We start from the raw sequence: 106,179 nt of genomic DNA on the forward strand, positions 1-106,179 counted from the left end.
ACCAGGGTGAGAAGACTATGTTAATCACGGTGATTACAGTAAAGGGGACCAGGGTGAGAAGACTATGTTAATCACGGTGATTACAGTAAAGGGGACCAGGGTGAGAAGACTATGTTAATCACGGTGATTACAGTAAAGGGGACCAGGGTGAGAAGACTCACAATATTAGTAACAAGGTTGGAAATGTCTCGTCCGTATGTTAGGTAATAGAATTGCATAATTATGATTAAGATAATATGGAACAGGACACAGGTGGTTTGATCGTGACCTGTCTAGGACCATTAGGGTCGGTTCATTCAAGCATGCATTTAAGTGACCGCTCTGACTTTAAATAAAGTACTTTAAAGAAAAAGAGATAGTTACTGTCATGGTGGTCTGAATGAAGTGTCCGTATGTGACTTAAAATACGTACTCACATAGGCCCACGGGACTATGTTAATCACGGTGATTACAGTAAAGGGGACCAGGGTGAGAAGGTGATTACAGTAAAGGGGACCAGGGTGAGAAGACTATGTTAATCACGGTGATTACAGTAAAGGGGACCAGGGTGAGAAGACTCATAATATTAATAACAAGGTTGGGAATGTCTCGTCCGTATATAAAAGAGTAAACAGCAAGTTTATTTAATTTGGTTTGGACACATAGTAAGACAGCACAAATATTGGTGAATTCTTCGTAGATTTACATCCTAGCCTATAAAAATAAAATCAGACTAATGAAAGCAATTTAAAAGTTAACAACTTGAAAATTCAAAACAGATTTTAATCTGAAACTTTACAAAAGAGCTCAATGTGCTAGGTAGAATGGACAACAGAGCATAACAGTTACCGAAAAGGCGTGTATTACACCCAATGAATACATTAAAACAAAAATCAAAATTTAGCGAGTAACGACAATCCTATTTAACCCAAAAATATTAGTTCTGAATTTTGAAATAAGAATGCTCTCTTCTCTATCAAGTGCTGTTGGTCGGACTTTTCTTACTACACCTAATTTAAAAACTCCCATAGTGAAATCAGATTTATGCGCTAGAAAACAATGCATGGAAAGTGCCGACTTCTCAAATTACATTCATTATCAATTTTAAACTTGTTTCTGTGTCCATTCATTCTGATATGAAATGGAGAAACCGTTTGGCCGAAATAGGTATCGTCTTTTAGGCTCTGGGGAAGTTTATTAAAAATTTGGCATTGGGCGACATAAATTATATTGCTGTCCTTACATGTCAACCGGAAATCCAGAGTTAAAACCAAATTATTGAGTTGAACAGTTGGGGACAGGTTGCACAGTCTCTCCCGCCACAGTTTTGGCTAATGGTGATAGAATTCGTTTCGGAGCACGAACTGAGTTTTCTATTGCGCACTACTATGTTGCCTATAGATGGCTGTTTACGTAGTGCAAACAATATCTGTACGTCTCCGCATAATTGTTTGATGTCCTCACTAGTAGAATGTACCAACTTCCTAAGCTCAGTGACCTCTTTGAAAAATGTCACTGAAAAGACAACTTTGTCAGTGATTGGCTTCTTATCTTCCCTCTCATTATGAGAGGGAAGATAAGAAGCCAATCACTGACAAAGGCTCTCATACAATTCGTGTTTTATTGACCTCAAGACTGCTTCAGGCCTCCTTGTGTCCACTTTTCATTAGGTCTTCTTTAAGTTCCTCCAGGTCCTCCACACATGTGTGTTCTTTTCGGCAGATGCTTTTCTCCACTTCTTGCGTTTGGAATTTGAAGAGTTTGGCATTGAAATCAGATTTACCGTGGACGATCAGAGTATTAATATTATACCCATCAACGGATGGTACCCGTAATCTTACTGGGCGGCGCTCATCCTGTCATTCCGCCGATTTAATTGTTCATGATTCAGAAATTAGAACCGGCAACGAGACGCATCTCATTCTCAGCATGTTATAAACATTTAAGTGTAAGTTCATATGCTCTGTTATGTGTTGAGTTCAGCTTTAATGGTTAAGGTTATCTAGGCTAACTTCAAGCTTGCTGGTCTCTTGCTCGCTTCTCAGCAAGAAAGACTAGCAAGCTAGGTAACTTTAATAACGAGCAACAAAACTTTAATAACGAGCAACAAAACTTTAACCTCATAACAAAATATGACTATCTACGAGCATTTTTTACAATGCTATCGACACCGCGCAATTTCACTGTCATTTACAACTTTTAAAAGATAAAAATATCACCGCGCATTCTTCAGACCCTGTGTCGCTGTTCTAAAATTATGTCAAGAGATAAGAGTTATTTAAAAATTCTTAATAGTACTATTTAAATTTGCTTATAGCATAATCATATTTTATACATTATTAATACTTTATACATTGTGTGCTTATATTTATATTTGATTGTAATTAAAGATTTTAAGGCGTTAGTGCCGAGTAATACCTTCGGGCAGTGCTCCTCAATCAATCAATCAATCTATAAACTTAAACCGTATTACTCCAAACTCTGACCATAAACAGTAGAATTTGCTGTTTGCATTTAACTGGTATTTAACGTGTCCAAAATAACACCCCCCCCCCCCCCCCCCCCCCCCGCGCGTGAAGGCACGTTTTTGCTAGTAATTTGCGACATTACTTTATGGATATCGAATCTCGCAACTTCAACGAAGTGCCGGGGACAAGTTTTCAATAATTTATAAACTTTTCAGTTCCTATCGTTTTAAGCATCGTTAGGGCTTTCCCAGAAACTAACTCTCATCATCCTAGGATAATCATGTGTCGCACAGCACTTGTTTCAGTAGAGAGTGTACTCGCCTTTACGAGAGAATGACGTGTACGTTTCGGTCACCTGCAGAAAAAGGAAGTGAGATATCGAAAATCTGAGACAAACCCGATCGATAAAATCCTTTCAGGTAGGTGCTAGTCAAGATTTCATCTCTTCAGACATTAAGATGGCTTCAAACACCTCACAAAAAGTTTTCAAAAGTAAAATCTACTCGCGACTTGCAAAAAGCACCATAAAACGTGCCCTCATAGATTTTTGAGGGCAAGTTTTTGAGCGCGCCGTGTGACTTTGTCTCAGCAACAGCGGGTATAGTTACAATCTCGCAACTATGAACAGACAAGGAAAATATTGTATTAATATCTGTCAAAGGAATTTAATGTATTTTAACAACTTGTTCTAATAATGCTAATAACTTTAGTAGTGGAACAGCAATACTAAGGTAATGGGACTACTGCGGACCCTCTACCGGCCAAACCTTGTTAACAAAGCAGTAGTCCCATTACCTTAGTATTGCTGTTCCACTACTAAAGAAATAATCCCGATAACACTCAACCTCTGCCTGATCCAGAGGATATCACCATTTTACCTTCACACAGACATCGAACGCTGTAAGAAGATGACGATCAGACCTCATTAATGCTAATAACTAATCGATGAACCACATAAATGGTCGGCCCGGTGTGAGTGTATAGTATTGATTGTGATCTGAAATGGGGCGCTGTTATTGGTTAATACAGCGGCCAATCAGGATCGAGCTGGTTTGTGGCTGCAGTCCAAATTTAGGATCATATCTGATTAGGTACCTAATTAGTGATTATGCACTTTAAAGTAAGATTAACTCGGTATTCACAATCCACATTAAATCGCTACATGTTGCAAATCAGCTGATATTTGTAACTTTAAAAAATGATTGTAACTTATATATTTATACAGCTCCCCAGTTTAACAAGCATTCAGGATAGAAGAACCAGCAGCGGTTAATGACACTAAAACAGAAGTGGAGAACAGTAAGAACAGCAGAAAGAGTGGAGTGAGATAAATATCTTCTCTTTTTCTGCACTGGTTACTGATACTCAACAGTTATTCTAGAAAATTCTGGCCTGGGTTATGTTTTAAAATTAGATATGGCCAGGCCCATGTCAGTTTTGTTTATGATCTATTTATCATGAAAAATGATTGTGCTCGGAGTGATCCAGCTCGTCATCATTGAGATTCAGGCAAATTTAGGATGTTCAAAAGGTGCAGGACGTTCATTGATACATGTTACGTATCACAAATATCAAAGATATTCGCGCGCGAAAAGTGGCATGTCAAGACGTTCACTGTTCAGCTCGTCAAAATGCCGAAAATCCCGATTTACTGCGTAGCTTTTTCCTTTTTCCCAAACTCCGCGGTAAATCGGGATGCACTTGGTAATGTTCATCATTATCATAACATCTTGTTGTGTTATTTGTGGTTCAAATGCAAATTTTCAGTTACCTGGGGACCCCAGGCTATTATTACGCCGCCCAGTAAATTTCCAGTAGATCCCCGTGGACTTGATTCTTCCCAATTGGATCATTAATTGAAAATTAATTATCTTTCAGTTGTGTGACGAGATAAAGCTGAAGTCTGAAGATCTCCTCAAAAATCTGAAACACACGGACACATTGAATCAATTGCTACACGTTATATACCTCTTATCTTTTTTTAGAAAAGGCCTTTTTCTACACATACAGGAAGTTAAATGTTCTTTTCGATATTCCTGCTCAATAAATCACATACGGGATATTAAAAGTAGTAAAATTAGGCCGAGTTTTTATGTTATATTTATAAACCTCGGCGGCATTTATTGCATGAGCTAAGTCAACTTTCAGCTACTCTTAATCATGAATGTTTGAAATCGTGCACTATAAAAAAGCATTGATCTCTTAAAAAAGATTTTTTGGACGCTGATTTCGAAACACTCCCAGAGTAGAGAAAGCCATTGACCAGCAAGCTCAGAACAACTGTTTCACTTGTCCTACATAGTCTCTACTACCGCATATTATCCCTGGAATCATTATCTTATCATGAGACTGATAAACAGCGAACCTCTCCAGGATCTCACACAATAAAAATACCAATATTTGAGGAGCCGATAAAGTTGCTCAATTATCAAATTTCTAATCATCACAACTAACAATACTATTACTTTATTGGAACCCAAACTTTAAAAGTCTTTTTTAATCTTTTTAAAGCATATCTTACACTTTCTTTCTAAATTTAACTTCACTAAGAAACTATTCATATAAAACTATTCTATAATTGCTTTTGCGTTGATTTAGTCGCTCTCTTATCAGTTGTTGATAATCGCACTGTGCTATCATTGTGCATACATTGTACTGTGAGTGTGGCTATACACAAGTGGTTGTACATTATCTGAAATGGAGTTATCGAATGAATTATCGATCGGGAACTTGTTTCTCCGTGCGGGAACGAACAAAATAGTAAAACAAGTCATCTCGAAGTTTGATCATTCAAAAAAGCGAGCTGAAAATCTCAAAGCATTAAAGTCGTCTAATCTTGAAATGTTGGAGCATTGTGCTGAATTTTTGTGTATTAACTTAGCTGACAGTGATCGTAATAAGATTTACACAAAGGACACACTTGCCAGTAGAATACTGTTCCAGTTAAACGCTTTGCTCCCCTCACAATGCCCGGAGTGTAACCAGAAATACGTGATAGATCTCGAGCCGGATCAGAAACCGCTTTTTCACTGCCATATGTGTTTTCGGGGATCTCACGATTGTGCTGTTGTATCTGGTTTTCATGATGTTTTAACTCAGGCTTCGATAGACCTACCTTCTAGCTACGTTTGGCTGTGCAAATCTTGCAACGAGTCTAGTGTGCCTATTGTGTCTAGAAAGAGGAAAACTCCCCATGATAGCGTGAGTATCACGGACCCCGCTATCCTTGCGAGACTTAATGCTGACACTATATCTTCTTCGCAAGTTTCCTCGCCTCACAACGAAACATCGGAATCTTTCAAGGAGAACCAGGAGAAGTTAAATCTTAATGATCTCAACTCAAAACTGGATAAAGTTGTCAGAGAACGGGTGTGTGAGAAGTATAAGCGAGGAAAATGTCCGCATGGTTTAAGGGGGAAGAAAGAACATGAAGGACGTGTCTGTGAGTTCGAACACCCTAGATACTGTGATAAGTACTGCCGCTTTGGTACTCAGCGTAACTTCGGGTGCAATAAGGGTTCCAGCTGCAAGTTCTTTCACCCCGTGCTCTGTAAGTTCTCTGTCAAGAACAAGCTGTGTACTAACTCAGAGTGCACATTTATCCACCTGAAAGGGACCCGGAGAAAGGAGAATGGTGATGCTCCTCGGCCCAAGAAAGGTGATAAAGCTGCCCCCGCCCCTACAGCTACCCAGGATTCTACCTCAGTTGCTGATTATGGGGCTTCTTTTTTAGAGTTAGCGAGACTGATGGACAGGATGCAAACCTGCTTCACTCGGGAAATCTCGGAAATCCGTGCCAGTCTCCGCCCCAACCCTCAATACCAGTTTCCCCCACCACACCTTCAGTCAGGATTGGCGTACCCACAGCGCCAGTACCCCTATCCGACACCTCTGCTCCCTACCCATGCCCAGATGATGCAGAACGTGCCCACTATTCCTCATGCCTTGTCTTAAACGTGCAGTCCATGAATCCGAGCGCTTCAAGTACAAGCCGTTGGAAGGTGCCCGATATTTCCGCTTACATTAACGATGAACGAGCGAGAAATCATTCCTTACCTTTTGTAGCGCTCACTGAGACTTGGCTCAAACCCTATATGGCTGATGCCCAACTACATGTTCCAGGGTATACAGTCTCCCGATGTGACCGAAGTGGGCGGGTCGGAGGCGGAGTTTTGCTCTATTCCCACATCAACATACCTGTAAGTGAGTGTGATACGTTTGATGATGGTACCTGCGAGGGTTTATTTTGCAGATTCAGCACGATTAATACATGTGTTGTAGTGGCTTATCGACCCCCAAATGCCCCCCTCAGCAGTTTCAACTCACTTTTGGAGTTTATCTCCACGTGTATTCACCGTGTTAATGATGAAAGCTACGATATTATGCTCACAGGTGACTACAACTTACCCTCAATAGACTGGCAGACTGTATCCGTGTCGTCAGGAGGTTCCAGTGAGACTCAGCTATCAGCTCACTCCCTTCTCAACTTCATGGCCAAGCATCTGCTGAGTCAATACGTCCTTTGTCCAACCAGGGGTAACAATGTTCTAGACTTGTTCATCACGAATAACAGCAGACTTGTTACTAATGTTCAGGCACAAGCTACCTCACTGTCTGACCATCATCTGGTGGATGTTATGCTCGCTACCAATCCGCTATCCCGAAAGGAGGCTACCATCCCTAAGTTTGACGAAAGTAGCTTCAGGTCTCTTGACTTTTTTAAGGCGGATTTTGATGCACTAAAGGAGGAGTTACAGGAAGTTAACTGGTCTCAGCTTCGTGACTCATGCTCCTTTGAGGAGTTTCCTGCTCTTTTTACGGAGACCCTGTTCCAGATTTGCTGTTCGTGTGTTCCTCAGAAATCGGTGCCCTCTGGACGTCCTAAGCACAGCAACGCGTTGAGACGGAAATGCAACCGGCAAAAAGCACGACTCCAAGCATTAATTGACAAGAATGTTTCAGAAGACCAGATCAAGGCAGTCAGGAATAAAGTTGCACTCTTACAGTACGACATCATGACTGCACATACCAAGAAACTGGATGAGAAGGAGAACAGAGCCATCGAGAAGATTAAAAGTAATCCGAAGTTCTTCTATAGTTATGCCCGATCCCTCTCAACTATCAAATCCAGTATTAACATGCTATTTGATGCAAACCAGGAGATCACTACTGACACAAAGCAGATGGCGGACTTACTTCAGGAGCAGTTTAGCTCCGTGTTCAGTGATCCAAGCTCTCCTTCTCCTGATATCAAGGACCCAGATTTCCCGTTACCTACGATCGAACATCCGCAAACTCTTGAAGATTTTTGCATCATGGATGACGATATCATATCTGCAATTGGGAATATTCCTCCTAACTCTGCTAGCGGACCTGATGGAATACCTGCTATCCTCTTAAAGAGATGTGCAAAAGAGATGTGCGAGCCGATACGACTCATCTGGAGCGAATCCTTTGAGCGTGGTGAAGTACCTAAGTTCTACAAAGATACCTACATCACTCCTCTATACAAAAAGGGTGATCGGGCGAAAGCTGTCAACTACCGGCCGGTGGCGCTCACATCTCACGTTATAAAAGTGTACGAACGCATACTGCGTGGCAAGATGGTTAGCTTCATAGAGAAGAACGGATTACTCTGTGATAATCAACATGGCTTTCGATCTGGGCGGAGCTGTCTCACCCAACTGCTCAGTCACGTTGATGACATTGTTCAAGGATTGGTGAAAAACGCTGATACTGACGCCATATACCTTGACTTTGCGAAAGCATTTGATAAAGTGGATCACCGACTGCTTATTAAGAAGCTTAGAAGAATGGGAATTCACGAAAAGGTGGTGTCGTGGATCGAATCCTTCTTAAGTGACCGCACACAGTGTGTTGTGTTGGACGGGATGTCATCACTTGCTGCAGCAATCATAAGCGGAGTGCCACAGGGTACAGTTTTGGGCCCGCTGCTTTTCATTTTGTTCATTAATGACATGAAGCTGTGCATCACAGGATGTGTCATTAGATTCTTTGCTGACGATACACGGATTTTGAGGCACATCTATACACTTGAAGATGCAAGTATACTGCAAAATGATCTCAACTCTGTCATCGACTGGGCAAGATGCAATAACATGTCATTGCATGAGGATAAATTTGAGATACTTGTGCACAAACACTGTCCCCGAAACAGCTTGCAAGACCTCCCGTTTGCCATCCTGACGCAAACTTATCAAGTTTCGCATGGTAACATAATGTACCCTACGGATGCAGTCAAAGACCTGGGGGTTTTGATCTCGGCGGACTTGTCTTGGAGCTCCCATGTTACTATGATAGCAGATCGTGCCCGTAAAGTTGCCTCTTGGGTTCTGAGCGCTTTTAGATCGAGAAACAAGATCACTATGCTGACCCTCTACAAGTCATTAGTCAGAAGCCATCTCGAGTATTGTTGTCCCCTCTGGAATTCAACTAAGCAAGCTGATATCGCTGAGCTAGAGGGAGTACAACGTACATTTACGTCCAAAATACATGGTGTGCAACATCTGAACTATTGGCAGAGACTGAAGGCCTTAAAATTGATGTCACTTCAACGGAGGAGAGAACGTTACACTATCATTCATATGTGGAAGATCCTACACAAGAAGTGTCCTAATGATGTCAACGTTCAGTTTACAGATACACTCCGTTATGGCCAGAAAGCAGTAGTCCCTAGCTTGTCAACGTCCAGTAGCCAAAGGAATCAATCGATCTTTGACAGCTCATTTGTAGTGATGGGGCCTCGATTGTGGAACATCATTCCCGCAAACCTGCACCTTATCGAGGACCCCCTACGCTTCAAGTCATTGTTGACGGAGTTTGTTACATCTATTCCGGACGAACCTCCTGTTACTGGATATTGTTGCCAGAACGGGAACTCGTTATTGAACTGGAGCGCAGAAAAGACAGCAACTTCGCTGCACGGGTGGTCAGCCGTTCTGATGACCCGATAGAGGATCTATGAAGCAACCCCAAGTAACCCAAGTAAGTAACCTTCATATCATCAACACCGCCAAAAATGCTACGGTATCCCTCATGCAATGTCGAAGAATTGTCGGCAATTCAGAACGGATTTTAGGTGGATTATATTCTATGCTGTCTGTCGAATGTCGATGGTCGAAGTTTTGGCAGTAAAGTGCTCACAACACAGCTTCTGAAGGCTCTAGAAGGTTCCCGATACCATCAGAGTGTTCAGGACACTCCGTTCTATCATATAAGAAGTAAGAACCCTAAAAGAAGTCCCAGGGCTCGAGCAGAAAAGTGTGATTTTTGCCCGTAACAGCCTCAACTATGATACAAAAGGAGTCCACTTCATATTCATAAAAAGATAAAACCAAAAGTTCACGAAGTCTAACTAACTGTAAATAACTAAATAATATTAACCCACATGCAAGCCTTAATTTTCCTAGTTACCTGATTTTAATAGATCAGTTAGCTAATTACCTGCAGGGGCAGTTAACTAGCAATCATGCTCAAAACAAAGCGTCGAGGTGAAATACCGGTAGCTTCTGGTGTTTTTATGTCCTTTTTATTCAAATGTAAAACTAGCTGAGCTGTAAAAACACTACTATGCTCAGAAGGAACTACACACACCCAAAACTTTAATAACTCACGTAATTCGTATCAGAATTGCTAAAAGTAAAACATTTTAGAGAATATAGATTATAGATATGGGTCAAACTTAGATTTCCTGGCACGCCACTCCCTTTTTCATCACTATAACTTGATGACACTTTGAGCCAGGGACTCCAAAGTTTCTACACACTTTTGGTTTGGTAATTGAAGCGCTTTCCCAAAATTTCAAGTTGGTTATCGGCACTTAAAATGGTCATAACTCGGCTTAGTTATAAGCCGAGTTGTGATGAAATTTTACGAAATTTTCAGGAAATCTAAGTTTGACCCATATCTCTATATTCTCTGAAATATTTTAGCAATACAAATTACGTGAGTTATTAAAGGGTTGCGTGTGGGTAGTTTCTTCAGGGCCACCCTGTAATATACTGTATTTAAATTTAATTATAGGTATGTATTTGTACGCACAAAATGCGACAACTTTCACACTTATTTAATTCTACCAAATATGTTACCAAATATTATTATTAAGCCACAGCTTAGGATATGGATTATTGATATTTTTGCGTTCTAGTCCATATTCAATTTCATCCCTATTCGTTTTATGGTGTTCAAACATTTTCAGTGCTAAGTGACCGGGTGACGCCTAATAAATAATGTTCATTGCACACAGCAAAGTAACAAAGAGGATACTGATCTTGCTATATCCAGCACCTGAGTATTCGTGATCTGAGCAGGGTTGGGAGTTGCAAATATCCGTCTCCTCGCTGTCCCCTTCGCATTCCTTTCCTCCGTTCTCAGGACTTGGGTTTGTACAGGTCTTACTCCTCATATGAGTACCTCCTCCACATTCAGCAGAACAGGCCGACCATTCTCCAAATTCACTCCATCCACCGTCAACTGCAACTCATTTTAGTGTTATCATATAATTTTGATTGTTTACAAATTTATAAACTGGTTAAACCGTCATTCTAGAGGGGGGCGAAAAAGAGGCGTTTGGACTGTTTCTGCTGCTAAAAACTGTTATTCTACCACAGCTTCAAAATGTTTATGAAAATGATAGCCTGGGGTCCCCACTCTAAACTATATCATTGGATCAATGAAAAACTAGTTTAAGTGAAGTAACTGCACCCACACGCAACCTTTCAAATTTCGGAGCTGAGAGTATAGACATTATAGACACACGCCACACATGATCTCAGCTATAATAGTATAATATTATGAGTATTTATGATTTAATTTGGTAAAATGCTTACCAGGGCATGTAGGTATTTCACATAACCCCCCTCGAGGATTAGTTCCCTCACTATTCAAACACCAGGGTTTTGATTCACTGAGGAAAATGACGACACATGTTATAATGAAGAATTTCTAAAAGTAAAAAGAAATTTCTCAGATCATTTATATTCCAAAGCCCCTTCATTGCAGTTTTATTGTAGATTTTACTTAAATTGTAATAAATGTTTGTGCCCCTACCTTGTGGTCGACTTGATAACAATGATTATGGAACACTACCAGATATCAGATATTGAAGACTTACCCGTCTGGATTTCTGCAATAGTTCTCTTCCAGTCCTGAATCAGGGTAGCTGAAAATGTTTTTGTAATAAGATATTTTCCTCAAGTAGGTAGTGTTGTGAACTAACAATTTGGCTTCTGTTGAGAGCCCTTTTAGAAAAAATTCAAAGTTTGGGTGTAAAATTATTTAAGACGCTCGATTAAATAGAGTACATGCATCTATCTTCCAAAATCCGAATAATTTGGATAAGAATAAATCTAATTCTGGATTATGTCGTATTGTGGTCGCCTGTGGGTGAGACTAGCTTATACCTGTTGTGCCTTATAAGCTTATAGAAGCACCAAGAAAACTTACTCCTCAGGAGCTCTGCCGTGTTCATTAGGTGATTGAGAGTCCCATCTCTGGCAGATGAGTCCTGATGCTGTGACAGATACAGTTCCCCTGTAGTCTGATCCATCCTCACCCGCTTTGACACACTCGTCTGGAGCTGGAGTTAATCCATTTGTTATTCTTTTTAGAAACGTTAATAATGAATAAAAGTAGTTTCTTGATAGAAGAAACTGCTCACGAAGGAAGAGACTAAAGATAAAGAGCCTGAGTTTGACAGTGAAGAAGCATCTAAGTTCTTTGAAAAGGAGTACAAAGATAATAACCGAGAGCGTGACTATGTAAACCCCACAGGACTGAAAGACCTTGACAAACCTAATTGGATCTGCAGTACAGTGCCACCCACATGGGATGAATTCCACCTAAAACTTAAGTCAAGGAGACATAGGTCAGCACATGGGTCAAATGTTGTCAACTACCTGATCTACAAGAAGTGTCGAACTTTCAGTCACCATCTACACCATATGATATGCAGGATTTGGAAAACAGGAGTTGTCCCCCCACAGTGGAAGGTGGGAGTGAGCACATTAATTCCTAAAACGGATGACCTGAAAGATCCTGGCAAGTTCCGTAACATCACACTCCAAAACTGTAGGGGGAGGTTTTCTTCACAAGTCCACGTGATCTGGATTGACTTTATGAATGCGTATGGGAGAGTCCCGCACAGCCTTATTATTTATGCCCTACGCCGGTACCACCTACCTGAAAGCTTCATTAAGCTTATAATTGAGTATTATGGAAGCCTAAGTGCCCTAGTTAAGTGCAGGAAATGGACATCCAGAACATTCTGGTATGAGCTAGGCCTGTTCCAGGGAGACCCACTGATCCTGTTCCTTATAGTATTCAACGTCTTACTGGAACTTCTAGCTGTACTGTGCAGTCAAGTTGGGTATGAGCCAAGCTTCAGTGATAGCAAGACCTCAAAGAAAGCATTTGCTGATGACCTATAACCCTGTTGTCGTTAAGAGCGAGAAGGAGATGAAGAAGATGTTGAAGGTAGTAAAAGAGTTCCTGGACTGGTCGAAGAAAATGAATGCTAAACCATCGAAGTGCCTGTCTATGTTTATGAAGTGTACTGGAGGAAAGTACAATACCTATGATGCAGAGTACTAAGCGAACAACAGGTGCCGTCCATTATCCAAGCACCAATGAAGTTCCTAGGAATGTACATGTATGTAGATCTTGAGGTGAAGGAAATTTGGTCCATGATTAAGAAGAAGCTAGAGGACCTTTTGGAAACAAAGTCTAATGATGAAATCACGGGTCCAATGAAGGCGTGGGTGTATAACCACCTCATCATTAGTAAGATGTCATGGGGGTTAACTGTTTATAACCTACGCATCACATTTGTGAGAGAGCTTGAGGCATTGTGTAACAGATACCTTAAGAAGTGGCTAGGGATTGTGCATCCTTGTACCACCACCGTACTCTACAGGAGTAGAGACCAGAAAGGATTGCAGCTGAAAAACATCTGCACTGAGTACAAAGTCATCCAACGTATTAAGGGACACCAACTTTGTAACTCTAGTGACCCCTACAGCAAAAAAGTGTACTCTAACCATAAGGCTATTGCAGACACACAGAAGATGTGGTCTTATCCCAAAGAGCTGAAAGACCGTCAGCGCCAACTTTACTTCCAAGAGTTAGTTGGAGAACCTGTAGTTGGTACAACTGACCTCGGGTATGGGACAAGATATGAGGACACATCAGAGAGGAAACTGCTAACCAACATGGTGAGGACCTTTGATGAAGAGACACTTATTTGTTCACTTGTTGACAAAAAGCGGCAAAACCTCTTTCTCACATGGGAAAATACAATGACATTTCACACCACGTGGAATAACCTGATCTATCAACTTAGTCCGCAACTGTCATGCTATCCATGAAACTGCGTCAACACCTAGCAACCTAAAGCTTTGGAATAAAGCCGTTTCAGAAACTGTAAACTCTGCAGCAAACAAGGGACACTCAATCATAACCTCACGTTCTGCAAGGTTGCACTAAGACAGGGACGTTTCAACTGGCGCTATGATCAGGTCCTACGTGAAATCATGAAGACTGTTTCATCACAGATTGACGAGGTTAATTCCGAAATCGCCAAGGAACCGAAGAGGGCACCGTCGGTCTTTCACAAGGCAGGCAATAAGCGCGAGAAGGTTACCCTAGCTGCTGACCCAACTCATCATAAGACCCAAAGATATTTCTTTTCAGATGCCAACAACTAGAAGATAATATTTGATGAGGATGAGAGACAGAGGAACTTCCCGCAGCACATTGCAGCTACACCACTAAGACCTGATGTAGTGATCTATCCAGATAAAGTAAAGTAGGTTTATCTAATGGAGCTGACTTGTGGAAATGAGCAGAACTTTGCTGATCAAGAGAAGCGAAAGATGAAAAGATATCAGCAGCTGACAGAAGTGATAGAAGCCAACGGATGGGCTTGCAAGCTCCAGACAGTAGAAGTGGAAGCTCGATGCATTTACAACTATAGCCTCCCAACCTTTATGAACCACCTGAACGTAAAGAACAAAGAGAAGAAGAAGATCGCTGAGATCAGCCTGAGGACATCGTATACCATCTATTTGTCCAGAAACACTATCATATGGACAGATGATTGGGAGTTAACCAAGAGACCAGTAATAACATAGTAGGAGCGTAGAATGTTTGGGCCCAGAAAACATGTTTAATACCGCTATGAACCCGTTATAATCACCGAGTCTAGTAATTGTTTAGGAGAGTTCTCTGGCAGTTACGAAACTCGAGAGACTGTGGGATACTGAAGGGAAAGGAAGCAGTTCTAACGAGCTCTTCTCAAACTCAAGGATATATCTTGTGAACTCGGCTAGTATATATGAAACATTTGTCATGGAGTTGTAGAGGGAGTTATGTGCCTCGCCGGGCTAAAACGGCCAGGTAGCGCAGTTGGTTAGAACGCCTGTCTTACAACCGTTAGGTTGCGAGTTCGAAACCCACTGACTGCCTGGTCGTGGGGTGAGCGTCGTCGACGTTCAGCTAAGGATCATGAGTGGTCTATGCAGCCCCCCGGTCTACTCAGCCGAATACTCGAGAAATCGGGTGTGAGGGTTAAATGAGGAGCTGCACATTGCAGCAAAGTCTCGGACGAAGAAAGTATGGTACACACTACCTTAACCGTCACTGGCCAAAAAGATCCTTCGGCTTCCTGTAATTGGCTGGTTGCACTTGTGTAACATTGTGGCTGTTGGAATACACCGAAGTAAAATAAGTGTCTAGATAAAAAAAAAAGTAGTGGATGACCTTGCTGTACGGCAAGTTAAACAAGGATCTGAAACTACTAGGTTCCGTACAGACTCAACTCTGCACCCGTGTCAATATGTTCAATATATGCAACGGACTATATGTTCAATATATGCAACGGACTTTATAAGCCAGGGACTACTATGAAAGTGATGATGCTGTGTTGTTGAAAGACCTTCGACCAATCAAAGATGTACCTCATCACGCCAAGCAGTTATGCTTGTAGGTGAATATACACTTATAGATAAGAGTACAACAACTTTGTAACACTCCGATGGCTTGATAGTGAGGTTCAGGTATCCCCTTCAACAAATGTAATCCAGTGTTCTCACTTCTCGGCCCACAGGTTCCTCCTATTAGAAAATTTTTGATTTTGGTAAATGTGTGCTGACTCCACCACCTATGTATTTAACCTAATATTTAGTGTATTACAGGTAGACATTGACTTAGGTAGGTATTTTTCTCTTAAGGTAGATATTAAGAATTTGGTAAATTTCTTAATTGTATGACTATTTCCATTATTGAGACGTTTTAAATATTTGATTTAAGAGGTTTTTTTTATAGGACTGGTTCACAGTGTGAACAGATTCCAGATTTATATATTTTTTAAGTGATATTTAATAAATGATTAAAAGAACCAATTTTAAAGTTGCCATAGTAAAGCCTTTAGGTCCAAAAATATACCCATTATGCTCACGTAAACACAACTCTAAATCAGTAGGCTGTCACTCTATTAATGCACCACACCGCTTCCTCCACTGCACTAAAAGTTATACAATAAATTCTTCAATCCTAATTTTGGATCGTGATGGAGACCGGTGTCCATACAAAAATTTTACTAGGTTGCCGTTTGGTGTGAGCAATAGCGAACAGCACGAACACTCCTTTGCCCCGTCAACCTATATCTAATCTATTTAAAGAGTGACAACCATACTACACATTGAATTAGGATTCCTTTAAATATCAGATTGATTTATTGTAAACTTGTTTACTCTGTAATAAATGGCATAAAATTGAATTTTTGTTTAACTGAATTTTTGTTTAACTGAGGTAGATTAATTAGATTGGGGTATGCGGTAAATCTGCGATTGCGGTAAATATGAGGATTTCTGGAATTCCTGGAAATGATCTTACTTTACCTCACGTTTGCACCCCGACACTTAGTGGACCGACAATGGTATGGGGGTCACGACATGATGGTATGGGGGTCACGACAATGGTATGGGGGTCACGACTTCATACAAATCTTAATCAGGTAACCGGAAGTTAACCCAGTAGAGGAATCTACGAATCTTTCAAACTTTGGAACAATCATCTTATTGATAAGGGAATATTTTATATCTCAGATTTCCTTTCTGAGATTGACCCGAATATAAAACTTTAATTTTTACACTCTGCAACTTGTCAGGTGCAGGGAAGCAAAATTCAGGATAAAATATACGATTCTATTTGCCCAAACGAGCTGTCCCCTTTATGTCAATGGGTTATCGACTTAAATAGTCATTCCATCGATTGGGCAGTCGTTCTAAGCAACCTGTTTTTCTTAGTATCAAAACATTTTAAGTTGATTCAAGTTCAATACAAACTTTCAATGAGGATCACAACGTGTAGATACATAAGACATAACATGAAGATTGTTACAGATACTCCCATGTGTAGCCTGTGTAAAACATATTTAGAAACTATTCCTCATATTTACCTCCATTGTATTCACACAAATAGCTTCATCACATTACTTGAAGACTTTATCAAAAGGAAAATCGATAGTAATTACAAAGATCCCACTAAAATTAATTTTATAGTTTGTAATCACACTTCACAAATTATAAATTATTTTAATATCGTTGCCAAATGGTACAATAGCAAAAAATTCCAGGCAGGAGACATGCCGATCTGGCAGGGGTATATCAAACTTCTTAAGCTATCTCTACAGGGGATAAAATAGGTCAAAAAAGTTCTATTGTGTCGACCTTGGCCGATTAGGGCATTATGTCCACTCCATTAATTATATTGCTTTCTATGTCATTAAATTTGTATTGGTTATTGTTACTATCTTGCAGTGCTACTAGCTGTTTTTTTGTAGTCATGCCCTGCTTCCTTCCTTTCCTAAATTCCTTAAAAGCTCCTCCTCTCTTACACCCTTTTCACTCACTTCTTTTCACTCATTCACTTCATATCTTATTACCACAGTATCCGCCAAAACCAACATGGCCCAAGTAGAAAGGGGCCTTGACGTTGTTTCCCACTTGGCCCTGCATCCCATACTGACGGTCGGCCTCCAGTCCCACTCTCAAAAAAACTTACCTTCAGTGAAAGCCAATGGTCAGCAAATAGCGATGTTAGAGCTTGGTGGGAACAAATCCTGACCTCCTTTTACACCTTTGGGACGACCCTCGCAAATGCGAGAGGAATGACCCCGGGGAGGGCTCCATTAGTTTTAGTAGGTTGCATATTTTATTAAAAATAAAGAATAAAGAATAAAAAAATTTAAAAAATAGAATAAAAAAAACTTAACTCTCTGTACTACCCTGCTGTACTAAATGTCGTACACTAATACATGCCTAAATACGTTCCTAAAATACGTGCTAAAACGAGTATACAACAACTGTTAGAGCAATCTTATACTCTATTCGCTGTCTAGTTGGAAGAAAATGGGCCTTTTTCAGGAATGTAGTGACCCTGTCCCATTTTTAATAGCTTTTCTTATTTCTACCAAACAAGAATCGTACACAGGAATTTTGTGCCTTCAGGAGTTTCTTTATGAGAAAATCAGGTAAACCATAGATAAATATAACATGTGTCTTGTTATTATTATATAGCATGCAAAAAGTACTTATACTTACTGGCATCAACAACTACCAGCAACAATATGGCAGCTAGGGACACTGTTAACTTCATCTTTGAATTCTTGTCACCACTGTGATATTTCCGCTGTACAATTTAATCCTATGTTAAAGTTTTGGATTAAACAAATTGAAAACAACAGGGTGATGATTATGGACTCTATGCACCAAAACAGGATTTTGTGTCGTTCAGCTCAAATGACTTCACAAGAACTTCAGTGACCACCTCACGGCTCACATAGGGCCTGTCAAGATATCATGGATAACTTAGCTGATCCACCGGAATCCTACGCGCCGCTTTCTTCTCGAAATATTTTAGACTGACTTAAATTTTGAGTTTTCTCACGCTTTAAATCTAGGTTATTTCGATTTAATATGATCAAACATATCATGACAGCTCATTGATATAAAGGCCACGCAATCGATTTTATTTAATAAATGTGTTTAACTTTAATCCGTAAAAACTTGCACTCTGTGCATGACTGGTACATTACATTTTGAAGAAATGAATGATTTATTTCTTCAAAAGGTAATGTACCAGTCATGCACAAAAAGAAAATTTTTACCGATTAAATTTAAACGAAATATTCAAATTATAAAGCGTAAATATAACAAACTGTTAAACTCTACTAGTATAATATGATGTTGTCAAGGGTTACTTGGCAGAAAAAGTCAATAATAAGTGACGTTCAGGAAAAATTGATGGTCGAAAAAAATTGAAAATTGAAAATAAGACACAAGTCCGCAAATGAGCTGGCGGTGGGATCGAATGATAAATTAGCTTAGCCGACTGAATGATTCAATGAAAGAAGAAATATTTCAAGACTGTATTATATAATTGCAATAATTCTGCATTTAATGGAGGATTTCTGAAATTCCTGGAAATAATCTTACTTTACCTCACGTTTGCACCCCGACACTAAGTGGACCGACAATGGTATGGGGGTCACGACATGATGGTATGGGGGTCACGACAATGGTATTTTTTTTTTATCTAGACACTTATTTTACTTCGGAGTATTCCAACAGCCATATTGTTACACAAGTGTAACCAGCCAATTACAGGAAGCCGAAGGATTTGTTTTTAGCCAGTGACGGTTAAGGTAGTGTGTACCATACTTTCTTCGCCCGAGACTTTGCTGCAATGTGCAGCTCCTCATTTAACCCTCACACCCGATTTCTCGAGTATTCGGCTGAGTAGACCGGGGGGCTGCATAGACCACTCACGATCCTTAGCTGAATGTCAACGACACTCACCCCACGACCAGGCAGGCAGTGGGATTTGAACCCGCAACCTCACGATTGCAAAGCTGGCTAACCAACTGCGCTACCTGGCCGTTAAAAAATGGGGGTCACGACTTCATACAAATCTTAATCAGGTAACCGGAGGAATCTACGAATCTTTCCTAGCCGTTAAGTAAACATCTACGGTAACGTAATGCTTCCCTTGACGATAACCCAGCCTGCGGACATACTATGTTTCTAAGATGAACATATATCTCTGCGGCTATATCTATCCTCAGGATGCCAGATAATGTGAAAAAACACTTCAATTTATATTGGTCGTTCGCTTTTCTTATTCTGATTCATTCACGGCCGATTTCATTCTCGGCAACATTTCGCGTTTAGTACAGAAACGGTAATTTAAATTGATATCATTTCCTTTTATTTGGAAAAAGGAAACTTTTGTTACGTTCCATGCACTTTATAATATTACCCAGTTTTGGGTTTTGGTTGAAAACTATTTCCAATGGAATTGAACATGAAATAATTTAAGTTTAACTACATATATATTGTATAGTGTCAGTGACAAATAAAAGTGTCAATGCAAATGCAAATATTTATATGTGCCATTAATTTACGAGAGGGCCGCCAAAATTTTTGTCGAAATAATTTTTGGGAACTAAGAGTAAAATAATAGACTTTCTAATTGTGGTACGAGAGAGCATATATATATATATACATATCACCGGAGACTCGCGGGCGGAACAAAATATTGCACGCGCACGCGCGTGCAATATTTCATATGTCCCCGAGGGCGCTAGCCCGAGGAGGACATATTTTCGTATAGCACGAAGGGCCCATCGGGCCCGAGTGCTATACGATTTTTCCGCCCGCGGGTCGAGGTGATGTGGATTATATCCACCAGCGGGCGTATTACATTTAATATAGAATCTTATAAATAAACAATGGAGCTTGTATAAAAGTCAACTCTAGAAAAGGTCGCCACTAATTGTTGTAACCATGGTAACACGTCACGTGTTCAATGTAAGCCAATCATAAAGGGCTTTGTCGTATAAAGGGGCTCGAGATGCACTGCATTCCCGGGCCGTTACGTGGGAATAATGAATGTAATGTCAGTGACGATGAATATCAATAATATAGGGGGATTATAGTGCTGATGTGTATTATGTAGTGTGTTACAATAATTTTGATATAAATCAAAATATCATGTCATCTGCTCACGAGCTGCATGAGCAGTCCTACCGGACACAAAAATGAAATGTATAATATTATATATATAGTCAGTGTAATATAAGGAATTTCACATGGAGACGATACAGAAACTGAAAATATTTTAGAGAACTCCTGGCTATATTGCTACTGGTCAAATTAAATGTCACTTGTTAGCGGGCTATATCATGAGCGGGCTGTAGAGATATCGGGCCCTTTGACAGCGGGCTGGTGAGAGCCCGCTATGCGAAAAAGCGCACGCTGGTGGATATACGCTTTTCTGGTTAGAGTTGTGAGCATAATCGACGACACATTCCTATCCTATATAAATATTTTCTTCGAATTTCCTGACCCAATAGATCAGTGATCTAAGAAAACATACTGATACAGGAAGTTAAATGTTTTCTTCGATATTCATGACCCAATAAATCACATACGGTGTAAACTGTAAAGTTGGGTCGAGTTTATAAATCATAAATCTCGGCGGCGTTTATTACATGATTATTATAGATTATAGTCAACTTTAAGTTACTATTAAAGTCTTAAGTCGTGCATTAAAAAAAAGTATTGCTCTCATAAAATTATAACGACAAGACGTTATTCGAGTCAGCAAAGCTGAATACCTCCGATCATATTTTGTGATTCGTATGAGCTCTGAAAATCGTGTTGGTTCGTTTTCATCTTGGCCGATTGGCATTGAAAACGGGTAGTCTCAATATTCATTTGTTGTCAACTTACTCAAGATTAAGTCATGAATAAATCAGACACTGCTAACCTGATTGTCCAGGTAACGACAATTCCAACTACTCTCTACTAATTAATAAAAAACAACGTACTACAATTTCAACTGCTCTCGATCCAATTTATGAAAAACAACGTAGGTACTACTATAATAAGCATAAGTTCCGTGGAACATAGCATACAATCAAAAGTTTTATAACTTTGATAAATGGATTCCACATGTTTTCCATTTATTAAAGTATTGAGTTTTAAAATTGTACGTGCAGTTCACATCCAGCACGATACAATTGTTGTCTTGCTCACCAATTCATGCATGATTATTGAGAAATGCTGAATGATCACGTCATTTTTTGTTGCTAAGCATTAAATTGTTCGAACTTGCAAAAGAGCTTGAAGAAAAAATGTATCGTTATATCATGGGATGGAGTTAAAGCTTTGATTGTTTAAAAGTCATACGGCAATTCGGTAATCTGCCAATGCACATCTGGGGCACACCTCGGGCACACCTCGGGCACAAACTCGGTCAAATGCTTTAATGGCCTTATTATCAGTATAAAGAAATAAGAACTTGGCCAAGGAACAAGAACTTTAGGTCCCGAAATTTTGACCCCCAAGTGGTGTCAATTGTAATAGGGGCAGCTGTACTCGACAATAAAGATTCAATAAACATCAGCTAATTGGATATTAACTTATATCCCGAAATATTAGGTATCGACGCGAAAGCAACCCAAAGATATTTATAGCATGTGATTGATATAATTGATAGAAACTTATTATAGTTCGTAAGCCGTGAATGAATGGGAAAAGCGAGCGACCAATTTCATACTCGGTATCATTTTGTATTTGCGGACGGTTATTCAAATAAAATATTAATATAATTTCCTTTTGTTTGGGAAAGAGAGACACTGGCAGTGGCAGCGGTCCACCCTACCCGTGATTATGGGTTTTGGTCAAATTTATAAACAGAAAGAATTTAAAGCATTACTTGAAACATGCAATATGTCCCGCAAAACAGGAGCCATACTAAATTACTCTAAATCTATCGTACCCTGCAACGTAGCCAGTTTTATAAATGGCTACGTTCCGTGCAACGCGTGATCCTTTAACTGAAAAGCGTGATTTTATTTCTGGTGGTAATTGACTAAGGACTGATACCGCGCGCTGCAATTAGATTACCTGTGACCTGGGGACCTCAGGCTATCATGTTCATTATGGTCCATTATAAGAAGGATAAGATGTAACCTGAACTTGGAAATAAAACAGGATATTTTGTCGCACTAGAGTACTCTACCTGGATCGTAGTGCGACAGAGGGTGTTTTTGTCGGACTTCGCACTAGAGTACTTGTCGCACTAGAGTACGTGTCGCACTACAGTACGATTACCCTGAGTCTATGTACTCAACATGTGATGGAACCCACCAGACTCAGAAATGTATTAGATCTGTACATTTCAAACTCAGAGGATCTAGTTTCTCACGTCTCTATTTCGGACACTCCACTATCAGATCACAGACGTGTAGAAATATTTGTGTCTTACAATCCTTGTTCTCCTACTCATTCAGATCATCCGGATTTCATTGATTCTTCGTTTAAAAGCTTAGACTTTAATAAAGCAGATTTTTCATCGATCAATGACATGCTCTCATCTGTTGACTGGGCTCAACTCATCAACCTTTGCGACAAAGAGGATTTTCCAGAGCTATTCACTCTTATTACTCTACAAATCTGTCAGATTGGCTGTCCGAAGAAGATCCCTCCCAAAACCCAAACTCGCTCATCTGTGCGCATCCCCTCTCGCAGAAAACGAAAGCTTCAAACCCAGCTAGAGGTTGCAAAAAGTAATCCACATAGCCCTCCTACACAGATTGAATCTTTGAACCGGAAACTTGCTCTAAGTTGCTCTTGCTCATATGGATATTCGTGATGCCATCAACCAGGATCTCCTGTACCGTGAACAGCAAGCCGTAAGCAAGGTAAAAGAAAGTCCCAAGTATTTCTATAGTTACGCTAAGAAATTTTCGAAGAAGAAAAGCAACATCAGCATGCTTTTTGATGGAAACGGTGCCATCAAATCAAATCCAAAAGACATTGCCAACCTCTTGCAGAATCAGTTCTTGTCAGTATTCAGTGATCCTTCGAAAACTCGGATCGACTCTGCTTCTTTCAGTCCCCCTCCAATCAAGCATCTTTTTACTGACGATATGCTGAACTTCTCCGTGGAAGACATCATTAAGGCCATTGAAGACATCAAACCTAATGCTGCATCAGGTCCTGACGAAATTCCAGTCACCCTTCTCAAGAACTGCAAGAAAGCCCTAGCAGTACCAATGCACATCATCTGGTCCCGCTCTTTAGTTACTGGGGAGGTCCCTAGTTTCTATAAGTTCTCACACGTATTTCCTCTCCACAAGAAGGATAGTCGAGCCAAACCAGCTAACTACCGACCTATATCACTCACCTCTCATGTGGTTAAAGTATACGAGAGGGTGATAAGAAAAAAGCTGTTAAACTATTTGGAGATCAATAACCTCATATGTAGTAAGCAGCACGGATTTAGATCTGGCCGGAGTTGCCTTACTCAACTTCTCCACCATTTTGATGATGTTTTGGATTCTCTGAGCAACAATTCAGATTTTGATTCAATATACCTCGACTATGCCAAGGCTTTCGATAAGGTAGATCACAAACTTCTACTGAGAAAGCTCCAACTCTATGGAATCCATCCTAAAATCATAAAGTGGATAGAATCTTTCCTCTCAGACCGGAAACAAGCAGTTTTTGTTGACGGTCATCTGTCCATCCTTGCATTGATAATCAGCGGAGTTCCACAAGGTACGGTTTTGGGGCCGATCCTTTTCTTGATTTTTATCAATGATATCGAACATTGTATCATGCACTCTATAATTCGATGTTTTGCTGATGACACTCGCATATCCATTGCTATCAAATCAGAGCATGACGTCAAGCTCCTCCATGAAAAAGATCTGCAAAATGTCATTGATTGGTCTGAAAGAAATAATATGGCCCTTCACAAAGACAAATTTGAGTACATGTGTCACAAATTCAACCACCAATATGTACTATCTGAGCTTCCATTTGTGGTTGAACATTATCAATACACAGTTTCCAAAGCCAATACACTTGAGCCAGTACATCAGCTCAGAGATTTAGGTGTCATAGTGTCAAGTGATCTCTCTTGGTCCCCTCACATACGAGCCATTGCAGATAAAGCTCGCCAAAAAGCATCATGGGTTCTCAGTGTATTTCACACACGATCTCACTCCATCATGCTGACGCTATACAAATCAATGGTTCGAAGTCTGATTGAATATTGCTGTCCATTATGGCATCCCTCAAAAATGAGCGATATCCAAGAACTGGAGAGTGTACAGAAAGCATTCAACGCCAGAATATCAGGAATGCGCGATCTCCACTACTGGGATCGCCTGGTCTATCTATCTCTGATGTCTCTTCAACGAAGGCGGGAGCGATTCATCATTCTCCATATGTGGAAAATCCTCCACGGAAAGACCAGCAATGATCTGAACGTTCTATTTGTTTCACGCCCAAGGCTTGGAAACCTTGCAGTAATTCCATCAAAACGTAGAACCAGTTCAACAGCAAACCTCACCTTGTTTGACAACTCATTTGCAGTTCAGGGACCTAACTTGTGGAATGCAATCCCCTACCATCTGAATGTCATTCAAGATCTAGAGCACTTCAAAGATAAGCTCACAAAGTTCATGTTGTCTCTCCCTGATAAGCCGCCGATCAGGGGATATACTCCTCCAAATACGAACTCTCTGCTGTGCTGGCGCAACGAGCGAGACTCTACTTCGCTATGGGGTGGTCAGAAGATGTGATGGCCCCGTCAAGTCTTGACGAAACTCAACATAGGTCACATAAGTAGGTAGGTGCCTGGCTTCTAGCCAATTCCCCTCTAACTCTGCGGTACGATCAGGTTTACTCCTCTTGGGGCGCTGATAAGGGTGGTGAGGCGGGGTACTGAACTTGTTACAGTTGATAGGCCCTACTGTCTCCTCCCGACCAATATTCTCCAGAATTGAGTGTCTTGGAGAGCTGGGGGGTTGCGGTGGGTCTAGGTAGGATGGTGGATTGGAGGGTTTGTTTGGGGAGGGGGCTGTGAGGGATTTGAGAGGGGTGGTGTCCAGATTTGAGGAGGATTTTGGTGGAGTGTCGGAGAGATCTGAGTCACCTGGTCTTCACTGAGTCACCTGGCGGGGGAGTGAGGGTTAGTTGGGTAATACAGCGGAGCTCGTCTTTACTGAGTCACCTGGCGGGGGAGTGAGGGTTAGTCGGGTAATACAGTGGAGCTCGTCTTCACTGAGTCACCTGGCGGGGGAGTGAGGGTTAGTTGGGTAATACAGCGGAGCTCGTCTTTACTGAGTCACCTGGCGGGGGAGTGAGGGTTAGTTAGGTAATACAGTGGAGCCCGTCTTCACTGAGTCACCTGGCGGCCGGGGAGTGAGGGTTAGTTAGGTAATACAGTGGAGCTCGTCTTCACTGAGTCACCTGGCGGGGGAGTGAGGGTTAGTCGGGTAATACAGTGGAGCTCGTCTTCACTGAGTCACCTGGCGGGGGAGTGAGGGTTAGTCGGGTAATACAGTGGAGCTCGTCTTCACTGAGTCACCTGGCGGGGGAGTGAGGGTTAGTTGGGTAATACAGCGGAGCTCGTCTTCACTGAGTCACCTGGCGGGGGAGTGAGGGTTAGTTGGGTAATACAGCGGAGCTCGTCTTCACTGAGTCACCTGGCGGGGGAGTGAGGGTTAGTTGGGTAATACAGCGGAGCTCGTCTTTACTGAGTCACCTGGCGGGGGAGTGAGGGTTAGTTAGGTAATACAGTGGAGCCCGTCTTCACTGAGTCACCTGGCGGCCGGGGAGTGAGGGTTAGTTAGGTAATACAGTGGAGCTCGTCTTCACTGAGTCACCTGGCGGGGGAGTGAGGGTTAGTCGGGTAATACAGTGGAGCTCGTCTTCACTGAGTCACCTGGCGGGGGAGTGAGGGTTAGTCGGGTAATACAGTGGAGCTCGTCTTCACTGAGTCACCTGGCGGGGGAGTGAGGGTTAGTTGGGTAATACAGCGGAGCTCGTCTTCACTGAGTCACCTGGCGGGGGAGTGAGGGTTAGTTGGGTAATACAGCGGAGCTCGTCTTCACTGAGTCACCTGGCGGGGGAGTGAGGGTTAGTTGGGTAATACAGCGGAGCTCGTCTTCACTGAGTCACCTGGCGGGGGAGTGAGGGTTAGTCGGGTAATACAGTGGAGCTCGTCTTCACTGAGTCACCTGGCGGGGGAGTGAGGGTTAGTTGGGTAATACAGTGGAGCTCGTCTTCACTGAGTCACCTGGCGGGGGAGTGAGGGTTAGTTGGGTAATACAGTGGAGCTCGTCTTCACTGAGTCACCTGGCGGGGGAGTGAGGGTTAGTTAGGTAATACAGTGGAGCTCGTCTTCACTGAGTCACCTGGCGGGGGAGTGAGGGTTAGTCGGGTAATACAGTGGAGCTCGTCTTCACTGAGTCACCTGGCGGGGGAGTGAGGGTTAGTCGGGTAATACAGTGGAGCTCGTCTTCACTGAGTCACCTGGCGGGGGAGTGAGGGTTAGTTGGGTAATACAGCGGAGCTCGTCTTCACTGAGTCACCTGGCGGGGGAGTGAGGGTTAGTCGGGTAATACAGTGGAGCTTGTCTTCACTGAGTCACCTGGCGGGGGAGTGAGGGTTAGTCGGGTAATACAGTGGAGCTCGTCTTCACCGAGTCACCTGGCGGGGGAGTGAGGGTTAGTCGGGTAATACAGCGGAGCTCGTCTTCACTGAGTCACCTGGCGGGGGAGTGAGGGTTAGTCGGGTAATACAGCGGAGCTCGTCTTCACTGAGTCACCTGGCGGGGGAGTGAGGGTTAGTCGGGTAATACAGCGGAGCTCGTCTTCACTGAGTCACCTGGCGGGGGAGTGAGGGTTAGTTGGGTTATACAGTGGAGCTCGTCTTCACTGAGTCACCTGGCGGGGGATTGAGGGTTAGTTAGGTAATACAGTGGAGCTCGTCTTCACTGAGTCACCTGGCGGGGGAGTGAGGGTTAGTTGGGTAATACAGCGGAGCTCGTCTTCACTGAGTCACCTGGCGGGGGAGTGAGGGTTAGTTGGGTAATACAGCGGAGCTCGTCTTCACTGAGTCACCTGGCGGGGAAGTGAGGGTTAGTCACGTGAAGTTGCACTCGCGTGTTCCTTTTACGCACATGAAAAAGGGAAACGCAACGTGTGGTAATTGAGATACACAATTATGAAGATAGCTGTTTGGTGGAATTTAACAAAGTCCATTCGGCACTTCTTCCAAATACAGGTTTGAGTAGTACGTTCGGTTAATCAAAATACAGTATACACTCAATATCCATTATGATTATCCACCACTACCAGACTATATCGCTTTTTTAATGCGGTGAGCTGTTTACGGTTTGTAAATTCGTGCGCGACGTTACAACTATCTGTTAACATTTCCTCGTAAGTGGTACACGATCGAAGATATGGCGAAATGAAATTGCAAGTAACTTCAAAACTTGACCAGATTTTACACAATATTTTATTGTATGGTGCACGAGATAATTTGCTTTGTCATCTCCTAGTTCTATGTCAATGATGCTGATTTTAATATTGTCTATCGACTTTACTCATGTTCGTGAGCTTCTTTCAGCCATTAATTCAAATAAAGCCCAGGGCCCATATGACTATATGATATACACGGTAACATTCCTACACATTTTTCCGTTGGTTTAGCTTATCCTCTAAAATGGATTTTTCGTGGATCCTACTGCAATAGCAATCAAATTCTGCAATAGTGGAAACTAGCCAATGGGCTTTATTGAATAAAGCCCAGGTCCCATATTGATATGTTATACATGGTAACATTTTTAAAAGAATTTCCGTTGGTTTATAGCTTTAAATCCTCTAACATGCATTTTACGTAGATCCTACAATATAATAATATAATGTCAGCCGAATTCTGCAAGAGTGGAAACTTGCCAAGGTTGTCCCAATATTTAAGAAGGATAAAAAGAGTGAGGTTGAAAACTATTGAGCAATATCCCTTACTTGTTAAGTCATGAACATTTTTGAGCGGATTATTAAAAGTAAACTTCTTTCTTTGACAAACGTCCTTCTTGATCCTAGGCAGCATGGCTTTCTAATTTCTATAGAGCACAAGTCATGAACAACCAATGTGGTTGATTTTTGTGTTAGCTTGGCATTGTCTCTGAATGAAAACATTAAAAATCATGTTGTGTATTTTGATTTTGCTAAAGCCTTCGATTCAATAAATCACAATATCCTTCTTCATAAGCTAAAGACCTTATATCTTTATATATTATATACAAGGTGTTTCAAAAGTCTGAAACTTCCTCACACACGCACACACAGAAAACACACAGAAAACACACAGAAAACACACAAAAAACACACAAAAAACACACAGAAAACACACAGAAAACACACAGAAAACACACAGAAAACACACAGAAAACACACATTCTGAGATTATTGTTTAAGATACACAGGGTGTTTCAAAAGTCTGGCGAGGATGTTCTTTTTGGATAACTTTTAATCCATTTGTCTGAAATTCATTCTGTAAAATGTTATTGGTAGTTCTAAGGTTTAATAGTGACTTCTCAAGATTTTACTTAACATATAATTATAATAATTAATTGAATTTTCAAATTATAGCAGAAAGACACATAACCACCTCTGAAGTAAAGATCTTTTATGAGTCATGACCACTTCAAACAACTACTCGGACATCGAATTCGGCGTGCATAACAATGCAGAAAGATACTTTAGGGCGTCTTACTATTCATTTGGTGTCCTTTCATCCCTTATTGGAGATACTCTGATCTTGATTGCATCGTTCCAGAAGGATACATTCACAATTAACAAAATCTTAGTCACAATAATCCAGCACATCGCAGTCTCTGATTTAACATTTACTATCTCTAGCATTGCTCCTGGTGCTATCTCATTGCTGGCCAACTCGTGGGTCCTAGGAAAAGCACTTTGCTATGTTAGGGTATACATCAGCTACTTCGCTTTCGCAGCTGGCATGTACCTCATCACAGTCCTCACTACAAGCAAGTTCTTGATACTCAAATATCCTCTCCGAGCAGCATGTTGGCCAACAAAACGAGCTCATCAAGTTTGCAGCCTCATTTGGGCTTTTTCGCTTCTCTTTCCAATACTATTCCTCGCTGTAGACAAGGATGATGTTCACTTTGACTACCGAATTTACAACTGTAACTATGGTTACAACTCTGATGCATGGAAGACAATAGCACCGATGCTTGGATTTATATTCGGTATAGGCAATTCGGTAGTGTGGCATAACACGGTTAACGCACGGTTAAGGCACGGTTAAAGTTGGTGGAAGTGTTCCATGGCAAGGAGCCCTCACTGTAGCCCTCACTGCTTTAGTCTACTGCATCTCCACCTTACCTTATACTGTTAACCAAATCGCCATCAAATGCATGAAGGATCCCTCCGAGTTATTTATTCTTTTTTTCTTTAAATTTGGCAATTTCTTGTTGAAAATAAATGTTGTGGCCAACTTTTACATATACGTTCTGACGATCAGAAGTTTCCGACAATTCCTCCTTTCCAAAACTCGTTCGGTTGTTTCGCTACTAGTCTCGTTACAGACCTCGAACATAACATCCACAGCAGGTAAGTTAGTGTTACAGTTACTTAACTAATTAACAATTATTCAACTAACTATCACTATTTGGTCATCTTTTAAGCAATGGACCCAGTACTCACAGTGAGGAATCCTGATCAAATTTATTTTCATCAGGTGACAACCAAGAAAGAAAAACAGCTGACAAGAAAAACTCACCCCCTGACCAGATCTCACTACAGAACTCCCGGGCCCCGGCACATTGCAGGTTTTTTAAATTGCCGTTTTTTTATTAATTTAAGTTTGGCTAAATATTCAAAATACAATACAGACAGTATTTTCTAAAATCCAATATGAGACCTCGAAAATAGCATCCACAGCAGGTAAGTTAGTGTTACAGTTACTTAACTAATTAACAATTATTCAACTAACTATCATTATTGCGTCAATTTTCAGTACCCACAGTGAGGAATCCTGATCAAATATATTTCCAGCAGGTGACAACCAAGAAAGAAAAACAGCTGACAAGAAAAACTCACCCCCTGACCAGATCTCACTACAGAACTCCCGGCACATTGCAGGTTTTTTAAATTACCGTTTTTTTATTAATTTAAGTTTGGTTAAATATTCACAGTACAATACAGACAGTATTTTCTAAAAATCTAATATGGTATTGATAAAACACCTGTTGAATGAGTCATGGATAGATAATATTAAAAATAAAATGAAATGTTATATTTATAACTTATTCCCTGTAGATAAAGATAGCGGAGGAATAATACCTGATGAGAAGGCGCCATCTGACGAAACCTCAGTTTGAACTTTGAAGCATGTTGGTATGCTGCCAGGGAAACTTTTAAAAATACGATAATGAACTTGAATTCCTCCACGCCAATAGCTAATTGTGGCAGTTACTAGAAACTGGAACATTTATTTCAAACGGTTATTTGGAGAACGCATCCATGAATGTGTTAGATTTTTTGAGAGTAATTAAGTGGCAAATATTCATCCTTGTCTGGTTGAGTGATTAAAGGATCAAGGATAAAATCGATTTTTGGGATCACAATTTCAACATTGATTTTCTCAGATTATGTTCGCGTTCAATAAATTTGACCAGTTTTGACAACGAAGTTCGTTACAGTTTCACTACTTAAATGCTCATACATTTCCAACACTTCCAAGATAATAAAAGTAAATGTGATGTAGCGGAATGTTTATTTTATAGTAAGACAATAACCACTCCAAGTTAAAACTTTGCAATGAAATAAATTTACTATTTACATCAGTTCATCTCCCACAACTGTAAATACAGTATATTTTAATGAAATTTGATCTGCTATTCACCTTTTTTATCAAACCATTTCGCAAATTAAACTTTAATTAGATAATCTTATAATTTTGTAGATTAAGTTCTCTTCGAAGCGGTTTTAATTATTTCGATCGACAGAAATCTGAATAAAGCTTTAAAACTGGCTTGATATAAAAAGTAATATTTATTATTTGATAAAATATCAATTTTTAATGATTTATTGGTTCAAGAAATTCAAGGATTGTCAGTAAAATTAAACAAACAGAAATGATCCATGAACATGTTGCGAAACATTTACTCGACAGTCGGCAGAATACAGTACTTTGACATAAACATAACTATTTGTCACAATTCAGACCATTTTTAAGAAGTTTTACGTAAAAGTATATCGCATTTGTATATTGTAAAATTATTTGTCCTAAAAATGTACGGTAAATACCCTGCCGCTAAATTGTCTGGTTATACTGCTTTGTCCCGGGGCATGTTGACTGTATTTCCGGACAGCCCTCCCTCTCCTAGACTCTGCGCGGAATCAAAATACCCCATATAAAGTTGAGGCATGGGCTCTTGTTTGTTAGTCTCCTCTAACGTTGTGTAGAGGACAGAGGTAGGTTAGCAGAGGTCTCCCTCCTAAGTGAGGTGGTCTGTATGGGCTCTTGTTTGTTAGTCTCCTCTAACGTTGTGTAGAGGACAGAGGTAGGTTAGCAGAGGTCTCCCTCCTAAGTGAGGTGGTCTGTATGGGCTCTTGTTTGTTAGTCTCCTCTAACGTTGTGTAGAGGACAGAGGTAGGTTAGCAGAGGTCTCCCTCCTAAGTGAGGTGGTCTGTATGGGCTCTTGTTTGTTAGTGTCCTCTAACGTTGTGTAGAGGACAGAGGTAGGTGGTCTGTGGGCCGGGTGAGGCGCCTTGTGTAGTTCTGCTGGTCGTGCGTCTATACATAGATAGATATAGATAGATAATATAGTATATACTTCACGACAATCTGTTGTTAAACAGGGTTTCAGAAAGCCCACTTCCCGATACTCCTGAAACTTGAAATTTGTTTAACAATTAATTTGGTCAACATCTAGCTGCCCTGCAAAATTTCAGAACTCTAACTCAATTTTAACATGGTTTTTAAGGCACCTGAATATGGCGATTTTGGGTTTTTTACCGAATTTCGTATAACAGTTCTGGCGCGTATTTATGCAAAATACTTAAAAATCTCCACATAACTATTTCTTAATCCTGTCATCTTTGACATCTAATTAAAATGTTTTGAACTAAAAATGGATTAAATCTGCTGAACGACTTCCAATGAGCCTTAATGCCTGAAAAAACAGTAAAGGGGGTATAATAGAGTAATAGTATAGAACGTATAAGAGCCACAGTCATACTTGCCAGCACTGTGATATATGTTCGAACGACTCACCCCTTATAGACTTCGCTGTGGCTAACATCAAGTTCTTAGTAACCTTCGTCCATTTTTTTGAGCCGAAGAGTGATGGTGGGTGTTACTGTTTCGTAGTAGGTCGATTGTTAAGTTTCGCGGTGTTGACGTATGAAAGTATGAACATTGAGCATGAAGACGAAACACTTAAAGCCTATTGCACAGATTTTACCGATTTGTGTCTTGATTTTTGTCTTGGTTATAGCAGCTTGAGCGGCTTATGACTGATATTTTGAGAGAGTTTAAAGGCCACGGCTTTCATCTCTGATAAGCGGTTACAATAGATTTTGATACTGGTGGTCTGGTGCGGCGGTAGATGGTACCGGTCACAGTACCGTTCACAGTACCGGTCACAGTACCGTTCACGGTAACGGTCACAGTACCGTTCACAGTACCGTTCACGGTAACGGTCACAGTACCGTTCACAGTACCGTTCACGGTAACGGTCACAGTACCGTTCACAGTACCGTTCACAGTACTGGTCACAGTACCGTTCACAGTACCGTTTACAGTACCATTCACAGTACCGTTCACAGTACCGTTCACGGTAACGGTCACAGTACCGTTCACAGTACCGTTCACAGTACTGGTCACAGTACCGTTCACAGTACCGTTTACAGTACCGTTCACAGTACCGTTTATAGTAACGGTCACAGTACCGTTCACAGTACCGTTCACAGTACCGTTCACAATACTGTTCACAGTACCGGTCACAGTACCGTTCACGCTTTCACGGTAGAGTGCGAGTGGACGCAACAGTGAATTAGCTCAAACCGCGTTTGTCTTGAAATGCTGTTCTTAATCCGAAACGCTAACAACCATTTTAATTTTAGAAAAATATTTAAGTATTGAAACTGCATCATCATCAACAATCAATATTCAAGACAAAATGAAACAATGGAATACCGGGTCCCGAAATTTAAAATTGTAGTCAGTGTTTGGTATTGTTCTCTTTTTTTGTTTTTTGGAAGAATATGAACAATAACAATAACATGATTCATGAATAATGAATTTTTTTAAATCTCATCACAACTATTTCTCCCAAAACCCTGCACAGGGTGAACAGTACCGTTTCACAGTACCGTTCACAGTACTAGTCACAGTACCGTTCACAGTACCGTTCACAGTACCGTTCACAGTACCGTTCACAGTACCGTTCACAGTACCGTTCACAGTACCGTTCACAGTACCGTTCACAGTACTGTTCACAGTACCGGTCACAGTACCGTTCACGCTTTCACGGTAGAGTGCGAGTGGACGCAACAGTGAATTAGCTCAAACCGCGTTTGTCTTGAAATGCTGTTCTTAATCCGAAACGCTAACAACCATTTTAATTTTAGAAAAATATTTAAGTATTGAAACTGCATCATCATCAACAATCAATATTCAAGACAAAATGAAACAATGGAATACCGGGTCCCGAAATTTAAAATTGTAGTCAGTGTTTGGTATTGTTCTCTTTTTTTGTTTTTTGGAAGAATATGAACAATAACAATAACATGATTCATGAATAATGAATTTTTTTAAATCTCATCACAACTATTTCTCCCAAAACCCTGCACAGGGTGAACAGTACCGTTTCACAGTACCGTTCACAGTACTAGTCACAGTACCGTTCACAGTACCGTTCACAGTACCGTTCACAGTACCGTTCACAGTACCGTTCACAGTACCGTTCACAGTACCGTTCACAGTACCGTTCACAGTACCGTTCACAGTACCGTTCACAGTACCGTTCACAGTACCGTTCACAGTACCGTTCACAGTACCGTTCACAGTACCGTTCACAGTACCGTTCACAGTACCGTTCACAGTACCGGTCACAGTACCGTTCACACTTCACAGTACCGTTCACAGTACCGTTCACAGTACCGTTCACAGTACTGGTCACAGTACCGTTCACAGTACCGTTCACTGTACCGTTCACAGTACTGGTTACAGTACTGGTCACAGTACCGTTCACAGTACTGGTCACAGTACTGGTCACAGTACTGGTCACAGTACTGGTCACAGTACTGGTCACAGTACCGTTCACACTTCACAGTACTGGTCACAGTACCGTTCACAGTACTGTTCACAGTACTGGTCACAGTACCGTTCACAGTACTAGTCACAGTACCGGTCACAGTACTGGTCACAGTACCGTTCACAGTACATAGCTCCGTGAGAATTAGAGGAAGTTAAAATATAAAATAAAAAGCTCCTTTTTTGTTTGGGCGAGGGCACTTCACGTAGAAAATCTGTTCAATGTGCGCCACTTTTCTTGGCATAGTAGGCTGCAAGAAATTTAGATCCTTGGGTCAGCATAGGTAGCTCCCAATTTGATCTACTGATTTTCAAACTGGATATGCATTGGAATGGTAAATGGTTGAGGTTGTGCTTATCCAGTCTTGAAGAATTGTCACTCCTGTGCCTTTTAGTTTTGTTGTTGGCAGCCCTGCAGCTGATCCTTCTGTGAGAGTACCGAAATTAGTCATCCAAATTGTTTTTACCTTAATTTAAAAATTGTATCACCATAAAATCCAACGGTTCATTTTTCAATTAAGTGGCTGGCCCGATGGAAATCAGGATTCATTATCGTTTCACAATTTCTGACTCCAATTCCCATTCCTACCTGGAGGATGTTATACTGCCGGTCGTACAAGTTGAAGCATCTTGGAATTCAGCTTGGACTTGGAGGGCACATTCCACATCTTTTACCTCCTTGTTTATAGATGACGCTTTCATCTCAAAATCCTGTAATAAGTTGAATCATTTAAATTATTGTTAGTGTAAATTAACGTAAAAGTCATAACTACCTTTACTTATCGGACATTATTTGAACGGACATTAAAATGAGATCCTTCAGCGTGATCCAATTATAATGTCCGTTCAAATTAAGTCCGAGGAAGGTAAAAGTTAAGCATTTAAAATTACAATTGTCTGACGTCTGTTTCGAAGCCATTATACAGACCATCACCAACCAACCAATCAATCATTCTCGCAGACTAAATTCCGAGATGAAAATTCAAACAACTTTTACATTATTTCAGCTCACCTTTTTGAGATTTTCAATTTCGTCCTTGTAAGCTGCTAAATCTTCTTTAGCCCTCGTCACAGCCAGGTTTAACTCCCGCGCTAAAGCATCTGCTCTTTTAGTAGCGGCTGTTAAATCCTTTTGTCTATTCAGTCGTGACTGTAATATTAGTGATATCGATGTTTCAAAGGATCGCTCCTCTTTAGCCAGCTGGTGTCTTAGACCGAAAATTATATCTTTCTGGCACCACTTTTCCTGAGGAATAAATTAGTTATTTATATTGCAATGAAATAATTGTATTTGAGTATTTGTACTGATCATCATATTTTCAGAAATAATAAGGTTTGCCAGCAGATTGATTAAGTTTACCTTTATCCTATAATTGTTTATACTTATGTCGTGAACACTATAACAAGTTGAGCAACATATTTAATATGGTGACAGGTGACTGTCACCATATTAAAAAATATTAAAAATAACCCTTTCACCTTTTCGAGGAGCTCTATTTTTTCTTTGAGCAGGTCATTCTCCGATGTCAAGATTTCAATCTCGTCTTTAAGAAGACCTTTTTCGTTCGTTTCAAACCAAATTTGACATTTGTAAGCGTCCTTTTCCTCGATCAGCTGCCCCAGTTGTTGAAGAGCTATTTCTCTTCTTTACTCTGATTAAGAATTTTGGTCAATCTTAGTCAGTCAGTATGAACATCAAGCGCTAAACAAAAAAAAATGTATGCAGCATGACTGGTGACTGATAAAAGACCAAAATTTTCAAGTCGAAAATTGTCAACACAGTTTGAATGTAAGCACCTTAAGACTTCAAGAGTTGAGCTCGGCTGGTCGTCTTGTTCGAGAACATTTCCGGATAGCAGTTTGGATTGCTCTTTGGAATCCCATTGAAGATATTATATTTTCAGTACAAGATTAGTGGCAGATAACTGTCGTAGGTAATTTGATGGCATACAACGAATTAACTAGTGTGGAAATAAATATGACCCGCGTGCATTTCAAGGATTTCAGCACATTTGTCGCGCGCGATTTTGTTCGCCATGACAACGCAACCAACACGTGCTAACGCGTATAAAACAAATCAGATATTAATGGCATTAAAGATGGTAATAATATAGTATAGTATAATAGTACAGGGTGGCCCAGAAGTAACTGCCCACAAGCAACCCATTTCAGAAAATTTCAGAAATTATAGATAAGTAGATATGCCATATGGATCAAACTTAGATTTCTTGATAGTTTCGTGTGGTACGCCACTCCTTCTTTTTCACTATTGTCAGTATAAAGTGAGAACGCTTTCAGCTAGAAACTTTTAGACACATTTGGTTTGATAATTGAAGTGCTTTCCCAAAATTTCAGGTTGGTTGTTCACAATTGAACCGAGTTATGACCCTTTTAAGATCTTGCAGATACGTGATCCAGCACTTAATCAGTGAACTCAATTAATTTTTTAAAATTTTGTCATAACTATTTCTCCCAAAACACTGCACACTGTGAACGGTACCGATCACAGTACTGGTCACAGTACAATTCACAGTACTGTTCACCCTAGATGTTTTCCTGCTTGACACGTGTCAGCGATTCACCATGACCAATGAGCTTTTAGCAGCAGCCAGCAACCAATGGATTTACAAAATAACAGTCACGTGTAAAAACGAATATACTTAGCCTCACCACTAGTATCTAGATCAATAGCCGGCCTGGGGTTTTATCGAAGCAGTTTTCTTCTTTTCCTGACGCTGGTAAACCCCTTCGTGGTTCTCCAGGTATTGATACAGAATAAGATAAGAAACACTTAAAGCAGCTTAGACATTGTCTAGCAGAGTTATGTCTTGAAGGATGCAGCCAGAGTGACTGGTGTTTTTGGAGGATTTGACCGAGGCTCCGGTTACAATGAAGCTTGTCGTAAGGTATACCAATTTCCTAGTCACTAGTACCTAGATCTGTAACCTACGTAGCTCCTGAGTATAAACATGGAATAGAACACTTCCACCAGTCCTCAGTCTCCGACGCAGCAGTGGTTCCTGGTCCAGGAATCCTGGTCTAGCTGTCGTTGTTCGTAATGACTAGTGGAAGCGGGTCACTTGCTGGCTTTCTATTCAGTTAGGAGCTATTCAGTTAGCTCGTCTAGTGGAAGTTAGTCAGGTCACCTGCTTGTTTACTGGGTGGGGCGCGCTGCCATTCCGCCATATCTTTAATCGGTGTGTTTATGAACACAAAAGCCGGAGGTCCCCAGGTAACTGTTTGCTCTCTCTCTCTCTCTCTCTCTCTCTCTCTCTCTCTCTCTCTCTCTCTCTCTCTCTCTCTCTCTCTCTCTCTCTCTCTCTCTCTCTCTCTCTCTCTCTCTCTCTCTCTCTCTCTCTCTCTCTCTCTCTCTCTCTCTCTCTCTCTCTCTCTCTCTCTCTCTCTCTCTCTCTCTCTCTCTCTCTCTCTCTCTCTCTCTCTCTCTCTCTCTCTCTCTCTCTCTCTCTCTCTCTCTCTCTCTCTCTCTCTCTCTCTCTCTCTCTCTCTCTCTCTCTCTCTCTCTCTCTCTCTCTCTCTCTCTCTCTCTCTCTCTCTCTCTCTCTCTCTCTCTCTCTCTCTCTCTCTCTCTCTCTCTCTCTCTCTCTCTCTCTCTCTCTCTCTCTCTCTCTCTCTCTCTCTCTCTCTCTCTCTCTCTCTCTCTCTCTCTCTCTCTCTCTCTCTCTCTCTCTCTCTCTCTCTCTCTCTCTCTCTCTCTCTCTCTCTCTCTCTCTTTGGTACCATTACCAGCGTATTCTGTCGACATCTATAATTAAGATTGAGCTGGTTTTCCGTAATGTCCATCACTGCAGTAGTAAGATGTGTCATATACCCATAAAGTGCGATACTTAAAAACATCCTTCTATTTTGTACCTAGCGTGTTTTTTGTTGTATTTTTCTTGTAACAAAATCAATTCGTTAATGTTAACATTTTCATACTACATTAGCGAAGTTAAGGTGAAACTAGAAATCAGTCAAGGTCAGAGAACTCTTGAGAACGAGACAAGATTCCTACACAATAAAGAATTGCTTCACTTTATTGATAATTCTATCAATACTTGTACAAGCGTATCAAGGTAAGACACGCGTGATATGATATGAAATTATATCCACCAGCGTGCGCTTTTTCGCATAGCGGGCTCTCACCAGCCCGCTGTCAAAGGGCCCGATATCTCTACAGCCCGCTCATGATATAGCCCGCTAACAAGTGACATTTAATTTGACCAGTAGCAATATAGCCCGGAGTTCTCTAAAATATTTTCAGTTTCTGTATCGTCTCCATGTGAAATTCCTTATATTACACTGACTATATATATACATTTCACCGGAGACTCGCGGGCGGAACAAAATATTGCACGCGCAATATGTCCCCGAGGGCGCTAGCCCGAGGAGGACATATTTTTGTATAGCACGGAGGGCCCATCGGGCCCGAGTGCTATACGATTTTTCCGCCCGCGGGTCGAGGTGATGTGGATTATATCCACCAGCGGGCGTATTACAGTTAATATATAATTTTATAAATAAACAATGGAGCTTGTATAAAAGTCAACTCTAGAAAAGGTCGCCACTAATTGTTGTAACCATGGTAACACGTCACGTGTTCAATGTAAGCCAATCATAAAGGGCTTTGTCGTATATAGGGGCTCGAGATGCACTGCATTCCCGGGCCGTTACGTTGGAATAATGAATGTAATGTCAGTGACGATGAATATCAATAATATAGGGGGATTATAGTGCTGATGTGTATTATGTAGTGTGTTACAATAACTTTGATATAAATCAAAATATCATGTCATCTGCTCACGAGCTGCATGAGCAGCCCTACCGGACACAAAAATGAAATGTATAATATTATATATATAGTCAGTGTAATATAAGGAATTTCACATGGAGACGATACAGAAACTGAAAATATTTTAGAGAACTCCGGGCTATATTGCTATTGGTCAAATTAAATGTCACTTGTTAGCGGGCTATATCATGCAGAGCGGGCTGTAGAGATATCGGGCCCTTTGACAGCGGGCTGGTGAGAGCCCGCTATGCGAAAAAGCGCACGCTGGTGGATATAATTATAAACAAATTAATACTATCAAAATTCTTTTTACTGGGCGGCGCTCGGCCTATCAATTATTATTCCAATATATATTCAATCTGTTTATGAACAGAGAAGCCTCGAGGTCCCCAGGTAAAATTCGTGGGGAGATATAATTAATTTTCTCAATCGTGATGTGGTAGTTGGTACCCTGATATAAATGACTTGTAAGTTATATTTATACTTTATTAAACCCATGTCTATACTGCCAATGGAGCTACACGTTTCCAAGAAAGCTTGATTACTTGATTCAATTTTTATTCAATTTCCTGTAAAACTAAAATAATTCCTCCTGTCCCAGTTCCCACCCCTAGATACCTCGCAATGTTCACATGCAATAGCAGATAATTCAGGGGTGTAGGAATGATTTTCTGTGCTCCACAGTCAGAATTTCAAAGGTTTTAAAAATTTCAATACTATAGTAGTAGTACCGTACAGTTTAAGTTTGCTCGTGCAAAACACCTGGAACTCTGGAAGCAATTTGGCAATAGAGACATTTTTAAACTATCTTTACACTGTACACCATTAAAATATTCTCTAAAAAAAATATAACTCTACTAGTATAATATGATGTTTTCAAGGGTCACTTGGCGGAAAAGTCGGCGAAATTATGGCACTCAACAACATAGTTCATGAGCTAGTCCCCGCCAACATGACAAACTTGTTCCAGCCTCTAGATAATACGGTAAATTGTGTTGCCAAGGACATTGTCCGACATTGTTATAGTTCATATTACTCAGGGGAGGTAATGAAACAGTGCTAGGCAAGCCCCACGTGATGTTAAGGTTAACCTAAAGTTGTCTAAGATAAAACCACTTCACGCCGAATGGCTTGTAAAAGTTAACACTGAAATGTAGGACCGGGGTAGTTTGATAAAAAAAAGGTTTCCATAATGCTTGAAATCACTGATGCTTTAAGGACTATATCATGCACGAAAACCCATTTGATGAAGACAGTATGTGATATTAGACACTGATCATGTACACTTATTTTAACATTTTTACTGCTTAACGACTGCTTTTCTTACTTACTGTAAAAATGGATTTAAAAATCATTTGTTGAAATGAAAAAACGTCAAAAAAATGAAAAATATTCGGAATTTTGATGGTTTTGAATGCCTTCTAGCGTTCATATTAATGTCCGTTCATAATTATGTCCGTTCATTTGATGTCCGTCCAAATAAGGTCCGATAAGGTAGTCATAAGCATCGCGCTTTTTCAAGATGCCGAGAAATTGCAGTCTCCGTTTAAGGTCAAACTCCAACAACTGAATTATAAATTAAAATGTGTTTTCTTTCGAACATACGTGTAACGTGACATTTGGAATTGTATATTCGGTTTAGCCGCTATATAGGTACTTTTCACCACTAGCAACTTATAGTTATAGTGAATTTTAGAAAAGTGACCATGGAATAACTATAAGGAATGTTATGCTAAATAGTAAATATGCTAACTCATTGTTATGACCCAATTTTATCGCCGATAATTATCGTTATCGCGATAATTTCAAAATTGTTATCGGTTATCGGCGATAAAAATTATTGGACCCTACAACAGAACTGTGACTGGGAGAAAGCGATATTCATAAAAATAAATTTTTTTTTTTATATCTGTTTTCAATTCAGTTTTTTCAATGAACAATTTTGAGTCACATATATGAAATATTTCAATGGATACTGTACACAATACTGTACAAATAAACACTAAATTCGACAAGCTTTCTGTATCACTTTCAGGTTTTGCTAAGCAGTGTATACGGAGTTGTCAGCAGGATTATTGGGTTAACTGCTTAAGACAGTGGAGTCGTCTATAAAAGAAAGTTAGCCGCTGCAAAGGCTGTTGACACATTTGATTTGATTTGAAACTTTTACAAAATAGCAAGTATATTACAAATGTACAGCACATCGAACAAACATATAAAATGGGCCGAAATGTATAAATGCTAAAAAGCGTGGGTCAGTGAAACAAGTACAAAGGACAACTTTCAGAACAGGAGTTTTTTGGCCGCCCAAAGTCTCAATAACATCACCTCCACAAAGTAATAAAATGATGAATTGTGAAAAGTGTGAAACAATCAAATAATAATCACAGTGCTGGCAAGCACGACCGGTGCATTTATTGTGGGTATACTATGTACCCCCTTTACTATTATACCCCCTTTACTATTATACCCCCTTTGGTACACGTTACAAGCCTCTTGGCTCTTTCGTGCACGCGAAGCGTGCACTCCGGCCGGAGGCGGCGGCCTTCGGCCGCCGCCTCCGGCAGGAGTTTTTCAGGCATTAAGACTCATCGGAAGTCGTTCAGCAGATTTATTTTTAGTTCAAAACATTCTAATTTGATGTCAAAGATGACAGGAATAAAAAATAGTTATGTTGAGATTTTTAAGAAATTTGCATAAAATACTCGCCAGCACTGTTATACGAAATTCGGTAAAAAACCCAAAATCGCCATATTCAGGTGCCTTAAAAACCATGTTAAAATCGAGTTAGAGATCTGAAATTTTTTAGGGCGTCTAGACGTTGACCAAATCGACTGCAAATAAAGTTTCAGGTTTCAGGAACATCGGGAAGTGGGTTTTCTAGAACCCCTGTTTTACGACAGATTGTCGTGATATCTATATATATACATATATATATATTTGACCAAAACCCATAATCATGGGTAGAGTGGACCGCTGCCAGTGTCTCTCTTTCCCAAACAAAAGGAAATGATATTAATTTGATTGACCGTTTTCAAATGCAAAATGATACCGAGAATGAAATCGGTCGCTCGCTTTTCCCATTCATTCACGGCTTATACGAATTGCAATAGGTTTCGATAAATTACATCGATCACATGCTGTAATAATCTCTTTGGGTTGCGTTCGGGTCGATACCTAGTATTTCGGGATAAGGGTGGTAGTTAGTGGATTAGCTGAAGTTTATTGAATATTTATTGCCGAGTACAGCTGTCTTCGGGTATGGTAGTTCTTCTTAATCTATTACATTTGTAAATGAATGGGAAAAGCGAGCGACCGATTTCATTCTCGGTATCATTTTGCATTTGAAAACGGTCAATCAAATTAACATCATTTCCTTTTGTTTGGGAAAGAGAGACACTGGCAGCGGTCCACTCTACCCATGATTATGGGTTTTGGTCAAATATCATCGCTTTTTGATTAATGTCAGGGTACTTTATAAAGTCGAAATATAAACTGATATCTTCATTAATAAGGAGGAAGTTTCAACGATTTCGAAATTTTTCCTTTGAAAACATTTCCTTGTGTTTGGGTAAGCATATCGGTCGATCACTGACTGAATTTGCCACTTTATACTCATTCAAGTTGGCATTAAATTTATATATAATGACATTGAACTGTCGTGGTAAAGCAGAATTTGTTCGAAATCACGAATGAGCAAAATTATCACCTTTCGCACGTGCAAACTATGAGCGGACGTTGCGTGCGCATCCAATATTGAATCGCCGTAAATTTTTGCGTGTTGGTGTTTTATATATAGTTTGATAAGCATGCAAAGTTTCAAAGTATTTCAAGAAGAACTGTAATCACAACGGCACACCAACGTTTACAGAAAATGGTTAAAACAGCAATTTTCAGTGATTTTAGCAATTTTTAATCAATTTGGGCGTGTCCCCACGTGTGCAACTTTTAGATTTTCAACTTTAAAACTAGCCTAATACACAATTTATACCTATAGGAAGCAGAACTGAGCTCCACAATCCAAGGGATAGCCCAACACCAGAGAATACTAAATCGCAAAATTGACGTTTTTATAAAATAATTCTTCAAAAAAGCACTAACTTCAATGGCAAATATCTTTATGAAGGAGTCGAGCAAGGTAGGGAAACTTTCCGGTAGATTTTCAGAATGCTTGAACAATTATCTAAGGTGAAAATGTCCTCAGATTTTGAATAAAATTACTCCTTAATGGTGTAAAATCAGTTTAAAAAGTTGTTATTTTGTCAAAAATCAAGTTTTAAAAACACTTAATTTGATGACGTCATCAAGTGGTGATGATGACCTTAAATTATTTTTTGATATAATTGAAACTGAAGTGTAAACAATTATCTTTAAGACCTGTGGTCGGAAATTGCTGTATCTTTTATACTTTTGAATCTCCGGACACTTAAATTCAGGCTACAATTGACTACATTTGACTGGCAAAGCGTCTATCCCTGAATATATCACGACAATCTATCGTAAAACAGGGGTTCCAGAAAACCCATTTCCCGATACTCCTGAAACACGAAATTTTTTTTACAGTCGATTTGGTCAACGTCTAGACGCCCTGCAAAGTTTCAGATCTCTAACTCAATTTTAACATGGTTTTTAAGGCACCTGAATATGGCAATTTTGGGTTTTTTACCGAATTTCGTATAACATGCTGGCGCGTATTTTGCGCAAATTTCTTAAAAACCTCCACATAACTATTTCTTGTTCCTGTCATCTTTAACATTGAATTAGAATGATTTGAACTTAAATATACCTGCTGAACTACTTTCGATGAGTCTTAATGCCCGAAAAACAATAAAGGGTTATAAAAGTAAAGGGGGTAAATAGTAAAGGGGGTAAATAGTATTGTGAATATAACAGGTATAAGAGGCACGGTCATGCTTGCCAGCATTGTGATATCAGGGATAGACGCTTTGCCAGTCAATTGTAGCCTGTATTTAATTGTCCATAGATTCAAAAGTATAAAAGATACAGCCATTTCCGACCACAGGTCTTGAAAATAATTGTTTACACTTTAGTTTACATTGTATAAACAAATTATTTGACATCATGAACACCCCTTGATGACGTCATCAAGTTAACCGTTTTTAAAACTTGATTTTTGACAAAGTAATAACTTTTAAAAATGACTTTACACCATTAAAAAGTAATTTCATTCAAAATCTGAGGAAATTTTCATCTTAGATAATTGTTCAAGCATTCTGAAAATCTACCGGAAAGTTTTTCTAGCTTGCTCCTTCATAAAGATATTCGTCATTGAAGTTTGTGATTTTTTGAAGAATTATTTTATAAAAACGTCAATTTTGCGATTTAGTATTCTCTGGTGTTGGGCCATGCCTTGGGTTGTGGAGCTCAGTTCTGCTTCCTATAGATATAAATTGTGCATTAGGCTAGTTTTAGAGTTAAAAATCGAAAAGTTGCACACGTGGGGACACGCCCAAATTGATAGAAAATTGCTAAAATCACTGAAAATTGCTGTTTTCGTCATTTTCTGTCAACTTTAGAGTGCCGTTGTGATCCAAGTTCTATTTGAAATCTTTTGAAACTTTGCATGCTTATCAAGCTATATATACAACAATTACATGCAAAATTTTACGGCGATTTAATATTGGATGCGCACGCAACGTCCGCTCAAAGTTTGCACGTGCGAAAGGTGAGAATTTTGCTCATTTGTGATTTCCAACAAATTCTGCTTTGCCACGACAGTTTAATGTCATTATAAATGAATTTAATGCCAACTTGAATGAGTATTAAGTGGCATATTCAGTCAGTGATCGACCGATATGCTTACCTATACACACCCCGAAATACTAGGTATCGACCCGAACGCAACCCAAAGAGATTTTTACAGCATCTGATTGATGTACCTAATCAATCGAAACTTATTACAATTCGTAAGCCGTGAATGAATGGGAAAAGCGAGCGACCGATTTCATTCTCGGTATCATTTTGCATTTGAGAACGGTCAATCAAATTAATATCATTTCCTTTTGTTTGGGAAAGAGAGACACTGGCAGCGGTCCACTCTACCCATGATTATGGGTTTTGGTCAAATGTATGTATATAATATAATTGTCTCTCAAATACAGATTACAGACAACGTCCGTAAACTCTTAAGCAGTAAAGATATACTTCTACATATTATACTGATCGGTGTCCGAGAGACATGAATTACGTCATGGTGTCTTCTTAACACGGCTACAGACCTTTCCGTTAAGACAGTGTGAGTGGAGTCGTCTATAAAAGAAAGTTAGCCGCCGCAAAGGCTGTTGGCACATTTCCAGTATGACTTCTTATCACGCTTTCTGTCCGAGCATTACCGGTATACCTCGTGGATGACGTTCCGTGAGCCAGAAGTTGGACCAGGAATGGTGGCCGTAGTGTTCTTTACCGAACTGTCGTACTCGATTCCACTTACATTGAGAAAAGACAATTTTTTTGACAAAAGAAAATTTTATTATTTATCACCAATTCAATACACAATCAATAAATATATATCCGAATAAACTTGATTTAAAATTAAATGATACAAGTATGCTAGCAGCTAGCGCGCTTGTATTTAATCAATATTATACACGCTGTTAAAATGGGTCTGACCACACCGCCACTCACGTACATTAGCACAGTTGGTGAAAGGACCCAGGCGCTGTTAAGCTTTTATGAGCCCTGGTTGACTGCTGAGAGTGGCGACGGGTCTGACATTAATTTTGTATTAGTTTTCCTTACATTCCAGTAAAATTTAAGTTTTGAGTTGTATGATTTTCATGCGATATTTAACATTTAAGTCACAGCTGCTCGCAATACATTATTGCTTAAAAATGGTTAAATATGCTAATCTACAGGCTATCGTCAAACATGTTGCAAGGCGTCATCTTCAGTGACATAAGCCCTAGAAATTGTAAAAAGTTAGTAAACCCTAAATTCCTTTAAAAATCTGAACACTCTTAAAACGGTTATAAAGTTAAAATTAAGATGTTAGGAGTAAGTGAAGGCCAAAAGGATTTACAGTGTTAATTCCCAAAGGTTTTAAAGTCTTGAGTAGTTGAATATATTTATGTTCACGGACTTCCAAAGTTTTAGGACTAGAATTATCAATAATTGACACATTAAACATTTTGTTAAAATCTTCCCTTTGTCTAAAACCATGATAGTCTATGTAATAAGCGCCATGAGCTGGCACAGAATTTTTTGTCTCTGATTTTGATAAATTTGGTACCAAAATTTGCCTCTAAGTGTGAATAATGAAAATTCACCGTGTAGCGCGATAACGTCGAGCTGTATGTGGGCCTTTTGTGCATCGCAAGAGTGTACAAAGGACGAAAAATGGGTAATTTATTGCTTAAAATTCCTATAACTCTTAAAATATTGAATATTTTGAAATAATTCTTACAGGATCGTAATGAGCTTAGTCAGACGCAACTTTTAGTACCAAAGTTATAATTTTTGAAGTACCAAATTTTTCAAAAATTTGTTCAAAATTTCAAATTAAAAATTTCAGATTAAAAATTTTTGAAAATAATTTTTCTTTAAATCTTAAAATATTGGTACTAAAAGTTTTGTCTCGATGAGCTGATTACGATGCCATAATAATTATGTGATAATAATTGAAAATGTGAAAGTTATAGGCCAAATTAAGCAATGTCTTCTAATTACTGCACTATACTAATACTATTATACGACCAATCCGGACTTATATTTATAAGGTCGAGTCTATTAAATGTTTACGATGTCAAACAAATTTAAATGTAATACAAGAACTGAAAAGTTATCGTAGAGGAGGAGGAGGAGGAGGAGGAGGAGGAGGAGGAGGAGGAGGAGGAGGAGGAGGAGGAGGAGGAGGAGGAGGAGGAGGAGGAGGAGGAGGAGGAGGAGGAGGAGGAGGAGGAGGAGGAGGAGGAGGAGGAGGAGGAGGAGGAGGAGGAGGAGGAGGAGGAGGAGGAGGAGGAGGAGGAGGAGGAGGAGGAGGAGGAGGAGGAGGAGGAGGAGGAGGAGGAGGAGGAGGAGGAGGAGGAGGAGGAGGAGGAGGAGGAGGAGGAGGAGGAGGAGGAGGAGGAGGAGGAGGAGGAGGAGGAGGAGGAGGAGGAGGAGGAGGAGGAGGAGGAGGAGGAGGAGGAGGAGGAGGAGGAGGAGGAGTAGGAGGAGGAGGAGTAGGAGGAGGAGGAGGAGGAGGAGGAGGAGGAGGAGGAGGAGGAGGAGGATACCTTACCTTTGATACCTTTGATCTGCTTCGTCGAAACTCGACAGGCCATCAGAGTTGCTGACCACCCCAGAGAGAAGATGCCTCTCGATCGTTACGCCAGTCCAGTATAGAATTGGAGTTCGGTGATGTGAAGCCCCGGATTGGCGGTTTATCAGGCAAGGAAAGCATGAATGCCGTCATATGATGCTTGAAGCCATCATGCTTGGAGACTGCACGTATGTGCGAAGGTATACAGTTCCAGAGTCTGGGACCCATTACACCAAATGATGTTTCATATAGAGTCTGGTGAGCAGCTGAGCTTTTTGTACGGACAGCTGGAACCTTAGCAAGGGTACCCAATCGTGGATTTGCTGTGAACTGTACTTCAAGGTCGTTGGATGTGAAACCATGTAGGATTTTCCACATGTGCATGACAATGTAACGTTCTCTGCGCCTCTGAAGTGACATGAGGGACAGGGTTTTTAGGCGATCCCAATAATGGAGATGCTGTAAACCATGGATCTTTGAAGTGAAAGTTCTTTGTACACTTTCAAGCTCCTGATTTTCATACACTTTCGCCGGATTCCACAGAGGAGAGCAATACTCTAAGTGGCTACGGACTAGTGACTTGTATAGTGTTAACATAACACCAGTATTGCGAGAGTGGAAGACACTGAATACCCATGCTGCCATCTTCCTCGCTTTATCACAACTAGATCGTATGTGTGATGTCCAGGACGTATCACTGGATACTGTTATACCGAGATCACGGAGCTGATCCACAGGACTGAGTATAGTACCAGTTGATGTTCTGTATTGGAACTGTTCGTGGACAAAAGGAAGCTCATAGAGAGGATTACGTTTGTTGGCAAGATGACATATGTACTCAAACTTATCCTCATGTAGTGCCATGTTGTTTCTTGATGACCACTCAGTGACTTTGTCAAGATCAGACTGAAGCTCAGTAACATTATGTGAATCACTGATGGATCTGCAAAGTCTTTTGTCGTCAGCGAAACATCTTAACGTTGAATGCAACACGCAGCTAGCAATGTCATTAATGAATATTAAAAACAGTATGGGACCTAAAACTGTTCCTTGGGGGACACCACTCATAATAAGAGCAATGATAGACATGTGACCATCTACAACAACTTGTTGAGTTCTATTTGTAAGAAATGACTCGATCTAGATGATGATTTTGGGATGAAAACCATATAGCTGCAGTTTTTTGATAAGAAGTTGATGATCTACTTTATCAAAGGCCTTGGCATAATCCAAGTATATAGCGTCCATGTCGTCACCATTTGATAACGCCTCGATGATGTCATCAAAATGATGAAGCAGCTGAGTGAGACACTTTTTCCCCGATCGGAAGCCATGCTGTTTGCTATTGAGAAGGTTGTTTTCTTCGAGGTGGGCCACCATCTGTTTTCGTAGAACTCGCTCATAGATCTTAATGACATGAGAAGTTAACGACACAGGTCTGTAGTTTCCCGCAATAGCACGACTGCCTTTCTTGTGAAGTGGAGCAATGTTTGATGTCTTGTAGAACTTCGGCACTGTGCCTGTAGACATAGAATGCTGCCAAATCATGTGTATAGGTTTGGAGAGTGCTTCTTTGCACTTCTTCAGAAGCAGGACTGGAAGATCATCAGGCCCAGCAGCGGCACCCGGCTTAATTTCATCAATAGCCTCCATTATATCAGCAACCGAGAATGCCAACATGTCATCAATGAATGGCTTCTGTAGAGAAGGTGACTGAAATAATGCATCATTGATGTTGGTGGCTGAAGGGTCACTGAATACACTGCTGAATTGACGCTGGAGGATGTTAGCAATCTCTTCAGGATTGGTGCAAGTTCTCTTGGCTTCATTGAAAAGCATTGGAATACTGCGTTTCTGCTTAGAGAACTTTTTAGCATAGCTGTAGAAATATTTTGGATTGCTGTGCACTTTATCTACCGCCTGTTGTTCACGGTAGTTAAGGTCGTGGTTTATAGCGTCTCGCATGTCAGCGTACACACTCGAAATCTGGTTTCTAAGTGACTCCAAGTGAGCTGTTGTAGCGACTGGGTTTTGTTCAGCCAAATGCAACCGAAGTTTTAATTTGCGTTTCTTGCGAGACAATGTATTAACCGGTGAACCTCGCCTTTTGCTAGATGCCTTTTTCCTTGGGCACCCCATCTCACATATCTGAAGAAGGACAAGGTTCAACAGTTCAGGAAATTCTTCAGGATCACAAAGTTCCCATAGTTCACTCCAGTTAACAGAATCAAGGAGATGATTGATTTTGTCATAATCTGCTTTGTAGAAGTCCAGTGACCGAAACGAAGGAACACTGAAATCTGGGGGTACGGAAGGATCTGACCGACATGGATTATGTGACAGAAAGATCTCAAGAAGCTTGTGGTCAGACAAAGGTGTATCAGTCATCGAAACGTGTGTCACAAGATTAGGAGCATTGGAGAGAAAAAGATCAAGGCAGTTGTTCAGCCTAGTAGGTTCCAGAATATACTGACTGAGGAAGTTGTCTGCCATGAAGTCAAAGAGAAGAACTGCCGACTGATTTGTAGCAGACGATGCACCAGACAGAATTGCACCGGATTTCCAATCAATCATAGGGAAGTTGTAGTCTCCTAAGAGGCATGTCTCATATGATTCATGTCCAGATATATAATCAGCCATATACTCTAAACATGCTTTAAAACTGGCCATTGGGGCATCAGGAGGACGATAAGGGACACATATGATCATTTTTGCTGTTTCACATTTACAAAGTAATGCTTGACAGATCTTATCATCAAATGTCTGAGAGCTGGTGATGGGGAGGCTTTCGTGAGAATAAAGGAGGACCCCACCACCTACCCTAGTACTTCGATCACATCTAGAGATATTATAATGTTCAATATCTAACTGTGAATCGTGGATATAAGGTTTCAACCATGTTTCAGTAAGGGCAATAAATGGAACAGAAATATGTTTAGATTTCTGCTCTACTTTATTCCGGATGTATGGGATTTTCCATCTGGTTGAGCTGCGAGCACTAGGGTTAATGGATTGCACATTCAGCAAGAGTGCTGATGAAATCGAGCCCATTGAGGAACTGGTGTTGGATTCAGATGCTGCAGGGCTGGAGGCAGATGTGGAAAAGTTGGAGTGTGAGTCATCTGGCTTACAGTTGGAAACGGATGCGGGAACATTTGAGCATGAGGCGTCTGGTTCGCAGTTGGGAAGAAGCTGCTGAATTTCGACTCTTGACCTGCTATTTGATTCTTCAGGGAAATTATTTCCGACTGAAAGTTTGCCTGCATCACTTTGAGTAGGTTCTGTATCTCTAAAAAAGAGGTTGAATGTTGAGAGTTGCCGGTCGTTTTTTCCGAAGGCTCGTTGGCAGCAGAAGTACTCTCAGTGCGCCTGTAAGATCCCCGATCTGGACGGCTCTCACCACCTGGATGTTTGCCGTCCTTCTTCCGAGTATCTTTATCTTTGGAGGGTTTCACACGCTTAGTTCCCACCAGATGAACTAGAGTGCATTGTTCTTTAAAACACTGCTTGTGTTGAACCGAGTTTTTGCAGTGCTTTGGGTGGTAGAGCTGACACTCTGAACCTAAACTACATCCCCCATTAGAATCAGTGCCGAAACGTGTAAACTTTTTACAGCGCTTAGGATGAAGCTTGCTGCATGTAGTTTTACCCTGGTGGAGAGTCCGTCCACTTATTCCGTGAGGGCATTTCCCCATTGTGTAGTCAACACAGATTGTATCATCCTCACTCGGTTTGATAGCCGTTGGTTGTTGCTGCTGCTGGTGAACTGCATCCAGTTTCTTAGATAGTTCATCTGCGTCGATATCCGGATGTTTATTTTCATTAGGAGTTGCCGTCTGTGAAGGATGGGTTGAAACCGCTACACTAACAGTTGAAGGATAGCGGTGGCGATTTGATTTGGAACGCTTGCTGGGCACAGGATTATTTTGCGTTAAGCACAGTTTGCAGAGCCACACAGTACCATGAGGTAGCGCTGTTGGTGACTTGTGGAGATTAGCTGCAGCTTGAGTGGTTTGTTCGCAACTGTGAGAGCCTTGAAAGCACAAGAAACAACGCAATACAGGAGAAGTTGGAGACTCAAACTTATTGCAATATTCTTCATCACACTGACCACAGATGGTAGGAAAAAGGGTTTCAATTTCAAGAATAATGCGCATAGCAAGAGCTGGCTTATTACTGTAGATTCGACTATTATCATCAATTGTCGCAATCTTAAAGAAGCTTGCACAGGCGTCAAGTGTTGGTACTTGAAATCTGGAACCACCAAGAACAGTTCTGTTATTGGATCGGTCCTTAGATGGATCATAGGCCGTGAGAACAGACTTCATAAGTGCATCTGCTTTTGGATTCGCCATGAGACCACCAATGACCAACCGAACCTTTTCATCAAAGTTTTCAATCATAATTGTGCATGTACAATGTATAGTATCCGAAAGTTGCCCAGTATACACTACACACACTGTGATGAGTTGTACGTCTTATCTCAAATGTAATTTGCTGATAAGGGAGTAACAAAAACGCAACAAATGCAAAATCAATGATATAACAAAATCAATGATATAACAAAAAAAGTTATTGTAGAGGAGGAGGAGGAGGAGGAGGAGGAGGAGGAGGAGGAGGAGGAGGAGGAGGAGGAGGAGGAGGAGGAGGAGGAGGAGGAGGAGGAGGAGGAGGAGGAGGAGGAGGAGGAGGAGGAGGAGGAGGAGGAGGAGGAGGAGGAGGAGGAGGAGGAGGAGGAGGAGGAGGAGGAGGAGGAGGAGGAGGAGGAGGAGGAGGAGAAGGAGGAGGAGGAGGAGGGGGAGGAGGAGAAGGAGGAGGAGTGTAGCACACACTTAGTGTACCTAGCTGCTCGACTTAGTGGTAGGTTTTACAAAATAAAAGACTTTAAATAAGGAGTTTTGCGGAAGAGAAATGAAAAATATAAACTTATTAAAATGGTAATCCACAGAACTAAATCTTCAAAACTATATCATGACTCGTGAATCTAAAACTTGTGAGGAATGGTCATGTGACATGAAAGAGGAATGAGTTAGGAGTAAGCAGACTAATGGTGACAAACTCTTTCAACAAGGTGAACTAAAGCGGAAGATTATAAATGGGATGGTGTGTCACGTGAATAAATGAAATAGGCCTGATAGGATCGCTAATTAATTGAGTGAAGCTTATTGGTTGAAGTGAAATGCGTCTACAGAACTTAATGACAGGTATGAAACTATTTGCTGGGAAATGAGAACTTATATGATTTGAGGTGCTCAAACTATGGAATCTAAACGGTACAATTTGAGCTGAAGATGACTCCTGATAATTTACAACAAACAACATATAAACTATATAAATACTACTGAGCAATTACATCATTAGGATTAGAACGTGATTACATAAAGGTTAAAGTTATTATAAATTTCAATATAATCCAATTCTTAAATAATAATATGTACCTAAACTAAAATATACCTATCGCACAACTCTCCCTTCTCCCCATATGAAAAGACGATAATAATAACCAATTTAAATTTAATAATGTGCACCGCTTTTAAGATAAAACTTATACTCAGCAGTTTTAAACAAGTCGTCCCATAAAATAACATGAATACTAGAAGTTAAGAAAAGTAGCTTATGCTTGAAAATATATCGCCAGAAAATGGTACTTAAATACAAAACATATTATGCAAAGATCAAACACCAGATATGACAAAAACAGTTATTGATAAAGTTTTTCAAGTTCATCTAGGGACAGTTTAAAAAGGTAAGTTATTAAAAGAGCTTTAATAATAAACATAACTTTAATAATACTTATAACTTTAATGATAAACATAACTACTTTAAATTTCGGTAAAATACAAATACGTTCAAAACTTTCTACTTTTCTCGTCAACTTTAAAGCTATGATATACCTAATACTTCAAAACAAAATAATAAACATGCTATCAATTATACTTCTCCTTTCCCCCTTGGGAGACCAGGTTGTTCAAAAAATACAAAGTTTAACAAAATAACAGTTCTACGTTGAATGTCCTCCGAGTTGCAGTCTAGTTGTCCTAGTTGCAGTGTAGTTGTAGTAAGGTAGTAGTTCTTCCGTCAGGTTCAGGTTTTCGACCAAAGTCTATCGTTTTTCGTTTAGGCTATGATTTAGACAATCCATGTTCTCCTTCTCATTCAGATCCTCCGGATTTCACTGATTCATCTTCCTCGACTTATTTCCATGTTTCAATGATTCATTCATGTGGACTTAAAACGTAATTAGAAAGGTAACGATATATCTTTAAAAGTTTAAAGTAAATAGATATCAAATATTTATTGTATAATACAGGAGCGGTTCGTAAAATAAAAATTATAAGAAACAAAAACAAAAAATAACATAATGAGTCTACACGTATAATACAGTCGCAAAGTTGAAATGCATTATACTTCATTGACTCTTATTCCATCTTTCCATCTTTTTAAGAGAAATGGCTATACTTATTTAGATTATAAATAAGTAGTCTGAGTTTTGCTGACGTTGAGTTCCTTATTCTTCGTGAGTACCGAACTTTCACATGATGAAGTACTGGATAAATCTAATGTACGACAGTTTGCACGTATTCTCTACATTGCGTCAAATGAGGGTCATATCGATCAGTTTCCGTTTTCTTGAACATAGATTGTACCGTACTTCAGTGCTAGTGGCGGGTGGCCTGTATTTAACAGGTTTAAGTGCCGCATTGCTTAAAAAGTGGTATCTCTTTGTAAACATTTTGTCCAACCCAGTTGCAATTCCACAACATAGTACTAAACCGATGAGTGCGGTTTCCTATTTCATAGCTTGACATCTGTAAAACATATCACATGATCGTTTCATTATTTAACTTCTGGTAGAGATCTTAAATTACGTGGAACAGAGAGAAATTAATAAGAGTTCCAATCTTATTCCCCTCTCATAATTTAGATACTCCAACCGACCACTTTCGAGCTCTCATCCGGTATAATGACTAGAATAATTGCCGGCCTGCAATAAACTTTCATCCATTATCCGTGAATCCTGTGCTTATTACTCATAAAAACTTGTTCACATTTCACAACTCTTTATTCAAACTGTAAATCATTCTCGTTACAAACATTCTTTTCGCTATGAAATCAAATACATCGCACTCTCGATGTAAACTTCTGTTGCGGAAACTCACTGTGTACTTATCTAACTTTGTGAAGTGATTCGATTGCCTCAATTCACTGTACTATTAGCTGACAAGTTGCTTACTTCTGAGCTCTTGAAACTATATTCATGACGCCCTCACCAGCCACCTCTGCCATATAAGAAAATCAACTGTACCACAATTGAAATTCTAATACCATCACTTGCACTATAGGTAAATTACTTATTGCAACTGTTCGGTTGATTCATCAATAAGTATATGACGAAGACTCAACTCCTGCATGAATACCAAATACACTACTACGGAATAATATTTTTCGTACAAATGCGCTGTATTATTCCGTACACCAGAAGTGATGGCTAATCTGTTCTTCTCACTGTCGACCGTAAAACGTATCCGTGACTTGGTTAAAGAGCCTGATTAAGATCATACTCATTAACATTAAGTGGCATTTTAGGTTCATATTCACACAAACTGGTCGGTTTGGTGAAAGTTTCATGCTGCTGCTCTAGATCATTTGCCGGACTCGTGTTATCTTCCTGATCTTCTTGCATTATATTATAAGCTTCATGAGTTGCAAACATACACATGTTTACGGTGACACTTTGCACCCTAATGCATACCGGTGGTGTGGATTTGGTCATGTTTTGATATTCTGGACCTACTTCTTCCTGATGAACAGTTGATGCAACCTTCTCACGATCTACATGTTCCGAGTTTTTAATGTAACATGATATTTTCTTCACTTTATTCTCGATTATTTCTAAATGCATATCGATGTGTATAGTATTCGGAGAAACAGCAGGTGGTTTTATGTGGTCAAACGTTGCATTATCATTTACGGCACACTCCGAAACATCTAATCCAGTTACTACAGTGTCTTGCTTGATACTAACTTGTAGAGTGTTGTTACTGGGTGTTCCTTCTAGAAGGCCAGCTACAAACATGCTGTTTTTCACCGTTTTGGAGTCAAAATCAATGATAATGTGGTGCTGTGAAAGGAATGATTGACCCAGAATGCATGCTTCGTTCATCATGTTTGTCACTATGAAATCGCATTCTAACACGGCATTTTTAACTATTACTGCTACATTGTGTAAAATTCCCGAAGTTTTCAGTGGTGCTCCAGTGACTCCAACTAATTTGAAAGTTCCTTCTGTAACTAGCTTGCTAAGTCCAAGTTTTTCGACTAGCTTTTCTCCAATCAGATTCAAGCTGGATCCTGTGTCAATAAGAGCCTTAACTCCAACGGAATTAATGTCTACATTCAGATACACGCGACCTTTACAAAGGTTTATTGTTTGCCTTTCAATGTCATCCTCCGGGACGGTACCACAATCTACACTCCTCTCGTTATTCATTAGATCGTGTGGAGACCATTGATCATTGTACTGCTCCTGTCCTTCTGCTACTCTGCTTCCTACATTCTGTGAACCATGCCTTCTAGAATGTTCTTGCTCCCTAAATTGCTGGTGTTCAAGTGCTATATTATTAGCCTGATGTTTTCTATCTTGAAGTGACCTATTTTCACATTGAGGACCCTCACCTGTATTCTGAAAAGGTGGATATCTTGGTACATAGGGTTGATAATATCCACGCTGAACTGAACGTTGTCGATGATCATCAGACCTACTGAAGTTTTGTGAGTTTCGATTCGTTGGCTGCCCATATTGATAAGGACCGCTACTATCATCTACAGCCTGGAACCCGCAATTTCTAGCATAGTGTCCATTCTGGCCACAAATGAAACATCTATGAGGCCGCATGGAAGAGTTCTCATAATATAAGCCTCGTGATCCCTGAACCATCTGGTTTGGAGTGAATGTGTTGTTTCGAGAATGGCAGCTACTTGCAAAATGCCCATACTTTCGACAATTATAACATTGCACATTGTCATAGCTTCTAGAGTCACGCCAGTTATGTTGTTGTGGTCTTCCTCTACTCGTGTACATAACAGGAACTTGGAAATATTCCTGATCAAACTTTCCTGTAGCATCTAATTCGGTTTTCATTACTGATACTTCTACCTTATCACGAGCTTTGATTGCTTGCCTAGCTTGGTATGATGAGTCCAGTTTAACTGCCTCAGCCAGTAGTTCCTGAAATGTCTTATCACAGAGGTTGATAAGAATCATACTCAGATCATCTCTTAGAACTCCTGCAGATAAGGCGTCCTTTAAAACCGAATCTCTGGCAGCAAGTTGGTTTGCATTGTACCCAACTTTGCCCAATTCTAGTAACCTTTGACCAAATTGCGCAACTGTCTCATCATGAAACTGTGTGGCTTTCTTGATTTCAAATCTTGCCTTGACTGCTACACTAGGAGTACTAAGTGCTTTAATTACTTCTGCTTTAAAAGTATCCCAATCGTCCTCAGTGGTTAGTTCCTTATGCACTAGTAAGTTAAGGGACTTAGCATCAAGGTAGGTTAAGAAAGTGCTAACAGCCTGTTGTCCGTTCATGCACATTATATATCTAAAGGGCTCATACATGTCAAAGTAAGCTTGGATGGTAGTGATAGATGGATCGAAGGTATTCGGCCTACGACTCCCTGCAACTCCAGCCCTAAAGTCAAGCTTCGCAGTCTCTACTGCAGTAGTAGCATGTGTAGTAGCATACGCTCGAACAGCTTGCTTCTGCTCCTCATTCAAAGCATTCAATTGCTCGCCTAAGTCACCCATAATATTGCTTTCTTGGCTCAAACAGGAACTCTTCGATAAATTCGATACAGAAGTTATTCAGTTGAATTCTAGGGTTTAAGCGTAATATTTAATGAAAAAAATAAATAAAAGTGATTCGAGATTCTAGCTTAATATGAAATCCAAAGAAATAAGCACAAGTAATTCGTAATTCTGTGTTATTTCGATATTCAACAGCTACAGGGAATGATGTCTAGCAGCTAACCAGATCAAACGAAAATCCTGGTCGCAGCACCAAAATGTAGCACACACTTAGTGTACCTAGCTGCTCGACTTAGTGGTAGGTTTTACAAAATAAAAGACTTTAAATAAGGAGTTTTGCGGAAGAGAAATGAAAAATATAAACTTATTAAAATGGTAATCCACAGAACTAAATCTTCAAAACTATATCATGACTCGTGAATCTAAAACTTGTGAGGAATGGTCATGTGACATGAAAGAGGAATGAGTTAGGAGTAAGCAGACTAATGGTGACAAACTCTTTCAACAAGGTGAACTAAAGCGGAAGATTATAAATGGGATGGTGTGTCACGTGAATAAATGAAATAGGCCTGATAGGATCGCTAATTAATTGAGTGAAGCTTATTGGTTGAAGTGAAATGCGTCTACAGAACTTAATGACAGGTATGAAACTATTTGCTGGGAAATGAGAACTTATATGATTTGAGGTGCTCAAACTATGGAATCTAAACGGTACAATTTGAGCTGAAGATGACTCCTGATAATTTACAACAAACAACATATAAACTATATAAATACTACTGAGCAATTACATCATTAGGATTAGAACGTGATTACATAAAGGTTAAAGTTATTATAAATTTCAATATAATCCAATTCTTAAATAATAATATGTACCTAAACTAAAATATACCTATCGCACAGGAGGAGGAGGAGGACCCTGACCCTGACCCTGACCCTGACCCTGACCCTGACCCTGACCCTGACCCTGACCCTGACCCTGACCCTGACCCTGACCCTGACCCTGACCCTGACCCTGACCCTGACCCTGACCCTGACCCTGACCCTGACCCTGACCCTGACCCTGACCCTGACCCTGACCCTGACCCTGACCCTGACCCTGACCCTGACCCTGACCCTGACCCTGACCCTGACCCTGACCCTGACCCTGACCCTGACCCTGACCCTGACCCTGACCCTGACCCTGACCCTGACCCTGACCCTGACCCTGACCCTGACCCTGACCCTGACCCTGACCCTGACCCTGACCCTGACCCTGACCCTGACCCTGACCCTGACCCTGACCCTGACCCTGACCCTGACCCTGACCCTGACCCTGACCCTGACCCTGACCCTGACCCTGACCCTGACCCTGACCCTGACCCTGACCCTGACCCTGACCCTGACCCTGACCCTGACCCTGACCCTGACCCTGACCCTGACCCTGACCCTGACCCTGACCCTGACCCTGACCCTGACCCTGACCCTGACCCTGACCCTGACCCTGACCCTGACCCTGACCCTGACCCTGACCCTGACCCTGACCCTGACCCTGACCCTGACCCTGACCCTGACCCTGACCCTGACCCTGACCCTGACCCTGACCCTGACCCTGACCCTGACCCTGACCCTGACCCTGACCCTGACCCTGACCCTGACCCTGACCCTGACCCTGACCCTGACCCTGACCCTGACCCTGACCCTGACCCTGACCCTGACCCTGACCCTGACCCTGACCCTGACCCTGACCCTGACCCTGACCCTGACCCTGACCCTGACCCTGACCCTGACCCTGACCCTGACCCTGACCCTGACCCTGACCCTGACCCTGACCCTGACCCTGACCCTGACCCTGACCCTGACCCTGACCCTGACCCTGACCCTGACCCTGACCCTGACCCTGACCCTGACCCTGACCCTGACCCTGACCCTGACCCTGACCCTGACCCTGACCCTGACCCTGACCCTGACCCTGACCCTGACCCTGACCCTGACCCTGACCCTGACCCTGACCCTGACCCTGACCCTGACCCTGACCCTGACCCTGACCCTGACCCTGACCCTGACCCTGACCCTGACCCTGACCCTGACCCTGACCCTGACCCTGACCCTGACCCTGACCCTGACCCTGACCCTGACCCTGACCCTGACCCTGACCCTGACCCTGACCCTGACCCTGACCCTGACCCTGACCCTGACCCTGACCCTGACCCTGACCCTGACCCTGACCCTGACCCTGACCCTGACCCTGACCCTGACCCTGACCCTGACCCTGACCCTGACCCTGACCCTGACCCTGACCCTGACCCTGACCCTGACCCTGACCCTGACCCTGACCCTGACCCTGACCCTGACCCTGACCCTGACCCTGACCCTGACCCTGACCCTGACCCTGACCCTGACCCTGACCCTGACCCTGACCCTGACCCTGACCCTGACCCTGACCCTGACCCTGACCCTGACCCTGACCCTGACCCTGACCCTGACCCTGACCCTGACCCTGACCCTGACCCTGACCCTGACCCTGACCCTGACCCTGACCCTGACCCTGACCCTGACCCTGACCCTGACCCTGACCCTGACCCTGACCCTGACCCTGACCCTGACCCTGACCCTGACCCTGACCCTGACCCTGACCCTGACCCTGACCCTTCTACCACATCTTATTCAAATTCTAATTTAAATTCTAATTAATAATTAGTACTAACATTAAATGGCTTATGACACGATTGAGGTGCTGGAGTTCAGAATTTGACTTTGGTCGGAGAAAGCTTACAGCAGATCGAGAGCTTAGCATTGGTCTACATCATCAAATTCTGATTAATTTTGAGATAATGGCAAGGAGAGTGGAGACGAGTTAATTTGGTCACTATTAAAGTAATGTTAGAACCTGGGGGTGACCTCCTCGTACACCATAGGATCGAGGACCTTCGATGAGCGACGGGAAAGATTCTGAGGGGCACAATAGTTTTTGGCAGGTTGCATGATAATATATTTTTTAATCATTTTGTGTACTGTATTTATTGGGTTGAGGCTATTTTAAAATTCTCTATACTGATCGATATCTTAGTTAGGTTTGGATATTTTTGTGCCATTTGAAATAAATAAGTCACAACAAATCAATTACTTGGTAAATAAATTAACTCATCTCTTTTGATTTAAAATGTAATTTTCGATGAACTAATAGATTTCATAAATTTATTCAAAAACGTTACCTTCAACAAACCTGATCTGTTCCCAGTTAGCAGGAGATAGCAGGAGTGAGGAGTGATCCGCAGAACTCTGTTTATAGGTTAATTCGAACCTAAACCCCAGCCCCATTTTATTTTTTAACACCCACCGGCCACCCAACAATCAAAATTCCGTTATAATTCTTACTCTTAAAATATTTCAATTATAGAATAAATGTATACCTTGTTTTTTACAGCTAGGTGTCTGTACAGAAGTGAATTCTGTCCCCGCTGTGCAGGTCACTTCACTGCTCCCTTGGTTGAGAGCTGCTGAGTCGGTGCACGTCACTTTCACAATGGTTCCTGGGACAACTGGGAACTGAACTGCTGGTGTAATCGTACTTGTCCAGTCAGCATTGAGGCCAGTGCAGCCCACTGTTGGTAAACACTTGTTTGTTATTGTTGGAAATGAATATCAACTTAGTATGAAACTAGAAATTTGAGCTTAGTAAAAATCCAATCTATCTGTTTTGGAAAATTCAATTTATTCTGCCAGTTGATGGAAAAGTAAAATATTCTATAATTTACTCGAATAATCTCAGACTTACCGCATACAGTTTTATCGGTGTTCGCTTCTCTTCCAGCTCCACACGCATTGCAGGAGCTGCCATCCAGTGAACTGATGGTATTTCCGGTACATTGTTCACATGTTGCCATGTTAGCTAACCTGTAACTACCTGCTGCACACGTTTCTGAAATAAGTCACACCCCTCAATATTTTCAGAAACTAGGACACCTCAACACCAAAAAATCCTCATACACCCACAGAAAACAACTCCCTACTCACCAAAAGAAGTTCGCGGTACTACTCTCAGAATACGACACCCCGTTCCTCTCACCCTACGACACTCTTAAAACGCTCGACATACCCTCTCCCACATTTCATGGTCCCCTCCTCAAGACCTCACCTACCCCCAAGAAAGACACCACAGCCAAAACAGTGATCAACCTCTCTGGACAGACCCTCTCCACAGCTGAAACTGACGTCCTCTCCCTTGGACTGAAGTTCGTCCCGACACCCACCTCAGATTCTACCCCCGACCTGGCTCCCCTCATACAGAATATCACTAAACAACTAGGAGAAGGCATGGAAGCCTCAGCCACATATCAGGTCACCTCTATATTATCTAAATTTGACAATAAACGTGACATGACCACCGACAATTTGACTCCACAACAACGTACCGCTCTTAAATCTTTAAAATCTAAGAAATCTGAATTGAAATTTCTTCCTGCTGATAAGGGCAACGCCACTGTTGTACTGACTCACGATCAATACATAACCAAAGTTACCGACCACTTATCCTCAGGTAGTTACACCCTCTTAACGAAAGACCCCACTCAATCCGTTACCACTAAACTACAGAAAGTCCTCAAGAAACTACACACCGACAAGAAGATCACGACTGACCTATACCACAAGATGCGCAACCTACATCCTAGATGGCCTCAACTTTACGGACAACCTAAGATACACAAACCCGGCGCACCCATCCGTCCCGTAGTCAGCTTCTACAACACCCCCTCCAAGCCCTCCACAAAGTCCTCGCATCTTTCCTCAAACCCCTAGCCCAGAACCCCTTACGCCTCAAAGACTCTTCCGACTTCAAACATCGCTTCGACTCCTCTCTCAATCCCTCCTTCCACTACCACGCCTCCTTAGACGTCCAATCCTTGTACACCTCCTGTGACATGCGCCTAGCCCTCAAAACTGTCATCTCCTCCTTTGAACAGAACCCCTCTCGTCTTCCCTCCAATGTCACCACCACCACCATAGGCTCCCTTATCAACTTTTGCCTTGACAACTCATACCTTGAATTCAACGGCTCCTTCTACTCCCAAGACGAAGGTGGTACAATGGGATCCCCCCTCATTGTTGAACTAGCTGAAATCCGCCTTGCTGAAATCGAGACCTTAGCTTTATCCTCATGTCCTGACCCTCCGAACACTTACTCCCATTTCGTTGACGACGGCCTTGGATCTTTCAGAGACAGAAACCACGCAGAATCCTTCCTTACATTCCTTAACTCCCTTACTGAAGACCTCAACTTTACCCTAAGAACATCCCTCTACAGACGGAACTATACCCTTCCTTGACGTTCTCATCCACCCTGACAAATCCACATCAGTCTACAGAAAACCCGCCCACACCAACCTCTACACCAAGTACTCCTCCTGCACCACCAACTCATCTAAGAACGCAGTCATCCGATCACTGACCATAAGAGCCCACAACATCTGCTCACCCCAACACCTTGACGACGAACTCCACACAGTACGACACGTTTGCCTCCAGAAAGGCTTCCCTCCTCACCGCATCACCACCATCATGGACGAAGTACAACGGAAATTCACCAACCCCTCTCGCCACCAATCCCTAGCCTCATTCAACCGACAGACCCGTGAACATGCCCTTAGTGTTTCTCTTCCTTTCCATCCCTCCCTATCCAAACCCATCTCCAAGATACTCGGACGACACGACATCAAAGTCACCCACTCCTCTGCTACCTCCCTCCGCAACCTCCTCACCAAAACGAAGACCACACCCCCTACTCACCTCACTCCCAACACCATCTACGAAATTTCCTGCTCACAGTGCCCCTCCAAATACGCCGGACAGACCTACAGACCCTTGGTCCACCGCATGAAAGAACACGAACGATGTTACAGACTCAACAACGCCATCGACGAATCCACAGACTGAATCAAATCAGCCCCTGCACATCATGCCCTGACCACCGGCCACACCATCTCCTGGAACAACATCGAAGTCCTCAAATCCCTCACCTCACGCTCCCAACTTGACCTCACAGAACACGCAGCTATACAAATACGACAACCAGCTATGAACAGAACAGACCGCGCACCCAAATGTAGTTCCCTCTGGGACCCCATTCTTCCTAAAATTGCCAAATCCTTAAAGTCCAGACCATCTGGCATTTCCTTCTCAACCTCAACAGAAGACTAAATTTTTATTGACATTGTACTGTAATTTTCACTTTCCCACCCACACCTCCCCCACCCTCCATCCCTGACACCACTCAATCACATATAAGCATTGTCCACCACATCACATTCAGCTGACGACGATTAACACATGTTTATTGAAAGCTTCTACAAGTTAAATCATCGTATCTCTTATATGTTTTTAACCCAACTCCACTCAGTCACATTTTATAAGTTAACTTATAAAATGTATACACGTTTTTGAAATAATGGGGTATTTATTTGAGACGCTGATAGATAGTTGATATGTTATTTGAGAGGCGTGAGCGTGAATATAAAAGCGAAATATTGAGAAAATCACTCGAATAATCTCAAACATACCGCATACAGTTTTAGCAGTGTTTGCTTCTTCTCCAGCTCCACAAGGAGTACAGGAACTAGCACCAGATGAACTGATGGTATTTCCGGTACATAGTTCACACGAGGTCCCATCAGTTGGCATGTAACTCCCTGCTGCACATGGCTCTGAAATAAATCAAATGCTAGTTATTAGTAATTTATTATTTTATGGTCCATAACTGGATTTTGTAAGGAAAGATGGTAATGAAAATCGACTTAAGTTAATCTACCCGATAAAAGTAAACTCTTAAACAATTTACTTGAATAATTTCAGACTTACCGCATACAGTTTTAGCAGTGTTTGCTTCTTCTCCAGCTCCACAAGGAGTACAGGAACTAGCACCAGATGAACTGATGGTATTTCCAGTACATAGTTCACACGAGGTCCCATCATTTGGCATGTAACTTCCTGCTGCACACGGTTCTGAAATAAATCAAATACTAGTTATTAGTAATTTATTATTTTATGGTCCATAACTGGATTTTGTAAGGAAAGATGGTAATGAAAATCGACTTAAGTTAATCTACCCGATAAAAGTAAACTCTTAAACAATTTACTTGAATGATTTCAGACTTACCGCATACAGTTTTATCAGTGTTCGCTTCTTCTCCAGCTCCACAAGGAGTACAGGAACTAGCACCAGATGAACTGATGGTATTTCCGGTACATAGTTCACACGAGGTCCCATCAGTTGGCATGTAACTCCCTGCTGCACACGTTTCTGCCTCTGAATTATAGATCATATAATTAATCGCTAGTAGTAGTACAGTTAAACCCCAATTTACTGTACCCGATTTACCGTACCTTTTCCCAAAATGTTGAAAAACTTTTCATATTTTAATTTTAAATTAACGTGATCCTTTGAAGTACAACTCATAAATGGACATGGATCCCTCATGATGCCAAGCGAGCTTGTCAGGCGCTTTAGTTTACCTGATCATCCTAACTTGATTACTTTAACCTTAAATTTAATATTGATCTGCCCGTCGGAAATGTAAAATATTAAATAATCTCAAACATACCGCATACAGTTTTAGCAGTGTTCGCTTCTTCTCCAGCTCCACAAGGAGTACAGGAACTAGCACCAGATGAACTGATGGTATTTCCAGTACATAGTTCACACGAGGTCCCATCATTTGGCATGTAACTCCCTGCTGCACATGGCTCTGAAATAAATCAAATACTAATTATTAGTAATGGTCAAAAACTGGTTTTTGTAAGGAAAGAAATGTTATAAAAGTATTTGTTTTTTTTGGAAGAACGATTCGTAATGGTTACCTTAGTTCATGTATTTATGGCGATTGGCGGTTAATATTGTGGTGGGTTAAAATAATGGCAGGTAAAAATAGAACGATTTTTTTAAAATCCGCCAAATTTAATCCGCCATAATTAAACGAACCAATAGGTATGAAAATAACATTTCAATCTACCTGATGAAACATCAAAATATCAAATAATATACTCGAATAATCTCAAACATACCGCATACAGTTTTAGCAGTGTTCGCTTCTTCTCCAGCTCCACAAGGAGTACAGGAACTAGCACCAGATGAACTGATGGTATTTTCAGTACATAGTTCACACGAGGTCCCATCATTTGGCATGTAACTCCCTGCTGCACACTGTTCTGAAATAAATCAAATACTAATTATTAGTAATGGTCAAAAACTAGTTTTTGTAAGGAAAGAAATGTTATAAAAGTATTTGTTTTTTTGGAAGAACGATTCGTAATCAGTAATGGTTACCTTAGTTCATGTATTTATGGCGATTGGCGGTTAATATTGTGGTGGGTTAAAATAATGGCGGGTAAAAATAAAGCGATTTTTTTTTTAAATCCGCCAAATTTAATCCGCCATAATTAATCGAACCAATAGGTATGAAAATTAAATTTCAATCTACCTGATGAAACATCAAAATATCAAATAATATACTCGAATAATCTCAGACATACCGCATACAGTTTTAGCAGTGTTTGCTTCTTCTCCAGCTCCACAAGGAGTACAGGAACTAGCACCCGATGAACTGATGGTATTTCCAGTACATAGTTCACACGAGGTCCCATCAGTTGGCATGTAACTCCCTGCTGCACACGTTTCTGCCTCTGAATTATAGATCATATAATTAATCGCTAGTAGTAGTACAGTTAAACCCCAATTTACTGTACCCGATTTACCGTACCTTTTCCCAAAATGTTGGAAAACTTTTCCTATTTTAATTTTAAATTAACGTGATCCTTTGAAGTACAACTCATAAATGGACATGGATCCCTCATGATGCCAAGCGAGCTTGTCAGGCGCTTTAGTTTACCTGATCATCCTAACTTGATTACTTTAACCTTAAATTTAATATTGATCTGCCCGTCGGAAATGTAAAATATTAAATAATATCAGACATACCGCATACAGTTTTAGCAGTGTTCGCTTCTTCTCCAGCTCCACAAGGAGTACAGGAACTAGCACCAGATGAACTGATGGTATTTCCAGTACATAGTTCACACGAGGTCCCATCATTTGGCATGTAACTCCCTGCTGCACACGGTTCTGAAATAAATCAAATGCTAGTTATTAGTAATGGTCAATAACTGGATTTTGTAAGGAAAGATGGTAATGAAAATCGACTTAAGTTAATCTACCCGATAAAAAGTAAACTGTTAAACAATTTACTTGAATAGTTTCAGACTTACTGCATTCAGTTTTATCAGTGTTCGCTTCTTCTCCAGCTCCACAAGGAGTACAGGAACTAGCACCAGATAAACTGATGGTATTTCCAGTACATATTTCACACGAGGTCCCATCATTTGGCATGTAACTCCCTGCTGCACACGGTTCTGAAATAAATCAAATGCTAGTTATTAGTAATTTATTATTTTATGGTCCATAACTGGATTTTGTAAGGAAAGATGGTAATGAAAATCGACTTAAGTTAATCTACCCGATAAAAAGTAAACTCTTGAACAATTTACTTGAATGATTTCAGACTTACCGCATACTGTTTTAGCAGTGTTCGCTTCTTCTCCAGCTCCACAAGGAGTACAGGAACTAGCACCAGATGAACTGATGGTATTTCCGGTACATTTTTCGCATGTGTTAGCTGACCTGTAACTTCCTGATTCACACGTTTCTGAAATAAATAATGTGTCACTCCAGAAAATTTAAAAACCTCAGCGACATTGTCATTACGTCTGAAACGTTTTGGAAATAAAATTAGGTACGTCGTCATCATATTGTTATATTGTTATTTGATATTGTACCCATTTATTGAAATATCTGATCATGAATTCTTCTTTAAGATATAAAACAGCAACAACAAAAAGCAAGTCAAAGATGCCAGAGAAAAACACTGAAATTATAATAATCTTTTAGGAGAAATCAGACGGTTACCTTCTCTAGCTATAACCGCTATTTCTTTAATCGTAAAAGAACCACCATCCTTTCGTTCGAGCATCACAGTGTCCCCGATTTTGCATTCAGATGAAGTTGACAGACTTCCAGAAGCTCCCTCTGTGGACACTGTGAGGGTGTACTCGTTACATATCTCGCTACCGTCGGCTGCCGCACAGATAAAGATAGAGTTTGAGCATATCCAGATAGTGTGGTCAAGGATGCCTTCGGACCAAGTCACACGTTTGATGCAGTGTTCTTGCCCAAAGCTTATCTTAAACCATGATTCACCATTATCATTTTCTTCTGTGCTTGACCAGGTTTCCAGATCCAGGTCTACAGCACGGTCTGGAGAAAGATCTGGATCTAGAGGGTTGTCTTTAGAGTGTTCAACACTATCGGGTATTATCTCTCCGTCCGATCTCTGTCTTGTTACTGAAATTATTGAGACTGGAATATGTTGCTGGTGAAGACATTGGACCATGTCTTGGAAGTGTTTTCTTAAGCAGATTGATAAAATTTTCAGGTTCAAACTGTATTATTTCATTGCGCCCTTTTGCAGTTTGAGTTAGAACCGGTTGTGAGCGGTACTAACTATATGTATCATCGTTAATTATCAACTTATTTTCTATCAGCGATAGGCAAATTATCAGCTCAGCTGTTGTAACTTACTACTACACAGAGACAACGATGTGAGTTGTAGGAAAACTACCAGAAACATTGACTGTTTGTATCTACATTCTACATTCTACATGTCTGGAAGAATTAATGGTTGAATAGTATCAACGAGGACCTTTTTTGAGAATTTATTTATAAATATCAATATCATTTTAATGGACATAACAGTGACTTATGTCTACCAATCCCTTTATGAGTATGAGTCAATTCCTTTTAGAATCTGCATCCTCCTAATCATGCAGGTTGAGTATGCTTACCGAGAGCTGAGAAGGACAATCAAAATTCAACATGGCTGAGAATTAATGTGGTGTTCTAAAAGCTGAGCTTCCTATGGCTTCAACAAACCACGCGTTATCGGCCACATCACAAGATTTAGATCATAGCCTCTCACTCATGGCAATGACATTGGCGTATGGTGTCATTCGCTTCCCTCTGTCTGCCAAAACTCCCACCCCTCTACTCAGTGCTCAATCCGTATATGCCTATCGTATTTTTTTCTTGGAGGATACAGGTTGGTGGGTCGCTTTCATAATTCAGGCAAAAAGTGGTCATTGGTCGAATGATCGATTAACTCCGCAAAACATCCACGTACAGATGGTGAGTGCTGCGTTCCTATTACCTGGGGATCTCAGGTCTTAGTCTTCATAAAACACTATTGAAGACATGGCGGAATGGCAGGCTGACTGCCGCCCAGTAATGTTCCTAAGGCTAAAGACTAAGTCATTAGCGCACTGCTTAGTGTTAGCTATTACTCCAAAAAGATTTCTGTAAATATCTTTGCACCTTCAAGCTCTTAGTTCTCTATAGTATGAGCTGGCTATGGAAATTCAGATCATAGTCTGTATCTGGTATTGACGGATGATGTAATTCCTTCCCTCAACTCAATATCCTTCCCTCAGTAATACAGTATATGATTATATGGCAATCCTGAGCCTTTATTTCTTCTTGGAGGATCCAGGTTGACGGGTACCTTTCTTTTTCAGACAATAGTTGATCATTGGTTGAATGATCGATTAACTCCGCAAAGCAAGATCAGACTAAAAGAGCCTTAGAGCCACGTAAAAATGATGAGTGCTCCGTTCCCAACGACTTAGCGATAGCTTTTAAAGTTAAACATATACTCCAAAAAATATTTGTACGAATATCTCTGCACCTTCAAGGTCGTAGCGTAGCTTTTTTCAAAATCTAGCGAAGAGAAGCAAGAGAATTTATTCATGACGCGGTAGTGTGCTGCATAGTGCATACACTACATGAAAAGGTCTCCTCCTACATCCTAGTCCTAGTCGTCGGAGTGGCCTGAATCACACACAACACAGTGAACACACATCTCTTAGTCTTGTACTTGTACGACGCGCGTAACACTAACAGGTCAAGTCCTTCCATTCCACTCCGCACTCGGTTGAATTGACGGGTAAATGCTAACTCATAGTCATCTGCACGTATAGTACTTCATCTTGTCTGATGTTGTTAACACTTGTAATTAAGTTAGCAGCATCCTCGAGTACACAGGCCATCCAGCCTTTTGATACTGATAGCGGGGTCTCCCTCTCGATCTTTTTCCATAGTCAAGCAAGGTTTCCAATCGTAAAATTCCGATTACGCGTACGTAATATGTGAACGACCCCTATATGCTATAAACTTGGGGTTTGGGCGGTGCTCAGCCTGTCAGTGTCAATGTCATTCCACCGCAGCTTTTATTTATGAACACTATTAGTATTAGCCTGGGTCCCCAGGTAAGCACGCCCGAGAACGTCTTCATTGGCTGAGACATGGCAAAAACACTTTATCTTCAAGATTCTTCTCGGGAAGGTCAGATGGAAAACCTCAATGAGTCAAAACGTTTCATCTGCCTTTTAGTTTTAGTAGTGTTCGTAATAAAATGCTTGGAGGACTTCGCCGCTTCGACGCGCCGCGCGAACTAGCATTCTTGCTTCGCATCGAAGGGAGGGAGTAATTACTTTTTCTACAACCAAAATCTGGTTGTAAATCCAATATGGACGATTTGCTGCGCCGCGCGCCGATTTACTTGGCATATCACTGTTGCATCGTTTTAAATTAGATAAATGACATCCAATTTATTATAATTAGTATGTAAAATATTATTAAATGCTAGTATTAAATATTCATATAAATTTAAAGAAACATTTTTGGTATTGATTTGTTAAACTTTAGCTAAGAATGAGTTTAAACATGCGCATCTGTGACTTAATTTTACAACCGTGGTGGATATCGTCGACATTATTTCGCGTTGGATATTACAAAATTGTCTTCGTACGGATAGGGTAGCAACAAATTTAAACCCCTATTTATTTATGTTGTATGCAAGTTGATACATTTTTGTTGACTGGAGTAGTTTTTAATTAATTATTTAAATATAATAAAGTAGTAAAAATAGTGATTAAGACCATTTTAATGAAAATCCTTTTAAAAAGGAATTGAATAATTGCTATATCAGGCCTACTAGTGGAATTAGCTTACTAGGTTGTGGGTCCTTGATCGGATAGGACAGAAATAGTCCCATTTTGATGTCGTTTTTCATTCTTGCTCTAGAGATCTATGCTTGTTTTCTTAGCTCAGTTTTTCGTTCTTACTGTTTTTATGCCAGAAGTTTGTTATCGCCAAGCGTGATTTTACTTTTTCTAGCTGGATAGCTGTCGGTCAGTCGAATATAAAGTCTAGTAGTAGTAATATTTACAACTTTCTTTCTAGTTTATATATGCAATTTACTTTCAATTAAAGAATTAAGATAAATTCACATTCTCAACTGTATGGAAAACATTCTGTCGAAGGACTGTTTGCCATTTTAACAGACTAGCCATAATTCTAACGGCCCTGTTCTATAAATTTTTTCGTTATTCTGTAGATTTTGACTCTGCACAGCAGCAGTTGGCAAAAAGGTGAGAACCGATTTGATTCGAATACAATAATAGATCAAGAATTTGCCAAAACTTAGCAACCCCCAGTTTTTTCTTGTTATTATCCTGCTGAAATCTTCTCTAGATTTTATTGACTTTGTCCATGATCTTCTCCGTCAGTGTTTCCACTTGCTCCGCTTTGATAAGGTTCTTAACAGAAATTGTAAATCCTCAGCACAATCAACTGTGTAACTTTGACTTAAATAATGTGTACATTAATATCATTCTGACTCTGCAACGAAATTGTTAGTTCAAATTAGTTAAAGTAGGTACGTATATTCCTTAAACTGTGTCTGTATGCTCCAAACTTGTCGATCGTCATGAGCCTGTTTTTGTCTCCACTTTTGTCTTACCTTACATTGTGTTTATGAATATTCAACCTTCGACTGTTAATATTCAACAGATTACCGTTCAACAATTTTAATTCTACTTACTTATCGAAGTTGTGATCATCGAACTCTCATAGTGCAATTTTAATGCTGTTTTCGTTGGTTTAACAATTAACTTACGATACTTGAGTGCTCTGATATCAATTCTTCTTTACAATTATAATGATTCGCATGATAACGTGATGACTGCTGGTCTTAAGTCAATCTGCTTAATTGAATGTATTCAAACATAACCAGGAAGACATGATAATGAAGACGTTTAAAAATGCGTATTTGAAAACTGTTGCTCTTTTATTTTCCAAAGCAACAGGACCATTACTGTGTTTTAGTAATTCCCTACAATTTACAAGCCATAATATCTTACTGTTTGCATATCTGCAATTTAACCTTGAAATGCTGCTGCACATGTAGTTACCGTGTTTAGAGCAGTGTCTATTTTTCTCAACTTTTGGTCAAATTTATCATGGTAACGATTGATTTGGTTGCTTATTGAGATACTATACTGGATTTACGGGGAATAGGACAGAGAAAATTCTGGACACCTGTCAGCAATGTAAACATCTTATTCGTCGTTGCCCGCCCTGATTTGCTTCCTTAAATCTGATATAGGTTTGCTATCGTACGGTCGAGTGTCTATTACTCTAGTAGCTGAGTGTAGTCAAGTGTAATCGTTGATTATTAGGTCATTCCAAACCAAAATCATCTAGATACCCAATTAGTATCGCTATTGCCAGTTTTTTGACATTTCATAAAACATCAAACCCATCAAAATATCTTATTTAACTTTCCAAGTTAAATATTGAATAGTCATTAAAAGTGGTTTAATTTCACCCTAATTAATTTTTCAACGAAGGAGGGAGCTGGTATTAGAGGAATATTAAAATGTAATAATTAAATGTAGAGGGATTTGTGTGGTATTGATGAGTGAGTCACAGTATTTAAAAAGGTTCAGGAACTGGAGTTAATCAAGTATCTTACCAAAAATCCGCACAATCATTTAAGTATAGTAGGTTTGTGATGTTATTTGGCTCCAGTAGGGTTTAAAGATCAAAAAAAATTTGGGTGGAAATTAAATTTCTGTGTCTATGAAGTCTGTGGCCACGCCCTTTTATACGATCGTGGGAAAATCTTACATGTTCCTGAAATAAATTCATATTCTTATAATTAAAGCATATAGGGTATCCAAACCAATTTTTTTTGGCTCGGGAAATCGATTGGTGATGTCAATTTGACTCTCAGACCACTCCCTGATAAGATAACCACGCCCATATTCACAATCGAGCTTCAAAATTCCAAAAAATGTAAGTGATTTTCTTGGACAAATTGGGTGTCGAAACCAATGTTTTTTGGCTCGGGAAATCGATTGGTGATGTCAATTTGACTCTCAGACCACTCCCTGATAAGATAACCACGCCCATATTCACAATCGAGCTTCAAAATTTCAAAAAATGTAAGTGATTTTCTTGGACAAATTGGGTGTCGAAACCAAAGTTTTTTGGCTCAGGAAATCGATTGGCGATGTATATTTGACTCTCAGGCCACTCCCTGATGAGATAACCACGCCCATATTCACAATTGAGCCTCAAAATTCCCATAAATTTAAGTGATTTTCTTGGACAAGTTGGGTGTTGAAATCGTTGTTTTTTTTGGCACAGGAAATCGATTGGTTACGTCTATTGCACGAAAATGCCACACAGAACTAAATTGAAACAGGTTTTTGAAATAGGTTGCATCAAAATAATATAATATTTAAACATAATGGATATTAATGATAAAAATAAATAAAATCATAGGTATGGTCATTTATTTTCGCAATTAATGCAAAGGCAAAAGTCTGAACATTTTGACCCTCCGCTTTAACACAAGAACAATGTTTAGTTTTGCATCCAGTTTTACATCGGCAAGTGTTGCAAAGTTCATCAGGAATGAGGTGAAGTTCCTTGTTGGCATAAAGGTCGCCCTCCTGATCTGCCCAGCCATATTCAAGAGCATTAAGGGTACAGCGTTCATGTTCTGGTGTTAAAAGATTGGAACTTTCTTTCAAAAGGTACCACCATCTGCATCGTCTTATATGCCCATTCCTAATAGAATAAGAGGTTGGAGGAAGACCAAGAGCAGAACCAGTTTTCTTGTGAACCTGAAGTCTCAGCTCATCAAATGTTTTGACTCCATTTGAAGCTGATAAAACGTTTACAAGATATTCTTCTGCGACCTTTAGTTGCTCCTCGTCTAAAGTTGCTGTTTTGCCAAAACTGCGCAGACTTTTCTCCGGGTCAGCAGTCAGTGCACACCTCTTTGACCCCACTTTGCTTAGGTGATCAGATCCTGTTACTAGATGTGAACTGAGAATTTCTTGACAAAAGTCTTCTTCCGAATCTTTCAAACATTATGTGCACTGGCAACATCCTTCGCTTCTCACCTTTACCAAGCTGCAAGAATAAGTTCTGTAACCCAAGACTATGAAATTTTTCAAAGTAGTGTAACAACAGCACCAGTACATCAGTATCCTCTGATACCACTGTGACACGAGACCTTGAAAACATAGTTATGTCCCATGCAATATGTGGTATTATCCTGAGGTCTGCTTCTTCGTATTTGAGGTTCAGCTGATCAATTTGTTGTACATTACCCTGTTCATTAAGATGGAGTGCTGGTTTAGAGACATTTTCCACAACTGTACCACTGAAAATGATTGATTTGTTGACCTTACGAGCCAAATCACAAACATGTGACGTTACAAAGCTCTGGAACTTTTCTTTGTTTGCAGAGCCCAAAACTTCGGCATCTGTTCGGGAACTTTAGTGTCGCTTCTTATTCTTGCTAGGCGGATAATACCGCCAGCGGCAGCAATCCTGGTAGCTCTTTCACCGCCCTTAAGAGAATTTTCCATGTAGCTGTCAAAAACGATGTGAAAAAGTGCTACATCGGGAAACCTCTTGAAAACTCTGGCAAATGCTTCTGCCACCATCATCCCGAATGTCCAGGTTGAAGGGTTATCCTGGATTCCAAATAAAGACGGTGCTTTCAGGTCTTTAACTCTTGTATCCAAGCTTTGTCCCCTGATGAACGACATAAAGTCGACCACAACAGCCTCCTCGTTAGAAGGATTACATATAAGATCGTCAGTTTTGAAGGATGCTTTCTTTTCAAGCTCAGTGGCGTAACGTAAGGCCCCGCAGACCCCGCTATGCGGGGGGGCGCCGTGAGAGGGGGGCGCCAAAATTCTGCCGCCCCTCCTCATAATTTGGCGCCCCCTAGAAATATGGCGCCCCTGGTAATAAAATACTTGGTATATAAGGTCCAAAAGTTGTTAAATATCGTGCTACTGTTGTAAGATTTGTAAAATTCTAAAATTAAATATAGTGCAAAGCAAGCAGCCAGCGCGCGCTAAAAACACGTGGTAAGTGATAACGATATTGCAATTGTTATACAAACGTGGTATACAAAATTCGCGCGTGAGAATGTTTTGATTTTGTGGCAATTTTAGATATCAATGTTTACTTTTAACTTAGATCCCAATTTCATCGGCAGTCACTTATTGTAGTATTAATGATACTTCAAAAATAAAACACCAACATCTAACAGGTAGCAATAACAGATAAAAATATTGAAATAAAAAACAATTTACATTTTTCAATACTAGATAATATTTACATTACCGTACAGTTCATATTCCAAGCAACTCTCTTAAGTTTGGAAAGAGCATCAAATTTTGCCAGCTATTTCTTGTAAAGTTGTCTTGCTGTTAAGTTCTCGATTGAGATGATGGCTAAACTGTAAACTGCTTAATCTATCGTTTAGTTACCCATTGTGCTTCGGAGTTTTTAAATAGCTTCAGTTTGCTAAAGGATTTTTCAGCACTGGCTGTACAGTTATTCAGATTGGCACCAAAATCAACTTGAAGGCTGACAAGCTACGTAGCGAAATATTCACAGACAAATAAGATTTAATTCTTCAGTCAGGTCGTGCTTGTGGAGCTGGCTCAGTTGTTTTGCAGCTTTCGTCAGCGTACAATTGACTCCACATTTTGCATAGTATGTACTATGTACATGAAATCTTCCAACGGTAACGAAACCTGATTTGGGAAATTTGATGTTAATTTACAAATAAATCTGTAAACCACTTCCTTCTACAAATTTCACCACATGGCATAATACCTAACATAACTCCACAGATGCCACAATATTAAAGCCATTTACATGATTCAAAATAAACCTCAATACTTACTTCAATGTTTTCAGTCACATCCCAACTCTGCATATACAGTGAGCAACCACACTCCACACATATCGGCATTCGGCATCAGGCATGTAGTTCATATAAACACATGCTATATCCGGGAATTTCATTAATGTAAAGGTTTGCTCATTAATACATTTTTTTTAAACGTACGGAAACAATTCCTACAAAAATAGGTCACTCTTTGTAGTTACTAGTTGTGACACCATACAACAGCCATTTCAAATCATTACTACTTCTGGCAGCAAAACAAAGTCGGCTACAACTGCAAGTTCTAACAAATAACAATAATCATTCGAACAACTACCAATAAATAGAAAAGTATACATTCAAATGTTTAACATCATCATCTGGTAACAACCATAGTCCATACTACCATAAAAACTCGCTAACAGCATGGACAATCAGTACAGTGAGTACAGCTCACACACGCACTTTTCAATTGTATAATATTTAAGTTCACCATTCCCCCGTATGTTGCCATGGTAACTGTCCCAACGGAGCGTCAAGGATATGATCGGTTATAAATCGGTATTAAGTATATCACTACATTAAGTGTTTCTAAGGTGTGTCCCATACATTAGTTTAGTGTTACACTCAGTGTGTAATACTTATTTCCTCGACGATTTGCTTAATAACACGAAACCATTTGTGTAAAGATTACATTTGATCGTACCAACTATTTAAGCTCCATTTATCCGTTGAACATGGATGTTAAAACGAAGAGGTCAGTTGATATATTACATCTGTGGAGTCTGAACACCTACCCAGTTACCAATTACCATGGTGATAATTCCAGAGATATCACGTGATTTGCTAACCAAGTAATGCTATAATTGAATGCGTATAAAGTGCACTGATCTATCTCATTGCCTTGAAATGACGTGGCATACTTGTAATCTAGCGGCAGTATTCAGTAATGTTTTACTGATCAAGCTTGTCAGTAAAATTCTTTAACCATTCCCCGAATCCCCCGTATGTTGCCATGGTAACTGTCCCAACGGAGCGTCAAGGATATGATCGGTTATAAATCAGTTATTAAGTGTTTCTAAGGTGTGTCCCATACATTAGTTTACTGTTACACTCAGTGTGTAATATTTGTTTCCTCGACGATTTGCTTAATAACACGAAACCATTTGTGTAAAGATTACATTTGATCGTACCAACTATTTAAGCTCCATTTATCCGTTGAACATGGATGTTAAAACGAAGAGGTCAGTTGATATATTACATCTGTGGAGTCTGAACACCTACCCAGTTACCATGGTGATAATTCCAGAGATATCACGTGATTTGCTAACCAAGTAATGCTATAATTGAATGCGTATAAAGTGCACCGATTTATCTCATTGCCTTGAAATGACGTGGCATACTTGTAATCTAGCGGCAGTAATGTTTTACTGATCAAGCTTGTCAGTAGAATTCTTTAACCATTCCCCGAATCCCCCGTATGTTGCCATGGTAACTGTCCCAACGGAGCGTCAAGGATATGATCGATTATAAATCGATTATTAAGTGTTTCTAAGGTGTGTCCCATACATTAGTTTACTGTTACACTCAGTGTGTAATAATTGTTTCCTCGACGATTTGCTTAATAAAATGAGTAACGTTCTATTATATCCTATTAGCTACATTATGTTTCTGACAAACTTACCAATTCAATACAGAACGAAATTAACTAACAACCAACATTACATAATTTCTCAGTGTTTCTCAACACTGAAGCGCAAACAGTTTAAGAGTACTACCAAGTTTAAGAGTACTACCAATCATGATCAGTATCTATAATATTCAGTATTATTCTATCGATGTTATCATCTACAGACTACACACATCTAGAAGACACCAACCAACACTCCTCATTGAACACAGTTATCATTATCAATAACATATGAATAATATTAACCTGCGACAACGGACAAGTAAGAAACGGCATCGTTGCCTAAACTTCGACTAAAATGAGTCCTACAAAATTGACTTATCTCCACTGAATCAGTTCCTCGTAATAAAGACTGAGCTAAACGTAGAAACTGCTAAAACAACTCAGTAGTAAATATTGATTGTACACCGCCCAGACTCCCAATGCAGTTCTACATATTCGACCAGCTGTGAGGATATTTATAATAACATACATTCGCATAATGTTCGCGTAAACTAAGTACGGCATATTTGATATTTTACCCCATTGATGATTACAATTTACATGAACGACCGGTAACCTTAATATAATATAAATTTTTGTAACATATACAGCAGCTTAAAACAGTTCTCCTCGTTACACTAACAATATGAAACACACAATTCACAAAATTGTTTCATTGTTTATCACAAATTAACAGTAACACCACTAATCAGACAAATGACAAATTACCTAACGGCTGTTTCGAATGTAATGTCTAATGTCAAACGACAATGAAACGCGAACAAGATTTTGACATTGTGTAACCGACTTATCATTAGTGTCCAGTACATGATACATTTATTATTACCATAACGCGTCGTCCCTCTGCATAGTCCAATCACAACCGTTAACAGGTATCACGAGATAATATTTTATCCAACGCGAAAACAATCAAGCGCAAATAACTGGCGATTTAATTACTAAATCGCGCGGCTTACATGTAAAATTATTTGCGCGCGGCTTCTCACTTTCCAAATTTAAATTTTATTGGCACACATTTATATTCCGTTGTAAAATTAAAAAATTGTGATGGCAACGGCCCTCGGACAAATCAAGCGAGCGAAGCGAGCGCGCTCCAGAAAGGGGGGCGCTTTTTGAGTTGAGCGGGGGGGGCGCCAAAAAGTAACGTTACGCCACTGTATATGTTAAATATGTCTCTACATGCCATGTATTACATCTCCCTTACATCTCGGTGTACACTGTTCATGCCAATTTTACATTTTTACCGAAACTGGTTAGGTCGCTAATAGAATCACCTAGAAATATTCTTTGAGAAATCACGTGGGCGGCGCGCTGATATCAAGTGACATAAATCATAAATTTGTAATCAGGGGACCGTACAAAGTAGCGCTCCTTATAAGGTTTAAATATTCCGTTACACGGTTCATACTTGATTTATAGGCTACACTTGAATGTATCGTGCTAAAAAGTCTTCTTGATATCGATAAACGAGGCGCTAACATTTAATTGTCTTACATTAAAATCAGGCGGTATAAGATCAATACGAATTACGAAAGTTGAAACACAGCATAAAATAGTTTATCGAATAATCTTTATTGTTTTTAATGTGTACTACTCATTTTCTAACATATATCCTGATCATTATTGTAACTACTAACCAAGTTATCATATTTGGAACAAGAATATGAAGTGAATACCTATTTAATCTTGATTCACATATTTCTCTAATTTAATTTCCAAAATTCTGATATCTGATTATATAATGGTAATCTGTCGCACATAGATATAATATGTTTATGTCTTATCAATAAATGATATTTTCTTATAGGATGGTTACTAAGACACTACTCTACTGTCTACAGGAGAAAAAAAGTCGACTTGCCTTATGCCTTGCTTTGCGTGTTTCAGCTGATGACTATAACTCTCAAGTGCGAAATGTTTGTCAAATACAACTATAAAAGGTTTTTATTTAAATGTCGATAAATTGGGAATTTTTGAAACAGAGTTTTACAGTTGAACATTTTAATAAACTTACTTATGATAGCTGCTAAGCTGAAATTATCATGATTCATTTTTCAGCAATATGCAATGATGAGTAGCTCAAATTTATCCTTGTGAAGTGCCATGCTGTTGTATTTTGCGCACTTAACGACTTAGTTGAGATCATACTGTAATATCTCAGCATCTGCTTGACTATAGATGTGCCGTAGAATTTATTTTATATAATTTAATTTCCAAAATTGTGATATAGTGGTCGTCTTCTTAAATCAATATAAATATGTTCATGTCTTATCAATGAACCTTATTTTCTCATAGGATGGTTACAAAAACTGGGGAAAAACTGCACTGTACGCAGACAAAAACAAGCCGTATTGCCTAAGCTTCAGATGATAAAAATTACTCTTCAAGTTCAGACGATTTTACAATAACAAAATCTCAGGTAAAATAGTTATACATTTTATACTTATCATTTATTATGTGGGTATCATGTTCTATAAGTTAGTTTCTTTAATCTACGAACTGCTCTGTAAAAATTGCTTACAGCAATAATATATATTGTAGATAGCTGCTAATATATAAGCTAATATATTTGGTGAAATTACCTTAAACAATTTTTCAGGGACAAACGAAAATCAACAGTTCGTGTCATGTCCGAGGATATTTCCTGAATAATTTTGCTGTAAGTTACTAATTTGTATTAACTTTAAGGTTGATTAAAAATACGGTATGTAAGTTTCAAATGCGTTACGGTGCCGTCTTATTACTGATCTGAAACAAGAATATGAAGTGAAAGAATTTTGAGCATTTCAGTGATGATTTATATAACACAAAAATTGTGTTCATGTAATTTCAATCTTTAATCCAATAGGTTAATAACTTTTTTTCAGTTGGAATATGAGCGGACTACATAAGCCTGACAATCCTGATTCCTACATCCGTAACTTCAAGGAGGTTTCAAACGGGATTGGAGCTACGTGTACGGTGTACGTCTGCGGACTGGGATGTGGCAATAAAATGGAAAAACGCTATCAAAATGTCAATTATATAATGAATAATTACTATTCGTTTAAAAAAATTATTAGATAGGGAAGAAGCAAGATTTTGTTCAAAATTTAAAACTTTTGGGGATTCAATAGAATAGAAACTGAACGGTATTTGTAAATGTTTAGCCCCTTATTTATTTCACAGATAGGGAAGAAGCAAGATTTTGTTCAAAATTTAAAACTTTTGGGGATTTAATAGAATAGAAATTGAACGGTATTTGTAAATGCTTAGCCCTTTATTTATTTCACAGATAGGGAAGAAGCAAGATTTTGTTCAAAATTTAAAACTTTTGGAGATTCAATAGAATAGAAATTGAACGGTATTTGTAAATGTATAGCCCCTTATACATTTCACACGGTGGCTAATTTGGGTAATATCTGGCTGTATTATTTGATGGATCTGATCTTAATATAAATATATATATTATATATATATTTATATTTCATATAATATAACTGTAAAGTGTAAATAAAGCAGGTATTTGGAAGAGATGATAATATGCTTGTTTATAATACTTTATCGTGACTGTATTAACAAGAACTTTCAGCATTATTGATATTCAATAACGGAACAGCGGGTTTCTAGACTAATTACTATTAGTGCATTTTTGTTTTACATTTATCTCTAGTAACAATTTCTTCTTAGATTTACTATTTTCAACATTAAATTAAGATTGTTTAATGTCATTTCATGTGTTGTTTCAATGCTGCTATTTCCCGAGTGGAATTATACCCAGAAATAGATTTTGATAGGTTTTACTTTTGATGATTATATGAATTTTTCTTGTAAAAGTTTGTATCTAAAATGTTGTACAGATGTAATTTATTTACGAAGGATTCAATTTAACATAGCGTGTTTCCCTTCGTGTCTAAATGAAGCATATGCATTAATTCAATTCGACAGGACTTTTGGTTTGCAAGGTGCACTTAAAATAACAGCCTTCCTAATGGACGACTACCTGACATTCATTAAAATGTTGTCAGATGGAAGGAGGATCGTAAAAATATCAATTTTAACGCTCCCAGTTTGACTACGCTGGCCATGCGCGGCTCTTTTACACGTGCTAGATGACCATTTTGTGTAAAGAAAGTACAAATCGTCATCAATTTGTAAAGACGCGCATCACAATGCGCGTGATCAGAGTAAATATCTCAACCCATCGTCGATCGTTGCTCTGCTTCGCAGAGCAACGATCTCGATGGGTTGACATCGTCAACCAATAAAATACTAACTCATAGTCATAAGGGGGGTGCTGCAACCACCTACAATTAATATATGATATAGTGGGCTATGACATGAAATATTAGGTAGTGCGCCATTGACTGACGTGAGCGCTCGTGCCGACTGTAGGATGGTTTTTTAGCGCTAATTTCGGCCAGCACAAATTTCTTTAACCCATTAGGGACGATAGGGTCGTTTACGACCCACCTTTTCTAGAGGCTATAGAGGACAAACCATAATACTAAACGCAACGAATCTTTCGCACATATGCTCAAAATTTATTGGGCTACATTATTGACTGTCCAGTCGAGACCCAATTAATTACTAACAACTAAATAATTAGGCTAATTAGTCGTCATAATTGGAAAATATTTCACTTTACTTCTTGCCTTGATTGGGACATTAAAACTTTATGTAGGCTTATTTTGTTGAGGACAAAATAGTTGCGGGCAACGATTTCCTTGAGACATATGAAAAGCCCGTGATAATCAGATGTTCACAAACAGAGCTAGACGCTGTTTACTAACTGCGGTCGCATACGACCCACTCGTCCGGGTCGCAAACGACCCATCACGGTTTTTCGGCTTTAACTTCTGAAACAAATACGTTAGGATAAAATAAAAACTGTAGCATAAGTTAAAAACATATGGTCAATACTGTGTAACTCTAACTTTTTAAAAATAAAGAATTTGGGTCATTAACGACCCACTCGGCTCACTTGCTTATTACTACATATGTCCATGTAACTTCTTGAATTCAGCCTAAAGCATGACATCATAAGTTCAAAATTGCCTCTCAGCAAGTGATAATCATCATAAACTGCGAAAAATCGGTTAAATGGGTCATTAGCGACCCACTAGGACCACAAAATTGATTAATTAAATATAATGTTGTCAAACTTTTACAAATATTAGTATAAAAACATGTTATATCTTGGTCATTACTCCTGTACGTTGATTTAACTTTTAAAATCGATCAACTGGGTCAATAACGACCCACTCGGAAGTTGAACCACCTCATCAATTATTATCAGTATCATGCTGTTCCACCATCAAGAAAGACACTCGTAGGTCTTAATTCCACGCAAACCACGGGTGGCTGACTACTAGCCCTTCTGAGATCCAGGGCCAACTGAAGGGCCGTCATCACTCATCAAAGAGCTGCGAGAATAACACTACTGCATATGCCTGGAGTTGCGTCCTGACTATAATACTATGGTGCGTGGAAATCTGTACCGAAAGGACCGTGGCCGTGCCGCAAAAGAAAAGGAATCGGCCCTCGTTCCTAACTTGCTAGGTAATAGCCATGCTGTTGTTGTTGCTTATTAGATTCTGTTACCTTTTTCGTCAATTTCGAATCTTGGTAAACGACCTGCTACAACCCACCGCTTGAGACCCAGGGTCCCACGGTGATCAGATCATGTCACTCAAGAAAAATCCCCTGAACGAAGTATACGAGATATCATGTAACCTTGGGTAAATACTGAAAGACGAGTGGTCAAATTGCATATTCTAATCCAACATGCCAATATGTTTTTTTCATTCCTAGAAAGTACGAGAATAACTAAACAACTGCTGCATTCAGATGGCTACATCTACAGCTCTGTGAAGAAGGACAAGGAAAAAGCCCCCCCCCCCCCCCCCCCCCCCCCCATTTGGCTGGCGGTGCTGCAACCTGCAATCTCTCAGACAACTACCTCGTTTTGGGTAACAAACCCCGCAACAACGAGGCAGCTTTCAAAACGAAAACAAGTATTACGTAATCGGCCGAGAGGGAGGGGAGTTTCCAAATGATTAAGCTTGTGTAATTTTGACATAATAGCTATGTGGTGGGGGGGGGGGGGGCGTAAAAATTGTCTAATAAGTGATTACGTAATATATGAACGGCCCCTAAGAAGTAAAAAAAGGGAGCTGCGAAGAGAGTAGATGCAGCCATCTGAAATCTGAATCCAGCAGTTGTATAGTTCTTCTTGGACGTTCTAGGAATCGGGAAAGGATAGGCATGTTGTTTGCTGTCTCACGACATTACGGTCGTGTACTAACAGCTGATAAACTCACCTACCTATCAATCCAATTCTGCCCATTATTCGTCAGTCATTGGGTGACGTGATCTGCAGATTACCGTGAGACTCCAGATCTCAGAAGGGCTAGTAGACAGCCACCCGTGGTTTGCGTGGAATTAAGACCTACGAGTGTCTTTCTTGATGGTAGAACAACATGATACTGATAATTAATGTCGTGGTTCAACTTCCGAGTGGGTCGTTATTGACCCAGTTGATCGATTTTAAAAGTTAAATCAACGTACAGGAGTAATGACCAAGATATAACATGTTTTTATACTAATATTTGTAAAAGTTTGACAACATTATATTTAATTAATCAATTTTGTGGTCTTAGTGGGTCGCTAATGACCCAATTAACCGATTTTTCGCAGTTTATGATGATTATCACTTGCTGAGAGGCGATTTTGAACTTATGATGTCATGCTTTAGGCTGAATTCAAGAAGTTACATGGACATATGTAGTAATAAGCAAGTGAGCCGAGTGGGTCGTTAATGACCCAAATTCTTTATTTTTAAAAAGTTAGAGTCACACAGTATTGACCATATGTTTTTAACTTATGCTTTTTATTTTATTTTATCCTAACGTCTTTGTTTCAGAAGTTAAAGCCGAAAAAACCGTGATGGGTCGTTTGCGACCCGGACGAGTGGGTCGTATGCGACCATAGCTGTATCTTTTAAAGTAAACGAGATACAGATTAGCTTTTTTGGATATCTCATTTTTGCTGTAAAGTGACCTAGTGTGTTAAACGGCATCAAAATCGGCAAACTTTAAAACTCGTCGTCCCTAATGGGTTAAACGAATATCCCCAGGAACCCTGACCGGATGGGGCTTAACTTTGAAAGTAAAAGAGTTAGAGACTTTCGGTTTTTTGTAACATGTTCCTCTTTTAAAAGTAACGTTACCTCTCCAGGAGGAAAATTCAAGACAACGTAATTGTTGAGTTATCTCAAAATCTCCAGAAAAGTCCCCTTTCGATTGCAACTTTAACTTTGCGGATTCCTGTACTCTGGTTGGCTGAATTGTGTCACGTGGTAGCTGCCTGAACATTGGAATACGCCACGCGTGCAAATCATGCTTGTTATCGCGCGCGAGGTCAAGCCGTCTGTTTAAATTAAACCAACTCTAGTACCACCACCAGCCGGTAACTTTTCCTGGGTCGACCTTGTACATAAAAATATTGACGGATGTTACTCGTCTTTAGTGGTTAAGGGGTTTTCCAAACTCCAGGGGCTCGTGAAGTGTCTTACATTGATTCACGATGTCAATCCTTCGCATCTCGCCGATCTGCATACGGATTAATGCATTCCAACAAGACACGCGCTAAAGACGCGCAGTTTACTGAGTGATGCCACCGATTTCTTTAGACACATTGATGTCATTATAATTTAGCGTGACCGGTAATAATCTGGAAATCAGAAGGAGACAACACATGTATAAATTACTAAAAAAAGGAGTATCAGTTTACAGGATTGACTTCGAATAGATATTAGATAGGAGATTAATAACTCTCGTGCCAACTTTAGAGACGGTAACCACATTAAACTGATTGGGCGACATCTGTCCGGCTCATAAAATAGGTCATTCGGACAATAGTTAATTCGTATCCTACTGTACGATTTTCTTGAAACTAGTGGTTTAAGGACGGATAATCTGTGTAAGTTTGAGCGAGTTTCTATGTGCCAAATTTGAGATATCACTTCAAACACAAGGAAATAGTGCTGTCAGACAGATGTCGTGTTACCTAAATTGAAAGGGCGTGTAATATATTCATAATCATATTAATTCATGACCTATATCTCCTCCGTATAAGTTTTCCTAATCAAATCCTCGTTTACGCACGAGACTGCGAGACAATTAAACTTATGTAGGTTAGTATGATATCTAGAGTTGAAATTTCTGCATCCACACGTGTTGATAGATCCAACGAAATAACAAAATATACAGATATACAATTAGTGAACTGACAAATAATCCAATGGGTGGACATAACTTGGACAACACAGACACGTAGCAGACTTTTCTTTTACCACAAACTTTTCGAGCAACAGAATTTAACTTTCCGGTTCATATGCAGTGTTGCTGGTCATTTAATTTTATTCCCATGTGTAGCAATGTCACGGTCGTGTTTTACCCAGGTGTATCTATCACTCAGAATTTACTTTTTATTACATCTAAATAATTTATCTAAAAAAGTGTGAATCATACTTATACCGATCTCAGTAACCCAACGGATTAAACCATGTTGAGTAAATGAGAAAGATATAGTGTCTTGCTAACACACCCATACCCCTAGCATTGGCGTGAATATCCCACTTCTTCGATTCTAGACTATACTTAGGAAATAACTGGTAGTTCCTGTCGCCCCATGAACTAAGGAAACTACTAAAGACATCAAGGTAAAATAATTTAAATTTGGAACAAAGACTAAAGAGTAATTTGTTCATAGAGACCACATTTTGTTCTCCTTTGGGGTTACCGTTAGCAGGTATAGGGAGAAGGGACTGGACAAAGATATTTGCTGAGGGAGCTAAGGATTTAATTTTGGACATAAAGTTCTGCAGAGGGCTTTTAAGGTGTATAATGCCAGTCTGACAGTATCGTATGTCGTTAGTTCCTACACACACAAACAGTTTCTTAATCTCTAAATCAGGGTGGTCTCTCACAAATTGCTCGATTAAGTGTAATACAGCATCAATCTTGCGACCACCCTTTATACTTATAGCGACTTTGAAAACTGTCTGTTTACCCTTGGCGGGTTTTTATATTTCCAGTCGCTCGAAGTATCTCCAGCGAGGAGTATGATCTTCTTCTTAGGGGGGCTAACGGGAGGCCAGTGTTAGGAGGGGGAGGATGATGAGGACGGGTAGAAGGATGATGAGGAGAAGGACGAGAAAAGGTAGGAGTGGTGTACGGGTCAGTTAGGTTCCTAAAGAAAAGACTGTATCTAACACCACCCGGAGGAATTCTATGCAGTAGTCTGGATTGACAACCAGCCTTCATGATATTGAGAGACTGGTCTGTCGCTGGCACAGATAATTCTGGGGGAGAAGGGGTACCTTTCCTGCCTGAAGGGTTGTTGTCGTTCCTTATAAAGTCCAGTGTTCTTGCTGCACCGAACGACACCGTACAAATGTCACTGTCCTGATCAATCAATGGTTCGTTGTCGTCATGGTAGTTCAGGTTAGCTCCTTTACAGGACATACAGCTGACAAGACAGGCTGTCATGTTTCCAGAGGTGGCCTTATTGCTGTTAACAAGGTTCATCAGCTCGACAATTTTGGGGAAATCGTTGATCGGCTCGGGCTAGTTCTCTAGTTGACCACCCTTCCATACTTATACGAGTACATATGCCATCTTGCCAACAAACGTAATCCTATCTATGAGCTTCCTTTTGTCCATGAACAGTTCCAATACAGAACATCAACTGGTACTATACTCAGTCCTGTGGATCAGCTCCGTGATCTCGGTATAACAGTATCCAGTGATACGTCCTGGACATCACACATACGATCTAGTTGTGATAAAGCGAGGAAGATGGCAGCATGGGTATTCAGTGTCTTCCACTCTCGCAATACTGGTGTTATGTTAACACTATACAAGTCACTAGTCCGTAGCCACTTAGAGTATTGCTCTCCTCTGTGGAATCCGGCGAAAGTGTATGAAATTCAGGAGCTTGAAAGTGTACAAAGAACTTTCACTTCAAAGATCCATGGTTTACAGCATCTCCATTATTGGGATCGCCTAAAAACCCTGTCCCTCATGTCACTTCAGAGGCGCAGAGAACGTTACATTGTCATGCACATGTGGAAAATCCTACATGGTTTCACATCCAACGACCTTGAAGTACAGTTCACAGTAAATCCACGATTGGGTACCCTTGCTAAGGTTCCAGCTGTCCGTACAAAAAGCTCAGCTGCTCACCAGACTCTATATGAAACATCATTTGGTGTAATGGGTCCCAGACTCTGGAACTGTATACCTTCGCACATACGTGCAGTCTCCAAACATGATGGCTTCAAGCATCATATGACAGCATTCATGCTTTCCTTGCCGGATAAACCGCCAATCCGGGGCTTCACATCACCGAACTCCAATTCTATACTGGACTGGCGTAACGATCGAGAGGCATCTTCTCTCTGGGGTGGTCAGCAACTCTGATGGCCTGTCGAGTTTCGACGAAGCAGATCAAAGGTATCAAAGGTAAGGTAATCATTGCAGGGACTCAGCCACAAGGTCTTTACTTTCCTTACTGTTGTGCGGTCTTCATCGTTATAAGTTCTTTCATTACCCCATCAACCAGGGGCTCTGGAAGGTCAAGCTAGACGTGTTTCACAAGATCCGAAAAATGCTTAGGCTCAGGAGAAGTTGACGGTGATATAGGTTTTGGAGTGAGAAAGGACTCTGTAGAGGGAGTGGTAAGGGACTCTGTCGGATGATCTTCCAGAAGGATTTCAATGGCATCTTTGAAGTCTTCTTCATTGTCATTAATGAGGGAGAGAATGTGATTTTTTCTGCTCTTGGGAGGCACTGAGAAGCAATTCAGTGATGAAGGTAGGTAGAAGTGGGGTTGGGTTAGCTTGCATCAATGGACAAAGTTACACCAAATGATCAGGATGGCAATCAGGGTACTAGGCAGCAGTCATCAGACATTCCCCGTAAAATGGAATGTAACGGCCTGAAAATAGAGACGGGCAGAGAGTTAAACTTGTCTCATGGGGGTAAATTAAGTACCAATAAAGATCAGAGGAAGAGAATGGATCAATGATAACAATTTAAAGTTATAAGGTAAAATGTGAATCTAAAATGGACTATATTCAATTACTAGCCTGATTGAGAAGTTTAGGACTCCAGACAAGCGGGGGATGCTAGGAGTGCTGCCGCTGCTACCCTTTATGCCAACTTCACAACCCCGGGACTTCGGCTGCTTTTACTCTGACATCGGCTGACTTCCGTTGCCATAGTTTTTAAATATGTTCCTGAACGAAGTTGCAATAATGCTAATAGATTTGATACAGCTCAGCAGTCACTGTCTTCAAATAAAGAGTGTTCCAGTTCTGCAGTCTCAAATGTTTCGCCAGCTTTTCTTTTCATCGTGGTGTATAGAAGACAGACCCTGAAAAATACTTGTATTATGATGATATAGGTAATATACCCAGAATGAGTAAAATTGTATTATCGCAAATTTACTTATGTGGAAAACTCCAAAACAGAGTTTTCAGAAGTAACCGCACACGAGCAACTGCACGTAATTTGTGGTGGAAATATGTAACTCATTTACGAAGTCAGTTAAAAGAACCTACCTTATTTACCGATGGCAATTTTTTTGCTTGTGATGAATAGGTCCTCTCAATATATGTATGTAATTTGTTTAAAGAGAAGATTGTAGACTGTAGTCATATTCCATGTATACACGGTATTTACCAGCACTCCCTGTAAAAAACAAAATATTTTTTAAAAAAAAATTTTATTTTAATTTTGGGTAAAAGCGGGAAAATACCTTTTTTGGTTTTGGTTTTGTTTATAGGTCCGCCCCCATTTTCCCCGGGTATTAAAATTATAAGTAGGATTTAGCAATGTTGGTTGTGGGCACACTAACTGGAATTGAAGGCTAAAAACAATTTTCCCCCTTAAAAATATAAACATTGTACCCACTGCCAACTAACCTTTTTAGATTTTGCAGGCCAGAGGTGCAGAAGTGTCTTCTTTTCCTATTTTTTGTTGTGATGTTAAAAGACTCTGTTTTTGGGGGGGTGACAAAAATCATTGCATGTTTGGGGTCTAGATTGGTCGTTTTGTGAACTTAAGGGTTTGCTAAAAAAAAAAGATAAATACCCCAGTGCAAAAGGGGGTACGAAAAATTGGTTAAAAATTTAACAAATCCTCCCGAAATTAAAAAAAATTTCTAAAACTTGTCTCAACATAGAAGTTCTAAATGCCATGAGGTCTAAACTGGGTCGATTGAAAAGTGACGCTACGATTAGCGGCTGGAAAACAAAAGGGATGAGATTAGTGATTAACTATGCACTAGGCAGGTAATCAGTACCTAGGTGCGAGTGAACGTTTGGGCTGACCGTAAAATCCAAAAGAAAAACTGTTAATGATTTAAACATCCTAGAATTAAGTGCCACAACCATGAGGTTATAAAGTCAAGAGGGTCTAAAATGGACTCTAATTGTATATGTGATACCGAGAAAAGTACTTAGCAAAAGTACCATGAGGTAATTAAGCTACTAGGGGATAAATGGTGATCGTGAGATAATAATTAGAAACCATGCTCATGATAGACGAAAAGTGAGTATATGAATGGACAAGAGGTACAGAAATTAGCTCCGGTAATTATAGATGGGGAACAAATAAGATGATTATGTACGAGCTGAAATATAGAGGATAGAGGAGAGAATAAATTGCTAAGACATTAAATGGCAGATTGAAGTTTGAACTATTAAAAGAACCGGGTCTTCACAAAGAGGTCTAAATAACGACTTCTAAGTGTTGGGGCTAATGAAGGGTGCTGCAAAATAATATCAGAGAATATATATATTATATAAACTTAAGAAAGAAAGAAAGTAAGGGTATAAAATGGATGCTGTAAACAAGCGAAGTGGTCATAAATGACGGGCAATGATGGCCGGTTATCCAGAAAGTAGAATAAATATAAGCTCGGTGTTTTAAAACGTTGAGCATGAACCTGAGAACTAAATTGGGAATGTTGTGATGCAGGGTAAGGGATGTGGTGCTGGTTGTGGTGAGTGTTCAGAGTTGTCCATCCACGAAGTATGGGCTAAATTACATTTAAAAGCCTGCAAACATACACAATGGCTAAGGAATTGGTAGCCGCCACACCTGACCAAGCAAGTGAACGAGTAGAAGTCAGGTGCAGTAATGCAACAACTAGTGAAGTATTTGGAATTTGAGTCCAATGGTCTAGGGCAGGACATTGGACAAGGAACCAGCACCTCGTGATCTTCTGAGGAGAAGTCCGAGTGAAGATAAATTTAACAGTGTTTTTATACAATGTTTTTATACCTGCACCGTTGTTGTGCTGTACTTGTATGGGTTAGGTTTCATATACTGAGCAAAAGCAGTATCATGCTTCCTTGGTGCAATGGCGAAAAAGAACTACGTGGTGGGCAAGATGTACATTGTACGATCATGTGACACTGGCAAGAGCGCGAGTAACGGAAGTGGGAACTATGTGGAAGAGAGACAAATAGATCTTAAGGCTGAGCGTGAGTTTGAGACGAATTTAGCTTTCATTTTAGACTTCACGTCTCCCGAAATAAAACTGCGAAACAAAGTGAAACAAGGAACTAAGTAAACTGTAAACCCAAATTTTCGTCACGCAATGGACTTTCTCAAGGTTACACTGAAAAGGGGAGGTTTGATCTCTGAACCAGGAGAGTGTGGTAATTGGGTTAGGAAAGTAAACATACATGCGACAGAAGACAGGTTACCATTAGGAAGAAAATTTCAGCAAAAATTTATAGAACAAGGGGGTGTACACATCCATGCGAGGAAAAATCGGGTTACCAATAAGAAAAAATCACAACAGAGAAAGTTTACAAACCCTCAGATCAGCGGAGTAAAAGTGTACTAGAAATTAGTCTGTAAAACCGTTTCCACACATGTTATTGATTTTAGGTTTAGTGTGTTTCTATTGCTAAGCTCTTCTCTATATAAGGTATCTAAGGGTATCCTTACATTTGTTCTGATATGCTAAATTCGTAGTTGTTCGAAGGAATTTTGCTAAGTCCTCTTTTTTCCCGATATGGGAGTGTAGTGTGGGTCGTCTGCTCGCGGTGTTCAGCAGCGTGGTATCCAGTGTGGTCCTGCTGTTTGTTGAGTCGGAAGCTAGACTCGTGTTCGTAGATTCGACCTCTAATAGGTCGTCTTGAAGCTCCTATGTACAGAGCTCCGCATTGCTTACATTTTGCTTTGTACACGTAGTGTCGGGTGGTACAGTTGGAATCTGCCTTGCAGAGTTCGCACTCGCATATCTCGTCTTTAGATGGTGTGCTGATGATCTCCTGACAGCATTTCCCCGCCTGTGTCACTACTTCTGGCGTTTATTCCCAGTTGCTTGATCGATGAGTTGACTCTCCTGGGTAAAGCTCTCGTTAATGTACGGTATCTTCAGGATAAGGGCGGGTTCTGGCCGGGTTCTCGGTGGGGTCGAGCTTTGTAGTAGACTTCTAGTCTCTCTAGAGCTTGTAACATTGTGTTTTGGGTACGACTTCTTTGGGATATCCGGAGTTTAACGATCAGGTGAGTTTTCAGTTTTCGAGGGTATGCCCAGCTGTCGTCCTTGTATTTGCAGTTGAGAACTATCCGCCTAGTCTCCGACCTGATGATGTTTGTTTTTGGTGACTAGACTACAGTGTGAGTCGGTAATGCAAATATCTTCCAGAAGCCGTAGGTTTTTGGTAGTGAGTGAAAGATATTTCATTGTTCTCTTTTAGCTCAATGGGTGAGATCAAGGAAAATGAGCTTTCTATCGTTCTTGAGTTCGCTGGTGAAGTTTACATAGGTCCAAACAGAGTTCCAGATTGCTTTGAATTCCTCGAAGTCTTCGGCGCTTGACTTCCAGAGTAACCAGGCGTCGTCAACGGTACGTGGAAAGGTCACTCCGGCTTGTGGGTACTCTTTCTGCTGCTATATTGTAGGTGGTAGTCGACGATGATTTCTGCGTATGCCGCTGAACTATGGGGACCCAGTGCCGAAATACCCTGTTTTGTAGGTAGGTATTTTGTCGCCTGCTTGATGTGTAAGTGTGGGTGTAGGACAAATTCGAGCATGGAGACAATATGTGAGGGCGAGAAATCCGTACAGGTTAATATTTTCTTTGTAATCTTCAATTGTACGATAGTATGACTTGTAAAGCTCTCTCGTCAGTGGGTAGAGTAGGGTACATGTTCTCCACATCAAGGATGCTTGGGAAACTGACACTACTGGTTACGGTGATGTTGTCAGGATAAGTGTTGCGGAGCTTAGTGAGAAAATCTTTTGTACTTTTGACTCGGTTTGGGGAGGAGCTGATTATTTGTATCAGTACTTTGCTCACTACCATGTCGAGTTTTTCTATAGCACTGTTGTTGATGAGGTTGTACTACTCGAACTTTGGTGTTGGGAAAGCTGGGCTTGTGATCCTTAGCCATTGGGTAGAGTTCTGGGGCCGATGAGTAATTGCTTAGAACGTGTTTGATGGGGGGTTTCGTGACATCTATTCGCAAGATCTATGGCATATGTCGGTAAACAGGTTGTTTGCTGCTGTTTCGTACTTATTAGTGGGATCTTCTTCTAATAGTTGTAGCAGTTTCTCGCAGGTGGTCAGCTAGCTTTTGCTCCACTAGTTCTTTCCATGATAGCAATATTGTTGGTTTTGTCGGTCAGGATAATCCGTACATTTTCCCGCGTTTTCGCCTCTGTTAGGCTCTCGAGATCTTCTTTAAGGTAGTTCCTGGGGATGTGTATCTTCCTCAAATCGTGTTTTAGGCCTTCCATGGAGCACTTAAGTTGTTTGATAGTCTCCTCAACAGGTGGTATGGCTTTTGGTGGGGGTGCGAGGTCCTTATCGAATCTCGATACAACCTGTTTGAGGCTGAGTATAGTGTTTAGGTCTGGGTCTGGATTTCTCGCGGGGTTGGGAATACCGAACTCGTATGCAGGGTTGCTGTATCGCATTGCTGCAATCATCCTCCATACTCCAGTCTGGAAATCTGTTTCCAGTTTTCTCCCATTGTCCGGAGAAATCTTGAAATTCCTTCCTTTTTCTAAGATGTTGGTAGCTGCGTTGCTGTATGTGCTGGGGACAGTTACAATAACTCCAGAGCTCAGAGGGGCTTCCTCATTTGGGTTGTTGGTAGATTCTTCTGGGTTATTAGCTTTGCTATCTCCTTGATCTTCGTGGAGGTTGGGTGTAGTCGATACATTGCTGTTTTCTGGTTTTTGACAAGCTGTTTTAATGATTTTGAGCTTCTTTTCCAGTTTTTGTTGTGACTCACACCTTTCTTTTTGGGTATGCTGTTCTATAACTCTGTTGATGTATCTGGTCTCTCGAGGTGAGGCTACACTGTGTAGCGTTTTAAGGGTGTGGTTAATCTCAAGGGTACATCTTTTAACTTCGAGGTATTTTTCATCGATTTCAGCTTTGAGGAAGAAACAATGTATGGTGTTCGTCACACAGGATACCACGCTGCTGAACACCGCAGAGCAGACGACCCACACTACACTCCCATATCGGGAAAAAGAGACTTAGCAAAATTCTTCGAAAACTACGAATTTAGCATATCAGAACAATGTAAGGATACCTTAGATACCTTTATAAGAGAAGGCTTAGCAATAGAACACACTAAACCTAAAATCAATAACATGTGTGGAAACGGTTTTACAGACTAATTTCTAGTACACTTTTACTACGCTGATCTGAGGGTTGTAAACTTTCTCTGTTGTGATTTTTTCTTATTGGTAACCCGATTTTTCTCGCATGGATGTGTACACCCCCTTTTCTATAAATTTTGCTGAAATTTTCTTCCTAATGGTAACCCTGATCTTTGTCGCATGTATGTTTACTTTCCTAACCCAATTACCACACTCTCTGGTTCAGAGATCAAACCTCCCCTTTTCAGTGTAACCTTGATAAAGTCCAATGCGTGACGAAAATTTGGTTTTACAGTTTACTTAGTTCCTTGTTTCACTTTGTTCGCAGTTTTATTTCGGGAGACGTGAAGTCTAAAATGAAAGCTAAATTGGAAGAGAGACAAAAGTAGAAGCAAAGCTGAGTGAGTAAATCGTGAATAATAGGAGTCTGACGACTGCAAGGTAATAAATACAGTGTCCAGAAACTGAAAACTAACAGCTTTACCAGTATTCGGAAATCACGCTAATTAAGTTTTACTTTAAACTATGTTTCCCACTTTCTGCCCCTCTCTCTCCCTTATATAATGTAATGAACCTACCGCAACATTTCATAATTAATGTTAATTATGTTTGAGTGTGTTCTCCTCATCAGCAGTGGCAATGTTTTATGATTTTGTTCTACTTCTAGGTGTGTTCTTGATTGCTAGGTGATTTTGTGATGATCAGTGCGGGTTTCGACTGAACGGGTTCATACTATTGTACCTTTTTAGCTGCGACAGTGGAATCCAGCCTCCTTACACTCTTACCCTATATAAAATTACAATGATATTTACTATATCAGTTATTTAGAATATATATTTGCATGTATCCACACTATATTTACATTACACGTTCAACGTGATATCATTATCAGTGCAGTGTGTACAACACCAACTACACCGATCAATTGCCAATCTACGAAACATTTTAATTATTATTATCACTTCGAGATGGTAGGCCCTATAATTATACGTATTACGTGATGTGCGCTCAGAATTAAATTTACTCTAATGCGGTTGATTTCAACTGAGCGAGTTTGTACTTTTGCACAATTTTAAATTTTGCACTGTTTATACTTTTGCAAATCAACTGAGATAGTGAAGACGAAGTCCCGGCCGTAGCCACGGATTACACTAGTATTATATAAAATATAAAAGGCAACAATATCATATTCATCTACTTACACTTTTTGGAACCGATTCTTGAAAGAGGATGGTTTTATGGAGTTGTCTAATGCAGTAATTCAGGATGTCTCTTTCTCTTCAAGTGTTTAGAAAGATCATTCTGTACCAATTATAACGGTTTACTGGTTTAATGATATTAACAATTTTGGCGATCCAGGGAGCATCTAATTATAATCTACGATCACGGTTCCAGAATTGCGTACAAACTGACTTAACTGGGTGAATTTTGTTTCGCAGCTCATATTAATGGGTCGAGTAATCTCCTTTTTTGATTACTTTATTAATTGAAAATTTCATTTTAAATTGGTCGTTATGACGATTTAAAGAATGAATAAGTCATAACTTCGAATTTACTGATTATGAGCACACCTCCCGCTAACCTAGTTCGTGCGTATGTTAATATAAATTCACGTTTGAGAGAATTACATCACTGCTTCAAGTTAAGACGTTCGCTCATCTTTAACTACCCAGGATTAACTGCGAGCTTTTGATTAAATATATTCCAATACTTGGCACGATTTGATTAATTTAGTTGATTAAAATTTGACCAGTAAACCGTTCAGGCACCAGCTTCACCTGAGACAAACTATTGAAAACATGCAAGAGTCGACGACAATAACTGTATTTTAATAAATCGTTTTAAAGATGGTGCCATAACCATTTAGTCTATAAATCACCTCCCACTATAATTGAAAGTTTCTCTATATATTTTATAGGTGCGGTTAATTCCCATTTTAACCAATAGTTGAGCTGAACATGCGAGTAAGCAGTTAAATTGTGAAAGCTGCCCAAGAGAAAGACAAGTTTTATCGAACCGTTATTTCGATGGTGTAACCGCTAAAGTGTGTATATATATATATATGAAACTGATTTAATCACCATTTCTAAAAGCTTCTCATCAGATGATGCGCATGCTGTTGTTTTCAAATGCACGTGCAGTTTTACACAGTCTTCGTTTTTAAGGATAACGTAGTGTGAAGAACAAAGACCGGTAAATCTTTATTTATCATCAATCACATGAACTAGTGATTCAAACAATAATCATCAATTATCTAATAGGCGATAATGACGAAAAGTAACAACAGTTTCCACTATGCAACAGAAGCACTTACACAGAGTTACTCAGACTACACTTTTGGAACCATTGCTTTGTTTGGCTTCGCAGTGGGTGAGTCTATACTGATACATCAAAGTTTGGGATTTCTTATCAACTTATACCTTCATAAATTACGGTATAAATCACGGTATAATTACCGATATAAATTATATCGGTAAATGTTTGATTAATTCTATTCTCACGACTACGAGTCACGCTTTCACGCCGCCGATCACATTAGGCCTTTACTTGCCAGATTATTGATGTTTTCTAAAGCTCGTTTGTTTTAGGGATGCCAGGAAGTATGATGACGTTTGGGTACTTCCTCAGCAAGGAGAAGAACATTAGCTCCATTCAGTATATGATGATTAGCGTGGTCGACAGCATCATTACTTTTCTCTTCCTCTTCAATGGTTAGTTGTTTAATAAAGAAAATTCCTTTCATTTATTCAAGAAAATTTCTGATTTTTTCTGATTAGACTCAGTGATAAAAATGAAGATAAATCACGTACAAACAATAAAATAAATCAAATTAATTGTTAAATAGTAGTGTTGAAAGTATTAAAAAAGTATTTTAATTGAAAGTATTAACAAATTATTTTAATGCTTTCAACACTACTTACTGTTTAACAAATAATTTGAGAATATGAGTATGACGTAAAAATGTCGATACGTACGTGATGTACCTTCATTAGAAAATTGTCATCATCGAGTGTATTCTGAAAAAATAAGACATTTTTTGACAGAATCATAAACTGAGACTCAATATCAATACACGACTTAATCAGATTATTCCTCAAATTTGTATCAATGATAATAAGAGTAGTAAGTAACCAATCCATAAACTCACATTCCTTACAGGGTTATCAGAGTTCCACAACAGTGCCCTGATGTTCCAGTACGAATGGTTCTGTGTGTCCTGGGCGTTTGCCTGGCAAGCGTGTACCCGTTTCTCCATTTTCCTGGTGGCAGTTCTGAGCATCAGCAGAACTGCTTCTTTAGTGTACCCCTTCTACAAGATAAAGAGGAAAAGTATTCTCATCCCAATAGGGATCTACCTGATGGTAGTGCTGGGACAACAGATGCTGCCCATCATTGCTGGCAAGTCCTTCTGGTACGCGCGCAGGCTCTCCATGTGTACCTGGCTCCTCACAGATGTAGTTAACCTCAACTCAACGGAGTTCAAAGTGCTTCACTTCTCATTCGTCACCTTGGAGTATGTCATCCCTGCATTTCCTATACTGATCTGCTGCGTCATCACTATCTGTCTCCTGAACCAGAGAAGAAAGTTCAGCACCGCCACAGGGTCCCAACTGAAGAGTGAAGCCACAAAAACAATAATTTATCTATCACTAGCTTACATTTTTTTCAATGCACCCCTGATTATAGTTTGCATTCTAGAATCAATCACAGTTCTATCAGATTTCAGATTCCAGATCCAGCAATTTGGCCTGCCAGTTCCGGTGGTCAACTTCATCTACACTCTTATAGGAAACCATGCTGTGGCTCTCAACTCCACCACCAACGTGGTCATATACTTCTGCAGGAAGGAGGGTCTCAGGAAGTTCTGTTGGAAAGTCCTCACTTGTTCCTGGGAAGAACTGCATACGGATGGAGCTAACATTGCTTCCAGCAGGAAAATAGGACTGTACAAATCACAACTTAGCAGTAGAAACAACACTATCAGCACCATCTTCTCCCCTAAAGGCAATAGTCCACTTTCCACTGGCAAAGAAAACAGTGTGGATGCTTTGAGAAGGCAAGAGTCAATACTTGTTTGACAGAATTCGATAATTTATCTTTTGTTTAAAATGAATGTTTTGAGTTATCGCGAGATAGACAAAGAAATGACATCAAACTTGTGACTCAAGATTCTGTTATGATACATGTTTAATTTAACATTTACTGCTAAACTATTTCATATTAATAGTAATTTTTCCCCTGCTTATTAAATGAAGAGCAAACAAACTGAATTTATCAAAGATTTCTCTTTGAAAGTATTATAACATTTTATGTCAGTTGAATGTACAAAACCCCGATTTACTGCAAACCCCGATATACTGTGGCCATCTACTTCCCTAAATATGGCTTACACGTCTCCTTTCTCTCAAAACCCCACGGTAATCCCTGCTACTTGAGTACAGTAAATTGGGGTTTAACTGTATTGTGTGAGAATTTGATGCACATTAATTTTATGTTTGGGTTGTTTGTATTACGTTTTAACGAATTGAATATGATTGATTAAATTCACAGCTGATATACGTGGAGATTCTGGAAATTTTTCAAAAACAAAATAGAAAAAACAATGCTGAGCTGGATTTGAATAGAATTTAAGCAAAGATATGTTCTAATTATTTATTCGCTGTAAAATCTTGGTTTTTAATTTAACATTTAATTACCTGTAGATCAACCCCTCTCTCTAGCAAAGTTTTCAAACTGCTGTTATCTGCTACTGTTGATGCATAGTGACTGCAAGTCCGACCATGAATATCAGGTCTTATATTAACACCTAATAGTGTCTTATATTAACACCTAATAGTCGTATAATATGTACTCATAAACAATGATAGTCCCAATTGTTTGTAATTGCTTATAATTTAAACCTTCTTAGAGAGAGTCCTGCTTAAAGTTTCTGTTCCAGTGTCCACTACTATATCTGGTATGGTGTGTAGTATGGGGGTGGTCATCCTTACTCACTCTGCTATGGGTGAGGACCTACATCCTATGTCTGGCCTAGGCTTTGCGATTGTTACTCTAGCCACTATCGCTCAAGCTGCAACCTTCATACTTGTCAGGTAAACTTGTTAATTCCTCTAGTTACGTCTGTATTTAAGATATTGTGCTTATTGATCCCCCTGCTTAGCGAGCTGCAATTCTCTGGATATCTATCACTCACCTAGCCCACTAGCCTAGGTATCCAAAGTATTTACTATAATTTTACCAGCTGTAAAACTTTACAGAGTCATTGATACCAATTAATTAACCCATTTCAGACAGATGAACATCCACTTTGTAGTGCCGGTTTTCTATTTAGGCATTTCCAACACTCTCCTTAGTATACTGGTGGCAGGACCTCAATTATCCCTGGAGTCGCTCCGCAACATACCTCTGGAACAGTGGGGCTGGCTTCTCCTCGTCAGTGGATTCGCTGTGACTGGTAGGTGGGGACGTTTGTGCTCGGATTTCAAAACCTTAGTATTTGATGCTACCAAGGATTTGGTGATGATTTAATTTTTAAAGATGACATTGTCTGAACCGAACTTGATTGAATTTTTGCACATACACCAATTAGTCAGTTGATTGATGATGTTATGAAACCAAATTGAGGTACTGGAAGTCAAAATCTTCAAGGGGCCATATACTTAGGACGTCCGGCAAATAGGGAGGGGGGGTGGTTTTGGAATTCCGGACAAATCTGGACAGGGGGAGTGGGGTGAACGGTGGTTTCTGAAAATCCGGACGTCCGAAAATTTTGGCAGAATTAACGAAAAAGTCCCATCTTTGAATTTTATTTCAACTCTTTGAATTTTATTTCAACTCTTTAAATTTTATTTCAACTCTTTGAATTTTATTCACAATAAATTTGAGTTGATTGCATTTGTACTCTTAAAAGTAGCTGCAAATCGGGACGTCCGGGGGAGGGGTGGTCTGAAAATCTGCGATTTTGGCGGACGTCTTAAGTAGAAGGCCCCCAAGAAAATTTCAAAATATTACTGTCCCATTTTCTGTCCCATTTTCAGTTTTTGAAGATGAAATTTCCACTTTCCAGGACCAAAATTTTACAGTTTTGACTGAATTTCTCACCCGCAACCAATTAGTCAGTCAACTATGAATGCCATATGACAAGATTGTGGTGCCGGAAGTTTTATTTCGGTCGGAGGAAGCCCACAGCAGAAAGCTTAACAACACGTCACACGAACATTTTTCCCAATTTCTGTCCCATTTTCAGACATGAAAATTTCTGAACACAAATATGACAGATTGGATGAACTTTTTGCCCAGAAACCAATTCGTCAGTTAATTGATGATGGTATGAAACCAAATTGAAGTACCTGAAGTCTGTATACTATACAATGTATACGTATAAACTCGATCGAATACCAAAACCTTTCCTCAAACAGGAAGTTTCACACTGAACGTGGGCTTACAACATGAACAAGCAGCTATGGTAGCTCTAATCAGGAATGTGGACATCGTCATAGCTTACATCTTCGACTTCCTGATCTTCAAGCACAGTTTCTCTGCGATGTCACTGTTCGGAGGTGGACTGGTTATCCTAGCCACCATAGGAAGTGGACTTGTAAGTCTACTCCAAGAGACGGACTACAAGAAAGTTAGATGTGATTCTGTCAACCTTGAAAGTGAAGCAACGTTAGCCGCTTCAAGAGACGGACTACAAGAAGGTTAGATGTGATTCTGTCAACCTTGAAAGTGAAGCAACGTTAGCCGCTCCAAGAGACGGACTACAAGAAAGTTAGATGTGATTCTGTAAACCTTGAAAGTGAAGCAACGTTAGCCGCTCCAAGAGACGGACTACAAGAAAGTTAGATGTGATTCTGTCAACCTTGAAAGTGAAGCAACGTTAGCCGCTCCAAGAGACGGACTACAAGAAAGTTAGATGTGATTCTGTAAACCTTGAAAGTGAAGCAACGTTAGCCGCTTCAAGAGACGGACTACAAGAAGGTTAGATGTGATTCTGTCAACCTTGAAAGTGAAGCAACGTTAGCCTCTTCAAGAGACGGACTACAAGAAGGTTAGATGTGATTCTGTAAACCTTGAAAGTGAAGCAACGTTAGCCGCTTCAAGAGACGGACTACAAGAAGGTTAGATGTGATTCTGTCAACCTTGAAAGTGAAGCAACGTTAGCCTCTTCAAGAGACGGACTACAAGAAGGTTAGATGTGATTCTGTAAACCTTGAAAGTGAAGCAACGTTAGCCTCTCCAAGAAACGGACTACAAGAAGGTTAGATGTGATTCTGTAAACCTTGAAAGTGAAGCAACGTTAGCCTCTTCAAGAGACGGACTACAAGAAAGTTAGATGTGATTCTGTAAACCTTGAAAGTGAAGCAACGTTAGCCGCTTCAAGAGACGGACTACAAGAAAGTTAGATGTGATTCTGTAAACCTTGAAAGTGAAGCAACGTTAGCCGCTCCAAGAGACGGACTACAAGAAAGTTAGATGTGATTCTGTAAACCTTGAAAGTGAAGCAACGTTAGCCGCTCCAAGAGACGGACTAAAAGAAAGTTAGATGTGATTCTGTAAACCTTGAAAGTGAAGCAACGTTAGCCTCTCCAAGAGACGGACTACAAGAAAGTTAGATGTGATTCTGTAAACCTTGAAAGTGAAGCAACGTTAGCCGCTTCAAGAGACGGACTACAAGAAAGTTAGATGTGATTCTGTAAACCTTGAAAGTGAAGCAACGTTAGCCGCTCCAAGAGACGGACTACAAGAAAGTTAGATGTGATTCTGTAAACCTTGAAAGTGAAGCAACGTTAGCCGCTTCAAGAGACGGACTACAAGAAAGTTAGATGTGATTCTGTAAACCTTGAAAGTGAAGCAACGTTAGCCGCTCCAAGAGACGGACTACAAGAAAGTTAGATGTGATTCTGTAAACCTTGAAAGTGAAGCAACGTTAGCCTCTCCAAGAGACGGACTACAAGAAAGTTAGATGTGATTCTGTAAACCTTGAAAGTGAAGCAACGTTAGCCGCTTCAAGAGACGGACTACAAGAAAGTTAGATGTGATTCTGTAAACCTTGAAAGTGAAGCAACGTTAGCCGCTCCAAGAGACGGACTACAAGAAAGTTAGATGTGATTCTGTCAACCTTGAAAGTGAAGCAACGTTAGCCGCTTCAAGAGACGGACTACAAGAAGGTTAGATGTGATTCTGTAAACCTTGAAAGTGAAGCAACGTTAGCCGCTTCAAGAGACGGACTACAAGAAGGTTAGATGTGATTCTGTCAACCTTGAAAGTGAAGCAACGTTAGCCTCTCCAAGAGACGGACTACAAGAAGGTTAGATGTGATTCTGTCAACCTTGAAAGTGAAGCAACGTTAGCCTCTCCAAGAGACGGACTACAAGAAGGTTAGATGTGATTCTGTCAACCTTGAAAGTGAAGCAACGTTAGCCTCTCCAAGAGACGGACTACAAGAAGGTTAGATGTGATTCTGTAAACCTTGAAAGTGAAGCAACGTTAGCCTCTCCAAGAGACGGACTACAAGAAGGTTAGATGTGATTCTGTAAACCTTGAAAGTGAAGCAACGTTAGCCGCTTCAAGAGACGGACTACAAGAAGGTTAGATGTGATTCTGTCAACCTTGAAAGTGACGCAACGTTAGCCGCTCCAAGAGACGGACTACAAGAAAGTTAGATGTGATTCTGTCAACCTTGAAAGTAAAGCAACGTTAGCCGCTTCAAGAGACGGACTACAAGAAAGTTAGATGTGATTCTGTCAACCTTGAAAGTGAAGCACCGTTAGCCGCTTCAAGAGACGGACTACAAGAAGGTTAGATGTGATTCTGTAAACCTTGAAAGTGAAGCAACGTTAGCCTCTCCAAGAGACGGACTACAAGAAAGTTAGATGTGATTCTGTCAACCTTGAAAGTAAAGCAACGTTAGCCTCTCCAAGAGACGGACTACAAGAAAGTTAGATGTGATTCTGTCAACCTTGAAAGTAAAGCAACGTTAGCCTCTCCAAGAGACGGACTACAAGAAAGTTAGATGTGATTCTGTCAACCTTGAAAGTGAAGCAACGTTAGCCTCTCCAAGAGACGGACTACAAGAAGGTTAGATGTGATTCTGTAAACCTTGAAAGTGAAGCAACGTTAGCCTCTCCAAGAGACGGACTACAAGAAGGTTAGATGTGATTCTGTCAACCTTGAAAGTGAAGCAACGTTAGCCTCTCCAAGAGACGGACTACAAGAAAGTTAGATGTGATTCTGTCAACCTTGAAAGTAAAGCAACGTTAGCCGCTTCAAGAGACGGACTACAAGAAAGTTAGATGTGATTCTGTCAACCTTGAAAGTGAAGCACCGTTAGCCGCTTCAAGAGACGGACTACAAGAAGGTTAGATGTGATTCTGTAAACCTTGAAAGTGAAGCACCGTTAGCCGCTTCAAGAGACGGACTACAAGAAAGTTAGATGTGATTCTGTAAACCTTGAAAGTGAAGCAACGTTAGCCGCTTCAAGAGACGGACTACAAGAAGGTTAGATGTGATTCTGTCAACCTTGAAAGTGAAGCAACGTTAGCCGCTTCAAGAGACGGACTACAAGAAGGTTAGATGTGATTCTGTCAACCTTGAAAGTGAAGCAACGTTAGCCGCTTCAAGAGACGGACTACAAGAAGGTTAGATGTGATTCTGTAAACCTTGAAAGTGAAGCAACGTTAGCCGCTTCAAGAGACGGACTACAAGAAGGTTAGATGTGATTCTGTAAACCTTGAAAGTGAAGCAACGTTAGCCGCTTCAAGAGACGGACTACAAGAAGGTTAGATGTGATTCTGTCAACCTTGAAAGTGAAGCAACGTTAGCCGCTTGAAGAGACGGACTACAAGAAGGTTAGATGTGATTCTGTCAACCTTGAAAGTGAAGCAACGTTAGCCGCTTCAAGAGACGGACTACAAGAAGGTTAGATTTGATTCTGTCAACCTTGAAAGTGAAGCAACGTTAGCCGCTTGAAGAGACGGACTACAAGAAGGTTAGATGTGATTCTGTCAACCTTGAAAGTGAAGCAACGTTAGCCGCTTCAAGAGACGGACTACAAGAAAGTTAGATGTGATTCTGTAAACCTTGAAAGTGAAGCAACGTTAGCCGCTTCAAGAGACGGACTACAAGAAGGTTAGATGTGATTCTGTCAACCTTGAAAGTAACCTTCTTGTAGTCCGTCTCTTGAAGCGGCTAACGTTGCTTCACTTTCAAGGTTGACAGAATCACATCTAACCTTCTTGTAGTCCGTCTCTTGAAGCGGCTAACGTTGCTTCACTTTCAAGGTTGACAGAATCACATCTAACCTTCTTGTAGTCCGTCTCTTGAAGCGGCTAACGTTGCTTCACTTTCAAGGTTTACAGAATCACATCTAACCTTCTTGTAGTCCGTCTCTTGAAGCGGCTAACGTTGCTTCACTTTCAAGGTTTACAGAATCACATCTAACCTTCTTGTAGTCCGTCTCTTGAAGCGGCTAACGTTGCTTCACTTTCAAGGTTGACAGAATCACATCTAACCTTCTTGTAGTCCGTCTCTTGAAGCGGCTAACGTTGCTTCACTTTCAAGGTTGACAGAATCACATCTAACTTTCTTGTAGTCCGTCTCTTGAAGCGGCTAACGTTGCTTCACTTTCAAGGTTTACAGAATCACATCTAACCTTCTTGTAGTCCGTCTCTTGAAGCGGCTAACGTTGCTTCACTTTCAAGGTTTACAGAATCACATCTAACCTTCTTGTAGTCCGTCTCTTGAAGCGGCTAACGTTGCTTCACTTTCAAGGTTGACAGAATCACATCTAACCTTCTTGTAGTCCGTCTCTTGAAGCGGCTAACGTTGCTTCACTTTCAAGGTTGACAGAATCACATCTAACCTTCTTGTAGTCCGTCTCTTGAAGCGGCTAACGTTGCTTCACTTTCAAGGTTGACAGAATCACATCTAACCTTCTTGTAGTCCGTCTCTTGAAGCGGCTAACGTTGCTTCACTTTCAAGGTTGCCAGAATCACATCTAACCTTCTTGTAGTCCGTCTCTTGAAGCGGCTAACGTTTTAAAAAAAAACCTTGAAAGTGAAGCAACGTTAGCCTCTCCAAGAGACGGACTACAAGAAAGTTAGATGTGATTCTGTAAACCTTGAAAGTGAAGCAACGTTAGCCGCTTCAAGAGACGGACTACAAGAAAGTTAGATGTGATTCTGTAAACCTTGAAAGTGAAGCAACGTTAGCCTCTCCAAGAGACGGACTACAAGAAAGTTAGATGTGATTCTGTAAACCTTGAAAGTGAAGCAACGTTAGCCTCTCCAAGAGACGGACTACAAGAAAGTTAGATGTGATTCTGTAAACCTTGAAAGTGAAGCAACGTTAGCCGCTTCAAGAGACGGACTACAAGAAAGTTAGATGTGATTCTGTAAACCTTGAAAGTGAAGCACCGTTAGCCGCTTCAAGAGACGGACTACAAGAAAGTTAGATGTGATTCTGTAAACCTTGAAAGTGAAGCAACGTTAGCCGCTTCAAGTTGAGAATAACTTTGTGGTGCTGGTTTGGTAGATATGTGGTCAGAGACAAGCTAATCATTAGAGACAAGCTAATCATAGGAGACAATCGAATCGCAATTTTAATTCTATCCATTAATAATATTTGTAAATTCCGTTTCTTTTGCCAAATAAAACGACTGATATCAAATTTTCATAAATAGTTTTAACATTATTATATTGATGATAATATTGACAAAATGTCCTGTATACTTTTGGCTATGAACGTAACGATATTTACAATGAAAATAAATCCTTCATCCCTAATGAACACAATCACTGTAAATGACTTTACCTTACTCCATATAAACTCTGGTAAGGAAATAATATCATAAAATGAATAATATTAGAATTCGATAATAATGCCTAAGGAAATTCCCTAAATTGAATACCGCTTCAGACTAATTGGTTTAATGGATGACGGTACCAATGAGAAAATGAGAAATATAACGTTGAGAACTCAGCTCAGATGTTTGCAATAACCTTAGTTACCATAGTTTCCATAACCATAGTTACCATAACCATAACCATAACGTTACATAATATGACTTATGAAATTAAATATTATTTTATTAAATGATTATTTTAGACTGCAGATGTGAAGGGAATA

At 40.1% G+C, this 106,179-nt stretch overlaps 2 protein-coding genes and 2 long non-coding RNA genes across 5 annotated transcripts; all 4 read right to left on the minus strand.

Moving 5' to 3' along the window:
• Window positions 1-4,846: 4,846 nt before the first annotated feature.
• On the minus strand, window positions 4,847-44,553 carry LOC134814190 (plasminogen-like). Of its 2 annotated transcripts, none has more exons than XM_063822247.1 (7): window positions 44,543-44,553; window positions 18,068-18,157; window positions 11,913-12,045; window positions 11,581-11,628; window positions 11,297-11,373; window positions 9,449-10,946; window positions 4,847-5,000 (listed from the first exon to the last, which is right to left on the minus strand). In XM_063822247.1, exons 2-6 carry the CDS (start codon window positions 18,120-18,122, stop codon window positions 10,687-10,689), a joined length of 573 nt encoding a protein of 190 aa, XP_063678317.1. In that variant the 5' UTR covers window positions 18,123-18,157; window positions 44,543-44,553; the 3' UTR covers window positions 4,847-5,000; window positions 9,449-10,686. The 2 variants fall into 2 exon arrangements, with proteins under 2 accessions (XP_063678317.1, XP_063678315.1); XM_063822245.1 differs by having other exon boundaries at window positions 18,068-18,172.
• Window positions 34,914-35,772, minus strand: LOC134813942 (uncharacterized). Its single transcript, XR_010160070.1, has 3 exons — window positions 35,700-35,772; window positions 35,277-35,398; window positions 34,914-35,114 (listed from the first exon to the last, which is right to left on the minus strand). It is a non-coding gene; the product is annotated as an uncharacterized LOC134813942 (long non-coding RNA).
• Window positions 44,554-63,980: 19,427 nt separating the features above from the next.
• LOC134814344 (major surface trophozoite antigen 11-like) lies at window positions 63,981-67,965 on the minus strand. Its single transcript, XM_063822443.1, has 12 exons — window positions 67,773-67,965; window positions 67,482-67,649; window positions 67,084-67,221; window positions 66,785-66,928; window positions 66,498-66,641; window positions 66,053-66,202; window positions 65,585-65,728; window positions 65,125-65,268; window positions 64,680-64,829; window positions 64,382-64,525; window positions 64,091-64,227; window positions 63,981-63,992 (listed from the first exon to the last, which is right to left on the minus strand). The coding sequence occupies exons 1-12, from the start codon at window positions 67,963-67,965 to the stop codon at window positions 63,981-63,983; spliced, it is 1,668 nt and encodes a 555-aa protein (XP_063678513.1).
• Window positions 67,966-75,360: 7,395 nt separating this feature from the next.
• LOC134814462 (uncharacterized) lies at window positions 75,361-75,780 on the minus strand. Its single transcript, XR_010160170.1, has 2 exons — window positions 75,691-75,780; window positions 75,361-75,538 (listed from the first exon to the last, which is right to left on the minus strand). It is a non-coding gene; the product is annotated as an uncharacterized LOC134814462 (long non-coding RNA).
• Window positions 75,781-106,179: the final 30,399 nt, after the last annotated feature.

The sequence above is a fragment of the Bolinopsis microptera genome, chromosome 4 (genome assembly GCF_026151205.1).
Source record: "Bolinopsis microptera isolate Bmic1 chromosome 4, MBARI_Bmic_1.0, whole genome shotgun sequence".
Taxonomy (NCBI): domain Eukaryota; kingdom Metazoa; phylum Ctenophora; class Tentaculata; order Lobata; family Bolinopsidae; genus Bolinopsis; species Bolinopsis microptera.

Coding starts and splice junctions, on each gene's coding strand:
- LOC134814190 (XM_063822247.1), bottom strand. CDS start 18,122: ATGAAGTTAACAGTGTCCCTAGCTGCCATATTGTTGCTGGTAGTTGTT. Junction 12,046..18,067: donor GCTGGTAGTTGTTGATGCCA/GTAAGTATAAGT, acceptor GATTAACTCCAG/CTCCAGACGAGTGTGTCAAA. Junction 10,947..11,296: donor TGAAATACCTACATGCCCTG/GTAAGCATTTTA, acceptor CACTAAAATGAG/TTGCAGTTGACGGTGGATGG.
- LOC134814344 (XM_063822443.1), bottom strand. CDS start 67,965: ATGGTCCAATGTCTTCACCAGCAACATATTCCAGTCTCAATAATTTCA. Junction 67,650..67,772: donor CACAGAAGAAAATGATAATG/GTGAATCATGGT, acceptor TCTGTGCGGCAG/CCGACGGTAGCGAGATATGT. Junction 66,929..67,083: donor CACTGCTAAAACAGTATGCG/GTAAGTCTGAAA, acceptor GATTTATTTCAG/AACCGTGTGCAGCAGGGAGT.